Source organism: Trachemys scripta, chromosome 4 (assembly GCF_013100865.1).
Source record: "Trachemys scripta elegans isolate TJP31775 chromosome 4, CAS_Tse_1.0, whole genome shotgun sequence".
Lineage (NCBI taxonomy): Eukaryota > Metazoa > Chordata > Testudines > Emydidae > Trachemys > Trachemys scripta.
Window position 1 is genome coordinate 114,230,999 of NC_048301.1, and position 144,179 is coordinate 114,375,177.

The following is a 144,179-nucleotide window of genomic DNA, read 5'->3' on the forward strand; positions in this document are numbered from 1 at the left end:
TATGAGTCAGAGGCGTTACACAAATGTAACTGAGGGCAGAATTTGTACCGGCTCCATCCTTGTCTTGTAACAGAGGAATTACCTTATAAACCAATCCAGGATTAGCAGGATAAACTACTGCATGGCCTGCTTCAATTGCTATGAATTCATACACTAAAAAATCCAGTATATGGCTCCTCAGAGTGAAGAAACATTTTTTAATCAGAAGACAAACATACTTGGTAACCCCCAGAGAACAAGAAGAGACAAGGAGCATTAGGAAGTAGGTGGGTGATACCTTCTTGACACTCTCATTGCTAGTTACTCCTCAGCTAGGCATTATCAGTCACCAAGCACCACCTGGAGGCAGACATGGCATATCAAATTCGGTCTCTGCATGGATAGAATGCTCAGATTTCATGGCCAATAACTTCTCCAATAGTTCTTGGACTGTCCCTGCAATTTCCTCACTCCCCAGAATTATTTTCAAGACTTCCCAAATTTCCGCTCACATGATCGCATGGTGTGGGAATGCTGTACAAGTGCCCACTGAGCGTGTAATGGCTCTTCACCTATAGTCACCCTTTGTAAAGTAGTTTAGGATTCTCCCAGAGCCCCTTTTCAGTTATGGAGGGAAAAGAGCTGCCCCATAGCTAAGGCTGTGTTGCAGTTTACAGCTGATTTTTCCAAACATTTTAAAATCCATGTGCAGTAGCAGATTGGTCTGAACATTGCTAGGGTGGAGTTGGTGGTTGAAACTTGGACTCATTTAGTCAAGTGGCTCTCGGGCTACAGTCCCCCACTATCCCCAGCCCTCTCCTCTCCAACATGACCTGCTTTTAAAGTGTGTATTTTCTTCTAACTGTTTAGCGCAGAGCTAAGGAAAGCCTAGTCCTGCTCCTGCCCAGGCCAAGCGCACCTCAGCTCTATGTGTTTCACTCAGAACCAAAGTGTGTGTTTGGGGATATTTTAATCAGTGTGTAATAGGGTCCGTGGCTCTTTTGTAGCTGTGAGAGCAAGTGAGTGGCTATGAGGTAAATGTCTTCACTTGTGCCTGCTAAATTAGTCGTGCACTGGGCATAATTAGAACAGTCAGCAGCATCTGTCTGGGCACTTGCAACTGGGTGATTGGCCATTAATCATCTCCCTGTCCTGCTTCTTTATTTTCCACTCCCAAATGAATCTTCATGGCCACCTTCATGGCCACCTTTCTGATAAAGCCATGAGCACCCAGAGAAGGGTAAACAAACCCTCTTTTAGCTGCCCAAACTGTCATTTTGCCTGCACAAGCTTCTTGACCATAATCAATAAGAAACTGGGACCCTGAGAAAGTGGTCTGGGAAGCATCCCTGAGGACTCCCCCAGCCTTGGAGAATGGGAGAATTCTTGTGCACAAGAACAGCACAAACTATGGCAAGAAATACAAATTCTGAAGTGCAGCATCAGTTTTTGATTCATGATCTTTATTGGACTCCAGCAAAACTGATACAGAAATGTACATCTGGCATAAACAGATGTTGGAGATGGACACAGAAAGCCGTCTTAATAGCTGTGGGATTGTGTAAAACTGGAGGGGCGGGGGGAAGAAACATACAACAAAGAGTGACTGAGCGATTGGAACAGAATCATAATTCCACATTGGATACCAGGATGATAGAGTCTCTGGGAATGGTGGGATCCCTCTTAGGAGGGCCAGGTTCTCAACTGTCCCTGGTTGCTGACCCAGCCAGTGGCAGGGCAGCCAGACCAGCGCTGTCTTGGTGCAGTGGCTCCCGCTCAATACCTTGTCTATAATTCTATGTCCAGATTAGGTTTTATCTTTTTCACAGCATTCAGCTCTGCCCGCATTCCTGTAGTTAAATCAACATGGGTGAACCTGTGGGGAAAATAAGGAGAGAAAAACACATGCTGATTCTCTCTGCAGACATGATGCCTGAGCCCACAGTCCCTGTCACTGCGCTGCCCACCACTGGGGTCTTGCCCAGCTGCCTGCCAGAGCCCACAAGATCTGGGCCAATATCACTCCCCTGCCTGCTGAGCTCACTGCCAGCTGGTGTGTCTCACTTGGGGGAGGGGAGAAGAAGTGCTGGTGCAATCTGTAGCGTGGCCTGCTCCCGCCACACCCCACTCACCCTGTGAGCTCTGGCCAGGGACAGCAATGTCCTTTCTGCACATAAAGGGCTGGATTGGGCAGCCCTTGCTCAGGGCGGTGAGCACTTTCTGACACGGACAGTCCCATTGATCGCTGTGGGGCTATTCAGTGCTCACAGGGAGCAGGGGCTGCAAAATCCAGCTCACAGAACCTCTCCATGGAAGCAGCCTGATCTCAGCTCTCATTGCTGCAGGGGATCCTCACGCCCCGTCCCCACAGGCCTAGGTTAGCCCAGATGCTTTGCTGGCCTAGGATAGGTGGAGCACCATGCACTCTGCCCCAGACATAGACCTCCATGCTTCTCCACACCCCCTACATGGAGGCAGGAGGATGGTATGGAATTGGCTACACCTGCTTTCTATCACCCAAGGATTATTCTGTCAGGCAGCTAATGTAACACTAATTTTTCAAAAAGGGATCTAGAGGCAACCCTGGCAACTATACGCCAATTTGGAAGGAACTATTGTAAAAAACAGAATTATCAGACACATAGATAAACATGATTTTCTGGGGAAGAGTCAATTGGCTTTTGTAAACAGAAGTCAGCCCTCACCAATGTATTAGAATTCTCTGAGGGAGTCAACAAGCATGTGGATAAGGGGGATCCAGTTGATATAATGTATTTGGATTTTCAGAAAGCCTTTGACAAGGTCCCACACCAAATGCTCTTAAGGAAATTAACTAGCCCTGGGCTAAGAGGGAAGGTTCTTTCATAGACCAGTAACTGGTTGAAAGATGGGAAACAAGAGTAGGAATAAACAATCAGTTTTTTTCACAATGGAGACAGGTTAACAGGGTTCCTCAAGGATCTGTACTGAGAGGTGTGCTGTTAAACATATTCATCAACAATCTGGAAAAGGGGATGAACAGTGAAGTGGCAAAATTTCCAGACCATACAAAATTATTCAAGATAGTTAAGTCCAAAGGACACTGCCAGGAGTTACAGCGGGATCTCACAAAACTGAGTGACTGGGCAACAAAATGGCAGATGAAATTCAGCATTGACAAACACAAAGTAATGCACATTGGAAAAAATAATCTCAGCTATACATATATAATGATGGCTTCTAAATTAGCTGTTACCACCAAGAAAGAGATCTTGGCGCCAGCATAGATAATTCTCTGAAAATTTCCACTCAATGTGCATCAGCTGTCGAAAAGGCAAATGGCGTGTTAGGAACTATTAGTAAAGGTAAAGAAAATAAAACAGAAAATATCATAATCCTACTATCTAAATCCATGGTGTGCCCACACTTTAAATAGTGTCCAGTTCTGCTCGCCCGATCTCAAAAAGGATATAGTGGAACTGAAAAAGATTCAGAGGAGGACAACAAAGATTATTAAGGATCTGGAGCGGCTTCCATATGAAGAAAGACTAAAACGATTTGGGATGTTCATTATAGGGATGAGATGACTAAGGGGGATATGATAGAGGTCTCTAAAATCATGAATGGTGTAGAAAAAGTGAATGGAGGAGTGTTATGTACCCTTTCACACAATACAAAAACCCACCCAATAAAGTTAACAGGCAGCAGGTTTAATACAAACCAGAGGATGTACTTTTTCACACAATATACAGCTAACCTATGGAGCTCATTGTCATGGGATGATGTGATGGCAAAAATTATAACTGAATTCACAAAAGGACTGGCTGAATTCATGGTGGATAGGTCCATCAATTGCTCTTAGCCAAGATGGTCAGGGACACAACCCCCTGCTCAGGGTGACCCTAAACCTCTGACTAGAGGAAGCCAGGAGTGGAAGACAGGATGGATCACTCCATAATTGCCCTGTTCTGTACACTCCTCCTGAAGCTCTGGTACAGGCCACTGTTAGACAAAGGATTCTGGAAAAGATGGACATCGGTGTGAGGCAGTGATTATATTCTTATTTTCCCTCTGTCTCATTCAGTGCACAGGATGGATGATGCTCTCTGAATGAGCAGCCACTGAATATTCTTTTCATCCTCCTCATTCTGGCCCCAGACCTTATTTCCCACATGCTATTCAAACCCTGCACTGAGAACAAAAAAGACAGTTACCTTTTTCCATAACTGGTGTTCTTCTAGGTGTGTTGCTCATGTCCATTCCATATTAGGTGTGTGTGCTCGCCACATGCACCGGTGCTGGAAGCTTTTCCCTCAGCAATATCCATATGGGACCAGCTCTGGTGCCTCCTGGAGTTGCGCCCGCATGGCGCGGTATAAGGGGTGCCACCGGTTCCCTTCACCCTCAGTTCCTTCTTGCCGGAAACTCCGACAACGAGGAAGGGGGGGGGGTCATGGAATGGACATGAGTAACACATCTCAAAGAACACCAGTTATTGAAAAAGGTAACTGTCTTTTCTACTTCGAGTGCTTGTGTAACCCACACACCTCTTGGGTGTGGTGTTCTGTCCCATCTAGTGGCACCGAGACCACTTAGAGAGAGAGATAAAATGAGTCTGCCCTACAGCTTTAGTTAAGAGCATGTGGTTTTTAGCTCATGCTGTAGAGGCTCATGCACTAAGCTCCAGAGGTCCCCGGTTAGATCCTGCCCACCACCAACTGGGGTCTGTCGGCATTACAAGTGGGGGCTCATCTGGGATTTCAACTGGGAAGTCTCTAAAGCTCGGGACATGCTTCCTCAGCTAGGCGAAGTGTGTAACCCACACACCTTCTGGGTGTGGTGTTCTGTCCCATCTAGTGGCACTGAGACCACTTAGAGAGAGAGAGAGAGAGAGAGAGAGAGAGAGAGAGAGAGAGAGATAAAATGAGTCTGCTCTACAGCCTTAGATAACAGCCAATTGGCCACGAGATGCACTCTTATGGAAGAGTGTGCCAGACCCTGGTTTCTGAGATGCAGCAGATAGTCTAAGATAGACTGCACCAAAGAATGCGAGGGAGATATGCCATGCTGAGACACCCAGTGGGGAAATCTCGTCCACTTAGCAAGGTAAGTCAGTCTGGTTGAGGGCTTCCTACTTCCCAGGAGGACTTGCTGGACCTCCTCCAAGCAGGTGCATTCCTCTGGGTTCAGCCATGGAGCATCCAGGCCAAGAGGTGGAGAGACGCGATGTTGGGCTGCAGCAGCCGACCATGATCTTGTGACAGCAGGTCCGGTTGTTTGGGAAGGGGCCAGGGAGGGCCCGTTGCCAGATTCATGAGCGTGCAGAATCAGTGCCAGTGTGGCCACGCTGGGGCAATCATGATAGCCTGTACCTTGTCCCTCTTGATCTTTACCAGGACACTGCCGATGAGGGGGGATCAGAGGGAATGCGCACATCAGGCTCCCTGACCATGACAGGAGGAAGGCATCAGAGAGAGGAACTCCCTTCAGACCTCCCAACTGGTCCACCATTGCAACAAGGTAAGTATTGCTGGGGGAATGGTCTGGTGATGACGAGGAGGAGGCTGGTGCTGTGGGATCTGCCCTGTCCCCCGGAGGGGTGGTAGGCTGTTTCTCCAGGACCTAATGAGCCGGGGGGGGGGGTCCTCTCCTCTGGGGCCTGCATCTGAAGGGGAGGATGGGATGCTGAGGCCAATGGACTCTCCGAGGCCCCTGATACCGATCGGGTGACCTGAAGAGGCTAGGTAAACCCCCAGGAGTTCCAGGGGTACCAAAGCATCGGCCACTGTCCCTGTGGCCATAGGGGCAATTGCAGTGCCAAAGATGTGGGTGGTACCGCCGGAGTCAGAACTTGTCCCGGTGCCAAGGATCCCCGCTTGGTGCCAGCATCAGAGGCGGAGTGGTCACTGTCTGGCAACCAAGATTGGGAGGACCGGCGGTCCTTCCCCATGCGGTGCCGACTGCTGCGTCCCACTGTGGACTTGTCCGAACGGGACAAGTCCTTGTCACAGGACCTCAGTGATCAGTGGATTAGCATCGGTAACCCGGCGATCAACATCTCATACTGCTTGACTGGTACTAGGATCGGGAGCTAGACTGGGCCTGCTGACAAGAGGATCTCTTTGACCACAGGGATCTGAATGACTGAGATCGGTGCCGGTGGGCTGGTGACTGGTGATTCCGTTTGCACAAGTGGGCTTGTGAGTGGTGCCAAAGCATTGGAGACATAAGGGGCCAGTCTCGATGCTCCTGCTGGGAGGGCGTCTCTCTCTACAGGTCTGCACCAGGTTCCTCGAGGGCCGCGCCTGGAGTTTCACTGCTGGTGCCCGGAGTCCAGGGACTGGAGAGGTGTTCACTGAGCCTGCCTCCCAATATCCGAGGTGTGGTGGCTTCGTGCAGGCGAGCGCTTGCAGAAGGGCCCCTTCAATGGGGAGCAGGGTTGCTGGGGCGGGGATGCTCAAAAGGATCCCAAGGTAGGCTTTCCCCTGGACCATGACACCACCTGAGCTGGTCACAGATCAGAGTATCCACCACCTGTGCGAAGGTAGGATAGTACCTGGTACCTGTGGAGATTCACCCTGTTGCCCCTGATGATGAGAGATGCAATGGTGTAGGTCTGATTGCGGGAGTTAAGGATCCTCGCAAGTGCCTAGTCCTGGGTGGGGACTTTAACACTGCCCTTGACTCGTGTGGCCCCACTGGCAGACAGACTTGCTAGGCCTCCACAGACATCTTCAGGGAGATCATCGACCATCCTTTCCTGGTAGAAGTCTGGCATGACCACCTGGATGATTCCACTACCATCACCTATGCCTGGGTGGAGGAGTCTCAGTCATGGCACTCCTGCTTGGACCGCATCTACATCTTCTGTTTTACCATCTTGCAGGCCCACTCCTCCGGCATATGGACAGCCCACTTCTGAGATCACCATATGGTGGCTGTGATGGTTGTGTTAACACCTGAGTGGCCAGGGCCCGCCTACTGGCATTTTAAGAAGAGCCTGCTGGAGGAGTGGGCTTTGTAGCATCCTTCTGGGAGTTCTGGCTGGAGGGGGCATGGGCATGCCTTTCTCTCAGTGCGGAGGTGTTGGGACACGGGGAAGGTGCATGTCAGGCTCCTTCTCCATGTCTACACCCAGGTGGCCAATTGGAAGAGGATACGATAATAGAACAGTTGGAGTGGAAGGTTATAGAGCTGGATCGGTGCCTGGCTGTTTGCCCCAGGAATCCATCCCTCTGCAGGGAGTGTCAGGAAAAGCAGGACAAACTGCAGGTCCTCGACAACCATTGGGCCCAAGGCACTTTTGTTTGGTCCTGTTTCTAGCTCCTTATGGAGATGGATTGCAGCCCCTGCTTCACCTATGACTGGAGAAGAAGAGGGGTGCAAAAAAGCACGTCACCTGCCTCCTGGAGGATCTTACAGATCTGGTGGAGATGCAGGAAAGGGCAAGGGCTTTCTACGCCAATGTCTTTTCCCTGGATCCAACTGATGCTCACACATGTAGGATCCTGTTGGATGAACTCCCTCTGGTCAGACTGGGCAACGGGGATCAGCTGGAGCTTCCTTTCACTCTGGCCAAGTGCTCAGAAACCCTCCCTCTGATGCCGACCAACCAATCTCCAGCCATCGACAGGATGACCATGGAGTTCTACTGAATGTTTTGAGACGTCCTTGGCCTGGACCTTACCATCACCTGGGCCAAGTCCCTGGGGAGCAAGGTGCTCCCCCTGTCATGCAGGAGAGCCTGGTCACTCTGCTGCAGAAGAATGGGGACCTTCACGATCTGAGGAATTGGCACCCAGCTTTCCTGCTCAACATGGAATATAAGGTCATAGCAAAGGCCATCTCGCTGCAGCTGAAGTCCAAGCTGGTGACGTGATCAACCCTGACCAGACCTACATTGTCCAGGGGCAGACCATCCTCAGCAACCTCTAGCTGGTCGAGGACTTTCCTCATCTCAGTGCGCTGGACTCACAAATGGTTCTGCTGGTGTATGCTGATGACATACTCCTTGTGGCCCACGAGTTGGGAGACCTGGTGCAGGTGGAACCTTGCAAAGTCATGTAATCAGCAGCCTCCTCTGCTCAGGCCACGTGGGTGAAGAGCTGTGACCTGATGGTTGGGAACAGGTGCAAGGGTGCCATTTAGCGAGGGGAGGGGAGGGCTGAAGTCCCCCCACCCTCCGTGAATTTCATACCCTAGCTGGGAGCAACACTGCTTGCTCTGTCCTCTCCCCCACTCCCCTCACCAGCCCGGAGCAAAGTGGCTCACTCTTCTCCTCTCCCTGGGCTGGCTATTTTTTGCTCAGCCAATAGGAATGCAGAAGTGTATCTGACAAAGCCAATAGCAGGGCTGGGAGCTTCTGACACACTTTTTTCCAATTCATTTTCTTGAAACAAACAGGCTCAGCGTCCAGGGAGTGGTCAGGGGAGGGAAGGTCGGAAGATGCTTGCTGCAGATTTCATCCTGATCTGCCCCTCACCTTCACATGTTGACATGGTACAAAGGCAGGAGCAAGCCCCTTGTGACACCAGTAGACACAGGGCTACTCAGGCAGGGGAGGGGGCTGCTGCCCCAGGCACATTCAGGGGATAATTATCCCCACAAACAGCCCAGCTTTGGAAATTTCAGGCTGCAAGAGCGGTGCTGAAGGATGACCACCTGAGATCTTTCCCTGCTGTCAAGAAACAAACATGTTCTGTCACACCACAAACCTTGTTTAAATTACACTTAAAACATTCCCATTTTTTCCAACTCTCTAATTTTTTGGAGGAATGGCAGTACCCTCGTGTGGTGATTTAGTCTACCATTTAGTCCCACTTGTCTGTAAGAGTCTTTCCTTTGCCTACAATGGGTTTTGGGTCAGGTTACCAGGTAGGGCCATATAGGCTGTTACACACAAATGCTGATTCCTCTGTGAATGCCTTGATCTTACCAAAACTCCCCAGGGTTGCATTTTTCTAGGGCCTTTTTCCTAGAACACCTTTTGAGGAGCTGCTGCTCCTTAATATATGTACAGAATGATACAAGCAATTGCTTCTCTTAAGCAGCCATTTTATAGCTGTGTTCTGCTGTGCTGTATCTCCTTGTCTTCCAACTGGTAAGTAATCTTAGCTCCTGTTTACTTACTCTTTAATATTTCTGAGGTTGGCAGAGTCTCACAAAATTGAGAACTATCCGTGAATTTCATTGAAGTGATATTTACTCTCTCAAATCCTTCCAACTTAATCCTTTGTATTTATCATAACTATTTGTCACTGTTCCCTATTTTATAAGGAAGGCCAAAAAAGAGTCTGTTGCTGCTCAGAAAAATGTTTATTTAAAGCAAGCCCTTCCTGAAGAGGGCGAGGGCAGAATTTCTGTGAAAGATGAATTGTTGTTTAGAGAAACTCCTGAAAGGGGGACACCGCCTAGCAGAGTCAGCCAGACCCTCAAGCCAGCAGGAGCAGCGACCCCTGGACACTGATGATGTCATTAGAACATTTTCTAAAGTTTTGAATGGACATTCTCTCCTCTGTGCTGATTGGCTATTTGCTTCAGTTCCCTCCTTCACAATCTTTTCACATCAGGTTCACTCTACAGATGCCCTTCTTACCCTCCTAATTCCTCCCTTTCCCCTTCTCACTTGTTCTGTCTCCCCACCCCCATCCTTCTCCTGTATTTCTAGTTAGCTAATCCATGCCTAACTCTACCAACACCAAAACAAAACAAATTAAATTTGTGGAACTAACATGCCTTTTGCTGCTGTGACATTGTTCTCACCAATCATACGTTACACCCCCTTCCTTTATACTGTGTTTGTGTTGTCTATTTAGATTATAAACTCTGTGTTCGTTCAATGCCCAACACAATGGGGCCACTTTCTTGACTGGTCCCCAGGTGCTTCTGTAATAAATGTGATTTAATTAATTAATTAATCTCCTGACAGCAGAGGAATGTAGGGACTCAGGATTCCTAGGTTCAGTTCCAGGTTCAGGAAGGGTGGGTGCTTGATCTACATGTAGGATAACAGACCAATTAGTCTGTTAGCAGGTATAGGACTCTTCTGCTCCTGTTCTCACCTCCCTCTCTGATCCTATCCTACCCATATCTATGCCTATGTAGCCCTCCTCTCCTTCTGTTCCTTTCCAACTCCTGCCCCTGGCTTCTGTCCCCTCCCATTGTGCTTCCCTCCTTCACTGGCTCCTGTTTCCCACTGTTCCCTACTCCCTTCTGATTACAGTTCACACTCCCACTTTGCTTCTCCTCACCCTCTGGTTCCTCAACTCCCTTCTCCTCATGTTCCCTCACCTCATGTCTGTTGGTGAGAGAGACAAACTTTCAAACTACACAGACCTCTTCCCTCAGAGTACCTTTCCTAGACCTGTAGAAGAGCAGGGGAAGTGCAGCCCAGTGGTGACTCCTAGAGCAAGGGGTGGGGGAAAGGAAAGTGGATGTGGCGGTGGTTGCTTTGAGAAGGGGAATCACTGACACAGGGAGTCTTTGACAGCAGCTGGTGTTTTCTCTCCTCTGAAGGGTGTGTAATGGGGAGTGGTACCTGCTCATCATCAAGAGAGAAGGAAGAGGCTAAACATCATGGATAGTGGGAATAAAAGAAGAAAACAACAAGCCCTGAGATGAGTCCTATTCATCTGCATACTGCCAGGTGGAGCTTTGAGGCCTTGCTTGAGGACTCATGAGGATAGATGGTGTCAGAAGCAACTCAGCCCTCCAGGCACTTTGTCTGATGTACTTGGGAGAGGATAGGGGGCCAGTCATTAGAAGTTAGGGGCATTAACCTCAGTGGTGGACAGCTGCTACAAAAGGAGGCTGATTTTGCTGTTCATTCTGCTGGTGATTTTGGGGCAGATTTTCAGGAGAGCCCAGGCCTTTTGAAAATGTGGACAAAAGTGTCACAGTGGGAACAGCTGAGTGTAGAGCTCTTTTGAAAATCTGGCCTCAAGTCCCCAGAGTTTCCCTGGATCTCACAGGTATGGGGTGGGCCTTCTGCCTTGCGAGAAGAAGAAACAAGCAGAAATGTATTCAAATAGAAAAGGGAAGAGCCACAGGTTGGTTTGTTTGTTTGTTTGTTTTTAATATGTCTAACATTGGCATCTGCTCTCACCTGCCCTGTTTGTAACTGTAAAAACACACATCGCTATTCCCAGCAGGGTGCATTTCAAAAGGTATTTCATGAAACTGGTTATTTCTCTGAGCAGATACCAGCTTCAGCCCCAGCCCCAGCCCTGGGAACTTCAAAAGCAGGAACCACAAAGGATGGGGCTTAGATGGGGTTGATTAGAATCCTCAGTGTCCTGGGGCCTATTTTGTTTTTATTTATTGCATATGAAAATTAATGTGTCAAAAGTCATTAAAATGCTCTAAAAAAGAATGCTGCAAGCTAAAGAATGAGTGCATTTTAGTAAATACATTTTAATTAAAAGTTGGTTTTAAAAAAAATTATACCAAAGTGCTGGGGAGTTAGTTATCTTGAGTGGGCCCAGCTATATTTACATTTCCAAAGCTGGCAGGTCAGGCACATATAGAGAGTCCTTCCTGTAAGTGATGGAAAGAGACTTAATTTTCAGATTGTTCTTGTGTGACACACTGTACCTCAGGATAGCACCCTGTAACCCTGATATTCATCATTCATATATGGTTGTAATGTTTCATACAGGGCATGTCACGTGAGGTATCATATGAGAGGCCATGGTCAACTGAAACCCATTGTCCTGCTCAATTATGTATATCATTAATGTGTATGAAGTTATGAGATTTTGCTATGTGATTCTTGTTGAAATGTGTTGTAAGTTTGAGAATCTCTACTGCCAGGTGGGTGTTAACCGACCATTAATTAACTCTATGACTCAGTTGCACAAGTCCACACAATGGGTGTTTACTTGATCACTGTCACTCAACAAAGCCTATCAGGCATGCAATCACTATGATGCAGCAAAGCCCACCAGGAATGTCTTGGCAAGTGTGTTCTAGGCACATTCACTAAGAATATAAAATAGGGGACAGTGGCACCATGCTGTGGCCTTTCTCCTCCCCCACCTATGCTGGAAGCAATAAGGACGCTGAGAACACAAGAACTTCAACACAGGAGACTAGTCCCAGGTTCAAGTAAGAAACCTGTGTATTATGAATTGTAACATTTAGTGGGGTGAGAAAACTGCTTGATCTAAATACTGCCTAGTGTTTTAAAATTTAAGATTTAGATTTAATTGGGGGTGGTCCTGCTTTGAATAGGGGGTTGGACTAGATGACCTCCTGAGATCTCTTCCAACCCTAATCTTCTAGGATTCTGTAATTGTGTGTTTACCTTTTATTTTCTTGGGTAACTATCTCTGACCTGTTATGCCTACCACTTATAATCAGTTAAACTCTATCTTTCTATAGTTAATAAATCTGTTTTATATTTTACCTAAAACAATGCATTTTGCTTAAGTGCTTGGGAACTCTCAGCTCAGGTTATAAAGCCTAGCATATATCCTCTCCACATTGAGGGAGGGGCGGACTGGGTAATAAACTTATACCTGGTCAGGCTTCTGACTAGGGCAAGACAGTACAGCGCTGGGGAGCAAGACTGGGGAACTGGGGCAGCGGAATTGGCTGGAGCCTCTCTATTGTTGGTTTATGAGTGGCTGGGAGAAGCATTCATGTAACTCAGTTGGGTGTGTCCCTTCCCGTGGATGTCTGTGTAAGTGCAGTTTTTGCACTTTTGCACTGCCAGAGTTTTGTAGCTTGTCACAGCATCACAGTATGAGAGGGAACTCAGGCTGGGGGGACAGAGGGCTCAGCGGTATACCAGTTCCAGGTTGTACCCCAAGAACTCCATCACGCCTTGTAACAGTAGAGAGCAGACACCAGCTATGCACCCTGTTGAGCATGTATAAATGCATAAAGGAGGCCAAATGTTACTTACCCCAGTCTTTGTAATTTGCAGTTTTGATGTTTCAGTCCCTCACATAGTAGTTCCACTCCAGAATCTCCTATATATTGATTATAACTGAGGTCCAGCTCTGTCAGGCTCTGGCTGGTTCTGAGAACAGTGGCAAGAGCTCCACACCCCGCGGCTGTGACACCACACCCCCACAAGCTGCAGAAGAGAGAAATGCAGAGAAGGGGAATCAAGATGTGAATGGAGCTCATCACAGCTCTTCTAACAGGTGACCCCATCCACCAGCCCCCATGCCTGACCAATCAGCATCGAGAATGAGCCAGAAGTCCTGCTACAGACTCCGTCCCAAGCCCCACCCCTTGTCCAGTGAGAAACCAGCAGTGGGTGGGACTTCCTGTCTAAACCACAATGCTTGCCCTTTACCCTTCACCAGTCAACAGTGAGAATGGCCTAGACACTGCAAATCTCTGCCACTGACCAATGAGGAATAAGGTTTGGGTAAGACTTCCTTCCTAAGCACCGCCCCCTCACCCTTTCCATTGACCAACCAGAATTCAGAAAGGATAAAAAGTTGCCCTTTAAGTCCTTCCCACTCAGATCTTGACCAATCAGGTGAGACTTGGTACTGATCAGCCCTGGGATGGTGTGACCCAATCTGAGCTGGTCCATTGCTACAGGGAGGCTGTAGGGGAGCCCCCTCCCCAGGCAGCTGGACCAGGCTCAGAGTAGGAGAAGCTGGGAGATCCTGCTGTTCATAACTGGCACTAGCTCTGCTGCGCCTCTGCAGAACACAGCCATCTCTTGTCTCTGCCCCCAGCCCATCAGCTTCCAGCTCTGACCATCAGGCCTGGGAAGGGGAGGAAGCCAAACAGGCCAAACAGTGGCAGAATCAACCCACCTACCTCTGAGACCAGGGAACAAAGGCATGAGAGAACAAGAGGAAAATCCCCATAGCAGGGTGTTACCCAGGATCTGGGGAGGGAAAAGCCCCTGAAAGGAGGGCAACTGTGTGAGCCTGTTGGCAGGGCCTGTTCCAGAGTCCAGGGTGGAAAAAATCAATAATTAAAAAAATAATAATTAAAAATCAGATTTTATTTAAATCGGATTTTTGAGGAAAAAGATAGTTTTAATTAAGATACATTATAGCTCAAAGATATCTCATCATGAAATAGGGATTATAAATTCTAATTATATAGTATGAGACAATATTGTCATGTAATGTTTAAGAAAAAATTTGTAAATGAGTTCCAATAGTTCATGGATTAGGGACCCAATTTTATGGGGTTCCAGGGGCTTCTGGGACTCAGTGCTCGGTCTAGAAGATACCATCAGAGATGCTTAGCTTTGCAGTTCTCAAACTGTGGATTTGTGTCTCCAGAGATAACATGCTTGTTAACAGAAAAAATGTTTTTAAAATAAATACATAAATAATATATAGAGGTGAGAAATAACAGACCTCAACCCTATTGTCCCTCTAAAAATTTGTGTACACAGAATCAATCTCTTACCTCTCTCTAAAAGTGCAAAGTTTCAAAAAGTTCAATGAATGAAAGATTGTTGGGGGCAAAATAGATCTGGACAAGGAGAAGAAGTCTGAAGATAAATGTGAGAAGGGAGGGACAGGCAGTAGAAACAAAAGTGAAACAGTTTGAGCAGCATATTCTAGAAGTCTTGAGGTCTTTGAGTGTAGCTTCACTGATTTGAGGTCTCCCATACCATTCTCTCACTAGAAGGGAAAACCTATAATGGCAGCTGGCCGTAAAAGAGACCCAGTTTGGGAATATTTTAACAAAGTTCCTCTACCTGTGGGTAAGACAAGCATGCGTGCAAAATGCAAACAGTGCAACAAAGAAATGCAAGGCCTGGTTGCCTGAATAAAACAACATCATGAGAAGTGTTCCTTCTCAGGAGGAAGCTGCATTGAAGATGATGACAGGAATGTGTCTGAACATGCAGGATCTTCAGGTTGGTAAACTTTTTTTTATTTCATACTTCTTTCTTAAGGACTGTCTGTCTTCCTTCTGGACTATTTTTGAATTCTCATGTTTGTGCAAAAAATATAGTTGTTACTCTATCATTTTTTGACGCAGTTGTGATAAAAATAAATAAATGAAATAGGCAGCTCTTCCTTTTAAAATTTCACCTTTAAAATAGTACTGAGTGTCAGTGAATGCAATGACTGATACTAAATGAGCGGTATGGTAATAATAATTAAATAACTGCATTGACTTATTTTGTTTAGGAGAATCCATCCTCAACATACATGATTCTGAAGACTATCCACCTTCAACAGTTATCTGCCTATTATACTGTTTCAGTTACATCATGTATGTCACATAGCCACAGTATATCACCTGTAGCAAAAAGAAAAAAAATCTCCATCATCCAGAAAGAACCATAGATAAGTTTGTGATAAGAACCAGCAGATTACAAAAAGAGGTAATTAATGAAAAAATTGCCTGGTTTGTTTATGCAACAAACTCCTTTCCGTATGATTGAGAACCCACACTTCATTAACATGATTCAGTCATTAAGACCAGGATTCTGTCCACCCAACAGAGCAGATGTCGCAGGCAAATTGCTGGATAAAGTGTATGAAAGAGAAATTGAGCAGTGTGCAAAAAGTCTAGAGTCTTGATGGTTGGAGCAATGTCCACAATGATCCTGTTGTATGTGCTTGTGTGGCAACAGAAGAAGGAAATATCTTCCTTACAGAACCAATTGATACATCAGGAAATGCACACACAGCAGAATACTTATAAGAAGTAGCAGTAAAAGCTATAACAAACTGAAAAAAAATCAAATCTCTAGTACGCAGCTTGGTCACAGACAATGCTGCAAATGTATCCAAGATAAGAAGAAATTATTTAGAAGAAAGTGAAGAGAGTCCCAAGCTAATAACATACAGTTGCAGTGCTAATTTGATGCACCTCCTAGCCAAAGACTTCAGTGTTACAGAAATAAAAGCTAATGTTGTTGAAATTGCAAAATACTTCCCTAACCACCACTTTGCAACAGCTGCTCTGAAAAAAAGTGTGAGGAACCAAGCTAACTCTTCCACAAGACGTGCGATGGAACTCAATAGTGGACTGTTTTGAGCATTATATCAAGAAATGGCCTAATCTGATGACAATTTGTGAACAAAATTGTGAAAAAATAGATGGCACTGACACAGCCAAAGTTCTCAACATTGGGCTTAAGAGAAATGTTGAACACATGCTGAAAACCCTGAAGCCTATTTCTGTAGACTTGAACAAAATGCAGGGAAATAGCTGTTTTATTGCTGATGCTGTTGAAATTTGTAAGGAACTGAGTGAGATCTTAAAAAGAGAAATATGCAATGACCGAGTTAAATTACCAGCATTAAAAAACACGAATGAGACAAGCACTATCTCCAGCTCATTTTCTTGCAAATATTCTCAATACTCGGTACCAGGGTCAAACCTTAACTGCTGAAGAAGAGTTGGCTATGACATGGACATCCAGCAATCATCCCTCCATAATGCCAACTATAATAAACTTCAGAGCTAAAGGTGAACCATTCAAGAAATATAGGTTTGCTGATGATGTTTTAAAGAAAGTCACACCAGTGAACTGGTGGAAGTCACTTAAGCACTTGGATTCAAAGACCGTTGAAGTGATAATCTCACTTTTAATAGCAGTAGCTTCTTCTGCCAGTGTAGAAAGAATATTTTCTTCCTTTTGGAATAATTCATTCCAAATTGAGAAATCGTTTGGGACCTGAAAAAGCAGGAAAGCTTGTTTTTCTTTTCCAGATTATGAACAAACAGGAAAATGAAGGTGAAGACAACTGAGTTAGCTGCAGAAGCCAATACTTTAAGTTTTTCATGTTGACCTGTCTGACATAGTTGATTTAATTTTTTTTTAATTTCATTTAACTATTTTAGTTAAAAACAATTTTAACAAAAACAACCCTAATTTTAAAACACTTGAATGTTTAACTAAATTAAAAAATTCATATGCTTGTTTTGTTAAAATATTATGTTTGCTGTTGAAGAAAAATATCCAGAATACATAATGTTGTTGTTTAAGTTAAATAAAACAATTTAAATGTCTGTGTGGTGATGTTATCCTCCTAATACAGCATGGCGAAAATCCTCCAAATATTAATGATTAATCTGTTGAATTGGAAATAGTTCACCTCTCAATGACTTCATAAATATCTGCTTCAACTACCTTTGGTAAATGAAATAATCAAACAATCATTCATTTTCTGATATAGTTGTAAAACTAATCTGAAAAGTTTTCAAAATAAATCACTTCAAAAATGTATAGTGTGTACCTTCTAAAAATGAAACCTACATCTATCTCTGAGTTGTGAAGAATATGTATTAAGGTTATAACAACCAACAAGAATGTACTTTTATGTAGAAATCCATGATTAAATCGAGTCTTCCTGACTAGTTATTTAAATAATGATTTAAATCAAATTGATTTAAATCAAATCCACTCTGCCAGAGTCTCTGGTGGGGTTATACAAGCAGATGTTCTGCTGGTTTCTGTAACTTCTCTGCAGAGTCTGGGCTCCTGATGGAGCTGCCATCCAGCTGAGTGGGTAACCATGGCACCAGTCTGGTTATGCATGTGCACCTCAAGGACAACCCACAAGCATAGATGTCTTTGCTCTTCTTCAAGGCCTCACAGCAAGTTGCCTGCACTCCCAAGTATGAGCCCTCCCCACCCCAACAGCTGCTAAATCTTGCACACATCAAGACATCCCTCCCACCAGAACTGTCACCTGCATGGACTCCTTCATCACCTCAGTTCCCTTAAAAATATTGGGACTCTTCCAAATGGGGAGGGGGACCCCAACATTTGGGAAAGAAAAAAAGCCCTGAATTTGTGCAAGGGAGAGAAGTCACCATGCCTTGGGGAGCCCCCAGGTGTTGTAAGGATTAGTAGCGCTCCCAAGATATTTTGGAGGTAAGAAGAGAGGAGCCTGCAATAGGGAAGAGATTCTAAGATTGGGTTGATCAGGGGAAGAAAAAAAACCAAAGATGTATGTGGGAATCTGAAGGGATAAACCCTAATTTGGGGGAGGGTGAAGAGAAGAGGGCATCCAAGTTGAAGCAGAAGAGAAGAACCCCAGAAGATTTAAAGTCTAAAAAAAAAAAAAAAAAAAAAAAGAAGAGAGAAGAGACCTGAGAAGTTGAGGAGAAAAAGACCCCAAAGTGGGGGAGGACATGTCAGGGGAACATGGGGACATGTCAGGGGACCTCAACTGGGATTAAAAGGAGACCTCCTCTGCCACCCAGGGGTAGTAACTAGAGTAAGGAAAGAACATCCCCCGAAAGAACACCCTCCCCCCCCCACAGCATAATATCTTTGATGGGAGAGATAAGACTAAGGCAGGATAATGAAATACCCACCATGGTGCAGAGGGAGAGAGACATTCAAGGAAGAGCACTGAAAGTGGGGAAAGACCCCAAAGGAACTAGGGGACACCCGTGGGAAGTATTACAGGGGACAGAGGAGAATTAATAAAGATACAGGGGGCAAGAGAGAAAGAATTAATGACATCTAGAGGGAGTCTTTAGGGAGCAGAGAGAAGGAGGATGAAAAAGGAGGAGATGGAGTGAAAATCTTGCCACCCCAAACAGCTTTTACCATTAACTTTTGCACTGTTAATACATTCTCTACCGACAGCCAAATATTCTGCATTAACATAATGCATAGGAATATTTCCTTCTTTAATTATCTCCCTTGAGACTAAAGATGGCCGGGTTTGGGCATATTTGGTTATCCTCCATATTTAAAAGTAACTGCATTAGAATCTATTATGGGGTTTGTGGGTGCTAATGCTGGGGTATTTTTAAAGTTTGGGCAATTCGTTTTTATGTGGCCAAGGGCCCCACAGAGATGGCAGATAACAGGTTTCCTTTTAGGGTAAGAGTTTTTATGTGCTGAGCTTCCATGAGCTTTCCTACTAACATTGGGATTAGGTTGATTTTTAAACCCTTCCCTTCCTTTTAAACTGGGGTGAATAAGGACTACTCTTCTCATGGTCTTATGCCCTTCACGGTTTCTATTTTCTATATATGCATCAGCAGTTTCTGCAGCCCTTAAAATCGAATCAGGCTCTCTTTCACAGATTGCTGCTTTGATGTCTCCAGGAGCTATTTTTAGCAATTGGTCCAAAGTGATTAAATCTAGCAGTTTATCTAAAAATCCCCATAAGCTTTTGCTCCCATAACCCATGTTTTGACAAAACCCATCAATTTATGAGCACATTCCCCCATAAGCAAAACCATTAGACATTTTGAAATTTCTAAATCTATAAGAGGGATCGGCAACCTTTGGCACGTGGCCCATCAGGGAAATCTGCTGGCGGGCCGGGACGGTTTGTTTACCTGCAGCATCCACAGGTTCGGCTGATCGCAGCTCCCACTGGCCGTGGTTCATTGTTCCAGGCCAATGGGTGCTGTGGGAAGCAGCGGCCAGCACATCCCTTGGCCCACGTTGATTCCTGCAGTCCCCCATTGGCCTAGAACGGCGAACCGCAGTCAGTAGGAGCTGTGATCGGCTGAACCTGCAGATGCTGTAGGTAAACAAACCATCCTAGCCCGCCAGCGGATTTCCCTGACAGGCCGCGTGCCAAAGGTTGCTGATCCTTGATCTATAAGATTCAGGTGTAATTTTAAAGCATTTCAAAACAGCTTCTTTAAACTTTACTTGATTCAAAGTGTCCTCATCCCCCATTTCATTAAATCACTCTTTGGCTTTTCTGGACAATTTGGTTTACAGGACAGGTACTCACTGGTCATCTGGAATCTTGTGAATATCACACAGATGCTCAAAGACAGACAAAAATGCTTCCATACATTCAGAGTCTTTATAAAAACTGGACAGTTTTTTCCCCAATTGTTGCTGTTGAGAGGAGATGGAATTCCAGGCTGTAGAACATTTTTTTGCTCTTCCAGAGCTTGGAATGCGGCAACTTCTTTCTCAGCTTGCAGCTGTTCCATGCACCTTCTGTGAGCCTCCTTGGCTCTCTCCTCAGCTTCCTTCTCAATCCGAGCGATTACTTTCTTCTCTTTCGATCAAAGTTTTGCCATTTCTCTCCCATGCTCACGATGCTGCTTGTATTTCAGTGTTTGCATTCTGACTGCTTCTGCTGTAGCTGCGCCTGGGGCAGGGGAAGGCAGAGACTCTGCTTTCTGGTGACTGTCCGTGAACAAATTTCTCAGTTCTTGATCTGGGGTTTCCTTCTTACAGGATAAGCCCCTTTGCAAGCACAAATCTTCAAGGGCTTTTCTGTCAAGACCCTCATATGTTCATGGCTCACTCATTGTAACTAATCTCGAAGCCTTAAAACTCTCAATATCAAAATTAAATTTTGAGTAGTGTGAGGTTCTGATCCAAAGCCTAATTTGACCTGATTCTGTGGATCCTGCCCAAGACTACACCAAATGTCACCATGCCTAAGTGGGTCACAGATGAGAATACCAAACTGAGAACAGACAGTATGCAATGGGGAGACACACCCCAAACTGGTGGTTTATTCTGTAATTAGATTTCACCAAGCCAGTAATAAAAGTGAACTTCTGTATCACAACACTGGTTAACAAGAAGTCAAAGATGCAATCTCCTTAGGCATTCCAGGCGTTGGCTCACCACCCAGACAACTGGACTTTATGATGAGAGATTACTGAAAATCAGATTAATCACACATAAAGTTCTTCCAATCCCAAAGGATCAGCCACTTCACCAGGTCAATATATAATTCAGATCTTACCCAAAAGCCTTCTTTCCTGACAGAATACTACAACTGTAAAATTTACCCACTTCATACCCTTTTACAATGCCTTCACACTTGCACACAGAATCCCACATCACCCTATACTTTCCCTTACCCTCATTCAATCTACAGACTGTTCTCATATGCCTCACCTCACTGCTGACAATACCCATGGCAAGAAGATCTCAGTGCCCTGCTACCGACAAAAGCTACTCAACTCCGTATTGAAATGATGCAAGACTGGAACCTCAAGGTAAACATACATCTCTTTTCTTTGATAACACACAAGGGGACTCAGACCCAAATCCCCTCATATCACAATCCCAGCTCTCCCAAGCTGCTCCGATTTATTCATCCATCATTCAGTACAGCTGCACTTAACACCACGAATGCAGCTGGAGTGCATGTAGATAATTCCCAGTGGCTATTGCCAGATCCAGAGGGGCAGAGTTACGGATGCATGTGCATTTACCTTAACTCTATATTTCCTTATTTTCAGAAATTTGATTTTTGCTGAACTAGACATTCTGGAGGGGCATGAGCTATTGCCGGGAAACCTTAACTCTTCAGACTTCAACCATTTAATTTAGGCTATCGAATCATCAGGGCAGAGATCGTCTACATGTATTGTTGCTCCTTCTTCTGACAACCATGCCCCATTTTGACTTCAGCTTTATCCCTCTGCATAGCAGTAGTAAGGGCCTTGCTGATCAGAGGAGAAATCAGTGATGAGGAAACAGGTACACTTAAAGTTTACCTAGTAACTCTCCTGCTGCTCACACAGCTCCCTCTCTCCCAAAGCTGCCTTTACACAAGACCTTGCATAACCTAAACACTGCATGTCTCTCCAAGAATAAAAGCTTGTTTACATCCTAAACAAAAAGAACATGGACACCTGTAACAGCACCACCTGGGGGCACCTGTCATGTCCAGTGCCTAGCACAGTGAGGCCCTGATCTCAGCCAAGGCATTTTTCCACTACTGCAATTCACTAATAAATAATACTACAACTACTGTAAACAAAATGTGGAATTTATTCTTTCACCACCTGAGTTGTTGATGGTTGACAGAATGAACAGAGGAGCTCACTGGAGCAACTTTTCATTGAAACATTGGAACCCAAATAGGAGACACCCCCCAGCCCCAGCATAATGATGGCTAATGAGCATCACTTGGATCTTCAAACTGGTGAGTCGCGAACCATGACTAAGGGACAAACACATGGAACATCTGTTTACCAAATCAATACTGTATTTGGTGCTCAAAAGTGAGATGCATAGAGCCTGTTCACAGGTAAGTTGTGGAAGAGTTTCTGTAAAAGGATCAAATTTGATTGCTCAGTGGCCAGAGTGTTTGGCTTCCAATCGAAGATTTGGTGAAAGACCTCCTCATGCACATTTGTTTCTACTGTAAACTAAAAATCCCTGTCACACAAACTTAAATATTTTTAGTCTTTACTTGAAAGTGGTCACATAAACAAGCAACTCCTGCAAAATTACGCCTATTGTCACGTTCTGCTTTGGCTGATGCTTCACACCTGATATTGAGAGTAACTACGGCAGAGAAAAGGTGATGTTTCTTTTAATAAAAAGAATCAAAAAGACATTGATTTCTTACTTAAATCACATTAATTTATTTTTTTTTAAATTAAAATTAAATATTTTGCGTTTAAAAATAAACGTTTAAAATTAAATTTCAATTTATGACATTCTATATTAAGGCATAAGCTTAGTATAATCTATTTAAATAATTTACATTAAATAAAGATGATATTCAAAAAGTATGTGTTTGTTGCTGAATTGGAGGAAGTCATCAGCTCAGCACCTAGCAACACCGAGAACACCGGCCCAAGCTAGGGATTGACTTCTGGCTCCCTGCTGCGGAACTGTGAACTCTGGAAGCCCCAACTCCCTACCTCTAAGGCTCCTGACTCAGCCACTGTTCCCAGGGCTTCTAGGTTCCAAGCTCCCCATCAATCCAGTAGGGCTGATGGGGAGCCAGGAATCTAGAAGGCCTGGGTCCATGGCTGAGCTAAAAGAGTGGTTCTCAACCTTTTTGGTCTCAGGACCCATTTGTAAACCTTGATGGCCTTTTGCAACCCAGTAAATAGCTTTAGTGCAAAAAATGTTTGGTTTAGAATATATTTCTTAACCATGATATATGATATATACATTAACATAATAAGTAGTAAATGCAATAAATATTAAAATATAGTACTTAAGAATTTGTTGTATAAATCCTATGTTCTGAGCATTTCAACCCGTAAGAATGTGTCAAAGGGGATCATGGGAAAGCTTATGCCCAAATAAATCTGTTAGTCTTTAAGGTGCCACCGGACTCCTTGTTGTTTTTGTGTATGATAGAGACCTCCTACACTTCCCTGCCCTGTGTGTGTGTGTGTGTATCAGAGAGAGATTCCCTTTCACACACGCACACACATACCCATCTGCACCCCATCTTCAGGGACCCAAAGACAAAGAAAGGACTTTGGGATAAATAACTTGTGTTTAAACTGACTCAGGGCCTTCTTCCTGATCCAGCAAACAGATAGGACCTCTGGTCCATGGAGGGTCTCAATCCTTATGGAAGGTTGGAAGGACTTGGCCTAGTGAGGCCCATAAGACTTAGTTCTCATTCTGAGCAAAGGGTGTGAGAAACTTGAAAGCACAGGAAACCCCCTGGGTGAGGTTTTGAAGGACTGCTCCTGCCAGAGCCCATGTTGGAGGGGGTGATCTCTGTTATGCTTATTAGCTTGAATGTTGGTTCTTGAATTATTTGTAATATGTTTTCTCTGTAGTGCTTTTACCTTCAGAATAAAATATGCTTGCTTAGAAAGAACTTTATGGTAACTTATAACTGGGCAATTACATTGTGTACGGTCTCTGAGGAGAGGAGCGGAGCAGGCCTGCTTAGGCAGACTGTTGTTTGCTGGGAATAACACAGTAATGGCAGGGAACTGTTCAGCCTGAAAATACCCCACTCAGAAAGGAGAGGGACATGGGCCTTTGCCCAGGAAAGGCAATGGCCAGGGGAGTTGGAAGCCTAAGAGTGGGTGCCATTGATGGATCACTGTGGGGACATAATGGTGCAGTTCCCTGAACTGAGACAATTCCAATCAACTTCACCAGAAGGGTCACTGAGTTAACTGTGTTATCTAATAAATCCCCTTTTCTTCAGCTTTTACCAGACAAAGTGGTACTCAGAATTATTCCAGAATTCCTGCCAAATGGAGTTCTCCTTGTCATTTCCATCAGAACACCTCTCTCCTAAACCTACCATTCTACAGAGTTCAGATGGGTCTGTCTGCATGTGTCTGCATGCCTACAGGGCCATCAAATTCTCCCTGTGCAGGACAAAAACTCATGTCTTGTCCCTTTCCTGTGTTGGAAAGAACAAAGGTCTCAAACATGTCTGAAGCAATCAACTTCAGATGGGTCAGATTTGCTAATCTGGAATCTTATATGAAGGCTCGAAAGAGACTGCTGTCAAACCTCAGAGCATGTTCAATAAGATCTGTCTGTAAATCTCAGCAGATAGAAGAGGTCAATAGAGTGACTGCTGACAATCTCGGCATTTTATGGCAAGACACTGCAAGTACATATATCTTCACCAGATGCTGTCTTGGGTCTCCAGGCCTTTTAGTCTGCTCTTCTTCCTTGATCTGTCTCCTCATTTCATTCTACTTTCCTTCCCCTCCCCCCTCCCTTTTTTTTTGATAGACTTTCTGATACTTCCCATCCCTCAGACTCCAAACTCCCATCCCTCAGACTCAGTGGATTCCTGAGAAGACACATTTCCAGTGTGTTCTAATTATTTGTTACTTAAAATTAGAGTTTGAATTTATTCTAATTATTTCAACTTAAAATTGAATTTTCTTACTCAGGTCTTCAGGTTGAACAGAGTTTTACTTTGATTATAAAATATGTATATATATGTTGGGTCGGAGAGACAGGGGAGGGAGAGATGTTGGGTGTTTTCAAGTTAAACCCTAAAATCCTATGTACTTAAAGTGTGAATCATGGACACAAATCAGGTCTGTGCATCTAGAGAAGGAAGCCCAGGTTCTATCTACAGTTTGGGGTGACCAAACATTTTTAATCCCACTGCAGGCAGAGATTGGTTTTAGTCAGAGATTGGTTTAGTCCAGAGAGTGCCTCTTGACTACAGCAGGGCTCCAGAGGTGGGATTGTCTTTTAGGAGCACACCAATGCAAATGTGCATTTGAGTCAGGGCTGTGTCCTAATAGTGCCGATAGATTATCCAGGTTGTCTTGGTTGAAAGCAAGCAGGAAACATTGTGTATTTGTTGTGCTTTACCAAAGTACTGCACAGATAACAGTAAGAACAGAATCTAGGAGCTCATTTATAGCAGAGACCTAGCCCTAGCTATCTTGTAGGCAGCCTTAGCTATTCCTTAAGCCATAGGTGGACCTTTCTTGGGAGAGGTGCAGAGGATTCCTGGTAGATAAAGGTTGCTCACTGCTAGGTAGTCATTCCAGTGGGACTTATACCATCATTGTTGGAGAAGTAGAAAAAGGGACATACTGGTATAATTAAGACTATACTGCGGGTATGGAGATCCACATGGTAGTCTAGATGAGAATATTACCAATTTGGATGTGGATTCACTTCTTGACAGCTATAATAAAAAACTACCCTACTCCAGTGCACATAGAACAAAATCAATGGATTTTGATCTTAAATGACATTCTTAAATTGTCCAGAGGTTAGTACCCTGGAGAACACAACAAAACAAGCCATTCTCACAGTTTTGCACTTCCCTTGTATTTTCCAGTTCATGCAACAGACTGTCATCCCGCATATCCTGAAAACACTGGCCACCCTTTATCAAAGAGGATGAACAATCCCTTAGTATGTTGTGGAAAGTCTGAGGTAGCCATTGTGGGACCTTAGAGAGCAGGGCTAGTCAGCAGGGGCCTTATCTCAGAAACATTCAGGGGATGGGGGGTGAAGCTGTGTCAACATATAGAACATTATATGTGGTTATATTATATCATACAAAGTCGGGGAGGTGGGGAGTGGAAGACATAATAGAGCATATAGACCTATGAAAAGTCCAAAAGGGCAACTGCCCTACAGCATATGACACCCCGCTGGTAAGTATCTGAAGATGTAAACGTGTTTTTACAGCATTACAGAAAGATTTGGGGAGAAGCCAGGACCAGTGTTTTGGGCAGCTGTGCATACTGGGGTATCCTGATGTGTAAATAGTATATTCTCCTCCCCAAAGGAAGAAGGCACCTATGGTTTGGGCTAACAATAAACTGGTGAGACCTGTATGTTTTGTTCTTCCCACTTGGACAGGATAATAAAAAGGTTGAGACCTATTCCCTGGCTTTGGCACAAGGAGACAGGGCCCATTTACACAGGAGTCCCAAGTGCTTCTATAAGAATAACCTGAGATGGGAACCTTCCAGCTGCAGCAGAACAAGCAGCTGGTTCCTACGTGCCCTGTTATTCTCCAAACCAGTTAAATGGATGATCTCGCTGTGCTGGTCCCATTTTTCCAGGAGAAGACCCAAAAATCTGACCCATCAAAAAATGCCAGAGAGATTGGCTGTTACAGCCCCGAAACTCAGGGGATCTTTTGCCTTTTGTAATTTACTCGGTAACTCAGGTAAGCAAAATAAAAATTTTCCTGTATGTTGTAAGGAAGCAGGAAGGGGTAGGAGTCTGCTGACTAGCCCAGTGAAGGGAGCTGCACTGATCCCAAGTGCTCTGATAGCTCAGGACTTTGTTGTTACCTCAACTCCCCAAATTCAGCTTATTATTTGTCACTTGGCTGGGCCTAGAACTATGCAAATTGCCATCTCACAAAATTGAACATCTTTGTGTTACAAACAATACACTATACCTACATCACACCTGTAAGAAGTCCTGTCTTCTAGCCCCTGATGGGGAAAAGCTGCCCATCTGTCAATACCCCATCCTGGTCTCTTTTCTGTGTGTGAGCTCTCTCTTCCCCTCATGCTACATCCCCATTTCTCCATCCCTCTTTCCTGACTTTCATTCTCTTTCATGCAACACTCAGTCTTCTATGGGATACAGACCTTTCTGAAAGTACACCACATTCCCTGCATCCAACCCTGCCCCCTACACACCTTGATCTGCCAATTCCTATCTAAATTTAACCTTTGGGCAGTACATCACCACACTCCTCATAACCAGCAACTTGCCTGGTCGGTGATTTGCAGACCTCATATGTCTTTTTGGGGCTGTTGTCAATCAAGGTTCGGCGGGTGATGGTGGGGAGTGAGCTGTCACTTCCACTTTCTACAGAGAACCCCTTCTCTGCAGCACATTAGAGCCACAACATGGGGGGAGGGGTAGGAAGGAGCACTGAACCAGGCTCACATGACACCCCTATTAGTTGACCTAGTACCTCCCCCTGCCAGTGCAGGATTGCTTGTGTGTTCCAGTGAATTGTCTAGTAGAGAATTAAGACGTCCCAAGTGATGGAGCTTCCATCTGTTCCATGTGGAGACTATTTCATGGGATATTAGATATCATAGGAGATCTCTCAGAGCAACATAACAGTGAAGCAGACATCCTTCAGCTGTGTGTCTTCCCTCCCCATTCCCCCAACAGTGAGTTACTAATCCCCCACCCTCCTACACCATATGAAGGACAGAAGGGGCAGCTATCACAAGGAAGAGGAACCACCATCACTGTAAGACTCTCTGCGAGTCCATGGAATGGGGAGAAGAATTATCAGTCACTGATTACCAGTGAAGTGTCCTGGAACAGCTGCATCTCCTGTCACCTACTGCAGTGAGGAACCAGTGATCTGTAGGTTTCACTCCTCGGGATGGAACAGGAAACTGCACTTGCACTGGCCAGGGGAAATGCAGCCCAGTGGTGACTCCTAGAGCATGGGGTTGGGGAAAGGAAAGTGCATGTGGTGGTGGTTGCTATGAGCAGGGAAATCACTAACCCAGGGAGTCTTTGAGTGCAACTGGTATGTTCTCTCCTCTGGAGGGTGTGTAATGGGGAGTGGCATCTGCTCATCATCAAGAGAGAAGGAAGAGGCTAAACATCACTGATAGTGGGAATAAAAGAAGAAAACAAACAGCCCTGAGATGTGTCCTATCCATCTGCAAACTGCCAAGCGGAGCTTTGAGGCCTTGCTTGAGGACTGTTGAGGATAGATGGCAGCAGAAGCACCTCAGCCCTCCAGGCAGTGCGTCTGATGTTCTTGGGAGAGAATGGAGGGGCCGGTCATTAGAGGTTAAGGGCATTAACCCCAACGGTGGAGAGCTGCTGCAAAAGGATGTTGATTTTGCTGTTCACTCTGCTGGTGCTTTTGGGGCAGATTTTCAGGAGAGCTGAATTTCCAGGGTTCAAGTCTTTTGAAAATCTGGGCAGAATTGTCATAGTGGGAGCTGCTGAATCTTGAGCTCTTTTGAAAATCTGGCCTCAAGTCCACAGAGTTTCCCTGGATCTCAGAGGCATGGATGGGCCTTCTGCCTTGAGAGAAGAAAGAAGCAGAAATGTGTTGAAATTGAAAAAGGAAGAGCCACAGCTTTCCCCAAAGGTTTTTTTTTTTTTTTTTTTTTTTTTTTAATACAAGGAGTCACTAGGGCATCTGCTCCAGCCTGCTCTGTTGGTAACTGTAAACACACAACCTCACTCCCAGCAGGCTGCACTTCAAAGGATATTTCATGAAATTGGTGCTGTTTCTGAGCAGACACTAGCGTCAGCCCCAGCCCTGGAAACCTCAAAGGCAGGGGCCACGATGGATGGGGCTCAGATGGGGTGGATTAGAATCCTCAGTGTCCTGGAGCCTCTTTTGTTTTCATTCATTTTATATGAGAATTAAAATGTCAAAAGTCATTAAAATGACTTAAAAAGTAGGTTGCAAGCTAAAGGGTCAGAGTGCATTTTAGTAAATGCATTTTAATTAAAAGTTGGTTTTAAAACTTATACGAAGGGGCTGTGGAATTAGTTGTCTTGGGTGGGCCCAGCTAGATTTACATTCCCAAACACGTCAGGCTTGGCACATATTGTGAGTCCTTCATGCAAGTGCTGGAGAGACACTTGATTTTCAGATTCTCCTTGTAACTGCAGAGAGCAGAGACTAGCTACGTGCCCTGTTGAGCACTTTACATAAAGGACACCCGTAAATGCATAAAGGAGGCTAAATGTTACTTACCGCAGACTCTCTAATTTGCAGTTTGGATGTTTCAGTCCCTTACACAGCAGCCGCACTCCAGAAACTCCCAGATAATTATAACCCAGCTCCAGCGTTGTCAGGTACTGGCTGATTCTGAGAACAGCAGCAAGATCCCCAGAGCCAGTGTCAGTGACACCGCACTTCCACAAGCTGCAGGAGAGAGAAAGGGAGAGAATGGGGATCATCGTGTGAACGGGCTTGTGACAGCTCTTCTGACCCACCCATCAACCCCTCTGCCTCACCAATCAGAACAAGTCAGAAGCCCTGCTATAGACTCTGTCCCAAGCCCCACCCCTTGTCCAGTGAGAAACAAGCAGTGGGTGGGACTTCCTGTCTAAACCCCAACCATTGCCATATACCCTTCACCAATCAACAGTGAGAATGGCCTAGACATCGCAAACCTCTGCCATTGACCAATTCCTAAGCACCGCCCCCTCGCCCTCTCTACCGACCAACCAGAATTCAGAAAGGGTAAAAAGTGGCCCTTTAGGTTCTGCCCACTCAGCTCTCGACCACTCAGGTTGAGCTTGGCACTGATGTGCCCCAGGATGGTGCGACCCAATCAGAGCAGGCCCATTGCTGCAGGGAGGTTGTAGGGGAGCCCCCTCCCCAGGCAGCTGGGCCAGGCTCAGAGCAGGGGAGATCCTGCTCCTCCACACCCCTGGCACTAGCTCTGCTGCTCCACTACAGGATGCAGCCGTCTCCTGTCTCTGCCCCCAGCTCTGACAGTCAGGCCTGATGAGGTGAGCACTAGCTGTATTACACCCACCTTCCTCTGAGACCAGGGATGAAAGTGGGGGAGAGACAAAGAGAAGAATATCCCAATAGCAGGGGTTTCCCAGGCCTAGGTAGGGAACAGCCCCTGAAAGGAGGGCAACTGTGTGACCCTGTTGGCAGGGCCTGTTCCAGAGTCTCTGATGGGGTTATAAAAGCAGCAGTTCTGCTGGTTTCTGTAACCCCCTTGCAGAGCCTGGACTCCTGATGGAGCTCCCAGCCAGCTGTATGGGTAACCATGGCAGCCGGCTGGCTATGACCATATGCACCTCAGGGACCACCCCCTAGCATGGCTGTCTTTGCTCTCCTTCAAGGCCTCACAGAGAGCCCCTTGCACTCCCAAGCATGAGCCCTCCCCATTCCCAACAGATGCTAAATTTTACACACATCAAGATACCCCTCCCACCAGAACTGTCACCTGCATGGCCTCCTTCATCACCTCATTTGTCTTAAAAATATTGTTACTCTGCCAAATGGGGAGGGGAACCTCAATATTTGGGGAAGAAAAAAAGCCACTGAATTTGTACAAGGGAGAGAAGCCCCCGTGCCTTGGGGAGCCCCTAGGTGCTATCAGGGTTAGTACAGTCCCCAAGATATTTTGGAGGCAGGAAGAGAGGAGCTGGCAATGAGGGAGAGAATCTAGGATTGGGTTGAACAGGGTGAGAAAAAAATCCCAAGAATCTGAGGGGATAAATTTTGGGGGAGGGTGAAGAGAAGAGGACATTCAAGTTGAAGCAGAAGAGAATAATCCCACACGATTTAAAGGTTAAAAAACAAAACAAAAAATAGAGAGAAGACACCTGAGAAAGTGAGGGGAAAGAGACCCTAAAGTGTGAGGGGGACATGTGAGGGTAATGGACCTCAACTGGGATTAAAAGGAGACCCCCTCTGCCACCCAGGGGTAGTAACCAGAGTAAGGAAAGAACATTCCCCCCCCCCCCACCATGATATCTTTGATGGAAGAGATAAGGCTAAGGCGGGGTAAGGACATACTCACTATGGTGCAGGGAAGAGAGACCTCCAAGGAAGAGCACTGGAAGTGGGGAAAGACCGTAAAGGAACTAGGGAACATCCCTGGAAAGTAATATGGGGGGCAGAGGAGAATTAATAAAGATAGAGGGGGCAAGAGAGAAAGAATTAATGAAGTATGGAGGAAGTCTCTGGGGAGCAGGGAAAAGGAGGAGAAAAAAGAAGAAGATGGAGTTGTAAGGGCTGAAGCTCTTTTCTGCAGCCACACTAGGACAGAAGCAGCTATGAGCTAAAAGCAGAAAGTCACATCTTCACAATTACATTAAAACAATGAAATATCAGGCTGTTAAAAAGTCGCCCCTGTCTTAATAGTATTCATCATCACCAGATAAAGATGTTTAAAGAAACCTTTGTTTGATAGCATTCTGCCTGGCAAGAAATCACTTATCAACTGTTCTGTAAAATCTATACTTCTTTATTGTTTTGTCTTTATGGTCCCTACTTCTCTATTGTTTATCTGTATGGTCTCTGTCTGATTCTTTGATTGTTTCTGTCTGTTGCATAACTAATTTTGAAGATTTAAATCAATTAAGGTGGTGGGGCATGATTGGTTAAAGAATTGTTTCATAATGGGCTAGGATCAGTGAAAAATGCTGTTTTGTAGCACTTTAGTTTAAAATGATTGGTTAAAGTATAGCAAGGCAGAACTCAAGTTTAACTATATAAACTCGGGTCCAAAAGGAAGTTCTTTGGAACCTAACTCCAGGACACAGCCCCAAGATCAGAGCTGCCAGACCTCAACATCCTGCCAATCACACTGTGCAGAAGCTGGAGTCCCCGGGTGACCTGATCTTGACTGGCCATCAGGAAAAGTTCGTCTGCCTTATTGGGAGTGGTGAGCATTGTATGCTTAGTGCATGCATTCTGTTTTCGTAACTGCTAATAAATGGAGGTTAAGAATATTACTGTGTAAGGCTCTTTCACTGGGAAAAGACCCCACAGACCCATAGAACCCTGAGTCCACAAGGAATGGGTGTTATACCCTGAGCCCACGGAGGAGTAGAGCCCAGAACCCCTGGAGGGGTAAAGTTGGGTGCCTTATACCCTGAGCCCAGGACAAGAAAGGGTGGGGTACCTACATTAACTAAATTATGGCTTGAGCCCACAGAAGGGTAAAGATGGGTGCCCTAGAATGTGTGCACATAACAGAGTGAGAGATTTACAGGGTGATGGCAGGGGAAAAAGGGCTAAATTTGAGGGTAATAATTAAGACTATATTGCTGGTATGGAGATCCACATGGTAGTCTTGATGAGCATATTACCATTTTGGATGTGGATTCACTTCTTGACAGCTATAATCAAAACTACCCTACTCCAGTGCGCATAGAGCAAAATCAATGGATTTTTATCTTAAAAGACATTCTTAAATTGTCCAGAGGTTATTAGCCTGGAGGACACAATTAAAAAAAAAAGCCATCCTCACAGCTTTGCTCTTCCTTTGTTTTTTCCAGTTCATACAATCGTCTGTCATCAGGCACACCCTGAAAACACAGGCCACCCTTTATCAAAGAGGATGACTAAGCCCTTAGTGTGTTGTGGAAAGTCTGAGGCAGCCCTTGTGGGAACTTACACAGCAGGGCTAGTTAGCAGGGGCCTCATCTCAGAAAAATTCAGGGGGTGGGGGTTGAAGCTATGTTACCTTATAGAACATTATATGTAGTTATATCGTACACAGTCAGGGAGGGCGGCAGTGGAAGACATAATGAAGCATATAGACCTATGGAAAGATGGTGGGAGGGCAGGAGCAACTGCCCCATAGTGAATGACGCCCCTGCTGGTAAGTATCAGAAGATATAAATGTGTTTTTACAGCACTACAGAAAGGTACAGATTCGAGGAGAGGGGAGAAGCCAGGATCAGTGTTTTGGGCAGCTGTGCACACTGGGGTATCCTGAGGTGTAAATGGAGCATTTGGGCAATCGCCCAAGCCATGGGTGCCTCCTTCCTTGGGGAAGGAGAAAGATAAACCGGTGATACCTGTTTTGTTTTGTTCTTCCCCCTTGGACAGGATAATGTGCAAAAGGTTGACACCTATTCCCTGGCTATTGCACAAGGAGACAGGGCCCATTTGTACAGTACACGGGAGTCACAAGTGCTTTTGTAAGAATAACCTGAGATGGGAACCTTCCATCTGTGGCAGAATAAGAAACTGGTTCCTACATGTCCTATTATTCCCCAAGCCAGTTATGTGCATGAACTCGCTGTGCTGGTCCCATTGTTCCAGGAGAAGACTGCAAAATCTGGACCGCTCAAAAATGCCATAGAGATTGGCTGTTACAGTCCCAACCCTCAGGCGATCTTTTGCCTTTTGTAATTTATTCTGTAACTCAGGTAAGCACAAGAAAGACCATCTTCACTTTTTTGTATGTTGTAAGAAAGCAGGAAGGGGTAGAAGTCTGCTGACTAGCCCCGTGAAGGGAGCTGCACTGATCCCAAGTGCTCTGATAGCTCAGGACTTTGTTGTTACCTCAACTCCCCAAATTCAGCTTATTATTTGTCACTTGGCTGGGCCTAGGACTATGCAGTTCGCCATCTCACAAAATTAAACATCTTTGTGTTACAAACAATACACTATACCTACATCACACCTGTAAGAAGTCCTGTCTTCTAGCCCCTGGCTGGGCAAAACTGCCCATCTGTCAATGTCCCATCCTGGTCTCTGATCTCTGTGGGAGCTCTCTCTTCCCCTCACGATACATCCCAATTTCTCCATCCTTCTTTCCTTCCTCTCATTCTCCTCCCCTCCTCCCACACAGTCTTGCTATGCGATACAGACCTTTCTGAAAGTACACCCCCACACATTCACACACGCCTTTTTCTGCCAATTCCTATCTAAAATTAACCTTTGGGTAGTACATCACCACGCTCCTCATAACCAGCAACTTGCCTGGTCGGTGATTCGCAGGCCTCATACGTCTTTTTGTGGCTGTTGTAAATCAGGGGTTGGTGGGTGATGGTGGGGAGTGAGCTGTCACTTCCACTTTCTACAGAGAACCCCTTCTCTGCAGCACATTACAGCCACAACACAAGGAAAAGGGATAGGAAGGGGCACCGCACCAGGCTTACATGCCACCCCTATTAGTTGACCTAGTACCTCCCCCAGCCAGTGCAAGATTGCTCTCTACAACATGTTTTCCTCTTAGTTGTCTAGTAGAGAATTAGGATGTTCCAAGTGATGGAGCTTCCATCAGTTCTATGTGGAGACTATTTCATGGGATAGTAGATCGCACAGCAGATCTGTAAGCGCCACACAGCAGTGAAGCAGAAACCCTTCAGCTGTGTGTCTTCCCTCCCCATTTCCCATGCCACCAACAGTAAATTACTCATCCCCCACCTTGCTACACAATATGAAGGACGGAAGGGGCAGTGATCACAAAGGAGAGGAACCACCATCACTTTTAGACTCTCTGCAGGTCTGTGGGATGGGGAGAGGAATTATCCATCACTGATTACCACTGAAGGATCCAGGAACTGCTGCATCTCCTGTCATCTATTGCAGTGAGGAACCAGTGAGCTGTAGGTCTCGCTCCTCAGGAGGGGACAGGAAGCTGCAGTTGCACTGGGCAGGGGAAGTGCAGCCCAGTGGTGACTGCTAGAGCAAGGGGAGGAAAGGAAAGTGCATGTGGTGGTGGTTGCTATGAGAAGGGAAATCACTGACCCAGGGGATCTCCGAGTGCGGCTGGTATTTCCTCTTCTCTGAAGGGTGTGTAATGGGGAGTGGCACCTGCTCATCATCAAGAGAGAAATACGAGGCTAAACATTACTGATAGTGGGAATAAAAAGAAAACAACAAGCCCTGAGATGAGTCCTATCCATCTGTATACTGCCAGGCGGAGCTTTGAGGCCTTGCTTGAGGACTCCTGAGGATAGATGCCAGCAGAAGCACCTCAACCCTCCAGTCAGTGCGTCTGATATTCTTGGGAGAGAATGGGGGGTGGACATTAGAAGTTAGTGGCATTAACCCCAATGGTGGACAGCTGCTGCAAAAGGAGGCTGGTTTTGCTCTTCATTATGCTGGTGCTTTGGGGGCAGATTTTCAGGAGAGCTCAGCTTCCAGGATGCAGGTCTTCTGAAAGTCTGGGCAGAATTGTCATAGTGGGGGCTGCTGAGTGTTGAGTTCTTTTGGAAATCTGGCCTCAAGCCCCCAGAGTTTCCCAGGTTCTCACAGGTATGGGGTGGGCCTTCTTCCTTGACAGAAGAAGAAACAATCAGAAATGTATTGAAATAAAAAAGGGAAGAGCCACTTCTCTTTTTCCCAAAGGGTTTTGTATTTTTTAGACTGAGACCGGCATTGGCATCTGCTCTCACCTGCCATGTTTGTAACTGTAAATACACATCCCCATTCCCAGCAGGCTGTATTTCATGAAACTGGTGCTGTCTCTCAGCAGACACCAGCTTCAGCCCCAACCCTGGGAACTTCAAAGGCAGGAACCACGATGGGTGGGGCTCAGATGGGGTGTATTAGAATCCTTAGTGGTCTGGTGCCTCTTCTGTTTTTATTCATTTTATATGAAAGTTAAGGTGTCAAAAGTCTTTAAAATGATCTAAAAAGTAGGCTGCAAGCTAAAGGGTAAGAATGTATTTTAGTAAATGCATACCAAGGGGCTGGGGAATTAGTTTTCTTGGGTGAGCCCCGCTATACTCCCATTTCCACACCTGGCAGGCTGGGGGCATATAGTGAATCCTTCCTACAAGTGCTGGAGAGACACTTGATTTTCAGATTCTCCCTGCAACTGCAGAGAACAGAGACCAGTTACACACCCTGGTGAACACTTCAAAGGACACCCATAAAGTCATAAAGGAGGCCAAATGTTACTTACCGCAGACTCTCTAATTTGCAGTTTGGATGTTTCAGTCCCTCACACAGCAGCCACACTCCGGAATCTCCCAGATCATTATTACCTAGCTGCAGCTTTGTCAGGCTCTGGCTGGTTCTGAGAACAGCGGCAAGATCCCCACAGCCAGCATCTGTGACACCGCACCCCTGCAAGCTGCAGAAGACAGAAATGCAGGGAAGGGTATCATGGTGTGAATGGGGATCTTCAGCTTTTCTAACAGGTGACCCTGCCCACCAGTCCCTCTGCCTCACCAATCAGCATTAAGAATGAGCCACAAGTCCTGCTACAGACTCTTTCCCAAGCCCCACCCCTTGTCCAGTGGGCCCAGCTATACTTACATTTCCAAACCCAGCAGGCTGGGCACAAATAGTGAGTTCTTCCTGCAAGTGCTGGAGAGACACTTGATTTTCAGATTCTCCTTGTAACTGCAGAGAGCAGACACCAGCTACGCACCCTGTCGAGCACTTTACATAAAGGACACCCGTAAATGCATAAAGGAGGACAAATGTTACTTACACCAGTCTCTGTAATTTGCAGTTTGGATGTTTCAGTCCCGCACACAGCAGCCGCACTCCAGAATCTCCAAGTTCAGGATTACTGAGCTGCAGCTCTGTTAGGCACTGGCTTATCCTGAGAACAGCGGCAAGATCCCCACAGCCAGCAGCTGTGACACCGCACCCCGACAAGCTGCAGAAGAGAGAAAGGCAGAGAAAGGGGATCATGGTGTGAATGTGGCTTGTCAAAGTTATTCTGACAGGTGGCTCTGCCCACTGGCCCCTGTGCCTGACCAATCAGAGTCTGTGGATCACAAGCTAAATAGGAGTCAACAGTGTAACGCTGTTGCAAAGAAAGCAAACATCTTTCTGGGATGTATTAGCAGAAGTGTTGTAAGAAGTAATTCTTCCACTCTACTCCACACTGATAAGGCCTCAACTGGAGAACTGAGTCCAGTTCTGGGTGCCACATTTCAAGAAGTTTGTGGACAAATTGGAGAAAGTCCAGAGAAGAGCAACAAAAGTGATCAAAGGTCTACAAAACATGACCTATGAGGGAAGACTGAAAAAATTGGGTTTGTTTAGTCTGGAGAAGAGAAGACCAAGGGGGACATGATAACAGTTTTCAAGTACATAAAAAGTTGTTACAAGGATGAGGGAGAAAAATTGTTCTCCTTAACCTCTGAGCATAGGACAAGAAACAATAGGCTTAAACTGCAGCAAGGACAGCTAAGGTTGGACATTAACAAAAACTTACTGTCAGGCTAGTTAAGCACTGGAATGACAATGACTGGAAGTTAGCTAATGTAACGCCAATATTTAAAAAGGGCTCTAGAGGTGATCCCGGCAATTACAGACCGGTAAGTCTAACGTCTGTACCAGGTAAATTAGTCGAAACAATAGTTAAGAATAAAATTGGCCGACACATAGAAAAACATAAACTGTTGAGCAATAGTCAACATGGTTTCTGTAAAGGGAAATCGTGTCTTACTAATCTATTAGAATTCTTTGAAGGGGTCAACAAACATGTGGACAAGGGGGATCCAGTGGACATAGTGTACTTAGATTTCCAGAAAGCCTTTGACAAGGTCCCTCATCAAAGGCTCTTGTGTAAATTAAGCTGCCATGGGATAAAAGGGAAGGTCCTTTCATGGATTGAGAACTGATTAAAAGACAGGGAACAAAGGGTAGGAATTAATGGTAAATTCTCAGACTGGAGAGGGGTAACTAGTGGTGTTCCCCAAGGTTCAGTCCTCGGACCAATCCTATTCAACTTATTCATAAATGATCTGGAGAAAGGGGTAAACAGTGAGGTGGCAAAGTTTGCAGATGACACTAAACTGCTAAAGATAGTTAAGACCAAAGCAGACTGTGAAGAACTTCAAAAAGGTCTCACAAAACTAAGTGACTGGGCAACAAAATGCAAATGAAATTTAATGTGGATAAATGTAAAGTAATGCACATTGGAAAAAATAACCCCAACTATACATACAATATGATGGGGGCTAATTTAGGTACAACAAGTCAGGAAAAAGATCTTGGAGTCATCGTGGATAGTTCTCTGAAAATGTCCTTGCAGTGTGCAGAGGCGGTCAAAAAAGCAAACAATATGTTAGGAATCATTAAAAAGGGGATAGAGAATAAGACTGAGAATATATTATTGCCCTTATATAAATCGATGGTACGCCCTCATCTCGAATACTGCGTACAGATGTGGTCTCCTCATCTCAAAAAAGATATACTGGCACTAGAAAAGGTTCAGAAAAGGGCAACTAAAATGATTAAGGGTTTGGAACGGGTCCCATATGAGGAGAGATTAAAGAGGATAGGATTCTTCAGCTTGGAAAAGAGGAGACTAAGGGGGGATATGATAGAGGTATATAAACTCATGAGTGATGTGGAGAAAGTGGATAAGGAAAAGTTATTTACTTATTCCCATAATACAAGAACTAGGGATCATCAAATGAAATTAATAGGCAGCAGGTTTAAAACAAATAAAAGGAAGTTCTTCTTCACGCAGCGCACAGTCAACTTGTGGAACTCCTTACCTGAGGAGGTTGTGAAGGCTAGGACTATAACAGAGTTTAAAAGAGTACTGGATAAATTCATGGTGGTTAAGTCCATTAATGGCTATTAGCCAGGACAGGTAAGGAATGGTGTCCCTAGCCTCTGTCTGTCAGAAGGTGGAGATGGATGGCAGGAGAGAGATCACTTGATCATTGCCTGTTAGGTTCACTCCCTCTGGGGCACCTGGCATTGGCCACTGTCGGTAGACAGGATACTGGGCTAGATGGACCTTTGGTCTGACCCAGTATGGCCTTTCTTATATTCTTACGTTCTTATGGAATAAATTGCCTAGGGAGGTTGTGGAATCTGTTATTGGATATTTTAAGAGCAGGTTAGACAAACACTTATCAGATGTTGTCATCCTTTTGTCTACGAGAGATGGTGGGAAATGCACCCTATAATATAGATGGTTTGCAATGTCTCATGTGACTGAATAGTCCAATCCGAGATTTGCATGATCTTTGGCAGTTATTGCAAATGTATGTATCTTGGTTGGGAACCGCTTGCTTCCTACAGGCTCTTTTCTCTTCAAGCTGTAGGAGACAGCTTCTGTCATGGACCGTGATACACTGATGGAGATGATGGCGCCACTTGATACAATCACCTGCCAAAATTTCCCATTGGTCAGGATCAATTCAAAATTCCTTCATGGGTCGCTTGCATGTATCTTTATAGCGAAGCTTGGGACATCCTGTTGTTCTTGTTCCCTCTGATAGCTCCCCATATAGCATGTCCTTGGTATGCATCTATCTTCCAACCTACTCAGATGACCCAGCCAGTGTGGTCATCTTTGCTTAGGCAGGGATGTCACACTTGGTAAATTTGCCCTTTGAAGAACCTCTGCATTGGTAACTTTATCTTGCCATTTGGTGTTGAGTATGCGGTGTAAACAATGTAGATGGAAACTGTTTAATCATTTCTCCTGATGAGCACAAGTTGTCCAGGTTTCCCCACCATACATGAGAGTGCTGAGGACGCAAGCTTGGTTCACTAGCATTGTGGCCTTGATGGTAAGTTTTGAGTTGTTCCATGCACTTTTAGTTAGTCTGCTACAGGTGATGGCAGCCTTTTCAATGTGAATATTTAGTTCTCATCCAGTGAGAGGTTGGTGGTCACTGTAGAACCTAAATAGCTGAACTTTTGGATTATTTCTAGCTGGTTTGCATTTAAGGTAATTGAAAGATCTTGTGGAACACCCTGGCCTAATACAACCACTTTCTTAATGCTGATGGTGAGAGCAAATGCCTGACAGGCACTTGAAAGGCAGTCCATGAGTTCTTGTAGTAGCTCTTCATTGTGGGCTATGAGGGCCGCATCATCGCGAATAGAAGTTCCCTGACTAACACCTTTTTGACTTTGGTCTTTGACTTAAGTTGGGACAGGTTGAAGAGTTTCCCATCCAATCTTGTATGGAGATACATTTCAAGAGTACCGAGAAGATTCCAAAGACTGTAGGGGCAAGAAAACATCCTTGATTCACTCCACATTTCATCTCAAACTGGACCATTGCTCTCATGTTGTTGTGGAATGAACATATAAGACTTAACAGGGTTGGTGGGCATCCTATCTTTTCTAGTATTGTAAATAGACCTGTTCTGCTGACCGTGTTGAATGCTTTGGTTAGGTCCACAAAGGCAATGTACAATGGTCAGTTTTGCTCTCTGCACTTTTCTTGGAGTTAACACAGAGAAAATATCATGTCTATAATTGATCTTCTAGTCCTGAATCCACACTGTGATTCAGGATAGACACAATTCGCCAGCTGTTGTAGGCGCACTAAGATGACTTGCAAAAGCTTTTCCTGCTACACTTAGTAGCGAGATACCCCTGTAATTGTTGCAGTTGCCCTTTTTGCCTTTATTTTTATACAAAGTGATGATGTTTGCATCACGCACCTTTTGTGGTACCTCACCCTCTTTCCAGCACTTAAGTAGCAGCTGATGAAGATATGTAATAGGATTTCCTCTGGGATGCCATCTTTTCCAGGAGCCTTGCCACTTGATAGCAAATCAATGGCCTTTCTTAGTTCTTCTACAGTGGGCTCCACGTCTAGCTCTGGCATGACCTGTAGAGTTGGTATTTGGTCCAGTGATTCACTGGTGATGTTTCTTTCTTGTGCGTATAGCTCTGAATAGTGTTCAACCCAATGAGACAACTGTTTGCTTTTACCTGTAATAATTTCACTGCTGTGCGATTTGAGAGGGGCAATCTTGTTGACAGTGGGACTAGAGCTTTCATCAGGCCATCATACATGACTTTGAGGTTTCCTGTGTCTGAGGCTGTCTGTAGCTCTTTACAGAGATTGATCCAGTAATGATTTGCACAACATCTGCTTCCTCGTTGTAACTCGGTTTTTGCATGTCGAAGTCTCACTTCTGTGCTCTCTGTTGGCTTCTTGTTGTGTTCCAGCTAGGCTGTGGTCTTAATGTTGCTGAGAAGTAATAGTTCCACTTCATTTTCTTCAAACCAGTCCTTTTTTGATGGTCTCTTTCCCCCAAATAAAAGAACAGGAGTACTTGTGGCACCTTAGAGACTAACAAATTTATTAGAGCATAAGCTTTCGTGGACTACAGCCCACTTCGAAAGCTTATGCTCTAATAAATTTGTTAGTCTCTAAGGTGCCCCAAGTACTCCTGTTCTTTTTGCGGATACAGACTAACACGGCTGCTACTCTGAAACCTTTCCCCCAAATGTAGCTAAAGCAGTTTCATGGATTGTTGTTCTTAAATCTTCCTAAAATTCCTCTGCTTTCTCTGGTAATGACTTCCCATGCATACTACGTTCAAAAGCCTTCACAAAGTCTGGGCATTTCCTCTGGTTTTCATTCTTAATAGCATTGATTTTGGGCTTGCTCCTAGGTTTTGCTCTATGTAGTTTCTTGGCTGAAATCTTCACTTTGCTAATAATCAAGGAGTGGTCAGTGTCACTATCAGCACTGTGAAACGTGAGAGTGTTCTGCACTAAGGGTAGGTCTTTTCTCCTGATGATAACAAGGTCTAATTCAGTGGTTCTCAAACTTTTGTCCTGGTGACCTTTTTCACACAGTGAGCCTTGGAGTGTGATCCCCATACAAATTAAAAACACTTTTTAATATATTTAACACCATTATAAATGCTGGAATCAAAGCGGGGTTTGGGGTGGAGGTTGACAGCTTGCGACCCCCCAAGTAGTAACCTCGTGACCCACAGGTTGAGAACCCCTGGTCTAATTGGTGTGGTGATCTTTTCCTGTAAAATATGGTAATGCACATTTGGTTTTGGGCGCAGAATTCAAGAAATCGTTGGCCAGTCTCATTCATCTTGCCAATGCCAAAATGTCCTAGGCAATCTGGCCATAAGTTGTTGTCTGCACCGACTCTTGAACTGAAGTCACCAAGGAGGAAAAGTTGCTCAGTTGATGGCATTCTTTCGATGACTTGATGCAAAGAGTTGTAATATGTATGCTTCTCTTCGGGGCTAGATTTGAGGGTTGGCGCATAGGCACTAATGATGTTCATAGAACCAATGGTTGTCTGAAGTTTAAGTGAAATGGTATGCTCAGACTTCCCAGTGGGTGATTCTAGGAGCTTTACCCACTTGTTTCTCACAGCAAAACCGACACTGTGCAGATGATCTCCTCTGCACTCGCAACTCCTTCAGCGTACCTGGTTCCAAATGTATCGACTCCCATCCTTCCTTTAGTCCAAACCAGTGATGTCAAGAAGGGAACGCTGACACATGGGCAAAGCAGCACCTCCATATCAACTGCCCAGGCTATTGCAGTCACATCACATGGAGAGGAAACTCCATCCTTGATGGCAACATGGATACAACACAGGTGGCAGTTATGGGTTATAAGCTCTCACTTGACTGGCATAGATTCATAGATTCTAGGACTGGAAGGGACCTCGAGAGGTCATCAAGTCCAGTCCCCTGCCCTCATGGCAGGACCAAATACTGTCTAGACCATCCCTGATAGATATTTATCTAACCTACTCTTAAATATCTCCAGAGATGGAGATTCCACAACCTCCCTAGGCAATTTATTCCAGTGTTTAGGACACTGACTGTTAGGAACTTTTCCCTAATGTCCCACCTAAACCTCCCTTGCTGCAGTTTAAGCCCATTGCTTTTTGTTCTATCCTTAGAGGCTAAGATGAACAAGTTTTCTCCCTCCTCCTTATGACACCCTTTTAGATACCTGAAAACTGGTATCATGTCCCCTCTCAGTCTTCTCTTTTCCAAACTAAACAAACCCAATTCTTTCAGCCTTCCTTCATAGGTCATGTTCTCAAGACCTTTCATCATTCTTGTTGCTCTTCTCTGGACCCTCTCCAATTTCTCCACATCTTTCTTGAAATGCGGTGCCCAGAACTGGACACAATACTCCAGTTGAGGCCTAACCAGCGCAGAGTAGAGCGGAAGAATGACTTCTCGTGTCTTGCTCACAACACACCTGTTAATACATCCCAGAATCTTGTTTGCTTTTTTTGCAACAGTGTTACACTGCTGACCCATATTTAGCTTGTGGTCCACTATAACCCCTAGATTCCTTTCTGCTGTACTCCTTCCTAGACAGTCTCTTCCCATTCTGTATGTGTGAAACTGATTTTTCCTTCCTAAGTGGAGCACTTTGCATTTGTCTTTGTTAAGGTTAGAGGAGGGTGCCATGGATCACCTTCAATGGTAGGAGGAATCACTGCATTCCATTAGTCAGCCGCCGTCTGCCAGGAAGCCGGGCAGCTGACCCGCCATGGTCTGTCTGCCTCATGGGGTGTGTGGGGCTAGACCAAAAGTTGAAAGGCAGATGGAAACCTTGCACCTGAAAAGGTGAGAAACCCAGAACTTTCCAGTTTGAAGCTGGAATGTCAGGACCATGTGTTCGGGATTGACAGAGGATGATGACCTACAATACACAAGCAGCATATGGAAGTTAACTTTGATAGACCGTGAGCTGTGCAAACTCAGTGTTGACATTGCAGCACTTCAGGAAAAAAAACTTGCAGATGCTGGTTCTGTCCAAGAGGCCAATTACAACTTCTTTTGGCAAGGTAAAAGCAGTGAAGAAAATCACCTGTCAGGGATGGTCTAGATAATACTAGTCCTGCCATGAGTGCAGGGGACTGGACTAGAAGACCTCTCGAGGTCCTTCCAGTCCTATGATTCTATGATACTATGAGATTGCATGTAACTTTGGTAGGAGGGTGGGGTATGCTAATGTAATTTCTCCGGTCAGAAGCTGTTTGAAGCCATCTCCTGGAAAGGTTTGGATTACTAGTTCAAACTGGATTCTCCAGGGACCTACAGACAAAGAAAGGACGTTGGGATAAATAACTTGTGTTTAAACTGACTCAGGGCCTTCTTCCTGATCCAGAAAATGGATAGGACCTCTGGTCCATGGAGGGTCTCAATCCTTAGGGAAGGTTGGAAGGACTTGGCCTAGTGAGGCCCATAAGACTGAATTCTTGTTCTGAGCAAAGGGTGTGAGAAACTTGAAAGCACAGGAAAACCCCTGGGTGGGGTTTTGAAGGACTGCTCCTGCCAGAGCCCATGTTGGAGGGGTGATCTCTGTTACACTTAATAGTATGGATATTGGTTCTTGAATTATTTGTAATATGTTTTCTCTGTAGTGCTTTTACCTTCAGAATAAAATATGCTTGCTTAGAAAGAACTTTATGGTAACTTATAACTGGGCAATTACATTGTGTACGGTCTCTGAGGAGAGGAGCGGAGCAGGCCTGCTTAGGCAGATTGTTGTTTGCTGGGAATAACACAGTAATGGCAGGGAACTGTTCAGCCTGAAAATACCCCACTCAGAAAGTAGAGAGACATGGGTCTCCTCCCAGGAAAAGCAATGGCAAGGGGAGCTGGAAGCCTGAGAGGAACTGCCATTGATGGACCACTGAAGGGAAGCAGTGCTGGTGTTCCCTGAACTGAGACAATTCCAATGAACTGCACCAGAAGGGTCACGGAATTAATGGTGTTATATAATAAATCTCCTTTTCTTCAGCTTTTTCCAAACATAGTGGTACTCAGAACTATTCCATAATTCCTACCTAATGGAGTTCTCCTTGTTATTTCCATCAAAACACCTCTCTCCTAAACTTACCATTCTACAGAGTTCAGGTTGGCTCTGTCTGCATGTGTCTTCATATTCAAACCTATATGAAGGCTTGAAAGACACTGCTGTCAAACCTCAGAGCATGTTCAATAATATCGGTCTGTAAATCTCAGCAGATAGAAGAGGTCAATATAGTGAGGATCTGACAATCTCTATATTTTATGACCAGACACTACAAGTACAAGTATCACTACAAGTAGATACATCTTCACCAGATGCTGCCTTTGGTCTCCAGGCCTTTCAATCTGCTGATCTTCCTTGATCTGTCTCTTTATTTCATTCTGATTTCCCTCCCCTGAACACAGAATACAAAGGATACATTGTTCACTTTATATTACAACAGTGCCACACCTGTTCTCACTTTCAGGTGACACAGAAATAAGAGGCTGGCAGCATTATCTCCCTAGGGTTGCCAACCCTCCAAGATTGTCCTGGAATCTCCATGAATTAAAGATTAATCTTTAATTAAAGATTATGTCAGGTGATGAAACCTTCAGGAATTAGTCCAACCAAAATTGGCAACCCTATGTCTCCTGTAAATGTTAACAAACTTGTTTGTCTTAGCAATTAGCTGACCAGGAAGTAGGACTGAGTGGACCTGTATGCTCTAAAGTTTTAACATTGTTTTGTTTCTGAGTGCAGTTATGTAAAAAAATCATCATGAAAATGCAACTTACAAACGTAAAAAGAGATTGCACGTGTGTGAGGTGAATTTAAAAATACTATTTTTTTATCTTTTTACAGTGCAAATATTTGTAATAAAAAATAATAATATAAAGTTAGCACTGTACTTTGTAGTCTGTGTTGTAATTGAAATCAATATATTTGAAAATGTAGAAAAAATATCCAAAATATTTATTATAAATTTAAATTGCTATTCTATTATTGTTTAATAGTGCAATGAAAACTGCAACTATTTTTTTAATCTCATGATTAATTGTAATTCTTTTTTAAAATTGTTTGACAGCCTTAGTTCTAATGATTTGTTACTTAAATTTATAGTAATTTAATTTTCCTACTCAGGTCTTCAGGTTTTATAGAGTTTAACTTTGATTATAAAATATGCAAGTATGTGTTGGGTGGGAGAGACAGGGGAGGGAGAGAAGTTGGGTGTTTTCAAGTTAAACTTTAATACCCTACGACCTTAAATTGTGACTTATGGACACAAATCAGGTTTGGGTGTCTTGAGAAGGAAACCCAGGCTCTATCTGCAGTTTGGGGTGACCAAATGTTTTAAATCCCCTCAGAGGCAGGGATTGGGTTTAGTCACAGAAACCTCTTCTAAAACTACATGGCCCTAATTCCAGAGAGTGCCTCTTCATTACAGCAGAGCTCCAGTGGTGGGGTTTGCTTTTAGAAGTACACCAATGCAAATATGTATTTGAGTTAGGACTGTCTTCTAGGGGTGCAGATACATTGTCCAGCTCTGCCCCTGTTGAGCACTTTATATAAAGGAAACCTATAAATGCATAAAGGAGGCCAAATGTTACTTACACCAGACTCTTTAATTTGCAGTTTGGATGTTTCAGTCCCTTACACAGTAGCCGCACTCCAGAATCTCCCAGTTCAGGATCACTGAGCACCAGCTTTCTCAGGCTCTGGTTGGTTCTGAGAACAACGGCAAGAGTTCCACAGCTAGGGGTTGTGACGCCACACTTGTCCAAGCTGCAGAAGAGAGAAAAGCAGAGGAGGAGGATCATGGTGTGAACTGGGATTGTCACAGCTTTTCTGATAGGTGGCTCCGCCCACCAGCCCCTCTGCCAGACCAATCATCATCGAGAAGGAACCAGAAGTCCTGCTATAGACTCTGTCCCAAGCCCATCCCCTTGTCCAGTGAGAAACAAGCAGTGGGTGGGACTTCCTGTCTAAACCCCAACAGTTATCCTTTACCATTAACCAATCAACAGTGAGACTGGCCTAGACACATCAAACCTCTGCCACTGTCAAATGAGGAATAAGGGGTCAGGCTTTCTTCCTAAGTACCGCCCCCTCACCCTCTCCACTGACCAACCAGAATTCAGAAAGGGTAAAAAGTTGCCCTTTAAGTCTGGCCCACTCAGCTCTTGACCAATCAGGCTGGACTTGGCACTGATCAGCCCTGGTATGGTGCAATCCAATCAGAGCAGGCCCCTTGCTACAGGGAGGCGTAGTCAACAGGCAGATTGCAGGACAAATCCGGATCACCTGATGCTTTTGAACGGACCCCAGCATCTTTTTATTTACTTTTTATTATCATTATTGTTATTAAGTTTAAATTATTTTCTCTAGAGTCTGGACCTTGACTATACCTTGACAAAAATAATTGACTACATAGCTGTAGGGGGAGCCCCTTCCCCAGGCATCTGGGCCAGGCTCAGAGCAGGAGCTGGGAGATCCTGCCCCTCAACACCCCTGGTACTAGCTCAGCAGCTCCCCTGCTGTATGCAGCTGTCTTCTGTGTCTACCCCCAGCCCATCAGCTCCCAGCCCTGACCATCAAGCCTGGGGAGGGGAGGCAGCTGCCAGGCCAAGTGCTGGCAGAATCATACCTTCCACTGAGACTAGGAAACAAATGGGGGTAGGGGGGCGGGGAAGAGACAAAGAGGAGAAGAACCTCATGGCAGGGAGTTACCCAGGGTGTGGGGAGGGAAGAGCCCCTGAAAGGCGGGTAACTAAATGACCCTGTTGGCAGGGCCTGTTCCAGAGTCTCTGGTGGGGTTATAAAAGCAGAAGTTCTGCTGATTTCTGTAACCCCCTACAGAGCCTGGGCTCCTGATGGAGCTGCCAGCCAGCTGTATGGGTAACCATGGCAGCAGGCTGGTTATGACCATGGGCACCTCAGGGACCACCTCCAAGCATGGCTGATTTTGCCTCCATCAAGGCCTCACAGCAAGCTCACACCCAAATATAAGCCCTCCCAATCCCCAATAGCTGTTAAGTCTTGCACATGTCAAGACACCTCTCCCACCAGAACTGTCACCTGCACGACCTCCTTCATCAGCTCATTTGCCTTAAAAATATTGTTACCCCGCCAAATAGTGAGGGGAGCCCCAATATTTGGGAAAGAAAAAACCTCAATATTTGGGAAAGAATTTGTATAAGGGAGAAAAGCCCCCATGCCTTGGGGAGACCCAGAGTCTGTAAGCATTACTACAGCCCCCAAGATATTTTGGAGTCAGGAAGAGAGGAGCTGGCAATGGGGGAGAGATTCTAAGATTGGGCTCAAGAGGGGAAAAAAATGCAAACATATATGTGGTAATCTGAGGGGATAAACTCTAATATGGGGGACGGGTGTGAATAAAGGAGGGCAATCAAGTTGAAGCAGAAGAAAAGAACCCCAAAAGATTTAAAGTCTAAAAAAGAGAAGAGGTAAGACACCTGAGAAGGTAAGGAGAAAGAGACCCCAAAGTGTGAGGAGGATATGTGAGAAGAATGGACCTTAATTGGGATTAAAAGAAGATACACACCCCCTGCCACCCAAGGGTAATAACCAGAGTAAGGAGGGAACACCCCACCCCATCCTCTGCATAAACCATGATCTCTTTGATGGAAGAGATAATGCTAAGGTGGGGTAAGGAAATACCCATCATGGTGCAGAGGAAGAGACACCTTCAAGGAAGAGCACTGAAAGTGGGGAAAGACCCTAAAGGAAATAGGAAAAGGAATATGGGTGGACAGAGGAGAATTAAGAAAGACAGAGGGGGCAAGAGAGAAAGAATTAATGAAGTATGGAGGGAGTCTCTGGGGTGCAGGAAAAAGGAGAAAATGGAGTGAGAGTTTTAGAGAAGGAATGGCAGGAAAAAGTAAAGGGCAAAATTTGAGGGGAAACACAGACACTCAAAAGACTGAAGAAAAAAGAGACAGGCAGAGAGAGAAGAAAAAAGAGAAGAAAATATCTGAGTATATAGAGAAACAACAGAACAAATAAAAAAGAAAGAAGAAAGAAGGGGAGACGGAGCAGCATTTAGTTAACTTTTTTATTTTATAGTAAGTTTGATGCCAAAACGTTGCACTAAGATACTCACTGTATGTTGTCAAAAGTTCAAAAATCACAAGTGAGGCCTCAAACAGTCTTATGACTATGCTCAGTTTGACACTGTCTTAAAAATCATGAGATTTTTTTTTTAAATAATACACTGAATTCCTTTTATTTGGCTTCTGGTTTTTCAGGGTTCAGGCTCTCACGCTGTCTCTGCAAACACGAGAGTAGAAACTTAGCTTTCATTTTTTTTTTAAATGGAGAGTCTTTGTCTCATGACTAGCAACAAATAGCAAGAGCTTTGTGATAAAACCACTAGGTGGCAACATTGTCATATATCACAATATGATTCTCTCTAGGGTAAGAGGGATCTCAGAGTCTTGGCTGAGAATAGAAGGGGGCAAATGAGTCCATCGTTCCTGAGATTACAGGCAGGAATAATCTGATTTTCTTTCTAATAAAATGCTAAATGTAAAATAAAGGGTTTTCAATCCTGATTTAACTGTAAATCTGCTCATGCCCCTCCATACGTTCTCCCATTGACTCACATTGATGCTGGGTTTTACAATATAGTCATGTGTGCATCTGTTGGCAAATAATCCTATATATTTGGGATCATATGGTTTTGATGCACTTCTATATTAACAATATGCGATTTGACACATATTATCCCCTAGTTATCCTAGTGCAGAACTCGAGATGAACACCAGGAATGCTCTTATTATTCCAATTGCATAGAATTTTGCCTTTGAAATGTATGAAAACCTTCAAAAATTCTCAGGATATGGCCACTCTTCACCCTCCACTTTCAGGCAATCTTACCTGCATTTTGTTTTGCCTCCTCATAGCTTTCAGATGTTTGATTGGGTCTGGTCAGTAGACAGAGCTTTTTGAAGTTTTCTGACACACTTCAGTAAATCACAATGTGTATCATGATCAGAAAATTCATTAGTAGTACTGGCCCTAATTTTTAAATGCTGTTCAGTAGCTCTACTTTAAAAAATGTAACTATATAAAAGAGAGGTCATCTCCTATCCAAAAAGCACATTTCTGAGACCAAAAAAAAAAAAAACGCAAGAGAATGAGCACAGCTCTCTGCAGGAGAAAGGAGGCTCTTGTAGTTAAAGCCCTGGCTCTGCTTTCATCCAGGACACACCACATGATCCATTGTCTACAGCCAAGCTCTAAGATACAACCGCATTTGCTCCAATCCCTCAGACAGAGACAAACACCTACAGGATCGCTATCAAGTGTTCTTAAAATGACAATACCCACCGGCTGAAGTGAAGAAATAGATTGACAGAGCCAGAAGAGTACCCAGAAGTCACCTACTCCAGGACAGGCCCAACAAAGAAAGGAACAGAACGCCACTAGCCGTCACCTTCAGCCCCCAACTAAAATCTTTCCAGTGCATCATCAAGGATCTACAACCTATCCCGAAGGACGATCCCTCACTCTCACAGATCTTGGGAGACAGGCCAGTCCTCGCTTACAGACAGCCCCCCAACCTGAAACAAATACTTACCAACAACCACACAACAAAAACACTAACCCACAAACCTATCCTTGCAACAAAGCCCGTTGCCAACTCTGTCCACATATCTATTCTAGGGACACCATCATAGGACCTAATCACATCAGCCACTCGTTCACCTGCACATCTACCAATATGATATATGCCATCATGTGCCAGCAATGCCCCTCTGCCATGTACATTGGCCAAACCGGACAATCTCTACGCAAAAGAATAAATGGACACAAACAGACATCAAGAATTATAACATTCAAAAACCAGACGGAGAACACTTCAACCTCAATTTCAGACCTAAAACTCACAATTTTGCAACAAAAAAACTTCAAAAACTGACTCCAATGAGAAACTGCAGAATTAGAATTAATTTGCAAACTGGACACCATTAAATTAGGCTTGAATAAAGACTGGGAGTGGCTAGATCATTACACAAAGTAGAGGCTGTTTCCCCATGCTAATTTTTCCCCTACTGTTACTCACACCTTCTTGTCAACTGTTTGAAATGGGCCATCCTGATTATCACTACAAAAGTTTTTTTTTCTCCTGCTGATAATATCCCACCTTAATTGATTAGTCTGTTAGAGTTTGTATGGCAACACCCATTTTTTCATGTTCTCTGTGTATATATATCTTCCTGCCATATTTTCCACTGCATGCATCCAATGAAGTGGGTTTTAGCCCACAAAAGCGTATGCCCAAATAAATTTGTTAGTCTCTAAGGTGCCACAAGTTCTCCTTGTTTTTTTTGCTATACATTTGTAGGTCTCGCTCTTCAGGAGGGAACAGGAAGCAGCAGATGTACTGAGCAACGAGATCTGCCACTGAGTAGTGACTCCAGCAGCAAGGAGGAGGGAAGGAAAATGGATGTATTGGTAAATACTCTGAGATGGGAAATCACTACCTAGGTTGGGTGTATTTGATAGCAGCTGATGATTGCTGTGTAGTGGAGAGTGGCACCTCCTGATTATCAAGATGGAACAGAAAAGGAGGCTAAACAACACTGATGGTCAGAATTAAAGGAGAAAAAACACTGCCCTGAGATAAGTCCTATCCATCTACATACTGACAGGCAGAGCTTTGAGGCCTGGCATGAAGCCTGGGGATAGATGGGGACAGAAACATCTCAGCCTTCCACACACTGGATCTGGTGTTTTGGGGAGAGAAAAGAGGAACCCGCATTAGGAGTTAGTGGCATTAACCCCAGACCTCCAATGATGGACAACAGCTGGTATAAAAGGAGGTTGATTTTGCAGCTCATCCTGCTGGTGCTTTGGGGGCAGATTTTCAAGAGGGCTCAGCATCCAACATGCAGATCCTTTGAAAATCTTTTTGGAAATGTCACTATTGGAGCTGCTAGTTGCTGAGCTCATTGGAAAATCTGGCCTCAAGTCCCCAGAACCTCAGAGGCCTGGGATGGGGCTTCTACCTTGAAAGAAGAAAAAGAGCAGAAATGTATTGAAAAAGATAAAGGAAGAGCCACCGCTTTCCCCAAAGGGTTTAGTACAGGGGTAGACAATCTATGGCACGTGGGCCGAAGGCGGCACGTGGGCTGATTTTCAGTGCACTCACACTGCCGGGTGCTGCCCACTGGTCCGGGGGGCTCTGCATTTTAATTTAATTTTAAATGAAGCTTCTTAAACATTTTAAAAACCTTATTTACTTTACATACAACAATAGTTTAGTTATATATTATAGACGTATAGAATGAGACCTTCTAAAAACGTTAACATGTATTACTGGCACGTGAAACCTTAAATTAGAGTGAATAAATGAAGACTCGGCACACCACTTCTGAAAGGTTGCCAACCCCTGGCCTTTAGTATTTTATAATGAGTCCAACATTGGCACGTACTCTCACGTGTCCTGTTTGTAACTGTAAACACACATCCCTATCCCCAGCAGGCTCCACTTCTAAGGACATTTCTTCAAACTGGAGCTGGCTCTCAGCTAGGAGCATGTTCAGTCCCAGCCCTGGGAACATCAAAGGCAGAAGCCACCATGGCTGGGGCTGAAGCTTAAATCCAAGTTGAGTATTTCTGCTCAGAGTGGGAGGTTTAGAATCCTCAGGGCCCAGGGCTTCTTTTCTTTTTATTCATTGAAAATATCAAGGCATCGAAATTATTAAAATGAGCTATAAAATAGACTGCTAGCTGAAGGGTAACAGTGAGCTCTTTTTAGTACATGCATTTTTATTAAAAGTTGGTTTAAATATGTATATATCTATATTCCCCAAACACCAGAGAGCTGAGGAGCTAGTTGTCCGGTGTGGGCTCAGCTGTACTTAAAGTTGCAGTTTTACCACCAGGGAAGGCTGGGGCATGTTGTGAGCCACTGACCCAGGTACTGGAGACATTGAACTCTCAGTTTCTCCCTGTAGCTGCCGGGAGCAGTGACCAGCTATGCACCCTGTCAAGCTCTTTACATTAAGGACATCTGTAAACACACAGAGGAAGCCAAATGTCACTTACTGCAGACTCTGTAATTTGCAGTTTTGTTTCAGTCCCTCACACAGCAGCTGAATGCCAGCATCTCCCAGTTTATTATAACCCAGATCCAGCTCTGTCAGGCTCTGGCTGGTTCCGAAAACAGTAGCGAGATCCCCACAGCAAGCGCCTGTGAGACAACAAACCCGCAAGCTGGGGAAAGAGAAACACAGAGAAAAGCAATTACTATGTGAACCGGGCTTGTCACAGCTGTTGTGACAGGCTGCTCTGCCCACCAGCTCCTCTCCCTGACAAATCAGCATCAAGAATGGGACAGAAATTCTTCCATAAGCCCTGTCCTAAGCCCCCTTCCCCTTGGCCAATCAGAGACCAGGGTTGGACAAGACTTCCTGACTAAGCCCCCCTGCTTCTTCTTCACCCTTAATCAATCAGCATTGAGAATGGCCCAGACATTTCTAACCCCAAATCTCTGACAATCTCCTCCCCCCTGCTCTTGCACCCCGCTTACCCCTTCTCCATATAGAGCAGGGAGGGGATGTGGACGGAGAGAGAGAGAGAGAGCGAGCCTGGGGCAGCAGCTGCTGTCTCAACTTCCTGATCCACTTAAAAAGACAATGCACTTAAGAGTGGGTCAACTTACTTACTTAAAGGGGCAGTGTGTATCTTTCTCTCTCTCCCACACACAAGGTGTGTGTCTGTCTCTGTCTGCTATGCTGTCTCCCTTCCCTCCTGTTCGTGCTGCCTTGATGAGAGGCTACATTAACAACAATTTGTTAACCCTTGAGGGCTCAGCTGAGAGCTAGTTCATCACTTAGCAGCAAGGCATTCCCTGGGAAATATCCCTTCCTCTTTCACCCTCTAACTTCACCACCTCAACCAAGCTTCACAATCATCATAGCTGTGAATAGTATTAAATTGTTTGTTTAAAACGTACACTGTGTGTATATCTATATAATATATAGTTTTTTGTCTGGTGAAAAAAATTTCCCTGGAACCTAATCCCCCCATTTATATTAACTCTTATGGGGAAATTAGATTTGCTTAACATCGTTTCGTTTAAAGTTGCATTTTTCAGGAACATAACTACAACAGTAAGTGAGGCGTTACTGTACACTGTAGCATAAAAGGCCAGCTGCTATCAGGCAGTTTCAGAGCCCAGAGTCTGAGTCCGAGAGAGAGAGAGAGACAGAGAGAGACAGAGAGAAAGAGAAAGAGAAATTAGATTAGGAGAAGACAAGAGCCAGTGAGGGGAGCCAGAGAAAAGCTGCTGCAGACAGACAGCGAGAGAAAGAAGAAAACCAGAGCAGAGCAAATCTGATTGACCAGGAGCTGAACAATAACAGTGATTAAAGAAAATACCAAAGAATTTGTAAAGCAGGAACAGTGATTTTAAAGGACTATCAATGGATTTACAAAGTATGCCTGCTATTCTTTTAATGGTAGTATAGTATAAGTGTGACGTAGTCCAGCATAGTATTTAATATGTGTATGCTTGAAGTATGTGTGTGTTTTAATTGTATTTTACTTATATAAAATATAAAAGCAAATTTAAGATCTGCTGTCAGTGATTTGTAATGAAGTGCTTCACTTAGAGTCATTTGAACTATACGCTATTGTAGTTTGAATGCTCTTTAACTTGCAGTAAGGGATTGTGTCTCAGGGACATTTGTGATTTTTCTTTAGGATTTTTAGGATTCACTATATTAAAGATTATTAGTTACATCAATTAAAAGATATGTTGTTTTGGAAAAGAATACTACTGTGTCAAATATAGGAGGTTATATCTGTGTCCTTTAGGGTTTCTTAAGGGCCCACACCATGGCCAGGCATTCCTTCTCAATGGCTGCGTAGTTCTGCTCCCTTGGTAGCAACTTTTTGCTCAGGTACACGATCAGGTGTCTCTCCCCCTTTTCATCCTCCTGCATTAACACCGCCCTCAGTCCCGTGTCTGAGGCGTCGGTGAACACCATAAAGGGCTTGTCAAAGTCTGGGTTTGCCAGAACTGGGCCACTGACCAGAGCCTCCTTCAGTGCCCGGAGAGCCTCCTGGCACTCCTCGGTCCAGACCACCTTGTCTGGCTTCCCCTTCTTGCTCAGCTCAGTGATGGGGGCGGCTATGGAGCTAAAGTGGGGCACGAACCTTTGATAGTACCCTGCCATCCCAATAAAGGCTTGGATCTGCTTTTTGGTTTGCGGAGTGGGCCAGTCTCTGATCACCTCCACTTTGGCTGGTTCCGGCTTTAGGCAGCCACTCCCCACCCAGTGACCTAGGTAGGATACTTCAGCCATCCCCACCTTGCACTTCTCAGCTTTTATGGTCAGCCCAGCCTCCTGGAGTCAGTCCAGCACTTGTTTAACCTGGGACACGTGACCCTCCCAGATCTGGCTAAAGACACAGATGTTGTCAATATACACCACGGCAAAACTCTTCATCCCCCTCAGTAGCTGATCCACCAGGCGCTGGAAGGTGGCCGGCGCTCCCTTGAGGCCGAAAGGCAGGGTCAGGAACTCATAGAGCCCCAGAGGGGTGATAAGGGCCGATTTCAGCCTGGCATCTGCATCCAGCAGCACTTGCCAGTAGCCCTTTGTAAGATTCATGGTGGTAAGGTACCGAGCTCCTCCCAGCTTGTCTAGGAGCTCTTCAGGCCTGGGCATGGGGTAGGCATCGGATACAGTGATAGCATTGAGTTTCCGATAGTCCACACAGAACCGGATCGACCCGTCCGTTTTGGGGACCAGCACCACCGGCGAGGCCCTAGGGCTGGATCACCCCCAAAGCCAGCATGTCCCTCACCTCTCTTTCCAGGTCCTGAGCAGGTTTCCCTGTGACTCAGAAGGGGGAGCATTTTATAGGCGGGTGCGATCCTGTCTGCACCCGGTGGACAGTCAGATTAGTGTATCCAGGCTGGCTGGAAAACAGCTGTCGGTACAGATGCAGCACCCCTCTGATCTCAGCTTGCTGGGCCGGGGTCAGCTGATCAGAGAGGGGAATTGCTTCCAGGGGGAAACCAGCTCTTGTCCCAGGGAATAGATCTACTAAAGGGTCATCTCCCTGCTCCTCCCAATGTCCACACACGGTCAACACCACATTACCCCTGTCATAATATGGCTTCATCATAGCAAAAAGTTGCTACGCAGGGAGCAGAACTACGCAGCCATCGAGAAGGAATGCCTGGCCATGGTGTGGGCCCTTAAGAAACTAGAGCCATATCTCTTTGGGCGACACTTCACTGTGCACACTGACCACTCTCGCCTGACCTGGCTGCACCAGATGAAAGGAGCCAACGCCAAGCTCCTGAGGTGGAGCCTGCTCCTGCAGGATTATGACATGGACGTGGTCCATGTGAAGGGAAGTGCCAACCTGATAGCGGATGCGTTGTCCCGGAGAGGGGGCCCTGAACTTCCCCGGGTCACTGGTCAGAGTGACCCCACGCAGTTCAGTCTCGAAAGGGGGAGAGATGTGACGGAGCAGGGAGCGGGGCGGATTTGACCTGTGAATGTTACAGGGAAGTTACATTGGGGATGGGAAGGAAGCTACCTGAGCTGTAACCTGAGCCAGGAGGGGGGTTGGGAGAAGTGACACCTTCTGCCAGGGAGACTGAACAAAGGAGAGGAGGAGCAGAGGGGAGGGGGGAGAGAGCTGCTAGAGGAGTTTTTGTTTTCAGTTTGGGCTGGGTGGTGCAACGCAGGGAACCCCAAGCTGGGGTCTAAGCTCCCTAAGCCCCCCCCCGAAGGACTTGATTGAGGGGTTCTGGTTGTACCTACACACTCTGCTTGGGACTGTGTTCCTGTCATCTAATAAACCTTCTGTTTTACTGGCTGGCTGAGAGTCATGGTGAATCTCAGGAAGAGGGGTGCAGGGCCCTGATTCCCTCACACTCCGTGGCAGGGGTATCAAGGGAACAGAGTGAAGGAGGAGGAAGAAAGGGAAAATGGAGGGTCAGGTATAGAGGGGGAATAGCAGAGTGAGAAAGAGTTAAATTGGAGGGTAAACACAGACGAGCAAAAGACTGAAGGATAAAAGAGAAGCAGAGACAGAGGGAAAACAAAAAAGAGAGGAGAAAATACCTGAGCAAAGAGAAATAACAGATTAAAATAAGGGGGGTGGGGGGGGGGGGGGCAGGGCAGAGGTCAGAGATATAATGGTACCCAGTTGTTTTATTATTTTGTAGAAGTTTGATGCCAAAAGTTTGCAATAATATACACACACACTGTATGTTGCCAAGTGTTCAAAATCATGAATCAGGTGTCAAAGAGTCTTAAACTGAACATAGTAAAAAAACTGGCTTAAAAATCATGACATTTTCAACATTGACCTTTATCAGACAGCATGAATATCTGCAGTGATAGGTGTCTCAGAGGGGTGGTTCAGGGGCACCATTTTGTGGGGTGGAGGGGACTCCTGTCCCCCTCCCCGAGTTTTGTACAGGAGGTCTGCTCTTGGCTCATGTCCTAGCCCCAGGCAGAGCTTTTAACCACAGCACACCCTGGGTTTGGATGTGAATTCTGCAGAGGAGACCTGCTACTCCCAGCTTGTGCCCCTGTGCAGGGGCAAGGAGTCAATATTTTGTTTATAAACAGAGGTAGGGTGATTAAGATAAGAAAAGGCTGGTAATGAAATTGAGGATGTGGAAGTCATTAGATGAGCCAGTAAAACAGGAATTCCTCTGCAGGGGTGTGGGGGTTGGGGGAGAGTTGAAGAGAGAATGCAGGGGACTCAGAAGACATACAGCCAAGGTTATGTTCAGAAAAGAGGGAAATGTGAGGGAGATTTAGGTGAAAAGAAGGGGCCAGAACCAAGGTAAGGGACAGCAGTGGTATAGAGAAGTTCCCATTCTTATCACTGGTACATATGTGCAGGGCTTAATTTGTAATGAAAGAGGTGTCAGGGTTTAAGCAATTCTTTTATTCTCATAACTCATGTGGCAAGCCCAGAGGTGCTGGAGTATGAACTGTCAAGTCCAGGATGGTGGCATTCTCGGAAATGCTTCCAGTTCCATGCACAGGGCCAATTAGACAGGCAGAACTTCAGGGTGTGGATGAGATGATGGTCTAAGGAAGAGGGGTTTAGATTCATTAGGAAGTGGGAGCCTATACAGTAAAGATGGGCTCCACCTAAATCAAAATGGAACCAGTTTGCTGGCACATAAAATTAAAAAGATTGTAGATCAGTTTTTAAACTAATGCTGAGGGAAAGTTCACAGGTCCAGAGGAGCTCGTGGTTCGAACAGAGACATCCCTTAGGGGAGGATCTATTAATGGAGATTCTCTATATCCTAATAAGGAGGAGAGGATGGAAGACGATAAAATATGGGTAGGTTCTGATGAGAAACAGTCAAATGAAAAAGAGTCACCTTCAATTACATCACATAATGGCAGACAGTTAAAAAGTGACAATTTTTACATGCTTATATACAAATGTTACAAGTCTAAATAATAAGATGAGTGCCACATATTAAAAGAGGATATTGATATAATAGGCATCACAGAAACTTGGTGGAATGAGGATAATCAGTGGCACACAGTAATACCAAGGTGCAAAATATACGGGAAGGACAGAATAGGTCATGCTGGTGGGGAGTGGCACTACATGTGAAAGAAAGCATAGAGTCAAATGAAGTAAAAAGCTTAAATGAACCAAACCGTACCACAGAATCTCGAAGATAGTAATTCCGTGCTTGAATAATAAGAATATAGCATAGGGATATACTACCGACCACCTGACCAGGATAGTGATAATGTCTATGAAATGCTCAGGGAGATTAAAGAGGCTATTAAAATAAAAAAACTCAATAATAATGGGGGATTTCACCTATCCCCATATTGACTGGGTACCTGTCACCTCAGGACAGAATGCAGAGATAAAGTTTCTCAACACCTTAAATGACTGCTTCTTGGAGCAGCTAGTCCTGGAACCCACAAGAAGAGAGGCAATTCTTGATTTAGTCCTAAGTGGAGCATAGGATCTGGTCCAAGAGGTGAATATAGCTTGGTAATAGTGACCATAAGAGAACAGCATTTACCATCCCTGGGGTGGGGGAGAAACACCACAGAAGCCCACCGTGGTAACATTTAAATTCAAAAAGGGGAACTACACAAAAATGAGGACGTTGAAGAGAAATTAAAAGGTACAGTGTCAAAAGTGAAATCCCTGCAAGCTGCATGGAAACTTTTTAAAGACATCATAATAGAGGCTCAATTTTAATGTATACGCCAAATTAAAAAACATAGTATGAGGGTCAAAAAAGAGCCACCATGGTTAAACAAAAAAGTAAAATAAGCAGTTAGAGGCAAAAAGGCATCCTTTAAAAAGTGGAAGTTAAATCCTTCTGAGGAAAATAGAAAGGAGCATAAACTCTAGCAAGTGAAGTGTAAAAATATAATTAGGAAGGCCAAAAAAGAATTTGAGAAACAGCTAGCTAAAGACTCAAAAAGTAATAGCAAAAAATGTTAAGTACATCAGAAGCAGGAAGCCTGCTAATCAAAAAAAAAACATAATCCCAACTATACATTATAAAATGATGGGATCTAAATTAGCTGTTATCACTTAAGAAAGAGATCTTGGAGTCACTGTGCATAGTTCTCTGAAAATATCTACTCAGTGAGTAGTAGCAGTCAAAAAAGCTAACAGAATGTTGGAAATCATTAGGAAAGGGATATAATAAGACAGAAAATACCATATTGCCTCTATATAAATCCATGGTATGGCCACATCTTGAATACCGTGTACAGATGTGGTCACGCCATCTCAAAAAAGATATATTGGAATTGGAAAAGGTTCAGAAAAGGGCAACAAAAATGATTAAGGGTATGGAACAGCTTCCATATGAAGAGAGATTAATAAGACTGGGACTTTTCAGCTTGGAAAAGTGACAACTAAGAGGGGATATGATAGAGGTCTATAAAATCATGACTTGTGTGGAGAAAGTAAATAAGGAAGTGTTATTTACCCCTTCTCATAACACAAGAACTAGGGGTCAACAAAAGAAGTTAATAGGCAGAAAGTTTAAAAAACAAAAGAATTTATTTTTTCACACAATGCACAGTCAACCTGTGGAACTCCTTGCCAGGGGATGTTGTGAAAGCCAAGACTATAACAGGGTTAAAAAAATAACTAGATAAGTTCATGGAGGATAGGTCCATTAATGGCTATTAGCCAGGATGGGCAGGCATGGTGTCCCTAGCTTCTGTTTGCCAGAAGCTGGGAATGGGCGACAGGGGATGGATCACTTGATGATTACCTGTTCTGTTCATTACCTCTGAAGCACCTGGCATTGGCAACTGTTGGCGGACATGATACTGGGCTAGATGGACCACTGGCCTGGCCCAGTATGGCCATTCTTGTGTTCTAGAGGTGCAGGGCCTCAGCCCTGGCAAGCCCTGGCACAAATTAAGCATTACTTATGTGGCCCCATCATCATAGTATCTGAGTGCCTCACAATGTCTAACCTATTTCTTGTCACAGCCCCTCTGAGTTAGAGCAGTGCTGTTATCCTCATTGTACAGATGATACCCTGAGGCACAGAGAGTCTAAAGGCCAGATTTTCAAAGTTATTTAGGCATCTCATGTGATTTTCAAAAGTGCTTAGAAAGTTAGGTACTTTGTAAACCCCACTAGATGCCTAGCTGCATCTTTGGGTGCCTAAAAACCTTTGAAACTGTCTCTAAGGCATTGGCCTGAGGTCATACAGGAAGTCCATAGGGGGAAGTATCATAGAATCATAGAATATTAGGGTTGGACGAAACCTCAGGAGGTCATGTAGTCCAATCCCCTGCCAACCCCAACTAAATCATCCCAGCCAGGGCTTTGTCAAGCCGGGGCTTAAAAACCTCTAAGGAAGGAGATTCCACCTTCTCCCTAGGTAACCCATTCCAGTGCTTCACCACCCTCCTAGTGAAATAGTTTTTCCTAATATCCAACCTAGACCTCCCCCACTGCAAATTGAGACCATTGCTCCTTGTTTTGTCATGTGCCACCACTGAGAACAGCCTAGCTCCATCCTCTTTGTAACCCCCCTTCAGGTAGTCGAAGGCTGCTATCAAATCCCCCCTCATTCTTCTCTTCTGCAGATTAAATAACCCCAGTTCCCTCAGCCTCTCCTCATGCACTCCAGCCCCGTAATCATTTTTGTTGCCCTCTGCTGGACACTCTCCAATTTGTCCACATCCTTTCTGTAGTGGGGGGCCCAAAACTGGATGCAATACTCCAGATGTGGCCTCACCAGTGCTGAATAGAGGGGAATAATCACTTCCCTCAATCTGCTGGCAATGCTCCTACTAATGCAGCCCAATTTGCCGTTAGCCTTCTTGGCAACATGGGCACACTGCTGACTCATATCCAGCTTATTGTTCACTGTAATCCCCAGGTCCTTTTCTGCAGAACTGCCACTTAGGCAGTCGGTCTCCAGCATGTAGCAGTGCATGGGATTCTTCTGTCCTAAGTGCAGGACTCTGTACTTGTCCTTGTTGAACCTCATCAGATTTCTTTCGGGCCAATCCTCCAATTTGTCTAAGTCACTCTGGACCCTATCTCCTACCCTCCAGCATATCTACCTCTCCCCCCAGCTTAGTGTCATCCGCGAATTTGCTGAAGGTGCAATCCAACCCATCATCCAGATAATTAATGAAGATGTTGAACAAAACCGGGCACAGGACCGACCTCTAGGGCACTCTGCTTGATACTGGCTGCCAACTGGACATTGATTACTACCGATTGAGCCCAATGATCTAGCCAGCTTTCTATTCACCTTATAGTCCATTCATCCAATCTATACTTCTTTAACTTGCTGGCAAGAATACTGTGGAAGACCGTATCAAAAGCTTTGCTAAAGTCAAGGTATATCATGTCCACCGCTTTCACCATGTCCACAGAGACAGTTATCTCATCAGAGAAGGCAATCAGGTTGGTCAGGCATGACTTGCCCTTGGTGAATCCATGCTGACTGTTCCTGATCACTGTCCTCTCCTCCAAGTGCTTCAAAATGGATTCCTTTAGGTCCTGCTCCATGATTTTTCCAGGGACTGAGGTGAGGCTGACCAGTCTGTAGTTCCTCAGATTCTCCTTCTTCCCTTTTTAAAGATGAACCCAAGTCTCTCAGTGCTAGCGCCATATCCATTGGACCAGCCTAGGTCTCTACTGCATGTTGCAAAAAAAAAAAAGAGGACTCTGATAGATGGGAGCAAAACCAAGAAGGCCAATTCTCTGAGACTCCAGCAAATGGTCCCGGGCAGTTGGGAAGGATGTCATAGTTGACAGCATGAAAAGCAGGAAAGAGGTCAGGAAGGATGAAAAAAAAAGAGAGAGAACAAGAGTCAGATGAGAGGAGATCACTTAATCCCCAAGGGGTGGCAGGTTCTGCCTTATGCTGTGTTGTAGAGCAATGGCTGATGTGAAATTTTACATATTAACTGGAAACTATTTTGTTTTGTCATTTTTTGTTTTGATTTTGAGGAAAAGAAGGAATGAGAAAGTGTCATGTGAGTATCAGATGTGTTAATGTCTCAAATTTTTATGATTTCCGATGTATTCAGGCCAATTCCAGAACAAAGAACAGAAATTGCATCCACTGAGTCCATTAAGTTGATGATTATTGTCATGATTTGTATTATTCACTGGGCATCATCTGCTTGCTCAGTACTGTTCAGAATATACCAGAAAATGTAGTCCCTGAGCCTATGTGTATAAGATGTGTAGCCCTGGATAAGATGGCTCAGATATTTAAGTATGAAGTGTATAGTTATTGAGCACATGTTAATATCTATGAGTGAAGTTGCTGATGGCAATAGAAGTTTTACCTGATTAAGGACTGGAAGATTTGACCCTCCAACTTTTATTCAAGAGGAAGAGCTGCCCAGAGCTCCTGTGCCTGTTTATTTTCCTTTCCTGCCTTCAGTGGCCCTGACAGACCTCAAAGACTCAATTTTTTTCTCAACTTTAAAATGTGCAATTTTCTTGGTGTTTGGTTTTAAATATTCTCCTGTTAGACCGGCAACTCAGTCACCATAGTGCTGTGTTTAAGAGCCTTCTGGAAATTAACTAGCCTTTAAACAGAAGGGAAAGCAGTGCTGCCAACTCTCATGATTTTGTCATGAGTCTCATGATAATTATTGTTTTCCTCAAAGCCCCAACTCCTGGAGTCAAGTGGATATGTGATGACTGCAGCCTTCATTCTTAAAGAAAAAGTAAGTTTCTAGCCCTAGTAAGTAGCCTAAATGATAGAAAGTAATCTACATTTTTCTACAATTGTTTCAGTTGTTTGTAACAAATTAGAATATATATATTAAAATTTTAAGCCTAACCCTTAAGTGACTGGACAGAAGATATCAGAAGATATCAGTATTAGAGCTGAGTGGGTCTAATATTTAGTTTTCTATCTTTATATAGAAATAGACAGAATGCTCCTGTCAGCTAATTTCTAAGTTATCTAGAAAAAAAAAAAAAAAAAAAAAAAAGACCACCACCTAGGGTTTTCAAGTGCCTCAGTAGCCCTGGAATCACAGAAAATTGCTGAACTCCCCTCCTCCCCCCAAATATATATATGTATCTGAAATGGCACCCCTGGGGGAATGGTAGGCGCCACGAGAGTCTATTGTTCCTGACATCAAAGGCATGTTATAACAAAACATTAAGTGTAAAATAAAGGGTTTACACATGGGCAGCAGATATGAGAGGCAGGGGAAGGCTAAGCCTACCCAAAATGCCTGAGTGGCCCCACCCACACTCCATGCCGACGCCTCCTGCTTCCTGCCATGTGCTGTTGCTGGGGCCCTGGGTCATTTGTGCTGGAATCAGGAGGAGGGGGCAAGGGGCCATAGCCCTCCCTTTCTCCTCTTTCCCCAGAGGCCCCAGCCTCGGCCATGCCAGCGTTGAGCCCCTCCGGAGAGCCCAGGCAGCTGTAGGGAGCCGCAGCAGACTCTCCACCTGCCCAGGGTACAGGGGAGGGGGGCTGAGAGCAGCCCCTGGCACGTGTCCCCACTCCCCTGGGCTCCCCACCCGCCAAGGGCAGGCGGAGGGTCTGCAGCTCCACGCTGGCCCCTCACAGCTACCTTCATGACTCTCCCTGACCTGGCTCTGTCCAGGGTTAGGGCTTCGGAGCTGTGCATGGGCAGCTGTGAAGAGCTGCAGAGTCATGGACCCTCCTCCTGCTCCTGGTGGCCGGGGAGCCCAGGGGGCAGGGACACAAACTGGGGGCTGCTCTCACCCCCCCCACCCAGGGCACATGGAGGGGCTGCCGTGGCTCCCTACTGCTGCCCGCCCGGCTCTTATGTCTGGGTTGCAACTCCAAGGATCCCCTACCCCCACCTGCTGAAGCCGGGTCGGGGACAGCTGCATGGGCAGCTGTGGGGTGCTTGGGTCCCTCCACCTGCCCTGGGTGGGGAGGCCTGGGACACGGGTAGGGGGCTGCCTGCCTTCACCTCTACCTCAGGCAGGGGCCCTGGCCCCCCACACTTTTCAGAGGGCTCTGGTGCTGGGGCTACTGGGGGCCAGCCTCCTGCTAGGGACTCTGGGCAGCTGGAGCCAGTGCTTGTGCCACCTGCCCACCTAACGCTCCAGGGCTAGGGGACATGCTGCCCACCTGCAGTGCTGGGGGCTGCACAGAGCTGCCTGCCGGCCTACCACTCAGGGGTTCGTGATGGGGGCTGCATAGCCTGCCCATCCACCAGGTGCCCCAGGGCTGGGATCACTCAGGTACCTTGGGGCTTGGGGGTGGGGGGCCTTCTGGGCTCCAGTAGGGAAAGGGGGGCAAGAGGGACAGGGCCCCAGGCAGAAGGGGCGAGCTGGCTGGGGGCTAGCCTCCCCAAGCCCTTGGTTCACCTGCCACCCATGGGTTTACAGTTAAATCAGGACTGACAAAAATCTTAATACATACTTAATCATGGAGATGCTACTACCTCTCTATACGTGTTCCCAATCAACCCAAGTGGTGCTTCATTTTAGAATGGAGTTTTGTGTACTTCTATTGGCAAACAATTATATATTTGAGGTCATGTGGTTTTGGTGCACATCTATCTTAACAATATGGTCAGTTTTCAGAGTGGAGAGAGGTAAATAGAGGTGTCCCCCAGGGATCTATACTGGGCCCAGTCCTATTTAACATTTTCATAAACGATCTGGAAAAAGGGGTAAACAGTGAGGTGGCAAAATTTGCAGATGACACAAAACTACTCAAGATGGACTGCAAAGAGCTACAAAAGGATCTCACAAAACTGGGTGACTGGGCAACAAAATGGCAGCTGAAATTTAATGTTGATAAATGCAAAGTAATGCACGTTGGAAAACATAATCCTAACTATATATATATATATATATATACAATGATGGGGTCTAAATTAGCTGTTGCCACTCAAGAAAGAGATCTTGGAGTCATTGTGGATAGTTCTCTGAAATCATCCACTCAGTGTGCAGCGGCAGTCAAAAAAGCGAACAGAATGTTGGGAATCATCAAGAAAGGGATAGATAATAAGACAGAATATATCATATTGCCTCTATATAAATCCATGGTATGCCCACACCTTGAATACTGCATGCAGATGTGGTCGCCCCATCTCAAAAAAATATATTGGAATTAGAAAAGCTTCAGAAAAGGGCAACAAAATGATTAGGGGTATAGAATGGTTTCTGTATGGGGAGAAATTAATAAGATTGCAACTTTTCAGTTTGGAAAAGAGGCGACTAAGGGGAGATATGATAGAGGTCTATAAAATCATGAGTGGTATAGAGATAGTAAATAAGGAAGTGTTATTTACTCCTTGTATTATGAAAAGAACAAGGGGCCACCAAATTAAATTAATAGGTAACAGGTTTAAAACAAACACAAAAAAGTATTTTTTCATGCAATGCACTGTCAATCTCTGGAACTCCTTCCCAGAGGGTGTTGTGAAGTCCAATACTATAACGGGGTTCAAAAGGGAGCTACATAGATTCATGGAGGATAGGTCCATCAATGACTATAAGCCAGGATGGGCAGGAATGGTGTCCCTAGCCTCTGTTTGCCAGAAGCTGGGATTGGGTGACAGGGTATGGATCACTTGATGATAACCTGTCTGTTCATTCCCTTTGGGGCACCTGCCATTGGCCATTGTCAGAGGACAGGATACTGGACTTTATGGACCTTTGGTCTGACCCAGTATGGCCATTCTTATGTTCTTATGTATTTTGATACGCTAGTACAGAATCCCAGATGAACACCAGATGAATGCTCTTATTATTCTAAGTGAATAGAATTTTACCTTTGAAATGTATGAAAATCTTCAAAAATCCTGGAAATTCTACTTGACATTTCAAAAACTTCTTAGCGATGGCTATCCTCCACCTCTGGGTTTGAAAAGGTAATACGAGCTTCTATAATCAGTAAGCTCTAGAAGTCCTTTAAATCTAATCCATACTAAGCAGCTCGGGATCTGTTGCTTATGCTTAAAAACACCTTGCCCCCACTCCCACTTTCCCCCAGAGTCCAAGCAGCATAATCAGTTCCTTCTTGTCAGGGGTTTTGAGTTTATTCTTCTGTATACTTTCAGCTGAAAAGCTCAGCCAATCAGAGGAGTCCCTTTCATGACTCATCTTCACAGGAAAGAAGCAGGACAACAACTAAAGTCTTTTGTCCTCTTATTGAAAGTATTAAGGGAAATTCCAGTTGCAAGTCTGACCATAGTCTTTCTGGTATTGATGGACCTTTCCTTTTAGGGAGGGCATAACACTTTCTGTTGAAGATTAGCCTTTCACACTAATTTGTATTTCTCTCATGTCTGGTGATTTACACAGTCACAGAGGCCCATAATACAGCTGCTCAAATATTACCTTACAATATGGAATACAGATGTTATAAGAGAGATTTATGCATGCAGCAACTCAGAAGCATTCAATAAAGTCTATATCTTTCTTCTTCAGCTATCCCTTGATGTGAGGATGTCTGCCTGCCCAGGGGGTTCATTGGTGAGTTTTTAAGTGTCTGAGGAGCCCAATTCTTGCCCTGCAGATTTTCCCACAGAAGTGACAGGTGTAATCTTGGAGGAGACATAGTTATTGGCTGGAGTGTTGTGCCCTTTCTTTCCTCCTTTGTCGCTTCTCTGTCTCACGAGCACGTCTGTTCTCCTCAAAGTGACCTTTGGCTTGGTGTATGGTGTGGCACCACTGTGTTCTGTTCCACACCAAGTCCTCCCAGTTTGTTGGGTTGATGACTCCCTTTGTAAGATGTACTTTCAGTATGTCTTTGAAGTGCTTCCGCTGGCTTCTACGAGGGCTTCTTCCCTGACTTAATAGAGAGAAGAGTACTTGCTTCAGGAGGTGAATGTCAGACATACGTACACAGTGGGCAGCCCAGCAGAGTTGGTATTTCATGACCTGCACTTCTATTCTTCTGATGTTGGCTGCAGAGAGAATGCTGGTGTTAGTGCATTGGCCTTCCCAGCTGATCCTGAGAATCCTCCTGAGGCAGTGCTTCTGGAACCACTCCAGGCACTTCAGATGTTGTCTGTAGGTTACCCAGGTCTCACACCAATAGAGAAGGGCGGGGATGACAACTGCCTTGTAAATCAAGATCTTGGTACCTGTTTGTAGATACTTATTGTTGAAGACTCGTTTGAGTAGTCTTCCAAAAGCTGTGCTGGCACAGCGGATCCTGTATTCAATTTCTGTGTCAATGCTGGCTGTTTGGGAGAGGTGGCTGCCAAGGTATGGTAAATGGTCCACATTTTGTAGGGGTGCTCCGCTGATGGTGATTTGTGGCATACGAAGAGTAGTTTGTGTAGGTGAGGGCTGGTAGAGTACTTTGGTTTTCCTGATGTTGAGAGAGAGACCCAGGCTGTGATAGGCATCTGCAAAAAAAAGTAGGGTGCTTTGCAGGTTGGCCTCTGTGTGTGCAAGAATGACACAGTCATCTGCATACACAGTGATGCCAATTCTCATGATCTTAGATTTTGTTTGGAGACATCGAAGATTGAGGAGTTGGCCATCCGTACGGTACTCAATCCCGAGTCCATCAGGAAGGTGGTCGCAAATGAGGATCAAGATCATGGCAAGGTAAATGGAGAAGAGTGTTGGAGCAATGACACATCCCTGCTTGACATCGGTGCGATGGATGGGATTCAATAAAGTCTAAACACTAAACACATTCTAATAATTCTAATAACCCTGTTTTCACAATACAAACACACAGGTGAACCAGACTGATCCAGCTATGAGCTAATTATTCTATTTTAAATACTGGAGCAGGGAATCTACATGATCAAGTAACAAATTGAGTTACCGCTACAAGTCTATAGGTGGCGCTCCTCAGCAGGGCTCAGGAAGCTGCAGGTGCACTGAACAGTGGGAACTGCAGCTCAGTTTTGACACCTACAGCAAGGAAGGAAATTGGATGTAGTGGTAAATGCTCAGAGAAGGAAAATCATTGTTTTTTTCACAACAGAAAAGGGGTCTGGTGGCTTCTGTCTACTGCAGAGTCTGCAGTAGAGAGTGGGACCCTGTGATCATCCAAAGGGAAGAGAAGGAAGAGGCTAAATCACACTGAGGGTCAGAATTAAAGGAAAAAACAAAACAGCCCTGAGAGGAGTCCTATCCATCTACATACTGACAGGTGGAGCTTTGAGGCATCGCTTGAGGACTGGTGGGATAGATGGGGACAGAAGCACCTCAACGCTCCAGACAGTGGACCTAATGTTCTTGAGAGATAATGAGGGACCCTGCCTTAGGGTTTGGTGGCATTAACCCTAAATGTCCAATGATGGGCAGCAGCTGCTGCAAAAGAAGGCTGATTTTGCCATTCACTCTGCAGATACTTTTGGGGCAAATTTTCCAGGGGGCTCAGCATCCAACATGCAGATGTTTTAAAAATCTGGTTAGAAGTGTCACAATGGGAGCTGCTGGGGGCTAAACTCTTTTGAAAATCTGGCCTCAACTCCCCAGAGTTTCCCAGCATCCCAGAGATTTGGGGCAGGGCTTCTACCTTGAAAGAAGCAGGAAAAGAGCAGAACGATATTGAAATAGAGAAGGGAAGAGCCATAGCTTTCTCCAGCCATGGGAACTTCACAGGCAGGAGCCACTGTGGCAGCGACTCATGCTGAAACTGAAGTTGAATATTTCAGCTCAGATTGGGATGTTTAGAAGTCCTTGGAATTCTGGGGCCTCTTTTGATGTTATAAGTTTATATAAACAAGTTGAGGTGTCAAAAGTCATTAAAATGATCTAAAACAGTCTGTTGGCTGAAGGGTGAGTGAGCACTTTTTAATAAATGTATTTTTATTAGGATTTAGTTTTAAAAAATTATCCATATTCCCCAAACAGCAGGGGACTGTGGAGCCTGCGGTCTGGTGTGGGCACAGCTTTACTTAAAATTTCCATTTTCTAAACAGGGCAGATGGGTGCATGTTGTCAGCCACTGAAACAGGAGCTGGAGACATCTAATGCTCAGCTTCTCCATGTAGCTGCAGAGAGTAAGACATCAGACACCAGCCACATGCCCTGTGAAGAGCTTTACATAGAGGACACCTGTAAATACACAGAGGAGGCCAAATGTTACTTACCTCAGTCTCTGAAGTTTGCTGTTTGGATGTTTTAGTCCCTCACACAGCAGCCGCACTCCGGTATCTCCAAGATCATTATCACGCAGCTCCAGCTGTGTCAGGCTCTGGCTGATTCTGAGAACAGTGGCGAGGTACTCACAGCTAGCGTCTGTGAGATCACAACCCCACAAGCTGAAGGAGAGAGAAGCAGAGAGAAGAGTGATCATGGTGTGAAATGGTTCCTCACAGCTCTTTTGACAGGTGGCACCATCCACCCGCCCCTCTCCCTGAACAATCAGCATTGAGAATGGCCCAGACACCCCAATCATTGAGACAGAACCCCTGCTCAACCCCCTGTCCCACGTCTCACCCTTTCTCTCATGAGGAACCAGTTTTGGGTGAGACTTCAAGCCTAAGCCTCACCCCTTACACTTCACACTTGACCAATCAGCATTGAGAATGGCCCAGACACCCCAATCCTTAAACCTCCATCACTGACCAATGAGGAATAAGGTTTGGGTAAGACTTCCTCCCTAAGCACTGCCCCAACCCTTTCCAATTACCAACCAGAATTTAAGGGGCAGCCGTCCCACCTACTCAGCTCTCAAGCAATAATGTTGGACTTGGCACTGATCAGCCCTGGGATGGTGTGACCCAATCAGAGCTGGTCCATTGCTACAGGGAGGCTGTAGGAGGAGCTCCCTCCCCAGGTATCTGGGCCAGACTCAGAGCAGGAGCTGGGAGATCCTGCCCCTCCATGCCCCTAGCACTAGCTCTGCTGTTGCCCTGCAGGACGCAGCCATCTTCTGTCTCTTCCTCTGCCCCCCAACCCATCAGCTCTGACTGTTAGGCCCAGGACTGGCAGCATGACACCCACCTTCCCACTGAGACTAGAGATCAAAGCATGGGGGGATTGGAAGACGAAGAGGAGAAAAGCCCCACAACAAGGGGGATCCCTGAAGTTTGGTAAAGAGCCCCTGAGAGGAGGGTGACCATGTGACCCTCTGGCAGGGCCTGTTCCAGAAATGCTGGTGGGGTTATTACAACAGAAATTTTCTACTGGTTTCTGCTTCCCCCATGCAGAGTCTGGGCTCCTGGGGGAGCTGGCAGCCAGTGGAGTGTGGAACTATGGCAGCAGCCTGGCCATGACCATGTGCATCTCAGTGACCAGCGCCCAGCATGGCTGTCACATACTGCCACTCCTCCCTCACTCCAGGGCTCAGAGGGAACCCTGTGCACCCCTAACAGCTGCCAAACCTTGCACACATGTAGAGATACCCCATCCATCGCAACCGTCACCTGCGCAACCACGTCCATCGCTACAGTTGCCTTGAAAATATGGTCCCTCCACCAAATGGAGAAGGGAGAGAAAAAGAGTCTTGAATTTGTACAAGGGAGAGAAGCTTCCATTCCTTGGAGGGCCCCCAGGTTCAGTCAGGGTTGGTAGAACCCCTGAGATATTTTGGAGGCAGGATGAGAGGCGCCCCCCATGGGGTAAGAGACTCTAAGTGTGAACATGGGGAGAAAAAAAAACCCGTGGGAAAATGGGGAGATAAGCCCTAACTGGGTGAACTGCGGGGGAGGGGGAGAGAGAAGGTGACCACGATGAATTAATGGAGAAGAGCTCCACAAGATTTAAAGTTAAGGAAAAAGGAAGACAAGTGAGAAGTTGAGACGAAAGAGACCCCTACATGGGGAGAGGACACATGAGGGGGAAGAAGGACCCCAACTGTGATAAAAAAGGAGAGACACCCCCCAAATGAGGAGTGGTGTTGGGGGTAATCTTTGGGAAGGAGGTAGCTGTGCCAGCACTAGGAGAGTTCATTCTTTGCCCTGGGCTCTGACGAGAGTTCATGCTTGAGGCAGAGTTTCACCTTGGGAATTTGGTGCTGGGCTCAGATCTCTGGAAGAGGAGCCCACCCTGTGTGCTGGGTGATCATCTCATTCCATAACAGGTGAATAAATGTAAAAATAACAAATGTCACTTAGAGTTTACCCAGACAACCTGTCACTGATTTCTCCTCTGATCTGCAAGGACACCTTGGGAAGAAGGAGCAACAATACACACAGACAGTCCCTGCCCTCAGAATCTTACAATCTAAATAGACCAGACAGACAAAATGTGAGGGAAAGGAAATATTATTATCCCCATTTTTCAAATGAAGACAGTAAAAGCACCTAGAACACCCAATAACAACTATTGTCACCACCTTCTTTTCAGGGGGGAAATCCACCCCACCCCATCCCCCAGCTCTGGAGTATGCAGTACTCTGGCTAGCAGTTAAAAATCTATTGCTTGATGTGACCCCCCTTACAATCTCCTGTGCTGTTCAGTAATCATGCAGAGCCAGGGAGTCTGACTGAGGTCTGCTTCTTTCAGTGTCTTAATTCTAACTGATCTGCATTGCTTCATGAGCCTCTGCACAACATAACAACCAGTTCCAACTGGCCCACTGACAGGAATCATCTGGTCTCCCATTTCTGAGCAACCTAATCAAGAAGCTACTGAATAATGCATCCAATGTCACCTGTCGGTTGGCAATATCCAGCTGGTTTTAGGCCTGGACACAGAATAGAAATGGCCCTGCTGAGGCTGAGTGCTTCGTTCCCCGTCTCACAGGTTTCCTCCTGGGCTTTGCAATCTGCATTGTCCCAGAGGAGCACAGCCATCTCAGCAGTTCATTGATTGAAAATTGATCTCTCATGTTGCTGGAGCTGGAGCCACTAGGTTTTTATTATTTGTATTACAGTAGTGCTTGCAGAGCAACCAAAACCATTGTGAAAGGCACTGTACAGAGTAGTAGATAATCCCTTCCCGAGGACTTTACAACGTAATTAGACATGACAGACAAATGGAGAGGACAGAAACAGAACACACAAGCAGAATGAATGTCACAATTGTTTGTGTCATTTCGCTTATTATTTTGCTGGGAGGGGCATTTTTTATTTATTTTTAAAATTCTTTGGGTGGGGTTTATTAGGTGTGGATTAGCTTAATGGAAAAAAGAGGAAGGGAAGAGGACAAAGAAGAGAGAGGAGAAGGAATGAGGGGAGAATGGAGGACAGATGGAAGGTGTGACGGGTTATCCCCAGAGTGCCACCTGGAACTGGGGTACCACTGAGCCCGCCTGACCCACCAGCCTGGCTCCCTTTACACTGTACTGCTCTGCAGCCTGCCAAGCCCTCCCCCAGGCTTCAGACTGAACTTTACCAGCACACATACAGTAAGGACACACCCAGCTGCAGCACTTACACACAGGTTCTTTAGCCAGCCCCTGCATGGGAAGGCACAGCTAAGACACCTCCCAGTTCCTAAGGCACACACCCCTCTGGATGTAAACCTAAAATTATACTGTCTTGCAGTGCACAGAGGTCCTTACAGCATAAGCACATGAAATTCGCCCCCTCCCTCACTGTGGAGAGAGAGTATACAACAGCCTTTTGCCCCAAGTTATGACTTCCACACACTGGTTTTAGACAAGACAAAAACAGGTTTATCAACTACAAAAGATAGTTTTAAGTGATTATAAGGGATAGCCAACAGATCAAAGCAGATTACCTAGCAAATAAACAAAAATGCAATCTAAGCTTAATATACTAAAGAGATTGGATAGGAGTGGCAAATTCTCACCCTAACTGTTGATTTAGGCAGTTTGTAGAGATTCTTGAGGGCCAGCTGCACTTGCTTGCAGCTTAAAACATGAGGTACTCCTTTCACAGGCTAGAAATCTCTCTAGCCTGGGTTCAGCCCTTCTCCCCCAGTCCAGTTTGTTTCCCCTCTTGGTTTCCACACCCTGTCAGTGGAAAAACACTGGTATTCCAAGATGGAGTCCAGTACCACATGCCCCTGTAGGGACACAGCAGCCATGACTCAGAGGCTATTTGTAACTTTCTCAGGAAGGCTACCCTGTGGGAGATTAGCACCTTCTAAGACCTATTGTTTTCCCTAATGGCCCTTCCCAGCCAGCCATCTAGACTGATTGCATTGGGCCTAGTGGGCATTCTCCAGGTGTAAACACATTTGTAATAGATGTATAGACAATACTCCTAACTTCACATACCAAAATGATACATGCATACAAATAGGATAATCATATTAAGTAAATCATAGCATTTTCAATTATATCTTACATGACCTATTTTGCATAAAATACATCAGAGTTATAGTCATAATCATATCATAATATTGCTATTAATAATATGAGGTGTAATGCCACAGAAGGAGTCTGAAGTGAAACACTGTGAGGGAGATGGGGATTGCAACAAACAGCCAATCAGCAAAGAGGGAGACTGTCAAGTGTGACAACGTGCAGCAGGCAACCTAATGACATAAGCATCCATTGGTCCCTTCTGAGGCTGCTTCTGTGTCTGCTTCTACTGATTAGGTGGTCTCTGTGGGCCCAGGCCTGGCTCCTCTGGGAATTTCATGGAGGATTAAGACCCTGGTATGAAACTGGCAGCAGAAACTGACTTGGACCCAGTGGGGGGACTGGAGTATTGACTTGATGTGGTCATAGCAGCATAAACCATGGAAGGGGTGGACAGTCCCTCTTATACTCTCTGGAACATAGGCATTGTTTTTACATTCAACTTTAGGTGCAGTGAAATAGAGCAATCCAGTCTGCAGAGGAAAAGTGGATTGAACAATATGGCTAGGTCCTCATCTGGACAGAATGTGTGAAGTTTCTGAGCACATTGACAATTCCTAATTAAACTATGATTTACTTTTAAAATCAGAATTACACAATGAGAGACTTTAAACGAGGAAAAATGATACTCCAGTTGCTTGGAACAGTTTGATCCTAATCTCAGACATGAAATAAGACATTACAGAGGGAGGAACTAATAATAAGACACTGAAAAAAAAATCCTAGTAAATGAGTAAACCCAAGAAAATGAGAATAAGTCACTAGAGATGAAAGACACTGCAGAATTTATTGGCAATGGAACAAGTGAAACAGAACATGACAGCCCAGACACCAGAGGAGTAACCTAAAGATTAACCAAAAGGGATTTACTGGGGGTCATCCAGAAGAAGCAGATGAACAGTAAATATCTCAAAACTGTAGAGCAAATAGTCTGAAGTTTGGTTTAATTGGAGAGGGCAAAACTCTGTGGTAGCTGTGTTCTGTATTAAAAATAGAGAAAATAAAGGATATTAAGGGGAAGCGCATACAGAGGGGGGTCTCTGAGATGGAGGAGATTGGAGAAAATAGAGAGGGAATCAGAGGGGCCCTCTGGGGTTCTGTGTAAATCCTCCCCCTGTAACTCAAGTGATCAGATGGTAATTTATTCCCGAGGGTGAGGGTTGAGGTCTCATATATGAAGAATCTACTTCCCTTGGATTGTTTCTTTTTCAGTCCAATTGTCCATTGGGACAGTTCAGCATCTTGGGTTCAGGAAAGTAGAGTCATTTGGGGACTAATTTGTATGATATTTTGGTATTTTATTTTGGATTTAAATGAAGGGGAATGCAGGAGCAGGGAGGGAAGTTAATAAAGGAGTTAGCTGTGGAAGTCTACAAACATAAATCAAGATGTATCCAGGCACAACATTTTAATACAATATAATTAGAAATGGGAGAGACATCTGCCACACAAAGGTTCAGCTCAGACAGCCTTTCTGCAGACAATCCTAGGTCATAAAAGAGAGGAGAAGGCTAGCTGGATTGCTATCTTTAGTGAAAAGAAAGGGGAAAATAAAAAAAGAACAACCCATCTCCATCCTCCCCCCTCCCACATTACCCTAGTATTCACAAGTTACACGCTATTGTAATAATCTTTGTCCAAAGTATACCTTTTGAGGTATCATTTAGGAACTCACAATTTGCTGGTCATTATTGTACTGGTAAAAGGTGTGTGGCAACATTGTGTGTGAAATTAGAAGATTCCACTGTATGGTGTTACTAAAACATGTAACAAACTGAGGTTGGTTAACAGGTCAGCCTCAAACACAGGAATGTGTGCTCTGCCTAATTTGCATCCAAGCAGTAAACAGTCATCAAGCAGGAAGGGGAGATAAAGGAGGGTCAAACAGGTGAGGAAAAAGCAGCAGGGCACATTCTTCCCCATAGACTTTTTGTCTCCTGAATCTCAGCTGGAAATGCTTCTCAAAGAGGGGACAGGACTATAAAAAGAAAGGGGCAGACACCCCAGGGTACTCCCTCTCTCTCCCCACTGCATTCATTGCATATGAAAGACAAAGGAAGAAGCATTGGACTGGGGGAGGGATCCTGACCTAAGAGTTTGGTCAGTAATCTGATGAAGTATGTGGTGAAAAAACTATTCTTTGTAGTTTGTTAAGTTAGGTATTAGTAAACATTTTGCCTTTATTTTACTTATAACCATTTTTACCTTTATGCCTCATTACTTGTACTCACTTAAAATCTATTTCTTTGTAGTTCATAAACTTGTATTACTGTTTTATCTAATCCAATGTGTTTAAATTGAAGTGTATGAAGGACTATTTGAAATAGTAAACTGGCATAGTATTTCTATTAAAGAAATGGTGGACTTTATGTAATTTGTATTGTCCAGGAGAGGGCTGGGCAGTACAGGACATAAATCTGGGGGGTGGAATCTGGGACTGGGGGAGTGTTGGGGTCACCCTGAAATATAACAAAGGTTGGTGAGTGCAAGAGTGTAACCCAAGTATGTGACTGGCAGGTTGCAGTTACACAGACACACTCAGGGTCTGACTTGCATGCTGAAAGGATGATTGTGAGTGGCTGAGGTGGGAGCTGCTTCAGCAAGGCATTGTAAGGCACTGAAGGTTGCCTTAGTCTGCTGTTCATTAGTCTGGATTGTGCAATATGTCACCCCCACACATTTTAAAAAAAATCTTCAAATAACTAAAAGCATTATCCATAGTTCTTCCCTTTAAAATAACATCTTGAAAGTCGAAGGAAAAAGTCAGATCTGGCAGAAATAATAATAATAAAAAAAAACCAAGAACCTCACTTCCAGAACATTTTACTTCAAGAGGCTGATTTTCAGGAGGGGCAAATTACAAGCATGAAAGGTAATTAGTTTCTGCAGATTTTTTTTTCTTTAGCCTAAGAAACAAAAAGAGGAGGGGGATTGTCATGGTGCCTAGAGTGGGTCACAGCTGAGAATGCCCAAACTCAGGACAGACTGACAGAAAATAGGGCAGACACCCCAAACTGGTGGTATATTCTAGCATTAGATTTCACCAAGCCAGTAATAAAAGGGTATCTCCATCCTTAGACGTTTTTAAGGCCTGGCTTGACAAAGCCCTGGCTGGAATGATTTAGTTGGCGTTGGTCCTGCTTTGAGCAGGGGATTGGTCTAGATGACCTCTGAGGTCTCTTGCAACCCTAATCTTCTATGATTCTATGATCACTATACTAGTTTACCATGGAGTACAGACTGTCCCCTTGACATTCCAACACCCACTTACCACCCTGGAAAACTGGACTTTATGGACTTAAGGTTATTAAAACCCCAAACACCACACAATAGGTTCTTCCAAGTCCCAAGAGACCAGCCATTCAGCCCCAGGTCACTGGGTGCTCAGGATCTCACCAAAAAGCAATGCTGTTAGCCAATCCATAGTAAACTAACTAAAGATTTGTTAATTAAGAAAAGAAATGAGAGTTATTAAGAAGTTAAAGCAGACAAAATGCATTACAGTTGAATCAGAATATATTAGTCTAGTTCTTAAAACGTAACAAACTAGACTTGGTTCAAGGTAAAATTCTTACCATGTGGTCCCAGCAACAGGGCTGACAAATTCTCAGGAACCTTCCCAAAGTCCAAAAGGTGGTTCCTTTGTCTTCTCAGGTAAAAGAGAATGAGAGAGAGACTACCTGGGGTGTATTTGCCCCTCCCTTTTATAGTCCAGTGACCCTTTGAAATGCATTTTCCTGAGCATTACCCCAGATGAAGTTCCTTCCAACTATGAGGATGGAGACATGGAGTCTTGTGGTGAAAGAGTTTCCAAGTTGTTAAAATGCAAATTGATCTGTTCCTGCCCCCCTTCTCTGCCAAAGAATGGCCACTTGACTAGTGATTGTCAATCAACTTTGACACCTGGTTAGATGTGTCAGCTTGTCCTTTGTCTTTGAGAAACTGGTTTACCCATTCCCCAGACTTCTCTGGTAAACACATTTCAGTCATAACTTCAGTTTATGTTCATAACTTTACATATAATGTTGCTGCATGCATTTCACCATGATATTATTGACCAGAGAGTTATTAGTTTTCAAATGATACCCCACAAGGCATATTTTGTACAACGATTATTACAATAGTGTGTAGGGTGTGAATACAGGTGTGCATTCTGTCACATCCCACTATTCCTCTCATGGTAACAGTTAAGTAGCATCTGAGAGGGTGTCTGGGTTCCTAACACTCTGAGTGTCTGAGAAGCCCAGGCTGAGCATCCTGGACGCTAATGAAAAGCAAAGATGATCCCTCTACCTCTCCAGAGGGTCTAGGCAACAGAACATAAGAGCGGTCATAATGGGTCAGACCAATGGTCCGTCCTGCCCAGTATCCTGTCTTCCAACAGTGGCCAATGGCAGGTGCTTCACAGGGAATGAATAGAACAGGTAATCATCAAGTGATCCATCCCCTGTTGCCCATTCCTAGCTTCTGGGCAACAGAAGCTAGAGACACTTCAGAGCATGGTTTTGCATTCCTGCCCATCCTGGCTAATAGCCATTGATGGACTTATTCTCCAAGAACTTATCCAGTTATTTTTTTGAACTCTGTTATAGTCTTGGCCTTCACAACATCCTCTGGCAAAGAGTTTCACAGGTTGACTGTGCGTTGTGTGAAGAAATACTTCCTTTTTTTGTTTTAAACCTGCTGCCTATTAATTTCATTTGGTGACCCCAAGTTCCTGTGTTTACAGAAGGAATAAATAACACTTCCTTATTTATTTTCTACACACCAGTCATGATTTTATAGACCTCTATCATATCCTCCCTTAGTTGTCTCTCTTCCAAGCTGAAAAGTCCCAGTCTTAGTTTCTCCTCATATATGGAAGCTGTTCCATACCCCTAATCATTTTTGTTGCCCGTTTCTGTACCTTTTCCAATTACAGTATATATTTTTAAGATGGGGCAACCACATCTGCACACAGTATTCAAGATGTGGCCAAACCATGGATTTATATAGAGGCAATATGATATTTTCTATCTTATTATCTGCCCTTTCTTAATGATTCCCAACATTGTTAGCTTTTTTGACTGCCACTGCACATTGAGTAGTTTCATTTAGCAGCTTCCCTGCTGAGCAGACCCTGTTCTGTGGGACTAGGAAGCTTTAGATCTGCTTTCCTCTGAGTGCCACCCTGCACTGGACTTGGATCCTCCCTTTTGAGCAGCTACCCCTCTCTAGGCGCAATAGGCCTCACAGGTGTGCCAGGTTGGTGCTGACTGTGCCAAGAGGAACTCTTTAACCCCTTCCTGACTGGTGGGGGGGGGGATCCTGTCCCACCACATAACGCACCCCTAAAGACAGAACTCAGGATCCCCTGATCCAATCCTGATTTCCCCAACTGGTCCCACTCAGGGCCGATTCAGTCCTCTGGAGCCCCATGGTGGAGCATGCTCAGTGAAGAAGGGACCTTTGGAGATTGTAGCTGCAAAGTTCAAACAAGTCTCTACTGAGCCTCAGCACTGCAATTTTTCAGAGGTCTTTAACGTGGGAAAATTGGGGCAGATTTTCATAGGAAATGAAATAGGCACATCCCTGGCACAAATGCTCCCCCCTGCCATATTTCAAGTTCCTGTTCTAAAGCATGGAGATGCTAGAGCTTCTAAAAATAAAGTTCACCAGAATTACTTTTATATAATGGGGGAGACCTTGTTCTAGAAGGTGGATTAAGCATTTAAGGTGAAACATCACAAAAATATTCAGTCTGAAGCAGACACCTGGCATGGAAAATTAAAGTCATAATAGGTAAGGTTAGCAAAGTTATAAGCAACAGAAAACAGGGTCTATTGTTGGAAGTTTCAGGCCACAACAACAACAGGCAGCACTTCCAGCTTCACTTATTTTACACACACACACAAGATCAGGGAAGATTAGGATTTGTCTAATTTATTCTTAAAATCTTTCAGTGACGGGAACTCCATAGCTTCCCTAGGCAGCCTATTCCAGTACTTAACTATCCTTCTAGTTAGAAAGTTTTTTCCTAATATCTAACCCAAATCTCCTTTGCTGCAGATTAAGCCCATTACGTCTTGTCCTACCTTCATGGCGAACAATTGATCCCCATCTTCTTTATAAGCAGCTCTTAACATATCTGAAGACTTATCTGGTCCCCCCTCAGTCTTCTTTTTTCAGGACTAAACATGCCCAGCTTTTTTTAACCTTTCCTCATAGGTCAGATTTTCTAAACCTTTTATCTTTTTTGCGGCTCTCCTCTGGACACTCTCCAATTTGTCCACATCTTTCTTAAAGCATGGTGCCCAAAACTGGACACAATACTCCAAATGAGGCTTCACCAGTGCCAAGTAAAGCACTTTGTCTTACATACAACATGCTTGTTAATACTCCCCAAAAATATTAGACTTTTTCATAGCTGCATCACATTGTTGGATCATATTATATCTGTGATCAACTCTATCCCCAGATCTTTTTCAGCAGTACTATCACCTACCCAGTTATTCCCCATTTTGCAGTTGTGCTTTTGGTTTTTCCTTCCTAAGTGTAATACTTTGTACTTACCTTTACTGGATTTCATATTGTTGATCTGAGGCTAATTCATTAAGGTCACTTTGAATTTTGATCGTGTGCTCAAAAGTGCTTGCAACCTCTCCCAGCTTGGTGTCATCCACAAATTTTATAAACATACTCTCTCATCCATTATTCAAGCAATTAATAAAAAAAAATGTAATAGTACCAGACCCATGCAGGGCTTATCATAGAATCATAGAATATCAGGGTTGGAAGGGACCTCAGGAGGTCACCTAGTCCAACCCCCTGCTCAAAGCAGGACCAATTCCCAACTAAATCATCCCAGCCAGGGCTTTGTCAAGCCTGACCTTAAAAACCTCTAAGGAAGGAGATTCCACCACCTCTCTAGGTAACCCATTCCAGTGCTTCACCACCCTCCTAGTGAAAAAGTTTTCCCTAATATTCAACCTAAACCTCCCCCACTGCAACTCGAGACCATTACTCCTTGTTCTGTCATCTGGTACCACTGAGAACAGTCTAGATCCATCCTCTTTGGAACCCCCTTTCAGGTAGTTGAAAGCAGCTATCAGATCCCCCCTCATTCTTCTCTTCTGCAGACTAAACAATCCCAGTTCTCTCAGCCTCTCCTCATAAGTCATGTGCTCTAGCCCCCTAATCATTTTTGTTGCCCTCCGCTGGACTCTTTCCAATTTTTCCACATCCTTCTTGTAGTGTGGGGCCCAAAACTGGACACAGTACTCCAGATGAGGCTTCAACAATGTCGAATAGAGGGGAATGATCACATCCCTCGATCTGCTGGCAATGCCTCTAATTATACAGCCCAAAATGCCATTAGCCTTCTTGGCAACAAGGGCACACTGTTGACTCATATCCAGTTTCTTGTCCACTGTAATCCCTAGGTCCTTTTCTGCAGAACTGCCTCCTAGCTATTCGGTCCCTAGTCTGTAACAGTGAATGGGATTCTTCCGTCCTAAGTGCAGAACTCTGCACTTGTCCTTGTTGAACCTCATCAGATTTCTTTTGGCCCAATCCTCTAATTTGTCTAGGTCCCTCTGTATCCTATCCCTACCCTCCAGCGTATCTACCACTCCTCCCAGTTTAAATGTCATCTGCAAACTTGCTGAGAGTGCAGTCCACACCATCCTCCAGATCATTAATGAAGATATTGAACAAAACCAGCCCCAGGACTGACCGTTGGGGCACTCCGCTTGAAACCGGCTGCCAACTAGACATGGAGCCGTTGATCACTACCCGTTGAGCCCGACGATCTAGCCAGCTTTCTATCCACCTTATAGTCCATTCATCCAGCCCATACTTCTTTAACTTGCTGGCAAGAATACTGTGGGAGACTATCAAAAGCTTTGCTAAAGTCAAGGAATAACACATCCACTGCTTTCCCCTCACCAACAGACCCAATTATCTCCTCATAGAAGGCAATTAGGTTAGTCAGGCATGACTTGGCCTTGGTGAATCCATGCTGACTGTTCCTGATCACTTTCCTCTCCTCTAGGTGCTTCAGAATTGATTCCTTGAGGATCTGCTGCATGATTTTTCCAGGGACTGAGGTGAAGCTGACTGGCCTGTAGTTTCCCGGATCCTCCTTCTTCCCTTTTTTAAAGATGGGCACTACATTAGCCTTTTTCCAGTCATCCGGGACCTCCCCTGATCACCATGAGTTTTCAAAGATAATGGTCAATGGCTCTGCAATCAGATCCGCCAACTCCTTTAGCACCGTCGGATGCAGCGCATCCAGCCCCATGGACTTGTGCTCATCCAGTTTTTCTAATTAGTCCCAAACCACTTCTTTCTCCACAGAGGGCTGGTCACCTTCTCCCCATACTGTGCTGCCCAGTGCAGCAGTCTGGGAGCTGACCTTGTTCGTGAAGACAGAGGCAAAAAAAATCATTGAGTACATTAGCTTTTTCCACATGCTCAGTCACTAGGTTGCCTCCCTCATTCGGTAAGGGGCCCACACTTTCCTTGACTTTCTTCTTGTTGCTAACATACCTGAAGAAACCCTTCTTGTTACTCTTAACATCTCTTGCTAGCTGCAACTCCAAGTGTGATTTGGCCTTCCTGATTTCACTCCTGCATGCCTGAGCAATATTTTTATACTCCTCTCTGCTCATTTGTCCAATCTTCCACTTCTTGTAAGCTTCTTTTTTGCGTTTGAGATCAGCAAAGATTTCATTGTTAAGCCAAGCTGATCGCCTGCCATATTTACTATTCTTTCTACATATCGGGATGGTTTTTTTCTTCAGCCTCAATAAGGATCCTTTAAAATACAGCCAGCTCTCCTGGACTCCTTTCCCCCTCATGTTATTCTCCCAGGGGATCCTGCCTGTCAGTTCCCTGAGGGAGTCAAAGTCTGCTTTTCTGAAGTCCAGAGTCCGTATTCTGTTGCTCTCCTTTCTTCTTTGTGTCAGGATCCGAACTCGACCATCTCATGGTCAATACCTCCCAGGTTCCCATCCACTTTTGCTTCCCCTACTAATTCCGCCCTGTTTGTGAGCAGCAGGTCTAGAAGAGCTCTGCCCCTAGTTGGTTCCTCCAGCACTTGCACCAGGAAATTGTCCGCTACACTTTCCAAAAACTTCCTGGATTGTCTGTGCACCGCTGTATTGCTCTCCCAGCAGATATCAGGGTGATTAAAGTCTCCCATGAGAACCAGGGCCTGCGATCTAGTAACTTCTGCTAGTTGCCAGAAGAAAGCCTCATCCACCTCATCCCCCTGGTCTGGTGGTCTATAGCAGACTCCAACCACGACATCACCCTTGTTGCTCACACTTCTCAACTTAATCCAGAGACTCTCAGGTTTTTCTGCAGTTTCATACCGGAGCTCTGAGCAGTCATACTCCTCTCTTACATACAATGCAACTTCCCACCTTTTCTGCCCTGCCTGTCCTTCCTGAACAGTTTATAGCCATCCATGACAGTACTTCAGTCATGTGAGTTATCCCACCAAGTCTCTGTTATTCCAATCACATCATAGTTCCTTGACTGTGCCAGGACTTCCAGTTCTCCCTGCATGTTTCCCAGGCTTCTTGCATTTGTGTAAAGGTACTTAAGATAACTCGCTGATTGTCCCGTTTTCTCAGTCTGAGACAGGAGTCCTCCCCTCTTGCATTCTCCTGCTTATGCTTCCTCCCAGTATCCCAGTTCCCCACTTACCTCAGGGCTTTGGTCTCCTTCCCCCGGTGAACCTAGTTTAAAGCCCTCCTAGGTTCACCGGGTTTCACTAGATATATCCTCCCAGTTTGAAATAAAACTATTGATAACTATTCTGAGTACATTTTTTCAACCAGCTGTGCACCCACCTTATAGTAATGTCATCTAGAACACATTTTCCTTGTTTGCTTATGAGTCCCATGTGGGACTGTGTCAAAAGCCTTACTAAAATCAAGATATATCACATCTGCTTCTCCCTTATCCACTAGGCCAAGAATGAAGGAAATTAGATTTATCTGCCATGATTTATTCTTGATACATTCATGCTGGGCTATTACTTATCCTCTAGGTGCTTAGAAATTGACTATTTAATAATCTGTTCCAGTATCTTTCCATGTATCGAAGTTAAGCTGAATGGTTTGTCATTCCCTGGGTCCTCCTTGTTCCCCTTTCTAAAGGTAGATACTGTGTTTGCCCTTCTCCACATCCTCCAAAAGTTATTGAAGATAAATCACTAATGGTTCTGAGATTGCTTCAGCTAGTTTCTTAAGTACACTCAACTGGTAAATCTCATCAGATACTGCTGATTTGAATATATCTAACTTCTCTAAATATTTCAACCTGTTCTTTCCCTAGTCTGACTTGTGTTCCTTCCCCCTTGTTAATATTAATTGTATTAAGTATCTGGTCACAATTAACCTTTTTAGTGAAGACTGAAGTAAAATAAGCATTAAATATCTCAGACTTCTTGATGTCATCCATTATTAGCTCACCTTCCTGCTAAGTAATGGACCTACAAATTCCTTCATTTTTTTCTTGATCCCAATATATTTATTATAGAACCTCTCCTTATTACCTTGTATATCCATTGCTAGACGTAACTCATTTTGTGCCTTAGCCTTTATGATTTTGTTCCTACATGCATGTGATTTTTTTTCTACTCATCCTTCATATCTGTCCATATTTCTACATTCTGTGGGATTCCTTTTCTGATTTTCAAGTTCTTAAATAGCCCCTGTTGGAGCCATATTGGCCTCTTACTATTCTTCCTATATTTCCTTTGCACCAGGATAGTTTTCTGTTGCGCTTTTAATATTGCCTCTTTGAGAAACTGCCAGCTTTTCTAAACACCTTTATCCCTTAGATTTTCTTCCTGTGGGACCTTACCTACCAGTTCTGAATTTGTTCAAGTCTGTTTTGAAGTCCATTATCCTATTCTGGTGCTCTCACTCCTTCCTTAGAATCATGAAACCTGTCATTTCATGATTACTTTCACCCACATTCCCTTCCACCTTCAGAGTCACAACCAATTCCTCCCTATTAGTCAGAATCAAATCTAAAATGGCTGTTTGCTGCTCACTTCTTCCACTTTCCGAAACAAGAACCTGTCCCCAATATAATCCAAGAACTTTATGTGTTTTGCCAGATTATTTTTCCAACAGACACCAGGAGAGTTAAAGTCCTCCATTACTACCAGGTTTTGTTTTGAATATTTTTGTTATTTATTCTGTTATACCAGAATGGAGCAGACATCTTACAGCATCTACACACCCTGCCCAGTTCTTCACAGAATGGAAATGTATAAGTACTTACTTCAGTTTCTGCAGTTTGCAGTTTGGGTTTTTCAGTCCCGCACATAGCAGCCTAGTTCCTGGGTCTCTGAGGTGGTTAAACGCCAGGTCCAACTGTGTCAGGGTCTGCTTGGTACTGAGAAGAGAGGAGAGATCCTCACAACAAGTGACTGTGAGAGAGCATCCAGTAAATCTGCAGGATACAGAAACAGAAGGAAATGAACACTTCTGTTTGTGCAGTTCCCTCAGTGGGTACCACTGGGTTTCTAGAAAGATTCTATTCTGGGAATAAAATCACAGTGGTGTAATAGTGGATGCTGAGGGCCACATGACCATGTGTGAATTTCAATCCATATGCATGTGTAGCTCTCATTGATTCTGTCTTCCATATATAAATGTCATTCTAAGGCAAAGAGCCCACACTCCAGTTTGGCTTACCCTAATGAAGAAACTTCTTATAAATTAGGAGTTAAAAGAAAAGGAAGGAAAGGCATCTCATTGGTAAATAACGAAAATGCTGCTGCATTGGAAGTTGTATGATAGTTTTATGGATGGGGAAACCTGTTGTTCTTCCTTTTTGCCTCATTTCCACTTAAGACTCAGCAAATAAGCCACTGTCTATAGATTACTTAGTATTGCACCATCAGGATTCAGGAATGGGCTCAGTTTTGGCAAGTTTCCATTCCCTCCTTCCTCTCCCGTTTTCCCCAGGATTCACTATACACTAGAAAAGTCTGGAATTCCCTAGGGAGCCCAGGCTCAAAGGTGGACCACAGTGAAATTGTTACAATCTTTCCCTGCTGCAGCTCACCTGGTGGCAGGCTGCCTGCCAGTGCCAATGACCACTGCTCTTAGTAAAAATGCCAACAGCTGTTGTTACCAGTAGTGCAGTAGTGCAGTGATGGGACATTTTAACAGAGAGCTCAGTGACCTGTGGGATTAGATGTTTGAAGAAAAAATCTGGTGTGTTGGGTTATCATCAAATAATATGGAAGCCTGTGGCTGGGGGAAGAGTGCTAACCATGTACTAAACAGATGATTTGATGGTACAATGAGATCCACAAACTAAATTTCTGTAGGGAATTCATATGCTTCCTTCTTTGCGGGACTAGATTTTCTTTTTTTCTTTTCCAGAGTGGAATTATATTGGACCATTGGGTCTTGGATACAGAAAAAGAATATTCCATTCAATTCCCCTCTAGGCTGCTCTCCCACATCCATTCCTCAGTCTTTCAGTCCTTTGACTCTGTTGTCCATGCCTTTGTCGCCATCTCTCTTGTTAGCCAAAACGTACATGTTAGGCCTAGGATACACCACATTACTTCTCCTGGGGCTGCCACCTTGATGTGGTGGAGAAGCTTGCATATGCTTAAGACCCTAAGAGCGATGCCATCGGGAATTCTGCACTCCTGGTAGGGTCACCCATGGTGGTAAATTCAAAGGCGAGGTACCAGACAAAGCGCAGCCCAACACAACCCAGTATAAAACCTCAACAGCAGAGCAGGCAGATTAAGCAGGATTACCTCTCAACAGCTGCGAAGGTGGATGAAGGCTGCAAGGAAGGAGAAACTCCCAGTCATCTCAGACTCCTGGCCACCATACGCAGGTGCCCCTTCTGCCAAGATTTGTGTGTCTGCTGCTGTCCAACAGCTCCCCCACATTAAACTACTCCCAAACAGACTTCTTTCACAGGAAGAACTTTCTCTCCACCCCCACCCATAAAAGTCCTGCGGCGATGGGCAACTGACGATGGGGATAGGTGAAGTGAAGTCCAGAAGTCCCTAGTCACAGACCCACACACAGGCGGTGAAGGCAAGATGGTCGTCATGTGTCCCTGGACTGGGATGAGGGGCATTTTTGGCAGAAGTGGTCATGACTGAGCAGGCATTTTTAGGAACCCCTCTGCTCACCCCATATGGGGAAGTGGCTAGAAAAGGTGCCCCAAACATAGGCTATCCCACCATACCCAACTAGGTAACCGCATGCAGAGGGATCACTCCCAATTGTGGTCGAAAAATAATATTTCTTGCAACTTGGAATGTCCATACCCTAGTAGATTAATCAAAAAGTGAAAGACCCAAATGCAGAACAGCAATTGTCACCCGAGAACTCCCGAGGTACAACATCGACATTGCTGCTTGCAGCCAGACAAGACAGGCAGATGAAGGCCACTTGAGGGAAGAGGGTGGTGGTTACACTTTCTTCTGGAAAGGAAAACCAGCAAGCAACAGACAAATACATGGTGTTACCTTCTAGTCAATTGCCTGACTGAGCTCCCCATTGGCATCAACGAGCGCCTTATGACCCTCCGCATCCAACTGGTCAATAAGTCATTTACCATCACCATCAGTGCATATGCGCCAACACTTGACACTGAAAAACAGAAAAAATCCTTCTACACTGACCTTAATAAAATGCTATCATCCACTCCAAAAACAGATAAGATAATCCTCTTGGGGACTTTAATGCCAAGTTGGCCAAGATTCTAATGTATGGAGTAACACTAGTAGGAAGGAAGGAGTGAAAAAAAACAATTCCAATGGCATCCTTCTACTCAGGAAATGCAGAGTACAAACATGTCATCATAAAACACAATCATCAGACAAAGCAACAAGTACAAAACAACTTGGCAACACCTCCATTCAAAACAGTGGCACCTCCTAAACTATGTCATTGTAACAACATAGGGTCCAAGAGATGTCCATATCACCCATGTCATGAGAGGACCCAACGATTGCTATACTTAACTGACCTCACCAGGCAGTGGTATGTCCATTAGGATTGCACCAAAATATAGAAAGCAATCCAGATCACACAGATGGCAACACAACATCCAAAGACTTCTATCCTCAGTGCAACAGGACAACTTCCAAGCACTCCTCAGTGAAAAACTGACCATATGTGCACCTGGAAATGACAACACAAATGCCAAAGAAGACTGGGAAACTCTAAAACTGACCATCCATGAGGCTTGTGAGGAATCCATTGGCCTTGCTATCCGCCACCATCAGGACTGATTTGATGACAATAACACTGAGATCACAGCCCTTTTGGACCAGAAGAGAAAAGCTTTCTGTGACGGGCAAAACCAACCACCATCCAGTCAGAAGCAGAGCTCTTTCCATCAGCTCAAAGCTGAGGTTCAAAGGAGAATCTGAGAAATCAAAAACAACTGTTGGGAGGACAAAACAAAAGGAATCCAAGCATTCACTAACAGACATGATATGTTGAACTTTTTTTGTGAGACAAAGACCCTGTATAGTTCAAGCTCATGTGGCCTCACACTGCTGAGATCTTAAGTGGTAATACTCTTCTTAAAGATAATGAATCCATCAAAAACCGCTGGAAGGAACACAATCAAAAGCTCCTAAATCGAGAATCCACTGTGACTGATGATACCATTGACTCCATCCCTTAGCACCCAATCTGGGAAACTCTTGCCAACCCACCAATACCTGAGGAGATCTGCAAATCAATTAAGCAAATGAAGAACAATAAAGCATCAGGTCCTGATGGAAAACCAGCTGAAGTACTGAAAGTGTGGAGAGAAACACTGACTAAGAAGCTTCATTTGCTGCCTCTCAAAAACTGGCGCACTGAAGAAATCCCTGCTGACTTATGTAACGCTAACATAGTCACCATTTTCAAAAAATTAGATAGGGACGACTCAACTATTGAGGCATTGCCCTGGTCTGCATTGATGGGAAGATTCTTGATATAATCTTACTGAATCACCTGCTCCCTCTTGCGGAGGAAGTACTTCCAAAGTCCTGGTGCGGCTTCCGACCATCATGAGGCACCACCAACATGATTTTCACAGCCAGGCAGATCCAGGAACAATGTCAAGAACAACACAAGGAGCTGTATATGGCATTTATTGATCTAAACAAAACTTCTGACTTTGTCAACCATGAGGCTCTGTGGAAAATCATGTCCAAGTTTGGTTGCCCAAGCAAATTTATCACCGTTGTAAGACTCCTCCACAACCAGATGACTGCCTCCATCCTGTGCAGTGGCTCTACCTCTGAGCTCTTTGTCATCCGAACTGGTGTAAAACAAGGTTGTTTACTAGCATCCACCCTTTTCTCCATTTTCTTAGCAGGTATGAAAACATTAACCCAAGTCCATCTACCACAGGGCACTGGCATCCAATATCAGACTGACAGCAACCTCTTCAATCTTTCTAGTCTCTGTGCCAGAACTAAAGTAATATTGGAAACAATAACCAAACTCCAGTACGCAGATGATTGTGCTGTAGTTGCACACTTAAAGAAGGATCTACATACAGCCCTTAATTGCTTCTCTGAAGCTTTCAAAAGCCTAGAGCCAACTCTGAACATTGGCAAAACCAAAGTTCTCCCCCAGCCAGTTCCCGGTCAATCATCAGACCCAGCAAGGAAGATCTACATTGGACAGAGAAGAACTGTCTTGGCAGCCATCTCTCACAGAGGGCAGACATAGATGTCTAGCTTCAGCACAGAATCAGCTGTGCCAGCCTTGCCTTTGGCAGACTGTCTTGCCGGGTGTTCAACAACTACATCATCAGAACACATACTAGACTTTTAGTTTATAAAGCGGGGGTAAACCCGACCCTCCTCTACGGCTGTGAGACTTGGGTGACCTATAAAAAACACCTGAAAAACCTGGAACACCAGCACCAGCACTTTCGTCAGAAGATCCTCAATATAAAGTGGGAGGATCGCCACACTAATGGCAGTGTCCTCACAGAGGCCAACATCTTCAGTGTTGAGTCCCTGATTATCCAGCACCCGCTGAGGTGGAGCAGGCACTGTGTTTGCATGCCTGATGTACACTTACCAAAATAATTGCTGTATGCCCAACTCAAAGGAGAAAAGAAATGGAGAGGCCAAAAAACCCCACTTTAAAGACATCCTGAAGATAAATATCAAGAGATGTGGCAGTGATACCACACACTGAGAGAAAGTACCCCAGGATAGGAATAACTAGTGAAGACTTGTCAGAGAGAGAGAACATCCACTTTTGAGGAAAATCGTCTTGCTCCGGTCACAGAAAAATGCCAGAAAAGAAAGGACAGAGAGCTCACACAGGAATCGTGGCCCAACCCTGACTTCCAACACCACCTGCAACATCTGCCAACGAGTCTGCAGCTCAAGGATCAGACTCCTCAGTCACCAAAGGACCCATAAAAAATAAAACCTGTGAAAGATCGACCTTGAGGGATCGCCACTGCTGCTGAAACCACATTAATATTGTATGTATATTTTATATCTTTCCCACAATTTTGTTCACTTTTGCTCACTTATGTATATATATAGATAGATAGATAGATAGATAGATAGATAGATAGATAGATAGATAGCACAATACTCTACAAAGCAAAACATGGCTTTTTGCATTAGCAAATATATAACTTATCAAAGTCACTATACATCCATTGTACTAGTACAGCTTGGGTAGTGCTTTCGTAGCTCTTGTAATGTAGTATTCAAAAGAAAGAGAAAGATGCACCATGATACAAGAAGAAAAGGTAAAAAGCTGACTGGTGAATTCTAGTCCTGGGTGACATCATCAATGTTTTCTAACTTGTAACTAAGCATGCTGTGCTATCTTGAGTGCATATTTTTGAAGCACACCTTTTGTGTAAAGAGAACAGGCTGTGAGATTAATTCTCAGAAGGAGTGGTATGCATGCCTCCTTTTCATATTCTATTGCTTTGTTTTTTATTAATAAATTTGACTAAGCTTGGTTATTTGGTACAGCTAATATTTATGGAACAGTGTATTTATATTAAAAATATGCTTTATGGACTTGCAGTAAAAATTAGTCACCAGGGTGTCAGTGATGACCCATTCCAGAAAGAGCAATCTGTCACTCCTTCCTAGCCAGCCTGTGAGGTAATGCAAGGCTCTGTGGACTACCCTTGTCACATCCTAGATCAGGCAATGGAAAACCATCAGACAATTGAAAACAATCAAAACCATTTGGAGGTGAAAAGGAACATTACAGCAGGTAGGGGGTCATCTTGGCTATGAATACAGCAAATGACTGTTTTCAATATATCAGTGTAGGGAAAGGCACTCTGTATTCATTCACTGAGGAAACCTCTTGAGGAGACGGGGAGGGGGACTGTCCTGAATGTTTGCATCCTGGTTTTTATGACACCAGCCAGCTCTGGAACAGATTGAATTTTGTGCGGAAAACCTACTTTGTTATATAGGAAAGGTAATTATCGACAACTGTAGTCCCAGTTTCAGGTTTAATGATTTTGTATTGTAACCAGTTGTTTCCATGACTTTCTCTCATTTCTAGATAAATCTTTATTCTTTCTTAAATAAACCTACTTTTGTTTTATTACAAGAGTGCACAAGTGCTGTGTGGTTTACAGGAGTGGTGATTGAAAGTAAAACTGGTAAACTGGGGTACACTGCACCTTTGGGTGCAGAGGATCTGGTACTTCTGTGGCTGGCCAATGTCAGGAGCCAGAAGGGAATGATTCAAAGGGACCTGGTGATGCAGGTTTCTCTCTTGTTAACCCGCAAGGCAAAGCTGGGGCTGGTATGATCCCAGATGAGAGTGCTTGAGTGAGTGAAGGGCTGTTGGTGTCAGGAAACTGATGGCCAGCTATTACGAGAAAGACTCCTCTCGCTGGAGGCAGGGGGTAAGGAGGTGACTCCTAGTCCTGGGTGCCCTGAGAACTGTAACAGTGGGACAGAGAGAGAGAAAAAAAACCCACAATTCCTCCTCCTCCCAAAACCCCACCTTTGAATTAGTGAGAAATGATATCAAATGAGGATACAATGATGTTAAACAAAGAGAGAGGTACAGGTCTTAGACACCAGGGTGACAGGCACCTAGAAATACCTACAATTAAAATACCTAAAATCTTCTCTCCAGACTCCTGAGTCTTTCCTGACCTCAAGCAACCTCTCCCGCCACCAGCCAGACTACTTAGCTGTGTCTCTCCTGCTCACCTGTTGCTCTGGGAATTAGGTAGATGTCTTTGAACCACTAGGTTGATATATAAACTAACCCCACATATATTCCAGCAAATACTCAGCTGGTGTAACTTGACTTCAATGGAGCTATGAGAATTTATACCTACGAAGAATCTGCCCCATTGACTGGACATTTAAATAAATTCCTAACTGGCAGTGGTGAAGATTTGCATGGCTGTAGAATTTCTGAGATAACAGCAGTAAAAAGGGGATGTTAAAAAAGGAAGGCATAATTTCTTACTTTAGTGTCTTTAATTTACAGTTTGGATCCTCCAATGCTTGACAGAGCAGGTAAATAGGTGAATGATGTGGCTTATCCTGACGCTGTGCCCTGAAAAGAGAGATTAGACATTTTCTATTCTGTTCTCTGCAGACAAATTTTAATTCTATTTCCTGGACATTAAAATAGGCTCTTGCATGGTGTGATCATAAATGACATGCAAGTTATTCTGCCATTTCAATTCATTACATTCATACCTAAATCCTCCAGACCAAAAATATATCAAGAACATTATGATGTACTCTAAATACACAGAGTAAAATAGTAGAACCTACTCTAAGTACAACCTATTCATTTTTTGAACGTGTGGTACTCTGAGCATTCACTTTGCAGTTCTAAGAACTCACACCAGTGGTAATGTCTCCAGTGGTTTTATGCTTTTGTTTTGGTCAGTCACTTGTTTTTTAAATCAGTTCTGGAGCTACAATAGCTCAACTCACGAAAATACAATATTGAGGGGTGTGGTTGTCATGCCCCTCTTTCTTTTTATTGCTCATTTAGACTATTGTCAATCTGAATAACAAGCTCTACAAAGACTCCGTTGGAGTCTCAACTTGGGCCAGATCATCCTTGACCTCATCCTCCAAGCCCCATCAAAACTGAAATAACTGGGCTGCCTCATCCCATTCTGTGTCCATATGACAGGGTGTACCAGATGAACCCAGCAGAGTCCCCTGTACCCCAAGTGGCATTCAGCACTGCACAAGCAGGTTAGAGCTGAGGACAAATGGAAAACTGTCTTTCAAACTCATTAGTCACTACAAGTATCTTGTGATGCCCTTTGGTTTGACAAACATGCCAGCAATATTTCAGCATTTTATTATTGATATTCTTTGGGACACTCTGGACCAATACATGGTAGCATACCTGGATAACATATTTTCAGACAACGCTGAACAACACACATGGATGGATGTCTGTTCCATCCTGAAGAGGCTACACTAACATGATCTCTATGCTAAGCTAGAAAAAATGCACCTTTGATCAGACCTCCACAGAATTCTTCAGCTTCATCCTATATCTCACTGGTATCAAAACAGACCTACACTAAGTAAAGGCAGTCCTCAAGTAGATATCGCCATGGAACATTTGTGAACTACAACATTTCTTATGGCCCTGCTCCACAAAAATACTAGGTTCCTCTGGTCACCTGAAGTCCAACATGCTTTCAAGCAAATAAAAGTCACATTTATCACCAATTCCCTATTGGTTCATCCTGACACCGTGCAAGCCTTCATCATTGAAGTGGACACTTCCAACTTGGTGATAGGAGTGGTGCTATCCCAAAGTCACAATCCTCAACATTTGCTACATCCATGGGCTTTTTACTCCAGGAAACACACACCCACACAGCAATATTACAACATTTTAGACAAAGAACTGCTGGCAATTAAGACTGCCTTTGAGGAGTGGTGCCAGTATCCAGAAGGGGCCCCATACCTTGTCCAGGTGTACACCAATCTTAAGAACCTAATATATCTGCATAGGCCCAGCGTTCTCAACCAGCAACAACTTAGGTAGGCCTTATTCTTTTTGTGCTTTGATTTCCTAATCATCCAGGAACCAAAAAGAACAAGGTTGATGCTCTGTCCCAGAAGGGAGAATATTAATGCTGACCTGAAGGACTCAAACCCTAAAACCTCTGCCATCCTCAAGCCTCAAAAGTTTATGGGCACAGATCCCCACCGAGGCCTGCTCACCCTCATAGTCAGTTTCAGCCCATGGGATCCCTCCCAATGAGCAGAAGTCCTAAGTAGAAAAATCCCCATGATGTCCAAGACAGTGTGCATACATGAAAGGGAATATATTTGTTCCCCTCCCCTGGCTCCAAGGACTATAACCCTACAAGTTTGTCATGACTCCCCACTGACAGGACATTTTGGCCACTTTAAAACTCAGTGCCCAGTCTCCTCTTTTCTGGTGGCCTTGCATGCAGGCCACAGAGTGCAGGTCTGTGTGGCCTTTTGCAATGTATTCACCCACTCCAAGGTACTGCACAATAAATTCTTCAGACTCCTGCAACCCCTCGAGACTCCACCCGGCCTCTGAGAAGTTACCACCCTTGATTTTGTAGTAGAATTACCTGAGTTCAATGGATTCAAGACCATTTAGACAGTAGTGAACCATGTCACAAAGATGGCACACTTCATCACCTGCACTGGCTCACCCTCCTCCCAGGAAACTGCCTGGCTCTGGGTGGATGTGACCGGTGCTGGGCAAAGGGTTGCAGATTCAGCCCTCTGTCATGCCTGCTCCTCATTAGGGGAACAGATTAGAGTGGGCTGGAGATAACCTGCCCCTAACTGGGGAAGCGGAGACAGCTGCTACCTAATTAGCCTGGGGCTGCATAAAAGCCTATGGGGAAGTAAGCCAGGGGGGAGCAGGAAGAAAGGGAAAAGGCAGGGAGTGGAAGCAGGGAGGTAGCTTTCCCCTCCTGCCTGCAGGCAGTGCATGGTTAATTGTACATGGTGAAATAGATGTGGAACAAGCCTGAGAATAAAGTGCACTAGTGGTTACTAAATCCAGGGTCTGGAGCACATCATCTCTGACTGCAGTATGTAATTTATCTCCCTCTTCCAGCAAAAAAGTCTCTGGATTTTTGGATATCTGCTTCTGTCTCTCCTTCATCTATCCCCCCAGACAAAACGTCAAATGGAGAGAACCAACCAGGTCCTGGAACAATATCTTCAATGCTATGTAAAATTCCACCAGCACAACTGGTCTTTGCTGCTACCTCAGGCAGAGTTCATATGCAAAAATGCAGAACATGCCTCTATGGGGCAAAGCCCCTATTTTTTGGGCTATGGGTTCCACCCCCGGTTCTATCTGAGCTATCCAAAACATCCCACAACCCAGCAGCCCTGGACTGTATACAACAGCTATGCCAAACTCAAGAAGACCTAAAAGTTCACCTGGAAAATGCCAAGAAGAGCTAAAAACAATGTGCTGTCTGTCAATGACAGAATGGGACCATCCTTTTGGTAAGCCAGAGGGTATGGCTCTCGATGAAACATCTCTACACAGACAGGTCATCTTATAATTGGACTACCGGTTCCTTGGCCCCTCCAAATTCACTGGCAAATAAACCCAATCATCTTTCAATCAGCTTAACCTGTTCCCGCCACATATACTTAGTTTTCCAAATATCTCTCCTGAAATCCACATTAAGGAGCCATTCCCTCACTGCTCCCAACCACCACCAACCACCCCATTGGTACATGTTTGAGATCACAAAGTATATCATCTGTGAGAACTCTGATGTCAGATCAGATGGGGTAGACTGATATCTCGTCAATTGGGAAGGATATGGTCCTGAAGAGTTGTCCTCTGTTCACACCCCTGACCTGGTAAACACCTTCACACAAACCACCCTGGAAAACCCAGTCCACTACTGCCTGGAGTGGGGCACCCTAGGGGACTGGGCGATGTGAGGGTTTGTGACTCTCAAACCCAAGTCCTCAGATCCCAGAAACTGTTCAGATCATGGCAACCACCCAGCAGATTACCAGAACCTGAGGACAAGGGGGCTAGAGGAGCTCTAGTTCACTAAGAGGTCTGCCAACCAAGCCCCTGATTGGAGAAGACATCTGGCCCCACTGAGTGGATTGGACACACTACATAAGACAGAAGGAGGCACAGGAAATTGTCCAGGCAAATAGGTGGACCCCTGTTGGGCTGCCACATCATAGCATGTCTACGCGCCTGACTCCTTAGCCCTGTCTTCCTGCCTCCCAGCCTTGTCCTGGTTCCTGCCCTCTTTAGCCCAGATTCTCCTCCGCTTCCATTTCCTGCCTCATTCCAAGTCCCTGCTCCTCCACCCTAACCCGGACTCTAGCTCTGGCTGTGACTCTTGGCTCATTCCCTGACTGCAACTCTGACCCCTGGCTCCTAACTCTGACCACTAGGCCTGATTGCTCACACCCTGGTGCTTACACAGAAGTATCTGCTACCCCTTTTGTATATTCTTTACTAGAAGTAATGGTTTGTATATGCTTTCCCAGGAGGGGTCAGGGAGTTTAAAAGCAACTCTGCAGCTTAAAATAACAGATAGAAAATTTGTTGCCCATTCTCTGGATCATCCGAAATTTTGCTTATCCGATCTGGCCCTAGTCCCAGTTAGATTAGATAAATGGGGTTCTGCTGTATGTGCAATTTACTTTCTCTGGCACATTGCCAGGGCTCAAGTCACATTGGAGATCCAACTTTTACCCTGAACAACTTAAATATTCCTTCCCCAAAGGGGAAGTGGATGACAAACACTAGCTGAGTAGTCCGGTTAGGTTTGTGGTGGAGGCTGAATTTTTCTATCAATTTTGAAGTGAATTGGCCAAGAGGTTCCTGGATTAGGACACTCTAAAAATAGAGATCTTCACCCGAGGTCAAAATAACTTTTTTTGCTACTCTCCAGTCAAACAACAAAAAGGAGAAAGTTAAAACAATTCATTGGATTCCCCTAGCTGGGATCTAGTGCACAGAACCAAAGTTATTACCATTGATTATTTGTAGTACAATAGCCCCTGGAGGCCACAGCCAGGATTAGGGATCCAGGGAGCAAGACATCATATCTACACATTATAACAGACAGTGCTTATACAAAGATTATTATATGCAGAGCTGGTAGCGATTCCTATTATTAAAATTGCTGGACATGTCCCAGTTTTCAGTTGCTTATAATTTTGCCAAGTTTTAACCATTTGGGCTGAAATTTTCCAAGCTTGGTGTTTCTATCAGGCTAAATATTCTGAAAGTTTCTGCTAAAATGCTTCAGCCATTTCTGAGAATTAGGTTGTTTTGACCATGTAAAAAAAATGTTGCAAAGTTTTCCTTCAGAAGCTCTAACTTCTACATATTTTGGAGCAGGGACTTGAAATTTGGCAGGGGGGGCTGGTTTTTGTGTCAGGGACATGCCTTTTGCTGTTCCCATGAAAATCCACACAAATATGACCAAGTTATAAGCCTTTGAAAAAGCTCAGTTTGCACATGCTCTGTAGAGACTTGTTAAAGCTTTGTAGATAACTATTTTTATTTTTTTGGAGTTTTGTTGTTGTTGCTGTTTGTAATCTTGTCAATCACCCATGGTTCTCATCACACCCCCATTTCTGCACTATCATAGCTGTCCTCCTCTCCCTCCTTTCCTTCCACTGGCCTCATTTCCCCTTCCTTGTGTTCCCTCACCCCTCTACAGTTCCCACCTGCTCTACCTACTCCATCCCAATCTCCCCTCTCCTCCCACCATCACAAATAGATATAGGTCTGACACACCTGGCTAGAAAGGGTTAAGCATCCTGTAGGATAAATGACCCAAATTCAACCTCTAGGAATAGATTATATAATGTTTGTGTTTTTGTGGTTTACATATATATTGTTAGAGTTTAACAATGTAACCAAAGGTTTCCTATCTATGCTGTAGTCTGTTTATTCAGAGATCAAAGGAAGATCTTAACATTTAAATGAACTGTAAATATGGGGATATCACTGAATTCATCTCTTTGAAATGTATAGCAAATCACTTGTGAATGGTGGAAAACAAGCAACTGCCTTATGTTAATCCCTGTAGCTAATGACCTATTTCCTAAGCATCACCTGTATACTTCAAAGTCTCCATGATTGCCTATTGTTCACCTAAGGACTCTGAGCTGTCAAGAGAAGGCCTGAAACTGTATAAAGGTGTCTCCGGTCCTGATCTTTTTTATCTCAGATCTGCTTGATGCTTTATGCGGGGGAACCTTGAGTCATAATTCTGAGATCTCCAGTCCCACCTGGATCACCCTGAATATGAACATCGGACTATAACCTATGGACTAATTCTGAAAGAACTTTTTGCATCTGATCAAGTGGGTTTTAGCCCATGAAAGCTTATGCCCAAATAAATTTGTTAGTCTCTAAGGTGCCACAAGGACTCCTCGTTGTTTTTTCATCTCTACTATGAATCTGATCTCGGAACTGTACTCATGTCTGTATGTATACTGATCTTTTAACCAATACACTCTATTGTCTTTTTAAATACATTTTTTGTTTAGTTAATAAGGATTGGCTGTAAGTGTGTATTTGGGGTAAGATCTGAAGTATTCATTAACTTGGGAGGTAATGTACCCGATCCTTTGGGATTGGTAGAACTTTCATATTTGACTTGGGTGTCTGGGTAGAAGCCCAAGGCTGGGTTGCTATAAGGGAACTTTGTTTTGGCTTCTGGGTAACCAGTAAGGTATTATAGAAGCTGTTTTGAGGCTAGCTTGGTGGATCTAAGTACTGGAACGACCAACAGCTTTGGGTAATTATCTGTCCCATTCTTTGCAGTTTGCCTTAATTGAGTAACTTCAGTGTGGTTCCCCTGGGACTCTGGTCACAAGGTCCCATATATGTAACCTCCTCCTGACCTCTGACTATATCTGCCCTGACCTGGGTCCTCCCTCCATCCTCACCCTTTCTACCTCCCACATTCATCCCCACCACCCCCTTGGCCCCTCTGCTGCCATCCTTCCTAATCTCATGTTCACCCCTCTCCTTTCCCACCCTCCCCTTCTCTTGCTGTCTGTGGAACATCCACTCCATCTCTAAAAGGATCACAGCCAGCCACAGTCTCTTCATCTCTCATTCCCTCCAGCTCCACACTCTAGCACTCCATAGGGTTTTGCACTGGAGTGGAAGTGTGATGAAGCTGGGGTACATATTTCTTTTGGTAGATGTTGGAGCTGGAGGTGAAAACCAAATGGAGCACTGGATTATGTTATTGACAGTGTTTAGGGAACAAGAGGGTGGAAAGGCGTGCACAAGTCCTTCTCCTTAACTTCTTATTTCCATGCTTTTAAGGTTTAGGCTGGATGGAGCATGGTCCTGCCCAGTCTTAGATGTCTGTCACTAAATTAAGTCATTTTTATGGTGGGACATTCAGACATTTGTGAGCTATGACAACCCTGGGGGGAAAAATCATGTATGTTTTGCTCCTTAAATTACATAAGTGTTTTTGGAGCTCAGACAACACTTACCAACATGACCACTTGGATGGTGCTGGGGAATCTTCATTCAGGTCTTCAATCTGAAATGTACACTTGTTTAGACAAAGTGACTCCAGTTTACAGCAATTCTTTATACAGAATGAAAGAACAATTTGATCCATTTTGGTAAAGTTATGGTAAGTTAATTTTAGCTCAGTGAAATGATTCATAGCACTCTGTACAAATTTTTTTTCTTGAATTTCAAACAAACAGTGAAATGCCTCAAGTTGGAAAAATCTCTCAATCACCCATTTAGCAAAGTTTGTTTTTACCCACTTCAATAAAATTGGTTTAAATAGGGGTGAAATTTTGCAGCTCAGTTTTTTTTCCATGTCCTTCATTCTCTCTTCATTTAAAAAACCAAACAGGAATCTCACTATTAATGAATAATTTCCAGATTTTTCATAATTTTCTAACAAATTTTTCACATGGTATATAGCAGTTTCTGGATCTTCCACTGTTTCTTCTTTCTCCAATACATAAAACAAAGATGCAAAAAACTCTTGAAAACTCAAGTGAATGAAGCTGTAGACACATTCACAGTCAATGTCTTTTTGAAACATGTTCTCATTCAGAAAGAGGGAATCAGGTTTATCTAAGCCATGTTTCTTGATATCTTCTTCCTCAAACAGTATTTTCTGCCTCCAGAGTCCATCTGCAGCCAAGGAGCAAAGTCCCTTCCAGTTAACTTGTATCTGTTGCTTTGAAATGCTGATGTGACCCTTTAATAAACTGAAGAGATAGAGCATGTACACTCCAGTGATTGTACTGGAAGTTTGTGCAAGATCTTCACCTGCTTCCATCTGTTGTTTCAGAACAGTGCAGATGATCCAACACACACTAGGAATAAAGCACATGGTGAAGAGCATTTCACGCTCTTTTACAAAGTTAAAGGATTTTCTTGCTTTTTCTTCATTCCCAAAGAACTTGTAGAAATATTCTTCTCTCTCAACTTCAGAAAATCCTAATATCTCCGCATAGCGTGCACATTCCAAACACTGCCAGAGATTCTCCAGAGCAACTGGTCTTGTTGTAATTAGTAAGTAAGATTTATGAAGCACTTTTTTCCTAAATAAACTGCTCAGTATGATTTCCACTGGCTGCTTCTCACAGGGATCAGAGCACAGATTACTTTCTGGTTGATTAAAGGAAAATCTCAGTTCATCAAAGCCATCAATTATGAACAGGAGTTTTTCTGGAGTCATCAGAATCTCTTTAGTTGGTGTATTTTTATCAGGACAATTCTTTAAGATCAAATCTTCAACACTTCCCTGCTCACTGACAAAGTTAATTTTCCTACAATTTATGTAAAAAACATAATCAAACCTGCTCTGATACAGTTCTTCATTTGCCCAGTCCAACATGATCTTTTTTGCTGTCAGTGTTTTTCCAATCCCTGCAGCTCCCTGCAGCACCACAATTTGTGGTAATTGTCCATTTCCATCAGTTTCAAATAAATCTCCTATGGTGATAGGACTAGCGTGCTCAGTCATGATTTCTGCATGTTTCCGTCCCAAGGCCATTATTTCATTTTCTCTCTGTTTTTTGTGACGATGTTCATTTACAATGATCAACTTTGTATATCTGCTGTTTAGCTTCACATTTTCACCAAGACGAGAGTTCATGTCTTTTATTGCGCTGTATTTGTTTTTTATATGTTCTTTGTACTTCACCCTGTAAGCTAAGTTAGTGACAAGGAGCATTAGATATGACTAGAATGTTACAATAATGCTATTTAAACAATAATACTGTTACTGTAAGTTTATAGTGCACCTATCATCATAAAGTGTCCCCACATAAATTAACTATGGTCCCAGTCCTTACTCACATCAGTGATCCCACTGAAATTAGTCACATGAGAAAAAAAGGGTAGGCTCAGGCCTTCTATGCATATATATATATATATAAAGAATAATTTTATCAGTAACTGAAATGCAGCCACCTCTAGGGTGAAACCTGCCAAGTGTTTAACAGTGCACAATGGTACTCTACATCAAAGTAGGGCATGAAGCGTTGGAGAATGACATGTATAACTGAAACAGTAATGGGAATTTAGGTGCAAAGAATATAACTAAAGTATAACCTAAAATTTTTCCAGGGCCCAGAGGTTTAAAAAAGTGCCATAGCACCTTCAGTGACCACAAATGTTGACCTCTAGTTATTTTACCTCATTTAAAAGATGTCATCCCTAGCAGGAGAGTGTCTTCCAGCATCATGCTGCTGCACTGGGTCAGTACTGCCTGAGACAAGAGCTCCACCTCCTCACCAGCACCATGTTCTGCAGCACCTGATTCTTTCCTGGAGATCTCCCCATTCATTTCCTCATCTCCCATCCAACCCTGCTTAACCTGTGTGATGTGATTGGACGACACTCTGAGGTGTTACTTATTATTTCTACTAGTAAACCAAATGTCTGGCTGATCTAACCTAATGCTGGTAATCACTGGTATTTATGCAACACAATTCTTTGTTAGAATGTCACATACCATTTGCTGATCTTTCAGCTGTTTGCTGAGGACCCAAAGCTGAAAGAGAAATTTCACATGAATGTCAGTGTAACAACAATCACAGTGTGTCACATAGTTCATGGCATTGGGACAAATCATTTATTCAGAGCTCTCTGCAGTAATGAGCTCCCTAGAAAACCCATGGCTGAGGCAGGCAGAGAGAATTTCTTTGGAGACACTAGTTCAGTGATATCTGTTAATAATGGCCACCACAAGGAATACTCATTTTTACCATTATTGTAGTCATGTAGGATCAGATTGTTAAAACAGTTCAGCACACACAACTGGGACCAGATTTTCTGATGAGCTCAGCATAGGACACTTTTCTGGCCCTAATTTAGGTGCATAAATGGGAGCTGAGTAGTTTTGAAAATCTGGCCTCACATCCATGCCTGTCTCACTGCCCTCTCTTTTATATACTTTATATCTAACATGTAATGCACAAAATTCATTACACACATTAAAGCGCTGTAGATAAACTCAGCATTTGTGACACCAGTCACCTGTTTGGAAGCTGTTCGACATTTGCTTTATGACCGTTTGCTGTTGAACTAAAACTCTTAAGTCACACTATGAACGACTGTCAGGAGAAGCCACCCCTCCCCTAACTCAGCACTTCCTCCACTTGCTTCCCTGCAGTAATTGCAAACATCCTTCCAGCTCTGCGTGCCCCCAGCACTTAGAGAACCTTAGGCAGAGCTAGCCCCTTTCCCTCCACACTACCTTCCCCACCAAACATCCCTGGTCTAACAGGTCCCACATGGCACCTGACCAATAAATTGCTACAACAGCTTCTGGTCTCTTCTCTTCCTGCTGCTGCTGTCCCTCCTCCCAGGTCAACACCATCACTGCCCCCTCCATCTGACTTGGATCCCCTTCCCCACTCCCACCATACAGCCCTCTCCTTTGCAGGCTTCAGGGGTTCAGCACCTCCTGCTGCCATCTGTCCCCTTTCCAACTGGGATATCAGAACAGAGCCCTGCTCTTTTATAGGAGGGGTATGTGGCAAAAACTCACCCACAAGTAGAGCCCTGTGTGGATATCCGCATCCGATCTGCAATCCACAAAAATGGTCTGTGGATATCTGCATCCATGGCTGCAGATATCTGAAGATATAAAGTGGATATCCAGGGATTTGCAGGGCTCTACCCATGGGCCAAATTGTATTCTGTTAAAAGCAGTTTAAATCAAGAGTAACTCCATTACTTTCAGAGGATTTACATCACTGTATCTGACTAGAAATAATTTGGCTGGCATTTCTCCACATGGGTTTTTACTTCTGCAGTCTGGTCTGTGCAAATACCTCGGCCAGCAGAGCATTTTCCCCTTAACATTTAAGGCCAACATTGATAAACAAAAGTAGTGTACTGTTTCTAGATGCTGTATCCTTTACTTCCAAAGATGATTTCTTTAGATCAAAGCAGGCACAAGAACAAGCCAACATTTAAGTTTTAACTTGACATAGCAGAACCCAGAAAAGCATCATGAAGGTAACATGTAAAAGAAAAAAAAAAGTGTGCGACCTTCTTGTTTCTTTATGATATAGAAAAGGCCTGAAACAACTAAAAGTATATTTTATCTTAGAACGATTAAGAATATCAAACCTCTCTTTCGTATTTTTGTTGCATCTCCTTGGAAGACCAAAAAAGCAATGGAAGTTTTTAAAGTCCATGAAGGGTGAAAGATTTTTAATCTTTAAGACAAATAACATTTTTTCCCACATATTTGCTAGGAGTTCAAGTTTTAACAAACCAAAACAAGAAAACCCATGTTTTAAGTTTAGAGTAGCAATTTCTCAACCCCTTAAACAATTGCTTCTTTGAACAGCAAGTTTTAGAGCACACATGGCTGTTGCTGATTTCATTAAAGATGTGAAACTATTGCATGAGCAGAGAAATATGAGATTCCAAGTGTTTAAGCAGATAATAGGAAATCATTTTCTCTAGTTAAAAAGTGCCCGTTACTAAGTTCTTGTAATAGCACATCCTGGTCGTCTCTGGCAACACTCTACTGGCCTGCCCCCATACCTAGTGAGATCAATGACAAAAAAAAAAAAAAAAAAAGACTCTAAACATGTGAGATCAGGGCTGACAATTTCAGCTCAACTCCACAACCTTAAATGGTTAAGGCTAACTGTTCAAAGCCGCAAAGTTCCCAAAGGGAGAAGTTATTCTCATTGTAGTCCTATGGAATTTGTTCAAAAAGTATCTCTACTAATGGTGACCACACTATAATTAATTGCAATATCCCTTTGAGAGGAAAGGTACCAAGAACTAGCATGAGGACACTAACATTTAGACAGGGGAATTTAAGATAAATTTTAAAAATACAAAGACATTAGTAAAAAAAAAAAAAAATCCTAACTCGGCAAGAAAAGAAATTAAAGTCTGTAGATTTGACATAGAGGCTACTTCCACAAACCATGAATGGCCATAAATAAAAAGAAACAGGAAGGCAAGAAATAAACCAATATAGCTAAACAGCCAGTTGAGAGAGATTATTGGAGTCAAACAGACACCCTTCTGAAAATGAACAGGAGTACTTATGGCACCTTAGAGACTAACAAATTTATTTGAGCATAAGCTTTCATGGGCTACAGCCTACTTCATCGGATGCATGTAGTGGAAAATATAGTACGAAGATATAACTAGTTCCAGCCAGCCCTTGATTGGCTTCAGGTGTCCCAATCAATGTAGCTATCTCCACTGCCTTCTAGAAGGATCTTAATTGGCCCCAGGTGTCTTGATTAACCTGGAGCAACTGCCATTTGGTTATCACGGTACCAAGGATTTGTTTAGCCTGGGGCTAACATACCTGTTCCTCACTACTTTACTGTAGCCATCTGGCCTTGCCCCATCACAATATATATCTTTGTACTGTATTTTCCTCTACATGCATCTGATGAAGTAGGCTGTAGCCCATGAAAGCTTATGCTCAAATAAATTTGTTAGTCTCTAAGGTGCCATAAGTACTTTTGTAATGGCCCATCCACTCCCAGTCTTTATTCAAGCCTAATTTAATGTGTCCAATTTGCAAATTAATTCCAATTCAGCAGTCTCTCGTTGGAGTCTGTTTTTGAAGTTTTTTTGTTGTAATATTGTGACATTGTTTCATGTTCTCTGTGTATATATTGTGGCAAAGTTCCTCCTCTACCTTGGTGGGTCCTGCACTTATTGGCGGATTTGCTCACCTCAGTGATCTTCCCCTCTGGTGGAACCCACAGTCTGGGTCAACTCCTCCTGTGTCTGATCAGGAGTTGGGAGGTTTGGGGGGAACCCGGGCCTGCCCTCTACTCTGGCTTCCAGCCCAGGGCCCTGTGGATTGCAGCTGACTATAGTGCCTCCTGTAATAGCTGCATGACAGCTACAACTCCCTAGGCTACTTCCCCATGGCCTCCTCCAAACACCTTTACCCTCACCACAGGACCTTCCTCCTGGTGTCTGATAATGCTTGTACTCCTCAGTCCTCCAGCAGCACACCCTCTCACTCTCAGCTCCTCGTGCCTCTGGCTCCCAGCTCCTCACACACACCTCACTGACTAACATACATTATCCTAGAGGCTATACCACCTTTCTTCTTAATCTCCTTTCTAAGGGCTTGTCTGCACGGTGTGTTAATGCACTGTGCAGACAAGCCCTAAAATAAACAATCCCAATCTTTTCAACCTCTCTTCATATCACAGTTTGCCATCTGGACCCTCTACACAATAGTCTTTTTGAGGAGGGCTGACCAGCACTGCAGATTGTAGTCAAAATGGCAGCATAACATTGATTTACATAATATCTGATAACATTGTTATGGGTTAGGCTAAACTCCATTAAAGCTGGTGAGTTTAATGGCTGCCTTTCATTCAGGATAAGTGTAAAAAGCAATTGAGTTCCTTTATGGAACCAGATGGCTGAAACAATAGGAGCACCATCCAAAACACAAGTGTACGGCAAGCCTTGAACAGAAGCTGAACCATGTTGTCCAAGGGGTTTTTCCCTGGGACTGAAAGAGCAAATGCAGAATCTAGGTAATTGATTGGTGCAGTTCTGTGTGACAGAAGCAGCAATAAAAATGAGAGAAGCTGAGAGAGAAGCATCAGAAAGCCCAGGAGACAGTCACAGAATCACTGGGAATGTATCCCTGAGAAAAAGTCTAGAGAGAGCTTCTGGGCCAAAGACTGGCTGGAAAGGGGCTTGGAACTGTGAGCAAACTGCTATTTGATTCCTGCTATGTTCAGGGAAAGAGGACTTTATGCATTCTTTGTAAATAGACAGGATTACACTGAAGAAATACTTGACTCCAAATTTCTCCTCCTAACAGGCATGTGAGAGTATTCCTGGCAGTCCATTGAAGATTAAGTGGAGATGTCTCAGTCCCTCGGCACACTGCTGAGACATGAACAAAAGTGGGATTGGGAACCTGAACTAAAAAGGACAAGGCAGGAAGTCCAAAAAAGACAAATGGAAGCGACTTGTTGGACCAACCCTCTGAAAGACAAGAAGTTTATCCTTGAAACTGGACACACAGAGTACAGTATGGGTGCAGCTCTGACAGGTCCATGATCAAGAGAACCAGGTCATGGCGTCCACTAGCTAGCTACCCAGCAGAGTGTGAGAGAGTCCTTCTGACAAGAATGGGGAGACCCTGCAGCACCCTATCATCAGTGGAGGGAAAGTGATCATAGAGACTCACCACCTTTCCTTTAAATACCTACTAAGCCAGAAAAGGGAGAATCAGCAGTGCCAGGACCACTGCATGACACTGGAAGCCATTTTGTTTAATATCTGTACTAATGATCTGGAGGATGGTGTGGACTGCACTCTCAGCAAGTTTGCAGATGACACTAAACTGGGAGGTGTGGTAGATACACTGGAGGGTAGGGATCGGATACAGAGGGACCTAGACAAATTAGAGGATTGAGCGAAAAAAACCCTGATGAGGTTCAACAAGGACAAGTGCAGAGTCCTGCAATTAGGACAGAAGAATCCTATGCACTGCTACAGTCTAGGAACCGAATGGCTAGGTAGCAGTTCTGCAGAAAAGGACCTAGGGTTCGCAGTGGACAAGAAGCTAGATATGAGCCAACAGTGTGCTCTTATTGCCAAGAAGGCAAATGGCATTTTGGGCTATATAAGTAGGGGCATTGCCAGCAAATCGAGGAATGTGATCGTTCCCCTTTATTCGACATTGGTGAGGCCTCATCTGGAGTACCGTGTCCAGTTTTGGGCCCCACACTACAAGGAGGATGTGGAAAAATTGGAAAGAGTCCAGCAGAGGGCAACAAAAATGATTAGGGGGCTGAAAATGCTCACCACCGGCTGGGACCTGAAACTGCCACTAGCATTAATTGGCCATGGGATTAATTCCAAACAATTCACAAATGTTACCCCTTTCAAGTTTCTGGCAGGTGCAACTTGGGTCCTCCCCATAAATCTGCTATTCCAAACTCCAGACACAAGAGTTACGACTGTCACCCAACAATGCTTAGTAGAATTAAAGCATCTCTTGCGAACCATATTTTCATTTGCTTGACAGAAGCCAGAGGAGAGTGCCCAGGAACAAAAGCCTTGTTAGGATACAAATGCTTCTGAGGGAACGTCATACTGGGTCAGGGGATTTTATTTTGACTATACTGTATCAAAAAGAAGAGAAGGGTCAAAAAGTTCCAACCTAGTTGGAAAGGGTGTTACCTCACCACAGACAAAATCTCCCCTGTAGCATATAAAATCAAAGTGCTGGAAGGAAGGAAAAGCCCCATCTTCAAATTGGTTCATAAAAGCCAAATTAAGCCCTGGAAAATCCAATAAGTTACTCCTTCAGCTCAGGAAAAAGACCTGGGCTTCACTATGGTATGCTCAATGGCAACTGTGGATTGCTCAGTGACAATGTCTGCTCAATGTGTAGCAGCAGTACAAAAGCAAACAAAACATTAGGAGTACATAAGAAATAGTATGGACAAAAATACACAAAATAAATGGCATTACATAAATCAGTGGTGGACACTAACCAGGAATACTGTTCATTTCTGGTCACCCCAACTCCAAAACTATATAGCAGAATCAGAGGGAGTTCAGAGAAAACTGCAAGAAAGATTAGGACCAAGGAAAAACTCAAATAAATAGACTGAAAAGACTGGAACTCCTTACCTTTGAGAAAAGACAAATGTCATGACAAAATAATGAATAGTATATAGAGAAGATAGGGTGAATAGAAGTTCCCAGTCTGTCTTCTGATAGGCTATCAAGGGGACATTTAATAAACTTGAAAGATGGCAAATTAAAAACTGATAAAAATACTCTTTCACACAATGCTTAATAAGCCCGTGGAACTTATTGCCATAGTGTATTGAGGCCAAATGTCTAGTAGAATTAAACAAAGGATTATCTATTTATGGGGATAACGAGCCTATCTAGTTATAATACTAAACATTTGAAAAACTAACAAGAGTTTTGGAAAGGATATAATAAATTTATGCTTCAGGGCATAAGATCTGATCCCTCCCCCAACCCCACTCCTCCCTTCCTATTGGGGTCACAAGGAAACTCACTCTACAGGCAGGTTGTCCCATAACTGCCTACTGTAGGGTTTCTAGCACCTTCCTCTGTAGTATCTGGCAGGGGCCACTGTCAGAGACAGAATACTGTACTTGATGGACCAGTGGTAGCATGGCAGTTCCTATTTTCCTAAAAATGCATGTGCAATCTGGGAGGTCAGGCCCCATCTGCTCTGCAGTTTCCCTTGATTCACTCTGACTCCTCCCAGGTTGTGGAATCTCTTTGGTTTCATTAGTTTGCTGCTGCGCCTGCTACTGGTGCTGTGGGGGATATTCATGGAGAAATGACTCTCAGGAGTCAGAGTCACTTTGGATTTTTTTACCTGTCTCTTTCTCCTGTTCAAGTTTCACGGCAGAGTTGTTGAGATTCAGGGTAGAGAAGATTTTGATAGCTACGGCCACAGCACTCTCCTGACCATAGTGTTCTTTCAGGAGTCTCGCAGCATCTATCCTGTCAGCCTTCTCCAGTTTACTCCAGGGGATTGAGGGTTTGTCATCAAAGACAAACTCAGGTAATTTGTGTATAAATTTTTTAAAGTCTTGCTCTGCAAGATCTTCTAGTCCCTGCAGGAGGACGTCAGCTGGTGTCTTTCTGTTCATCATGAGGATATTAAGAACTATCTGAAACAAGCACAGTAGAAGATTAATGCTAAACTGTGGACATCATAAAGTTGTGATTCCAACAATTAAGTGCACCCAGTGACTGCACAAAAACACCTTTCCATGTACCCACTTACCAGGTTTTGTCCAGTTCCATGTGTCACATTTTATCCAAGTTACTTACTGAGATAATTTGTACATTTATAAGTTTGCATATAACAAACTTCAGCTTGTGAGGTCACATCCTGGCCCAAGCAGTGGCATGGGTATGACAGCTCTGTACAAAACTTGGCAGCTGTGCCTGAGGGAAGCTGGTGGCTCTCTGGGTGGGTGCTGGAGCACCTTGGGATAGCTGGAAGTGTGGGGTGGGTGAGTGCTGGGGTTACAGGGATTGGTGGGATGGAGTTACTGGGGGTGGGCATTTTGGGGGGGATCTGAGGCTACTGGGGTGCCTGGAGTTCTTTGTTGGCTGCTGGGGCGGTGCTGGGGTGGCTGGTGCTAGGTTGAAGGTGGCACTGCTGAAGGGAGTGGGTGATACTGGTGGCGATGGTGGGTGTGAGGGTGGCTGCAGGGGATGCTTGTGGGGAGCCTGGTGCAGAGGCTGCAGGGATGGTGGGGGCCTGGCACCAATACTGGGCCTCCCACCTTGTGCTGCTCCTGCCTCTGTCTGCTCCTTCCTACTCAGGGCCCAGCCAGGGGAACAGCAGGACAGAAAGTGATTGGCTGCCTGCTCAGGAGAGTGGTCAGGAGAGTGCTGTGCAAGTAGCTATCAAAATCTTCACTAGCCTGCCTGCTCAGCCAGTTCCACAGTGGCCTCTAGAGGCCAAAATGCACAAGTGCAGCCCCTGTCCACATCTCTGCCAAACGTGTGACCTTCAGGTGGAGCTGTGGGCAGGTGGGACAGGGACAGGGGTGCTGGAACAATTTTTATAGTGGAAAGAAGAACAGGAGTACTTGTGGCACCTTAGAGACTAACAAATTTATTAGAGCATAAGCTTTCGTGGACTACAGCCCACTTCTTCGGATGCATATATGCTTATGCTCTAATAAATTTGTTAGTCTCTAAGGTGCCACAAGTACTCCTGTTCTTCTTTCTGTGGATACAGACTAACACGGCTGCTACTCTGAAACTTTTTATAGTGGGGGTGCTGTGAGGCATTGAACCACACCGTAAACCCTGTATATGATGGAAACCACTTCAAGCCAGGGAGTTCAGTCAGGGCCAAATTGAGCACCCAGAAGGACCACACAAAGCAGGCCCAAAGCTGAACCCAAACAGAGTTGCCAGGATATACTCGTAATCAACCCTGTCCAATGCCTTTTCCAGGTTGAGGGTTAAGGAAGTGTATGAAAGACCATATCTACTGGCCAAACAGAGCAAGTCCCTCCCCAGAAACCAATTGCTGAATACGGTCTAGTCTGGATGCACAAGTCTGGTCAGAGTGTATCAATAGCACCAGCTCAGACTGCAGTTGCAGCAAGATGGCCTTCACTAGAACCTTTAGTCCATATAGACGAGTGATACCAGGTGACAATTCCTCAGGTCGCGGAGATCCTGCTTCTTTGGCACCAGTGCAAGCACTGCTTGCCTGTCTGAAAGGGAGAGCGTTCCAATCCCCAGAGATTCAGTCCAGAACATGGATGAAGTCCTGAATGAGAATGTTTCAGAACACGTGGAAGAAACCTGCAGTCAGTCTTTTGATGCCCAGAAATTGTTGATGGGCATAAGATGCAAGTCTTCTAAACTCCAGGTTCTTTGTTCAGATGGGTCTGAAGGACAAACATCCACTGACAAAAGTGCAGATGTTCTTGATCAAAGCAAATACAAAAGGTTTCTGCATAGGCAGCAATGGCAGCAAGTTTTTCTACGGTATGAGCAGCACAGGAGGACTGCCCTTTTTAACCAGCAGCCAGGGTCTATACAAGAATCAAAGTGGCTTCCTCCACAATCACTGAATTACAGCTCCTGGATCAAATCCTCTTTGCTATTTTAATTAGAGTAATTTTGTTGAAGCCAATGGTACTAGCTGTGAGAGGAAAGTGAGCAACTTCTGACCCCACATCTTTAATGTTCATGTACTGATTGATGAATTCAGAGCAGATCAAAATTAATCAGAACAGAGAACATTCTGTACCATTCCAGCCCCTGTTTGTAACACACAATCTTAACTCTTCCCTGATTTGACAGATTCAGTTTTTTGTAACTATTCACCAAAGAGTTAGAACAAACAATGTTCAGATTCTGGGATATTCACAAATGTTCATAGTTATTTACAGTGTGTTGTTTGTCATCTATGTTGTGCAGCACTGTTCCTGCTCCATGAAAGGATATTTTATTTTTTTCAAAACAGGAGACAGATCACATAATGACTAAGGTGCTTCCAAACAGATGTTCAAGTGAAAATTATTTGTCCAGACATTTTTCATTTCAGATTATTGAATTTCACATTATTGAATTATTTTCCTGAATAATCTGGCACTTATCTGAATGTTCACAGATAACAACTAATAAAGACTCCTCAAATAGCATTTTAAATCACTAGTCTGCTGTGTTTGTAAATGGCCCTCAGCTGTGTTTGCACTGATGCCCATGGTAAAGGAAATGCAGTGTGCAGGCAAATATAATGCAAGATCAGAAACACCATTAAAGAAACAGAGCATATTCATGCCAGAGGAGTGGAACCTGCTCTGTCATGGATCTTGCCTCCCACACCATGGGCCACCAGAGATCTAAAGCTGAATATTAATTGCACATCCCACTGCCTCTGGATTTTGGAAACCCACATTCTCAACCCTATTGCTCTTGCACTGTCACAACTCAGTTTCCATTGACTCCGATTACTGTGCACACACAGCAGCTCCAGAGTAATCAGGCCCACACTTCTTTCTACAGAGCATCAGAGACATGAATAATCCCTGTACTTTGTATTGTCTCCAGCTCCTCACTCATGACAGGAAGAGAGAGCTGAATTCAGTTTCTGTTTGAGGACTGAGTGTTTCATGTTACCTTTCATGCACACTCCAGACATTAGACAGAAGGATGGGCCGCTGTATCTCTAGTTTGTTTTTAAGCCTTTGTATTGTATAACAAGCTCCATGAGGCTTAGTCATAGAATCACAGAAATGTAGGGCTGGAAGGGACCTCAAGAGGTCATCAGGTCCACCCCCCATCCATCCCCGCATGCTAAGGAAGGCCCAAGTAAACTTAGACCATCCTTGATAGTGTTTGTTCAACCTGTTCTTAAAAACCTCCAATGACTGGGACTCCACAGCTGCCCTTGGAAGCCTGTTCCAGAGCTTAACAATTGTTACAGTAAGAAAGACTTTCCTAATATTGAATCTAAATCTTCTTTGCTGCAGATTAAGCCCATTACTTTGTGTCCTGCTGTCTGTGGACATGGAGAACAACTGATGACCGTCCTTTTTAAAAAGACAGGTTTCAGAGTAGCAGCCGTGTTAGTCTGTATCCGCAAAAAGAACAGGAGAACTTATGGCACCTTAGAGACTAACAAATTTATTAGAGCATAAGCTTTTGTGGACTACAGCCCACTTCTTCGGAATTAGCTGTTTCGCGCGCCGCGGCCGCTCAGAATCTCCCCCTCCCTCCCGGGTTTGAGAGCCTGGGAGGGAGGGCGAGCAGTGGCGCGAGTGGCAGCAGCGGAGGTGAGTTAGGGCGGCCGGGGCACATTTTTAGGGGGGCATGGCCCGCGCCAGAATGCCATCCCTAAAAATGTGCCGCCCCAAGCACCAGCTTGTTTTGCTGGTACCTAGAGCCGGCCCTGCTCCCCAAACATGCTTGATACCTCAAAAACATATACGAAAACACTGTCTCTGCCTCAAAATGCTTGAAATCTATTTTTCCCCTTGTCTTATGCTCTTTACATACATTCCAGTCAATGTGAGCAGTAACAGGGATAAATGCAGACCTCCCTCTGGCTGCACAGTGAAGTCTCCATTCACCCTCCCTCCCTCTAAGATAGGAAATGAAAGGCTGTTGACCTATTATTGTATTGACTCTCTCCCCTCCTGGTTTCCCACCTTTCCCCTATACTCCCCTACCCCACATTCCCCAGAGCTCCTCTACAGTCACCTGCACCTTCATACATTAGACACAAGATTGTTGCCAGCATCCTCATGATAAAATGGGTGGGTTCCAGCCTGAATTAAACCAGAGCCTGGGTTCCATCCCCAAGCAGGGTGAGCTCGCCCAGGCTTAGAGCACTTCCAAACTGAGGTCAAAGGTTTTAAGCATTATAGGGACCATTTTATTAACGCTACCAATTCTCAAATGTTTAATGCAGTGGAACGTGGAGCCGACTGCTCTATCACAGATACTACAAAAAAGCTGTAGAGATAATCCTGTAAATCAGGCTACCCTAAACATTAACTACTTCAACTTCAAAACACAAAGGTAGAAGAACAAACTAGGGACCCAATCCTGCAGTCCTTACTAAGGCAACATTTATACATACATTCCATTGCTGCCCTCAGTCCCCGCAAACATTATTTCAAAATGGAGGAGTTACCAGCTGCCTGATAGGTTTGGAGAATATCAGAGAGATGGGCTATTTCTCTCATCACTCATGACTGCTCCCATTCCAGTTCATTGGAGCCAGACCTGCACAGAAGGGCTTTCAGGGAGTGGAGGGAAGGAAGAGGAAGATGGAATATGCAGGTGCTCCTCTCTTCTTCACTCCTAGGGCTTGAATGGCTGGTTCAGTCGTCCCTTCACTTGGGGAAGCAGAGAGGAACATTTCATCCTTCATACTGTTACACCTCCTACCCCGGCTGCCCCATCCCAGTTACTTTCTCTTACTTCTTCTAACACAGATCCAGAGCTCTTTCAAGACATTTTGGAATCAGACAAAATAGAATATGGTATTTTCCCTTCTGGTTTTAATACCAATGTATAAACCTGCAAACATTTACCCTTGATTACCAGGAGGGAGAGAAATCTTGCAACACTCACATATTCCTTTGTCTATCTGCACTATAGATTCTGACTTTTTCCATAGAACCTGATGGACTATAATATGATCTTAGCTCAATAAAAATATCATGTATTGTGGACTCACCTTGAGAGCTGGTTTAGACTGAATTTGAGATTTTTTTTCCAATCCAGAAATGGAGGACAACTGCTCTCTGCAATCTGCTGTGATCAGAGCATAGGTTCACTTTTGCAGGCAGCCCCTGCATTTCCTGACATTTTAAAATCAGTTATTAGAACTAGCCCTGTCCCTTTGTCTTAAATTGAAGCTAAGGTTTAACTATGCAGTGACAGAGGGTGTCTAAAATAACTGGTGGGTCTACAGGTAGCCAGGTACCACCCCTGGTGCGCACACAGCCTTCTATTCTCATTGGTCTTATTTTTAAACGTGAAAAACTGGGAGGCCTTTTGTCAGGAGCGTCACAGGGAAGACTTTTGTTGGGAAAGTGGTAAGAAAAAGGCGCCCCCTCTCCCAAACCTTGCCTCTTTCAGAATGAAAAACTAGCACTTTACTAACAACTACAGAGTTGCTGACTCATTAATTTATTGTGAGTAATGTGATTTTGGCCCCAGCTTTGGTCCATATTGTGATGATGTGAAAAGCTGCAGCCTTTCTCATGATTTTGGAAATAAAATGAGAGACCCTTTTCCCATCCAATGTTCAGTAGCCTCATGGAAAGTACACTGACCTGCAAGATCAAAAACCATGACTTCCACTCCCAGCTCTTTCACTTACTGCTAATATGTCTTCACACTTTATAATGAGGTCGCTTAGGACACTCTACCACACTAGCAAAACTTCAGTGTGCTGCCCCCGTCCTACACCCCAGAACAGAGGTTCTCAACTGAGGAAGGGGGTGTGGTGAGCCTTCTGATGGCTCAGTGGTTATTATAGAAGGCGGGGGGGAAAACACCAGGACACAGCACCACTCGCTCAGGTGTAGCCGTGATAGAGGGTGGCTGGGCCACATCTGAGTGGGCAGGGCTGCACAGGGTTGCAGAGTCTCTCAGGTTTGGCCTGGCCACCCCAGGCAGAATCTGCCATAGTAGGCAGCTGCCTCGTTTATCTTCAGCTAGAGTGGCCCCTGCCTTTATAACTCTTATTCTAAGCCAAGCTCTTATATCTTGGAGGTAACTATCATTTGTCAGTTAGGGAATGTCTGTACTGCATGGTTCACCCAGACTGTGCTGATGGTGACCAAACAGGAAATGAAATTCAAAAGTTCCCGGGGCTTTTAATTTTACTGCCTACCTGGCTACTGCATCGGAGTTACAGAGGGTCCTGTGGCACCTTTAAGACTCTGTTCCTTTTTACAGATTCAGACTAACACAGCTACCTCTCTGATACTTGCATCGGAGTTGAGAGTGTTGTCCAGAGCGGTCACAAGGGAGCATTCTGGGATAACTCCCAGAGCCAATAATGTCGAATTGCGTCCACAGTACCTGTAACCCGGAACTGCAATCTCGATTTTAGCGCTACTCCACTTGCTGAGGTGGAGTACAGAAATTGGATTAAAGAGCCCTTTAAATAGAAAAAAATGGTTTGGTCGTGTGGACGGAATCAGTATTATTTCGAATTAACTTGGCTAATTCCACCAAAATAACCACGTACTGTAGACCAGGCCTTAGGGAATATCTGTGCTGCACAGTTAACCCAGGCTCTTACCCAGGTTTTAGCCTTAACCCGCCTACCATCCAGCCAGTAAAACCTTTGACCTCAGTTTGGAAGTGCTCTAAACCTGGGCGAGCTCACCCTGCTTGGGGATGGAACCCAGGCTCTGGTTTAATTCAGGCTGGAACCCACCCATTTTATCATGAGGATGCTGGCAACAATCACTTAAGTGCTGATAGTCCTCCAACGCCCTTCCCACAAATCCCCTGGAGGACAAATAAGTTCTCCCACAATTGACTAGGAAAGAATCCTAGAGTGTCTCTTCACAGAGAGCCCTGGGATATCCCCCCGGACGCACACAGGTGAGTGCAGAAATGGTGAGAGCACGGTAACATGGATAGGGCTTCACCGTGGGGATGCTCACTCCCAGGCTAGGCTAACCCAAGTGCTTAGATGCCGGTGCCAATCACCTGGGTTAATTGTGCAGTGTAGACATAGACTTTGATAAGTGACAGCTTGCACAAGGCCACTTCAGAGAGACCTGGGAATGGAATCCAGGTCAATAAGGGTACGTCTACACTGCAATTAAAAACCCGTGGCTGGCCCATACTAGCTGACCTGGGCTCATGGGGCCCTGTTTAATTGTGGGTAGGTGTTCAGGCTCAGACTGACACCTGAGCTCTGGGAACCTGCCACCTTTTTTAGTCTTGAAGCATGATCCCCACGAGCCCACGTCAGCTGACCTGGGCCAACCGTGGGTTTTTTTCGCTGCGTAGACGTACTTTAACTCACTTCCAGCTGCCACATCACAGACTCACCACCCTGTTTTGTACTAGACTGTGTGTTTTCTAGGGCAGGGACTGCCTCTCATTGTGCATATATCCAGTGACTTGCACAAAAAAGCCCAGATCTCGCTTGGGTCCCCAAGGGAGAGCCCCTGCAGCAGGGGCCAAAATTGCCTGCTCAATTAGAAAGAGTTGGTGACACACTCACACTGGGAGTGGGGAAAGGGAGTTCAAAAATTGCCAGACAGACCAAAAAAAAACAAAAAACCCCACAATTAAATTCTCTCATTTTGGGGTCTGACTCATGATTTTTGAACTTCTGGGGTTGGCACCCCTTGATTGTTCGCTCCTTGTCCCCAACCTCTCCCCTCCAGTCTGGCTCTTACCTTAGCATCACCCTCCTCACTGCACCACCTCTTTCACCCACGCCTTGTTCACTTAATGACCCAATTCCCTCTGCATAGCTGACACATTTAGTGCAGCTCCACACAACTAGCAACCATGCAGCTTACTTACTAAACATGCAGTTATATCGAAGCACAGAAAGATTAAAAAATTTAATCCTAAGCTATTTCCATCAGAAATCTCATGCATGGCAGCACATACGTTGAAAGAAAACAAGAGGCATTTTGGTTGTGATAACCAAATACTATTCACTGACTATTCAGAGAATGAAAGGCCCCTACCCCAGAAAAACCCTTCATCTGCCTGCTCTATTGGTGCTCACTGGGTTCTGTTTTAGAAGCCATCAAAAATCCGTCAGAGCAGAAGCATGTATTAAACTATTATGTCTATATATAGTTTCTATATAGTATGTCTCTATATTGTTAATAAACATAATATTTTGGGAGCCAATTGTGCCCCTGTAGTTTCTTCATTTTAGTTTTGTAACAAGCAAAACACACCACACTAATCATAACAAGTATTTTTATATTTGTAACAAACAAATTTTGATCAATTTAGCCATTTTTCCTGTTCTTAATTTGTCTATGAACTGTTTATATAATTTCTGTGAAAATATTACAGCTGGATTTGCAACAAATTGGTAGAACATTGCTTTCGGTTGACTTTTACAGGCATACTGTATGTTAACTAACAAAGAAAACACAAAATAGAAATGGGCAGGAGGTACAATATTTGGCAGAGCTCAGCCCTAAAATGAAGCTTTGGCTCTCAGAATGTCATATCCTTGTCCCTTCATAATGGCACAACAGACGCAGGCATGTGTCACTTGGGGTAATCCAAGTAGTATTTTGTCACGGAGAGCCAGTCAAAATCCAGTTCTTATTCAAATTGCATTTACAAAATGGACAGTACAGCTTCCGAGTTCAGGTTTTAACCGATAAACACCAACAAAAAATGAAACTGGTGATTAAACAGTGGAAAAACATGGGAATGGTTAGTTGTACCTCAGAGCTTGTGTACACAGAGCAGTAATGCAGACTATGGGGGTGCAATTTCAAAAGCACACTAACGTGTTGCATATTAATTGGTCTGTGTAGACCCTGCTGGGGGGCACTAAAGGTTCCCTAGTGTGCTTTAACATAGTGCTGTTTGAAACAGTACTACCTTAAAATGAATGAGGGAACATTACAAACAGATTACTCATTGTAGTATATCCTACTGTATAGTACTATATAATATACATTACTCATTACAGTATATACAAAGAGAAACCCCTGAAACCCCTGATTTTTAGGCATCTACATAAAAGACTCAAAAATTGCTTAAAATAAACTTTGAAAAATGAAATTAAACCCCCAAAATCCAAAGCCCTGGACATACATCAGCATATTGGTGAGGAATAAACCTCCAGGCTAGGAAATGATGTATCCCAGCTACTTCAGAACAGTCTAACGGTTGTAGAGACAGATCCCTTGGGGTGACCTGAGAAATATTTTGTCACTTACAACCAGTCAAAACCCAGTTTCTTATTTGAATAATTAATAATTTATTAATTACCAGTATCAATGGTTATAAGATTCATTCACATTTCTTATGCTAAAATTTCTAAAAATTTAATCTTACATTGAATATTTAAGGAAATGGTCTTTGAATAAGGGAACCACAACTAAGGAACAGGGACTAAGGAGTCAACTTCAGCCTTGTCAGAGACAGCAATAGCAGGGATCAGATTGAAAGACAGAAACTGGGATCAAGAGAGGGAAAGGAAGAACAAGAAATCCAGCACAGATAAATAGGGGAAGGGTGATCTCGTAACTAATGCATAGGCTTATGAATCCGGACTCCAGGTTACTATCCTGGGCTCTGTCATTGACTCACAAAAAAGGGATAGTAAAGAGACTGATCTGCCTCACTGCAAGGTAAAAGCATGAAGCAACTTCTGATACTGGGGTGGAAATTTTAGCATTAGCTAGTCCTAGATGGTTTAGGATCAACGTACCTGTAAGACTGTCTCTCTCTTCATGCCGCAACACCACAGCTGAGATCAGCACAGAGCCCTGCTGATATAAACAGGAAAGGGCTGCTAACAGGGCATTTCCTGTGAGGGCCCCAGGACTTTGTAATTTGCTCCACTCCCTTGGTTTAAAACAACCCAAATATGATGTCCTTAAAGGGGCATTTGAAAAGGGGAACTGTAAAAGTGGGAAATTACTGGGTGGGATCTGAGTTTATAATGTGCCTGGCTGGTTAGTGATGGGTTAAACTGAATTGCACTCCTGCACAGTGTGTGTTGTAGCACTGCTTGTGGTGTATTTTTTAAGTTGTTAAGGCCTAAAAGAATGAGAGAACCTCTGAGTTGGTTTCTTGTGGAAGATATAGAGTTGTGGATGGGAAATGATGACCCTGTGGGGAAGGGCAGTAGGAAGGCCTTGAGCATATAGATAGGTATGGCCTGCAGCTGAGACCAAGGGAGCCTACTGGTGGGTGAGAGAAGAGATACCCTTAATGGAGGCCATAGGCCACCTATCTTTTAAGGACACCAGAAGACAGTGGGTAGCAAGCAACTTCTTCCCACAAAAAAGTCCCACAAGGAAATGGGGATGTAGCAGGGTGAACAGCCGCTCCAGTCCTGAAGGGGTTGGAAAAGCCCTGCAGAGAGCTGGGGCTGTGGAAAGGAGCAAAACCTGGGCTGATTGGGGAAGTGGCTGCAGCTGGGGCCATGCCCCAAACAGAGGAACTAGGCCTTATAAGAAGGCCAGGGCAGCCAGAAACTGAGGAGTCTCCCCCTGATTAGAGAGAGAAATAGGCTTGGTTGCAGGGAGCTCACCTAGGGACTTAGAGTGAGGCAGGGCTGGGGAAAGGCCTTTGGGGCTAGCAACTCCCTAGGCTGTAGGGCCTGGTCCTAGGCCCACCTAGGTATTGGGGTTGCAGAGGGGCAGCCTGAGGGTTGGTGAAGGCAGCCAGTCTAAACCCCCTTGTTGCCTGTGATGATTGGCTGATAGACTGCAGTCTGCCCCAGAGTGTGGGGGCTAGATGGGGACTGGTAGTAGCCATGACTGAGGTGATGTGGGGGTTCTCCTGGGTGGGGAGACCCAGAGAGAGTGGTGTACTGCTAGGGGGGCAGCACCCAAGCAAAGGGCACTGGGGTCTGGGAGGGACATAGGGGGCCAATGACAGGTGGGACACCTGGCCTGCAGAGGGTGCTCTGTTGACTGGTGAGCTAATTCCTGAGGCAACCAACAGGAGGTGCTGCAGGGGTGAGTCCATGCTGGATTACAGGGGATAAACAGGATGTCATGGATGGGGGCCAGAAGGGTCTCTGTAAGTTGAGATAAGTATCCAGATTCTTGGACTTTAAAGTTTCCCAGTTACACACTTTATATCTGGTTTGGGAAAGTGCAGACTGGTTCACCAGCTGCTATTACATGAATTTACTATGTACTTCGTACTGTATGGTGAGCTGTATGTGGTGTGTTTCTCTATAACTTTCTGCAATATTGTTTAGAACTAGAAGGAGGGCAATTTTTTTAAAGGAGGAAAAGAAGATGATATACTTAGAGTTACAATGAGCTGGGGACATTTTGTAAGTTTAAAACACTTCATTCATATTCCTACTCACCATAAATCCAAGGTTTCTTTGCAAAATGTATCATATAATCATAGAAGATTAGGGTTGGAAGAGACCTCAGGAAGTCATCTAGTCCAACCCCCTGCTCAAAGCAGGACCAACCCCAACTAAATCATCCCAGCCAGGGCTTTGTCCGACAGCCCTTAAAAACTTCTAAGGATGGAGATTCCACACCTCCCTAGGTAACCCCTTCCAATGCTTCACCTCCAACATAGTGAAATAGTTTTTCCTAATATCCACTCTAGACCTCCCCCACTGCAACTTAAGACTATTGCTCCATGTTGTGTTCTCTGCCACCACTGAGAACAGCCTAGCTCCCTCCTCTTTGGAGCCCCCCTTCAGGTAGTTGAAGGCTGCTATTAAATCCCCTCACACTCTTCTCTTCTGCGAACTAAATAAGCCCAGTTCCCTAAGCCTCTCCTCATAAGTCATGTGCACCAGCCCCCTAATCATTTCATTGCCCTCTGCTGGACACTCTGTCCAATTTGTCCATATCCTTTCTTTAGTGGGGGACCCAAAACTGGACACAATACTCCAGATGTGGCCTTACCAGTGCTGAATAGAGGGGAATAATCATTTCCTTCGATCTGCTGGCAATGCTCCTACTAATGCAGCCCAATATGCTGTTAGCGATCTTGGCAACAAGGGCACACCGTTGACTCATATCCAACTTCTCATCCACTGTAATCCCCAGGTCCTTTTCTGCAAAACTGCCACTTAGCCAGTTGGTCCTCAGCCTGTAGCAATGCATGGGATTTTTCAATCTCAAGTGCAGGACTCTGCAGTTGTCCTTGTTGAATCTCATCAGATTTCTTTCAGCCCACTCTTCCCACTTTTCTAGATCACTCTGGATCCTATCCCTACCCTCCAGCATATCTACCTCTTCCCCCACCCCCACCTTAGTGTCATCCGCGAACTTGCTGAGGGTGCAAGCCATCCTGTCATCCAGATCATTAATGAAGATGTTGACCAAAACTGGCCCCAGGACAGACCCCTAGGGCACTCTACTTGATGACGGCTGCCAAGTAGACATTGAGATGTTGGTCACTACCTGTAGAGCCTGATGATCTAGTCAGCTTTCTATCCAACTTATAATCCATTCATCCAATTCATACTTTTTTAACTTGCTGGCAAGAGTACTGTGGGAGGCAGTATCAAAAGCTTTGCTAAAGTCAAAATATATCCTATCCACTGCTTTCCCCATACCCAGAAAGCAGTTATCTCATCATAGAAGGCAATCAGATTGGTCAGGCGTGACTTGCCCTGGGTGAATCCATGTTGACAGTTCCTGATCAACTTCCTCTCCTCCAAGTGCTTCAAAATGGTTTCCCCGAGGACCTACTCCATGATTTTTTTCAAGGACTGAGGTGAGGCTAACAGGTCTGTAGTTCCCTGGATTCTCTTTCTTCCCTTTTTAAAGAATGGTCACTATTTTTGCCCTTTTCCAATCATCTGGGACCTCCCCCGATCACCATGAATTTTCAAAGATAATGGCTAATGGCTCTGCAATCACATCAGCGAACTCCCTCAGCCCCCTCGGATGCATTAGATCTGGACCCATGGACTTGTGCATGTCCAGCTTTTCTAAATAGTCCTTAACCTGTTCTTTCACCACTGAGGGCTGCTCACCTCCTCCCCATACTATGCTGCCCAGTGCAGCAGTCTGGGAGCTGACCTTGTCTGTGAAGACTGAGGCGAAAAAAGCATTGAGTACTTCAGCTTTTTCCACGTCATTTATCACTAGATTGCCTCCCCCATTCATAAGGGTCCCACACTTTCCCTGACCACCACCTTGTTACTAACATACCTGTAGAAACCCTTCACATCCCTTGCTAGCTGCAACTCCAATTGTGCTTTGGTCTTCCTGATTACACCCCTGCATGTTTGAGCAATATTTTTATACTCCTCCCTAGTCATCTGTCCAAGTTTCCCCTTCTTGTAAGCTTCCTTTTTGTGTTTAAGCTCACTGAAGATTTCTCTGTTATGCCAAGCTGGTCACCTGCCATATTGCGATTCTTTCTGTATCATGTAGCACTATCTGTTTAGCCAGAAAACAATCATGGTGCTGTTTAATTAGTTCTACTTTCTCAACTTCTAGGCTAAATTACAACCAAGAGACGTGGTGAAGGAGTGGATGTCACAGAAGATTTTACTCTCCACTAATTGTCCTTCCTACATGGATTTCTACCTCAGGGGATGATTTTGCATCAGATCATTATTGCTAAGGAGTCAGTAACACTTCCATTCCTTTAGTAATTCAGTGATGATCACATATGGTCCCTGAGGCATTCTGTCCCTTGAAATAGCACCCTGTAACCCCATATTCATCATTCATATATGGTTCATAGAATCATAGAATATCAGGGTTGGAAGGGACCTCAGGAGGTCATCTAGTCCAACCCCCTGCTCAAAGCAGGACCAATTCCCAACTAAATCATCCCAGCCAGGGCTTGTCAAGCCTGACCTTAAAAACCTCTAAGGAAGGAGATTCCATCACCTCCCTAGGTAATGCATTCCAGTGCTATTTCATGCAAAGCATGCCATGTAAGATATCATATGAAAGGTATCTGCTGAAACCTGTTGTTCTATCCAAACATGTATATCATTAGTGCGTCTGAAGTTGAGACTTTGCAGTATGGTTGTTAATGGAAGTTATAAGTTTCAGACACTTTACTAGAAGGATGGTGACCTTCGCCCAGGAGGGTGTTCACTGACAATTAATCAAAGGGGAGTTGTAATCAATGGATTTACAAGTAAATGATAGTTGCACAATACCACACAATGGGGGTTTACTCAATCACTATAGGACTTACCTACATGCCTCTAGCTTTCATCCAGACCACATCACACGATCCATTGTCTACAGCCAAGCTCTAAGATACAATCGCATTTGCTCCAATCCCGCAAGCAGAGAAAAACGCCTACAGGATCTCTATCAAGAATTCTTAAAACTACAATACCCACCTGCTGAAGTGAGGAAACAGATTGACAGAGCCAGAAGAACACCCGGAAGTCACCTACTCCAGGATAGGTCAAACAAAGAAAGTAACAGAATGCCACTAGCTGTCACTTTCAGCCCCCAACTAAAACCTCTCCAGCACATCATCAAGGATCTACAACCTATCCTGAAGGACAATTCCTCATTCTCACAGATCTTGGGAGGCAGGCCAGTCCTCACTTACAGACAGCCCCCCAACCTGAAGCAAATACTCACCAGCAACAGCACACCTCACAACAAAAACACTAACCCACAAATCTATCCTTGCAACAAAGCCTGTTGCCAACTCTGGCCACATCTATTCAAGGGACACCATCATAGGACCTAATCACATCAGCCACACCATCAGAGGCTTGTTCACCTGCACATCTACCAATGTGATATATGCCATCATGTGCCAGCAATGCCCCTCTGCCATGTACATTGGCCAAACCGGACGATCTCTAAGCAAAAGAATAAATGGACACAAATCAGACATCAAGAATTATAACATTCAAAAACCAGTCGGAGAACACTTCAACCTCCCTGGTCACTCAATTTCAGACCTAAAAGTTGCAATTCTCCAACAACAACAAAAAACTTCAAAAACAGACTCCAATGAAAAACTGCTGAATTGGAATTAATTAGCAAACTGGACACCATTAAATTAGACTTGAATAAAGACTGGGAGTGGATGGGTCATTACACAATGTAAAAACTATTTCCATGTGCTATTTTCCCCCTACTGTTACTCACACCTTCTTGTCAACTATTTGAAATGGGTCATCCTGATTATCCATACAAAAGGTTTTTTTTTTCTCCTGCTGATTAATTGATTAGTCTCATAGATTCTAGGACTGGAAGGGACCTCGAGGTCATTGAGTCCAGTCCCCTGCCCTCATGGCAGGACCAAATACGGTCTAGACCATCCCTGATAGACATTTATCTAACCTACTCTTAAATATCTCCAGAGATTGGGGACCATTAATAACAACTCTGAGTACGGTTATCCAGCCAGTTATGCACCCACCTTATGGTCCCCATCTAAATTGTATTTGCCTATTTTATCGATACGAATATCATGCAAGACAGTGTCAAATGCCTTACTAAAGTCTAGGTATACCACATCCACAGCTTCTCCCTTATTCACAGGGCTCGTTATCCTATCAAAGAAAGCTATCACATTGGTTTGACACGATTTGTTCTTTACAAATCCATGTTGGCTATTACCTATCACCTTACCACCATCCAAGTGTTTGCAGATGATTTCCTTAATTACTTGCTCCATTATCTTCCCTGGCACAGAAGTTAAACTAACTGGTCTGTAGTTTCCTGGGTCGTTTTTATTTCCCTTTTTATAGATGGGCACTATATTTGCCCTTTTCCAGTCTTCTGGAATCTCTCCCGTCTCCCATGAATCCCTCCCGTCTCGTTACACTTGGTATGGTAACACCCTTTCCCCCCCCATGTTCTCTGTGTGTGTGTATATATGTATATATGTGTGTGTGTGTGTGTGTGTATATATATATATAATCTTTCTACTGCATGCATCCGATGAAGTGGGTTTTAGCCCATGAAAGCTTATGCCCAAATACATTTGTTAGTCTCTAAGGTGCCACAAGTACTCCTCAGTTTTTTTGCTGATACAGACTAACACGGCTACCACTCTGAAACTCTCTCTGACCTGTTATGCCTACCATGTATAATCACTTAAAAATGATTTTTCTGTAGTTAATTAACCTCTTTCATATTTACCTAAGAGAGTATTTTGCTTGAAGTGCTTGGGAAGTCTTAGCTCAGGTTAGTGCATGTCCTCTCCCCATTGAGGGAAGGGCAGACTGTATAATAAACTTACACTGGTCAGGTTTCTGACCAGGGCAAGACTGGGGAGCTGGGAGGAATTGGCTGGAGCTTCACTATTGTTGGCTCATGAGTGGCTGGGAGGAGCATTCATGTAACTCATGTTTCTCCCTGCCTGTAGATGTTTGTGTAAGTGCAGTACCTGCCACAGCATTAGTGGGAGAGAGAGCCCAGGCTGGTGGGACTGAGGGCTCAGAGGTACCCCAGTTCTAGGTTGCACAGTCCCACTCTAAAATTAGTGTTTGGATGGATTTGAATATACTGAATGTTTTATTTTTCTTCAGAGGATCATTAGTACTGGGCTGTCCGCGATTGCTAATAACACCTGCCTGCCTAGAATCATCCATCCTATGTGAGACACACATTTTCCTTTCATGGCACACTGTCATACATAGCAGAATGTCTCATGTTAACCCATTTGCAGGTCAGTTGCCACCAATCTCCCCTTCCCCCTCCTCATCACTGCTCCGAGGGCCCTGTAGTACTTCCTCCTCTGGCTGCCCACGGCAGCCACTTCCCAAGGATCTGGCTTCCTCATCTTTCCGTTTTACATGTGCTTCATCTCCTTTCATAACACATGCTCCAGGCCAGTGCTGTCGGTGCTCTAGGCATTCGACCCTCCAGGCTCAAACCCTCCATCGGTTCCCATAAACACTCAGGCTTCCACAGCACCCTTACAACAGGGGCAATCCTTCAACACACAACATCCACAAACTTTAACACTTTCTGTCAGGGGTTCCCCAAGTCCTTCCCCTCCTAGATTCCAGGGGGCACAGAGGTTCCTGCAGCCCCTTTCAAGGCAGGGGTCTCCCAAAGTCCTACACACTTTAGGTGCAGGGATCCCTTGAGCCCTGATGTAAGGGGCAAAGTTCTTCAGCCCCCTGGCTGCACCTCTAGTTGGTGCCTAAGCCCTCCCTCTGCTCCAAGGTCCAGTTGTGGGACCATGTGTTATGGAGCAGCTGCCCATCCTCATTTCACTGACATATTTTATGCTCTTTCTGTTGTGTTCTCTGGGGTTGGAAGTTGACCTGTTTGGCTTAAATAACCTCTTGAATTTTTCCATTTAACACTTCCTGCTTCTTTTTTTCTTTAGGGGAAGGTACACTTTCTATGACTCAATTGAATAAGATTAAGTAACTTCCATGCGGAATCTAAGAATTTTAATATCCTCATTCTTGACTTTAGGTTTTCACAGTGATCTTCCCCATTTTAAAAATCCCTGTGGCGGGCCTGGCACCGCCCCGCCCCTTTGTGGCAGGGGTGGGATGGGGTGTCGGAACCTCGCCGCTCCCTTCTTCACGTGCCCGGCTCCCGTTGGGCAGCCTTTTGCGGCTAATGGCCTCCTTCCACACAATCACCCCAAGTATCTGGGTGGTGTGGCCCAATGGCCAGGGTCCATATAAATCGCTCCCAGTTTTGGAGCAGTGCTGCCTAATGGCCAGAGTCCATAAAAATCTCCTTCGCAAGCAGGGTAGTGTGGACTAGCGGCCAGAGTCCATGTAACTCACCCCAGTGTCAGGGCAGTGTGGCCCAATGGCAAGGGTCCATATAAATCATTCCCAGTGTTGAAGCAGTTCAGCCTAATGGCCAGAGTCCATACACTCCCCCTCACAAGCAGGGTAGTGTGGCCTAGCAGCCAGAGTCCGTAGGATTCCCATGGTGTGGGGAGGGTGATAGGGGGACCCGGGCCCACCCTCTCCACTGGGTCTCAACCCAGGGCCCTGGTAGTGGCAAGTTCCCCTTGCCACCAGCTCGGTGGGGATCTGCCCACAACACGCAGAGTGTCTATGCAGCTCTAACGCTGTTGGCCTCTAAAGTTCCCCTGGGTCACTTCCTACCATAAACACTGGGTTCTCCACTTTGGGGGGTCCTCCAGTCTGTTCCGCTCCTGTGACTTACTCCATCTGGGCATCAGGGTGCATCCTGGCTTGGCTGGCCTCCGGATCCATATTACATTACAATAGCACCTAGAGGCCACAACCAGGTAAAAGACGCTGCGTGTCTCTTCTGGTTTTCCTTCCCTGTTAACTCCCATCTTCCCACCCGTATGGACCTGCTTCCCACCCTCTTCCCCATTCCATCCCCTAAAGCCATCAGCAATGAAATAGTTCATGTTGACATTGAATTGGGGATTTAGAACTAGCACTCCAGGGAGATTACTGAGGGGCAGGGTTAGCATTAGCGTTCACACCTGCCAAGGTCCTCAGACCATCTGCAGACTCAGCCAGACATCGCTGGTTCAGTGACACTCATTTCACATACAGAAAATTTTCTTCACAATTATGAGGCCAAAAAAGTTACTTTTAAAAAGTCAATAAAGAAAAGCTTTTACTCTGTAGAATCTGAGCATGTGATGCAGCAACAAAAATACATCACATGGACCACATGTTTGACACCCCAGCTTTAAAGGGAAAGTAATTCCCCCTTAAAATTCTTACACCATTGAGATTCCTTTCAGGGAGTCAAAAACTGTCTGAAGATTTGTTAATCCTCTATACGGCTGTGTGTTTCAAATATTTATCAGTCACAGAAGGTAATATGTAGCTATTGTCAAAGTCAGATTCAGGATTCACAGTTTGTTAGACCACTCTGTTTATTAGCACAGCGCTCTGCTAATACATCCAGATAATGTGAGCATCATGCAAGACCCACACTATCTTATTTTATACAGATAAAAAGGGCACGAACTTAACAATTGCACAAAGAAAGCAGAACTGACAAGTTTACCTGAGGCTAGACATACATATTCAATTTCCTTACTAACTTTTACAGATCTCTGGATAATGTTCCACCATTAGCTTAAGTGGACTCATTGTTTATGCCTTAATGTTTCTTTTCCTGACAGTTGTATTTCAACATTCCTTATTTCTGCTTAAAGGTACATACAGCATTTCTTTAATCCATTCTATTTTTACAATATAATTCATTCTACTTTTACACTATGCTTAACAGCAGAATGAGTCCAACCTCCCAGCACGTCACAAAAATATACTACATAAATTCTGCAATCCTAGACCCTACTCTGCATATGAATGTCTGGTGCTGAGATAGAAGAATTGCCACCCTGTTTCGCTTTGTACCTGGGCTCTGATGGCTGGATGCTGCATTATGCACAGTCAACAAACCAAGTTTTATCTTCTGCAAAACTTCCAACAATTTGCTTGTCCTTTCATCTATGTGGCTTTCAGACAAGCTGTGAAAACAGAAATGAACAATGACAAAACTATCAACCTAAGGTCAAGCATGTAAATATTTATCAACAAGTTAATGGAAATGAAGTTTAATAGAGCATTGCAATTTGAAAACCACAGATGCCAGGAAAGTTGGTGCTAAAGTTACAGTAAGAAAAGACAACTTTGGAAAGTATAGAATTGCAGAATTAAGATCCCCCAACAGCGTGAACTCTGCCCCTCTAACCCCTGCCATCCTGTGCACCTTTCACATCAGGTTGATGTGTGTCTAGAAATATCAGAGAGTAACATGTTAAATCTGAAACAACTTGGTAGTTCATCCAGAAATATTTCAAACCCCACGTTACTGTGGAGTTTTGTCTGTAGACATCTTAAACTCCATCCAACACACATCATGCAGCTGAATATACCTTAGCGAATGGCAAGGGAAGAGGAGATGTATGATGTTCAATGCAGAGGGGAGCTGGATCACTTTGGAGAGTGACTGGTCCAAATGATGGTCAGATATCCAGGGGCTGACATATCTGGGAGTGGGAGGGACTTGGAGAGACCTTTGTGTGTATAGGAAGAATCAAACCACTGCTTTGCTTTTCCATTTGAGGCTTCAACTTACTCTACAAACGTGAACAAATGTAGCCTGACAACACAACTGTAAAATAGTTTAATGGTAACCCCATTTGACATATGAAGTAACTGAAGCACTAAGTGTGAGCAAAAAACCCCTCTCTCCCGTGACAGGTGCATGCCGAGCCCTGTACCCCCCAAACCCAGCACCCTAGGTAGTCGCCTGGGTCACATTCCCCTAAATCCAGCCCTGGTTGCAACACACCAAACCCAACAATGGGTCAGCAGTCCAAAGGGAGGTGCAGCAACAGGAGGGCACCAGAGGGTTGTGGTGGACGGGGAGCATGGTGACATGAGCGCCCCATAAAGTGGGGTTCAGGGAAGGTTGGGGAACAAGAGGGGTACAGATAGTCTCACTAGTGTGCGGATTTGGTGGGGCAGTGACAATGGGGCTACAGAAGGGCAGATCTCTCCCCACACCCAAATAATGAGCATCTTCAATATTCAAGTGCCCCTCTCCAGCGCCAAGGAAGGTGGGTTATTGTGGGGGGAGGTTAAAATGTAACACTCCAGCGCACTGGAGGTAGCTAGGGTGGGTGGTGATGGTGGAAGGTCTGCTCCAGAAATATCCCCAACCACCTCCTCTGACACCTTCCTTTGGGGTGAGCAAGAAAAAGGGGGAGTCTCTGAGATCTGGGGAGCATGGGGAACTGGGGGGTCAGAGTGTGGCATGGGGGAGGGGACTTTAAAGACCTAGTGGACACCCTGATAACTGAGGGGAATGGGGGTGGGGCTGAGAACTGGTAGTCTGGGACCTGGGGGGGCAGAGGTAGGGCCCCCCTGAGAATTGGCACCTGAGGGCAGAGGGAAGGCCTCCGTGAGATCTGGGTGGGCATGGAAGGGGGAATGGGATATGGGGGCAGAGGGCGGGGCTGGGACCTGGGGTCAGGGCAGGGGTGCCCTGGGAGCTGGGAAGGCATGGAGGGAGGGACTGGGACCTTTGGACAGAGGGAGGGAACCCCTGGGAGTTGGGGGCAGGGGCAGGATACCCCAGACTTACTCATCTCTTTCCACTCCAGTTTCAGCTCCTTTCCCCTCCCAACCAGGAAGAGGCTGGCAACTTCCAGCTCCCATTGTCCAGCTGAGATGCCAGGCTCGCCTTCCATTGGGCAGCATTGCTATCATTCAGGCCACCCAGGGCTTGGAAGTGGGGTAGGGAAGAGCTGCTGACTCGCAGAGTGCAGTGGCTGGACTAGCAGCCGGGTTGGGAACCCAGGTGGGGCAGTGAGCGGGGGCGGGGCTGTGCTCATGAATAGGAGGACCCCTAGCTCCTTGCGACACCCTCCTGACCATGGCGATCTGGACAGTTGCCCCCATCACCTAAGGCTGGCCCGAACTTTGAATCCTATTAGCTTGTTAAGTTAGGTATTAGCTTGCATATTCTTTTGTTTTCTTTGTAACCAATTCTGACTTTTATGCATCATTACTTGTAATTACTTAAAATCTATCTTTCTGTAGTTAATACACTTGTTTTTATTGTAGTATCAAGACCAGTGTGTGTTTGGATTGACATGCTTGGGAACCTTCACTTGAGATAACAAAGCTCTTGCATACCATTTTCCTTTGATGAAATGGCAGACTTTCTATAAGCTTATGCTGTCCAGCAGGGTACTGAGCAGTACAAGATGCACATTTCTGGGGACAAGGCTGAGACTGGGAAATAGCTGGTGTTGTCCTGTATGTAGTTCATGAGTGGCTGGCCATAGCAGTCATGTATACAATTGGGAGTGATTTTGCATGCTAGGGTCTGTGTATGAACTGGCCAGAAGTGGCTGTTTACACAGCAAAGCACTGTAAGAGGCACCCCAAGCTGTAGAATGGAGTTGACACAGATGCTCAGAAGTCCAGATTTTATCCCAGCGGTGCAGTGAGTAGCAAGGTATATTCACAGCTTGTTTTTCTGAGTGAGGTTTGCACATTAAACACTTGTGGCTGGAAACAGTCAAGGGAAGTTTACAGTTTTGTTATTTTCTGTTTACTTATTTTGGGTAAAGGAAATAGAAACAGAAAGGCATAAAAATGAGAAAAAAAAAACAGGGAAACAATTGCCAAGTTAGACCTGCACAGGTTGCAGGCAGAAGAAAAAGAGAAAGATCACCGATGACAGCTAAAAGAAGCAGTGGTGAAACTGAAGCCGGAATGAGTTGGAGCTGAGAGACAAAGAGAGGACTGGCTGGAGACTGAATCCTAACAACGAGAAGCAGCAGCACCTAGATGAGCCATGGAGCTAAAGCAACTGGAGGCAGAAGCCCACAGATGAGCCATGGAGCTGCATGCCAAAGAGGCCGAGGAGGAGAAGAAAGAGTGGAAATACAATCTAGAACTGTTAGCAAAACAGAGATGGTCCCCAGCATCACCAATGATCCCCGCCACTCAAAGAATACCCAACTGAGACCAGCTGTGCCCTGAATACAAAGAGACAGACTGCATTGAGGAGGACTTCGCTACCTCTGAAAAGCTATGTGAAGTCCATGAAATTTCTGAGCACAAAAACGTCCCCATACTGATCGCAAAAATGTCTCATAAAGCTCAAAATGTATTTAATGGAATGCCAACTCAGGAAGCTTTGGTATATTCTAAGTTTAAAGAAACTGTTTTGAAAAGGTCCCAAGTTACTCCTGAGGTGTACAGGGCAAAATTTAGCAGATCTTAAAAAGAGTGCTGGCTTGATTCATAGTGAATATGTTTAAAGAATGAATGACCTAATGAGAAAATGGGTAAAAAGAAAAGGTGTTGGAAGTTTTAACAATTGTTTGATCTCTTTGGTCAAGGACATTTCTTGAGTATATGCAATGATGATGTAAAACAATGTCTGTGGGATAAGTCTGAAATCTGTAGCAGAGATGGCTCCGCTGGCTAATGCCCTTGAGCAAACCCAGATGTCCAGTGAGTTCAAGCCAGAAAGAAGGACACAAACCCGAAGGAAAGGGGGGATCCTGATTTACCGTTGGGGAAAAGGAAGGTGGTTGGGAGGCTAGACACTCACCTCCCCGGAACCATCCCTCTCCTAGTCATTCCTATCACAAACCTGTGAAGGAAGAGAGTCCCAGAAGGTGTTATCAGCATAACTCCATTGAGCAACTGAGAAATCAATACCCTGAGCTGAAAGAAAACAAGCCCCAGACAGTTCATGTTAATTCAGCTGTCCTCAGCACAGAAGCCCCAGAAGCTTCTGATGAGTTTTGTGAGCATTGGCTCTGCAGAGCCAAATATGAGACAAACTAAGGTTGTCAAAGTTAATAACAAAGAATACATGGGATGGAAAGATACCGGTGCACAGATTTCTTTGGTTAAACAGAGTGTAGTCCAGGAAGTTGATATATTGCCTGGCCGAATGGCAGAGCTTGTATTAATAGTGGGATCTTGTGCCTTTGGCCAAGGTGTACATAGACTGTGATGGTTTACAAAGTGATTTAAAAGTGGGGGTGCTGGACGGTATCCCTGCCGATGTGTTTGTTGGGAATGGGTTTTTTTATATGGCTAAGGCTGTTAATATGTTAACCAGCAGCAAAAGTGAATATTGTGCTGAGACCCCAGAGGGAAGTGGCAAAACCCCAGTGTCATAAACATACAGCTAAGGGCACAAGGGGACAAGATACTTTCAAATCTCCGCGGGGGGGAGGGGAGGTTGGGGGGATTACTTTGTCTGTCTGTTCTGTGTGTTTTGCCGGACACAGATCAAGGAAGCAAGCAATCCAGCTCCTATAAAGTTAGTGAGTATTTAGCAAGGAAATGAGTTAGTTTACTTTTATTTTGGCTTGTGTTTTCCTTGTAGGAGGTTTATACCAGCTTTTGTAACTTTAAGGTTTTGCCTAGAGGGGAGATCCTCTATGTTCTTGAGTCTTTTGTTATTCTGTAAAGTACTTACCATCCCGATTTTACAGAGGTAATTCTTTTACCTTTTCTTTAATTAAAATTCTTCTTTTAAGAACCTGATTGATTTTTCATTGTTTTAAGATCCAAGGGTTTGGATTTGTGTTCACCTATACCAATTGGTGAGAATATATTCTCAAGCCTCCCCAGGAAAGGGGGTGTAGGGACTTGGGAGGGTATTTGGGGAAGGTAGAGCTCCAAGTGGCCCTCCCTAAATGTTTGTTTAAATCACTTGGTGGTGGCAGCGTTACCTAATCTAAGGTACAAGGAAGGATTTGTGCCTTGGGGAGTTTTTAACCTAAACTGGTAGAAATAAGCTTAGGGGGTCTTTATGCGGGTCCCCACATCTGTACCCTAGAGTTCAGAGTGGAGAAGGAACCTTGATACCCAGAAACTACTGATGAACAAAGCAGTGTGCACTCATGTCTTTCTACACAAAATCATTAAGGATATCTGGGAAGATGAGGAAATTCCTCAGGGCTTCAAAGATGTCATAGGCGCATTATACAAAAATGAAGGGACTAAATCTGACTGTGGTATCAGGGTATCTCCCTGCTATCTGTAGGTGGTAAAATCCTCATTCATATTTTGCTCAATTGGCTTGTCAAAACAGTATCAAAGGAGGTTCTACTAGAGACCCAATGTGAATTTAGCCCAGGTCAGAGCACCACAGATATGACACTTTTTGTGAGAGAGATTCCAGAAAAATGTATTGAACAAAACATGGAAATGCATGTGGTTGACATTGATCTTAAAAAGGAGTTTGAAACTGGACAGAAATGGCCACTGGAAAATTCTAGGAAAGTTTGGCTGTCCCCACCAAATTCATTAATATCACACATCAACTCCATGAAGTCATGACTGGTTAACTACTCTCAGACAGTGGCCTCTCTAAACCATTTCCCATATCTCATGAGATGAACCAAGGCTGCATGCTGGCACCAGCCTTCTTTGATCTCTTCTGTGCAGCCATTCTGAAATAGGCGACAGACAACCTTCAAAAAGGCATCTAACACAAGCTACTGAATTGATGGAAAAACTCTTCAATCTCCAAAGGCTTACCGCAAAGACAAAAGTTCTTCAGAAACTCATACATTAAGCCTTTTCTGTAGATGATTGCACTTTACTTAGTCATAGTTAAACATGACCTACAGCTTATCCTTGATAGGTTCTCAAAGGCAACTAAACTGGGCTCACTAACAGCCTGGAAAAAAATGAGTCCTCTTTTAACCAATTCCATCAATTATTACTACTGAGCCAAACATCACCATTGATGGTACAGAACTAATGAGCATCAATCACTTTGCATACTTTGGTAGCACCATCTCAAATGATGGTTCCCTGGATCAAAAAATATCAAATAGAATACGAAAGGCAAGCCAGGTCCTCAGAAGACTTTGCCACTGGATACTCAACTAGCACACCATCAAATGGTCAACAGAACTGATTATATATAATACAGTAGTGATAGCCTCCCTTTCATATGTGTGTGAAAAATGGACAGCTTACCACAGACACATTAAGCAACTTAAAAAATTCCACATGTGCTGTCTCCACTCTATTCTGAAGGTCAGCTAGCAAGACAAAAGATTAACATCCTTGAAAAAGCAAAATCAACCAGCACTGAGGCAATGATCATCCAAGCTCAGCTTTGATGGGCAGGTCGTGTTATCAGAACTGGCAACGATCGACTTCCAAAGAAAATTTCCTATAGTGAGCTGAAACTCAAAGTGCAGGAGGGATGATCAAAGAATACATTTCAAAGACACCCTTAAGCAAAATCTGACTTTATGTGGCATAAAAATTGACAAATCTGAAGACATAGAAAAGGACAGATCTGAATGAAGAGGTACTATCAATAATGGCTGTAAACACTTTGAGTACAACAGATGAGAAAAACGTATTGCAAAAAGGGCCAAGTCTCATGGGAAGTTTTCTGTGGGAGTCCAGGAAGAAGTGTCATGTGTAGAACCCAGGGTAGAACCCATAGTTTGAGGGGAAAAAAAAGGGGCTTTGCCTTATAGAGGTATGTTCTGCATAATTTTACATGAACTCTGTCTGAGGTAGCAGCAAGGACCAGTCATTCCGGTGGAATTTTATGTAGCATTGAAGATACTGTTCCAGAATGTGGTTGGTTCTTTCTATTTGATCCTTTGTCTGGGAGTGGACCCTGGGACAGTGCAGATGATGAAGTGTGCCACCTTTGTGAGGTGGTCCACTACTGTCAGAATGGTCATGAACTCATTGGACTCAGGATAATTCTACTACAAAATCCAGGACAACAACTGTCCAGAGGCTTGATGAAGTCTCGAGGGATTGCAGGAGTCTGAAGGGTTTATTGAGCAGTACCGTGGAGTGGGCTCATGCATTTCAAGAGATCCATAGGCCTGTGCTCTGGCCTGCATGCAAGGCTACCAGAAGAGACAAGAGACTGGGCAAAGAGTTTTAAAATGGCCAAAATGTCCTGCCAGTGGGGAGTCATGACATACTTGTAGAGTTGTAAAGTATCAGGGGGTAGCCGTGTTAGTCTGTATCCACAAAAACAACAAGGAGTCCGGTGGCACCTTAAAGACTAACAGTTTTATTTGGGCATAAGCTTTCCTGGATAAAAAACCTCACTGAATTTTAGTTCTGCTGATTGTCTCTGAAGTCTGTTTCTGAAGTTTTTTTTGTTCAAGAATAGTTACTTTTAAATCTGTTATAGAATGTCCAGGGAGATTGAAGTATTCACCTACTGGCTTTTGTATGTTACCATTCCTGATGTCCGATTTGTGTCCATTTAGTCTTTTACGTAGGGACTGTCCAGTTTGGCCAATATACATGGCAGAGGGGCATCGCTGGCACATGATGGCATATATCACATTAGTAGATGTGCAAGTGAATGAGCCCTTGATGGTGCGGCTGATGTGGTTGGGTCCTCTCATGGTGTCGCTAGAGTAGATATGGGGACAGAGTAGGCAACAAGGTTTACTACAGGGATTGGTTCCTAGGTTGGTGTTTCTGTGGTGTGGTGTGTAGTTGCTGGTGAGTATTTGCTTCAGTTTGGGGATTGTCTGTAAGCGAGGACTGGCCTGCCTCCCAAGGTCTGTGGAGAGTGAGGGATCGTTTTCCAGGATAGGTTGTAGATCGTTGATAATGCATTGGAGAGGTTTTAGCTGGGGACTGTACGTGATGGCCAGAGGTGTTCTGTTATTTTCCTTGTTGGGCCTGTCCTGTAGTAGGTGATTTCTGGGTACCCGTCTCGCTCTGTTAATCTATTTCCTCACTTTCCCAGGTGGGTATTGTAGTTTTAAGAATGCTTGATAAAGATTGTACAAATACCTACAAAAGGTGAACACTTCAGTCTCCCTGGACATTCTATAACAGATTTAAAAGTAACTATTCTTGAACAAAAAAACTTCAGAAACAGACTTCAAAGAGAAACAGCAGAACTAAAATTCATTTGCAAATTTAACACCATTAATTTGGGCTTGAATAGGGATTGGGAAAAAAAGCAAAAGCAGCTCCGCCTCTCCTGGAATTGACACCTTCTCATCTATTATTGGGAGTGGACTACATACACCCTGATTGAATTAGCCCTGTCAGCACTGGTTCTCCATTTGTGAGGTACTCCCTTCTCTTCATGTGTCATTATATAATGCCTGCATCTGTAACTTTCACTCCATGCATCTGAAGAAGTGAGGTTTTTTACCCACGAAAGCTTATGTCCAAATAAATCTGTTAGTCTTTAAGGTGCCACCGGACTCCTTGTTGTTTTTGTAGAGTTGTAGTCCTTGGAGACCGGGGGGTGCAGGGGGTGACATGTATATGCCCCGTCATGTAGGTACCGTGTCTTGGACATCATGAAGTTCCTTACTTGTGGCTTCTGCTCATCAGGAGGGATCCCATGGGCTGTATGAGGGTGAGCAGGTCTTAGTGGGAAGCCATGCCCAGAAAGTTATGAGGTTTGAGAATGCAGGAGATTTTAGGGTTTGTGTCCTTCAGATCAGCATAATATTCTCCCTTCTGGGACAGAGCATTGGCCATGCTATTTTGGGTTCCTGGATGATAAGGGAAATCAAAGCACAAAAAGAATGAGGCCTACCTAAGTTGTGATTGATTGAGGACTTTGGACCTATGCAGATATTCTAGGTTCTTATGATGGTGTATGCCTGGATGGGGTATCAGGTATACACCATAGTGATGCCACTCTTCAAAGGTGATCTTAATTGCCATTAATTCTTTGTCTAAAATGTTGTAATTTTGCTCTGTGGATGTGAGTTTCTTGGAGTAAAAGGAACATGGATGTAGCAATAGTTGAGGACTGTGCTTTTGGGATACCACCACTGCAATTGCTAATTTGGAAGCATCACTTTGATGATGAAGGCTTGCGTGGTATCAGGGTGGACCAATATGGGAGTGGTAGTAAACATGAGCTGTATTTGCTTAAAGGCCTGTTGCAAACCCCAGGAAATGTTGTAGTTCATGGCAGCACCACAGAATGTTTCACTTGAGGCCTCTCTTTACCTTGTGTAGGTCCATTTCGATACCAGTGGGATGTAGGATGAACCTTAAGAATTCCATGGAGGACTGGTCCAAGGCACATTTTTCTAGCTTAGCATAGAGGTAATATTAACACAGCCTCTTCAGGATGGAACAGATGTGCATGGTGTGTTGCTTGATGTTTTCCAAAAAAAATAAGTATGTTATCCAGGTGTTCTACTACATACTGATCCAGAATGTCCTAAAGTGTGTCAGTAATAAAATGTTGGAACATTACGGATGCGTTTGTCAAACCAAAAGGCATCATGAGATACTTGTAATGACCATAATGAGTTTGAAAAATAGTCTTACATTCATCCACCGTTCTAATATATACTAGGTTGTACACCCCCTGGAGATCTAGCTTTATGTACACTCAAGCGGTGCTCACTTGATGCATTAGCTCAGCTATTAGTGGTAATGGGTATCAGTTTCTAATGGTGACCTGATTCAGGGCCCAATAGTCCACACATAGTTGTAGGCTTCCATTATTTTTTTTCAAACAAAGAAGATGAATCCCCAGCAGGTCAGGTGGATTTACAAATAAAGTTCTTGGCTTGGTTCTCCTGAAGGTAGGTGTGCAGTGTGGCCAGTTCAGGCTCAGATGTGGCATATATGTACTCAAACAGAATGTTTGTCCCTGATTTGTTACCTAGCAGTTCTGTGTTCTTGGGGAACCAGTGTGCAGTACCCAGCCTGTTTGACACACGAAAGACACTCGCCCCACCCCACAGCCTCTGCTTGAACCAAATCTGCATCAGAAGAAAGACTTACAAAAAGCAATGAAAAAGCAGTAGGAGACACAACTAAACCCCTGGGATAAGGATAACAGAATTAAGGAAACTCTCCTAGCTTCATTTGCATCGAAGATGGGACAAGGAGGTATTTCCATTAGCATACAGAATGGAGAACAGAGATTCCAAGGCAAGATCCGCACAGAACTCTGGGGCCAGAAAAGCAGGGAAGCACTGCTTGATGGGGGATCTCTGCTCCAGATGTTAATGAACCCATGCCTGCACACACCCAGCTCAGTAGTTATCAGACCAATTCTAGTAATAAATCCTTTATTGGTATCCAAAATAGTGAAGCTCCCTAATTGCATTATGAGCTCCCTCAAAGGAACACCGCCCAAAGCCAGGAATGATCAGCTCCCATGTCTAGCCTGAACAAAACAACTTTGGTATTCTCCCTTGTTACACATAAGCAAATCTAGTGTTCTCCCTTCAACCATTGTTGTTTCTCTAAAAAACACCTATCCATGCTCAAGTGAGTGTCCTGATGCCTGGATCCAAAATCTGCATCAGTTCTACTGGGACTTCATCTTCTCCTGACTAATTGTGCTGAGGGCTCTACCTTACTCCAGTACCCCGGACCCTCAGCTACCATCACCACCTGGGACCCCTGATCAATTCAAGCTTCATGGAGTAGTGAGAACCCATCTCTCTCTCTTTCTCTCTCGGTATAGCCTTCTGACCTTGACTTGTGTGATCAGTTATAGTTTTGTAACCCTAACATTTATAAGCAAATTTAAGTTAGATTTAATATTACACTGGACCCTCGCTAGCCACGGCAGCGCTTTAACGTTTCTGCCCCTTTCTCCCCACCCCCGGCAGTGCTTTAAGGATGGTCCTTTGCCGCGGCAGTGCAGGGCTGCCGACGGGGGGGGGGGGAAGGAATGCAGCAACGTTAAAGCGCTGCTGCGGCAAAGGACCCTGCAGCGCTTTAAAGTCCCTGCCCCTTTCCCTCCTCCTTCTCCCCAGCCGCCGATGGGTGGTGGGGGCAAATGGAGCAGCTGCCCCAGGGCCGGCAATTTAAAAGGGCCTGGGGCTCTGGACTCCGCGCTTTGAGGAAGTTCTTGCCCTTTTAGATCAGCTGCAAGCTGGCTTTGTGTCTGATCAGCATAGCCCTTAAATTTGGGATCCATGGCCGCAACCGCGTTATATTCAAATTCACGTTGTATAGACATGCGTTCTAGCGAGGGTTCGGTGTAATATTAAATCTAACTTAAATTTGATTATAAATGTCAGGAACCCCAGGCGGCACAGACCAGTGGCCTGGAAGGGGGATGCTGACCCTAGCCTGCCCCTTCTGCCCGAGGCCCCTCCCCTTCTGGGGGTCAGAGCCGCCCCCGCCCCGTACTGGTAAGTGTCCTTAGTTACTTTCACCCCTGTATAGTAATAATTTTTTTTTTTAATGGAGATATCCTATCTCCTAGAAGTGGAAGGGACCTTGAAAGGTCATCGAGTCCAGCCCCTGATTTTGCCCCAGATCCCTAAGTTGCCCCTTCAAGGATTGAACTCACAACCCTAGATTTAGCAGGCCAATGCTCAAACCACTGAGCTATCCCTCTCCCCATTTTATTAGATTACACATTTGAATTTATATTTATAATTATTTATATATTATTTATATTTAATGTTATTAGCAGATAGGCCTGCAGTATTTGGGATGCTGTGAATACGTATGTAATCCTAGATAATTATGCATGTATATATAGATATCTTAAGATATTTCAGCATGGCCCACTTAACCCATGGTCTGTTAACTCGCGGTTGAGACGGCTTGACTCCTGACATCTGCATGTAAACGGGTCTGTACTGTATCGTTAGCCTGCTATAACCTGCAAATACATAACTACATGTACCTGTACTGAAATTTCGGTCACAAAAATATAATTTCATTTTAACGCGGTCCACTTTATAACGTGGTACTTGGCATGGATCCCAAATCCCGCGTTCTAGCGAGGGTCCGGTGTATAACTGTTTTGTTTGTTTGGCTCCCCTATGGTTATTATCTGGCAATAAATAACTCTCACGATTAAGCTAGTTACTTCTCTCTTTCTCTGTCTCTATCTCCCCCTCATGAGAGGGTTTTTGTTTGTTTGTTTGTTTCCTCATTCGCTGTGCAGCAATGCTCCTTGTACCTAAGCTAAAAGATTCCTGCAACGCCCAAAAATCCTGTGGGGTTTGCTCATCAAATGAGTTACTACCGGAACAATTGTAACGTGAAAGTGGGGATAGAGATGTGCTGAACAGGGACACATAAGGGTGGCAGCTTGGAAGTGCTGCTCAACCCAGCCTACTGAATTCAGGGACATATAATCAGCGTGGGAGTGCTGATTAACCTGGTCCTTTCAGATGCGCTCTGTTAATGTGTGTGTCTGCGTGTTCATCTGATTCTGAGACTGGAAGAACCCAGCCCTGGGGAACCTAGGTCCTGCAGGATAGCTCCATTGGGAGGAAACTTGCAGCAGGGAAAAGTAGAGTTCCTTATGAAAATACAAGTGACACAAGCTGTACATTGATTGTACAGACCACCCCCCCTCAGAAGAGTAACCCTAATAAATAAGCATACCCCAAAATAACAGGCAAAGCTGGTAACAACGCAGGCAGCACGTGACCCTAATCACGTGGTACTTGTTGAGTAGTTGCTGTGGAGTGGGGAAACTGAGGCACAGACCTGAGCAAACTGTCTCTTCCTTTTTCAGACTAAGCTCCTTTAGTGAGGTCTCTCTCTCTCTCTCTGTCATAGAATATTTGGTAATGTCCTGTAACTTTTAAGTTAAGAATCGTGCTTAGAATAACTGTAGGACCGTGCAATAAGGAGTTAGAGTTGTGCCTTAAAAGTAAAGATCTTAGAGCAATTCTGTGGCTGCGTGAAAGGGTTTTGGTGGGGATCATTAGTGAAATAAGGGAAGTAGAGATGGCTGAAAAAAAACCCTTGGCTGCTCGCTTGAGACAGGAGAAAACCAACAGGTTAGAGAGATGGGTAACGAAGAAGGGGAAATGCCCCTGGGAAAGGGGATGCTTTAAGGGTAAGAATCCCCTGATTGAAGAGAGTCTGAGTTTTGAACAATATTGCACAACCTTTAAGCCATGAGGTAGCGCAAAGGATGCAGCTGCTGCATGGGCATTATTTTATGCATGTCTAGACATGGCTGAAATGGTGAAGGGAAGGTAGGAACTGGATCTGGAGAAAAAGCAGTTACAACAGCATTTGAACAAATGTGAGACAGACGGGTGTGAATTTATAGCAGAAAACCTTAAAATGGTGATTGCACTTAGCCATATGCAAGAGGAGAGACAAGGCCAGCAGGAATGCAGAACAGTATAGTAAAGAGTTAACACAGACAAAAATTTTGTTAGAAGAAGCGAGAGCAGCAACTCACTTTCTTGTAGATGAGAATAAGGCAGCCAAGGCAGCAGCAGGCCATCAGAAGTGTGAGGCAGAGATTAGTAAATTGCATGCCCAATTTAGCGCCCACAAGGGCGTGGTAGCAGCTGTAAGGTTGAGAGAGGATTGTGATTTGGAGTCCCCTGGGAAAATAGAGATACCCCCTGATGCTGACCCCAAACCCCATTCAACCCTGATTGACCACACGTGCATAATGTTGCTCCTGTTTCCACAAGGGAGATTAAACACATAGTTGCAGGAGCCGATCTTCCCACAATGGAGCTGGTTATGGACGTAGTAAGATGGTCTCCTAGTCAGGCCAAAGCTATTGCCGAGAGACTGGGGCCACTGAACTATGACACTGCTGTGGCATGGCTGGCTCGCATTTGGCAAATGTATCCCTCTGCTGATGGCATGGATTTAACCCAATTGGCTCAGTTATGTGCCTCTCCTTGTGATGCAGATGCTCTGGACATAGGCATAGGATCTTGGGAGCAGACTGCTGCTGGATCCCGGGAATGGATGGTAAGCGCTCTCAAAATATTACTGCCTGCTTCGTCCCTCAAGAAACTATATATAATGAAAGAGCAGAAACCAGGAGAGGCCCCAGAATCTTACCTAATTTGGAAAAAGATGCTGGCAGCTCTCTGATTCATTACCCCAGACAGAAGAGAATGGGATTATCACTTCCCATTATCAGGGACCTGAATTAGTACAGAGCATTTATGCAGGACTAAATTCTCAGACAAAAATGACCATGGGATCTGTGGATATAGAATACCTAGCCTGGAATGAACTAGTGGCAAACATCAAACAGGCAGGGGACTTGCTGCGAATGACTGGCATCTTAAAAAGATAAATCATCAAAAAGGCTACCTCAGAGACAGTACAGACTATCACATTTGTAAGTAATGGTCCTCACTCTGCCAGTCGCCCTCCCAATTATAATCCCCCTGCCTCCCACAACCCTGGGCAGCGCCAACCCAAGGAGACCCTTAGGAACATGGTTTGGATGGAGCTGGTTAAGTTAGGGGATATGGGAAAATATGATCATCAGCCCCTCAGCATCCTGATTAATGCGTTGTCTCAGGTCATGCGGAGAACAGAGTTAATGTAGGGAGTCCCCCCTCGGCCCACTGCCCTGGTACGAAGTGCATCCCCCACGTCCACTCCATGTCAAAACCAGATCCCTGCCCCCTCTTTTGAGTGGAGGCTCTCGAGGGAGTCAGCTGATCTGTAGGGGTGCCTGGTTCCCTGCGGGCCTCCCCTGCTGATTGCAAGACTTCAGTGCAACGCATGGGGGAGACCCACTGTGAGGGCTGCAGTGGGGAACCCAGGGATATTAGGCCAATTGCTAACAGACACTGGAGCATCAGTAAACATTCTAAGTCCTCGGTGGATCTCCGGAGGAAGACCCACTGATAAACAGGTTTTCAAGGAAAAAAATGGGGCCACCTGGGTGACTCACACAAAGGGATATCTGAAAAATCACTCAGAAGAAGCTCACTGGAACGGAAGAGCTGATGCCTTAGCCAAAGCTGCTGCTACTAGTAACCACACTAGAGACACAGACCGGGCAGAACAAACAGAGGCAGCAGCTACCCATGGAAAAACTTTAGGGAAAGGAATAGATACCTTGGACTTAAGTACCCTTCAAGATGGGGATACAGAAATCCGGTTCTTAGCCAAGACAGGGAAAGAGCCCACAGGAGAATACAGGACTGAGCAGGTTGGAGATGTCCTGAATGGAAAAAGTAGAAACTCTGCTGGAAATCAGAGTGGTAGCCGTTTTAGTCTGTATCAGCAAAAACAATGAGGAGTACTTGTGGCACCTTAGAGACTAAAAACTTTATTTGAACATAAGCTTTCATGGGCTAAAACCCACTTCATCAGATGCATGGAGTGGAAAATACAGTAGGCAGGTATATATAGACACAGTAGATGAAAAGATGGGAGTTGCCTTACCAAGTGGGGGGGGTCAGTGCTAACGAGACTCAATTAAAATGGAAGTGGACTATTCTCAACAGGAGGAAAATCACTTTTGTAGTGGTAATGAAGCCAATGTAATCAGGGTGGCCCATTTCAAACAGTTGACAAGAAGGTGTAACAGTAGGGGGAAATTAACATGGGGAAATTAGTTTTTGTAGTGACCCATCCACTCCCAGTCTTTATTCAGGCCCAATTTGATGGTGTCCAGTTTGCAAATTAATTCCAGTTCTGCAGTTTCTCGTTGGAGTTTGTTTTTGAAGTTATTTTGTTGAAGAATTGCCACTTTTAAGTCTGTTATTGAGTGTCCAGGGAGACTGAAGTGTTCTCCGACTGGTTTTTGAATGTTATAATTCTTGACATCTGATTTGTGTCCATTTATTCTTTTGCGTAGAGGCTGTCCAATTTGGCCAATGTACATGGCAGAGGGGCATTGCTGGCACATGATGGCATATATCATATTGGTAGATGTGCAGGTGAATGAGCCCCAATGGTGTGGCTGATGTGGTTAGGTCCTATGATGGTGTCCCTTGAATAGATATGTGGACAGAGTTGGCAACGGGGTTTGTTGCAGGGGTAGGTTCCTGGGTTAGTGTTTTTGTTGTGTGGTGTCTAGTTGCTGGTGAGTATTTGCTTCAGGTTGGGGGACTGTCTGTAGTGAGGACTGGCCTGTCTCCCAAGGTCTCTGAGAGTGAGGGATCGTCCTTCAGGATAGATTGTAGATCCTTGATGATGCGCTGGAGAGGTTTTAGTTGGGGGCTGAAGGTGACGGCTAGTGGCATTCTGTTACTTTCTTTGTTGGGCCTGTCCTGTAGTAGGTGACTTCTGGGTACCCTTCTGGCTATATTTCTTCACTTCACCAGGTGGGTGTTGTAGTTTTAAGAACGCTTGACAGAGATCCTGTAGGTGTTTGTCTCTGTCTGAGGGATTGAAGCAAACGCGGATGTATCTTAGAGCTGAACTGTAGACAATGGATCATGTGATGTGGTCTGGGTGAAAGCTGGAGGCATGTAGGTAAGTATTGTGGTCAGTAGGTTTCCGGTATAGGGTGGTGTTTATGTGACCATCGCTTATTTGCACTGTAGTGTCCAGGAAGTAGATCTCTTGTGTGGACTGGTCCAGGCTGAGGTTGATGGTGGGGTGGAAATTGTTGAAATCTTGGTGGAATTCCTCAATGGCCTCTTTCCCATGGGTCCAGATGATGAAGATGTCATCAATGTAGCGCGAATAGGGGCGTTGGGGATGAGAGCTGAGGAAGCGTTGTTCTAAGTCAGCCATAAAAATGTTGGCATACTGTGAGGCCATGTGGGTACCCATAGCAGTTCCGCTGACTTGAAGGTATAAATTATCCCCAAATCTGAAATAGTTGTGAGTGAGGACAAAGTCACAAAGTTCAGACACCAAGTTTGCCGTGACATTATCGGGGATACTGTTCCTGGCAGAAATGGTTTCATTCCTCACAGCTCAAAGAGTGGAAGTGTAAACCACCTGACACACAAGGAATAGTATAACTGTCTTCTCCATCCTGCCAGCCACCCTTCTTGGCCAGCAAGAAGGAACGGCTTGGGGCTGTTGGAAAATACTCATCAAGTGGGCTTGTCAGTGCCTACCTCGATGTTGAGGCAGGAAAAGACCAGAAAAGTCCTCAACTTATTATGGCCACCCTCATGTAGGTCACTGCTTCATGTTCACCCTGCAATATTGGTCCCAGACTCCCCCAGTAT

General features: G+C 44.6%; 1 protein-coding gene across 1 annotated transcript; it reads right to left on the reverse strand.

The window, feature by feature from the left end:
• Nucleotides 1-1,435: 1,435 nt before the first annotated feature.
• LOC117876517 (NACHT, LRR and PYD domains-containing protein 3-like) lies at nucleotides 1,436-117,645 on the reverse strand. Its single transcript, XM_034768780.1, has 14 exons — nucleotides 117,622-117,645; nucleotides 107,557-107,854; nucleotides 100,672-100,710; nucleotides 98,177-99,866; nucleotides 91,152-91,241; nucleotides 83,956-84,069; nucleotides 68,546-68,716; nucleotides 52,050-52,217; nucleotides 45,588-45,758; nucleotides 35,950-36,120; nucleotides 35,416-35,586; nucleotides 28,773-28,943; nucleotides 12,866-13,039; nucleotides 1,436-1,855 (listed from the first exon to the last, which is right to left on the reverse strand). The coding sequence occupies exons 1-14, from the start codon at nucleotides 117,643-117,645 to the stop codon at nucleotides 1,768-1,770; spliced, it is 3,540 nt and encodes a 1,179-aa protein (XP_034624671.1). The 3' UTR covers nucleotides 1,436-1,767.
• Between the last annotated feature and the right edge of the window lie 26,534 nt (nucleotides 117,646-144,179).

What these genes read in the sequence shown, in the direction of transcription:
- LOC117876517 (XM_034768780.1), bottom strand. Translation starts at nt 117,645, where the DNA reads ATGAAGAGAGAGACAGTCTTACAG. An exon ending in CCATCCAAGTGGTCATGTTG is followed by an intron (nt 91,242 to 98,176) that starts GTAAGTGTTGTC and finishes CTCTCTTTTCAG; the next exon opens with GGCACAGCGTCAGGATAAGC. An exon ending in TGCAAATTAAAGAGTCTGGT is followed by an intron (nt 36,121 to 45,587) that starts GTAAGTAACATT and finishes TCTCTTCTGCAG; the next exon opens with CTTGTCGGGGTGCGGTGTCA.